The sequence below is a fragment of the Schistocerca nitens genome, chromosome 8 (assembly GCF_023898315.1).
Source record: "Schistocerca nitens isolate TAMUIC-IGC-003100 chromosome 8, iqSchNite1.1, whole genome shotgun sequence".
In the NCBI taxonomy this organism is placed as follows: domain Eukaryota; kingdom Metazoa; phylum Arthropoda; class Insecta; order Orthoptera; family Acrididae; genus Schistocerca; species Schistocerca nitens.
Window position 1 is genome coordinate 482030401 of NC_064621.1, and position 144179 is coordinate 482174579.

The 144179-nt window shown below is 42.7% G+C and overlaps 1 protein-coding gene across 1 annotated transcript; it reads left to right on the forward strand.

The window, feature by feature from the left end:
• Window positions 1-26035: 26035 nt before the first annotated feature.
• LOC126198756 (O-acyltransferase like protein-like) lies at window positions 26036-63025 on the forward strand. Its single transcript, XM_049935311.1, has 12 exons — window positions 26036-26316; window positions 32968-33110; window positions 37407-37597; window positions 40738-40823; window positions 41770-41951; window positions 44437-44769; window positions 48696-48889; window positions 50105-50237; window positions 52377-52560; window positions 56953-57095; window positions 59049-59157; window positions 61778-63025. The coding sequence occupies exons 1-12, from the start codon at window positions 26088-26090 to the stop codon at window positions 62029-62031; spliced, it is 2181 nt and encodes a 726-aa protein (XP_049791268.1). The 5' UTR covers window positions 26036-26087; the 3' UTR covers window positions 62032-63025.
• Window positions 63026-144179: the final 81154 nt, after the last annotated feature.

Here is a 144179-nt window from a genome sequence, read left to right on the forward strand (position 1 = left end):
GGGGACTGATGACCACAGAAGTTAAGTCCCATAGTGCTCAGAGCCATGAACTATGAAAATTAAACCGTCTGATGTTTAATACAGAACTTTTATTTAAAGAAATCTAACTTTTATTAAAAGGTACTATACAGAACTACACAAGTAATTTAAAAGCAGACTTACTTTCTTACGACTGGGAATGGTTTTTAACCCTTTAACTGCTCTGGACGTGTTAACGCGCGCGCCTTTGTACCTGTCCCTGTGTGCTCTGAAAGTGTTTACGCTCGCCGCCAGTCCTTCCACCTGGTACTCTGAACGCGTAGACACGTTCAGAGTACCAGGTAGAAGGACTGGTGGCGAGCGTAAACACTTTCAGAGCACACAGGGACAGGTACAAAGGCACTCGCGTTAACACGTCCAGAGCAGTTAAAGGGTTAAATAATGTCTTTATAAATATGTTTATAAACAGTCTGCTGTATGAAATGAGCTAAAGAAACAACTAATCACCTCTCGTTTTTCTTTTACTTGATGTTTTTTCTTCCCAATGTATAGACTTAAACAGTAAAGTACAGGAAAAAAAAGTCAAGACCCTTTAAAGTTGACAGAGGTTTGATACATAGATGTACTTTCTCATTCTTCTTATATAAAATTAAACTGAAAAAAGTTCAGAAGAACTGGAGTAGGAAGTTTGATAAGTTGTGTATCTAAATAGATGAAGGTTGTCTGTATACTCCCTTGTTAGCTGACTACTAGGTTGCAGCGATGAAAAAGATAAGCAACATGATATGCAAATTAGTCGAAGATTAGGCCTATTCCAAATTAGGTCTTTCTGGAAATGTGAGAAAGATGGTGTATTTGAAAGTTGTTAAAAACATCGTAGATCTGAAACAAGAAAACACTAGTACTGAACGATGGAAGCTTTATCATGGAAAACGGAATGAACATAGGAGTCCTGCAATAAAGACTGAGTCAAAGTATGAAATGCATACAGTGTCTCAATTCATAGCTCTGGCTGGTAAAATATAAGTCGATACAATTTCGATACAGCATCAATAGATAAAGTATACAGAGCAACTCGTGAGCCGATAAGTACCTACAGAGCAGAGTGGTGGCGAATGAACACCAACGAAAAAAAAAAAAAAAAAAAAAAATGGACGCGGTAGAGCTTATTTTAGATGAGTATGTAGGCCATCTAGTTGTTAAAAAGTAGCAGGAAAGGAATGAGAAATCGTACAAACAAGTTGCCAAATACAACTGGAAGATTACAACAAAGGTAATAATATTGATGCAGACGTGTCATGAGAATAGGGGACTACAGTTCGTTGAAAGAGCTGTGATACAAAAAATGAAAAGACTACCGCTGCCAACTCAGAAACAATAAATATATCTAATCATGTAGAGCAGACGTTTAAGCAATGGAGATCAGAAGAATTCTCCACAAAGGAAAACCATATCCACTTTTTGAGTTGTCGTATACATTTTGAAAGTCTGAACTGCTTCGCAAGAAAGTTGTCTAATATTTACACGGCAATTCGAAAGGTTGCACACCAGTTGAACCAGCTGATAGAGTATTTGAAATACAGCAATTTTGGAATAGGAGCTTTTGAAGTCCCTTTAGTTCAGCAAAAATAGTGCACTATTTCTGTGTACTTGCGTTCTATGGGTGAAATTAGACGGAGCACCTTCACGCTCTTCTGTGCAATTACGTGACGAACTCAGCGCCTCATATTCCAGGCGTTAGATAGGAAGGATGGGTGGGTGGAGGGGCGGGAGGTGCAGTAGCATTGCCATCTCGCTACACAGAAGTGACGGCCTTTAGCATATACAGTATATACGTGAGGGCACATCAAAAGACTTGTGTGCGTAACACCAGTACCAGAAAAAGAAAAACTTCTTGTCAGGATATCTGTTGCGCCTGATTCATGCGATGCCTTTTGTGGTTGGTAGAGAGCGCCAGGATTTTCTGCCATACTTCTATTTGTACATGTAAACATTGCAGCCGGAGACCGGCTAGTTCCAAGTGCGGAGCAGAAGATCATGCTAGAAAAATCTGCAGTAAAACAGGCATATGTATGCCCTGTGTAAGGAGGAGTAAAAAGTCATGCGGTGCCACGGGTAGGACCTGCACCAGCTGTAGCAGCGTCTAATTTCAAGAATAGACTATGGCTGAAGACGTTAATGGGCCCAGGATGCCCAAAAGAACGTCCCCGAGCAGAAGGGTAGATGACGCAAGGGCCAGCAAATTTAAGGACTTTCTGAAGTTAACCTCAGAAGCTCGAACCTGTGTAGTGAAAACAGTGGATACTGGTATACCAACTGAGCCTCAGACTCCAATTGGAGCTCTCTCCTCCGACAGCCGGGGATACAGGTCAACAGACGACCGGGAAGAGCAAATGGGGCGTCCTGTGGTGGTAGGTCGACCTGTGGTGACGCAAAGAAATGAAGTGCCAAGTGGCCAGCCTCAGGACACTACGGTGAGTAGTATAAATCCAAAAACTCCTGTACAAGTCACCTCCCCCCCCCCCCTCACCACCCTATTAGAGGGATTGGAACTGATCCCGTATCCCGGCGGGGTCAGGGATTTTCTCTGCCTCGTGATGACTGGGTGTTGTGTGATGTCCTTAGGTTAGTTAGGTTTAAGTAGTTCTAAGTTCTAGGGGACTGATGACCATAGATGTTAAGTCCCATAGTGCTCAGAGCCATTTGAACCATTTGAACTGATCCCGTAAGGGTATACCCAAATATAGAATTTGCCTTGCAACTTGCATGGCTAAAGGAGGTGGCTGTCCTGGCCACTGCTTTGCGGCACGTGGTCCTGGTAGGTCATAAATAAGGGGGGAAAGTCACCTTCTTTGCAATGGAGGGTGTAGACAGGATACAGATGAAGTCGATGAATCTCCCCAGTGCCTTTGGACAATGTCAAGAACGTTTTCGAAACGCGAATCGAGACCACTGATTTGGACGGAATTTACGCTCCATCAGTGTTAGCCAACGGCGGTCTTGAGCTCGACTGAAAGAAGACGTGGTCTGACTGTAACGTCCACACTTACTTCCCATAATATGGACGTGAGTGTAGAGCAATTAACAAGCATAACAGCAAACTTGTAATGCAAGAGCTACATAAAGTGATGGAGGAGAGGAGACTGGATGTGCTCTGTCTGCAGGAGCCATACTCCCTTGTCGGACAGATTGCTTTCATGTCCAATACAAGGCAGGTTATAAGTACTGGCGATGAGCCAAAAGCCGTGCTAACGGTCGTTAATAAAGCGCTGAGCAACACGATCATCTCGCCCACTGCGACGCCGTTGAGCTTCAGTGTTCACTGAGAGCGCTGTATATAGTCACTATGTACTTTCAGTATGGTAGCGACTTTGAAGAGCACCTGGACCAATCACTGGTATGCTCTTGGCGTTGTGGGAGCGAAAAATCATCGTGGTGGCTTTGGTTCAGTGGGTCTCAAGATGGCAATGGAAGCAAGGCAGAGAAGGCAATCATGGCCTTGCCAAGTAATCCCCCCACCTACATTGGCGGTGGGGGTGACGTCACTCTGGCGACACCTGGTGATGCGGACAATATTACGAATTGGATAGCGCGCAACAGGGCCATCACAAGTGACAGATAGTGCCACTGGGACCCAGGGTGGGAAGTTCACCTTAACTAGAATAGAACAGATTGGGAGTGTCAGGCAAAAATGAGTGCCAGAAGGCGACGACAACGTGGAGGAGTACGCCGAGCAACTTTTACGGCATTTATCATGGCACTGAAAGCAGCTGTACCAGCCAGGAGGAGAGCCGTAGCGGCCTGCCGAACTGGGATAAATGCGTCAGTTTGTCAGAAGGATGAGGAGGTACTACCAACGATGTGTCGTCCAGGAAAATAATCAGTACTGGCTTCAGGAGTACCAGGAAGCCAAGGAGCTCTTTCAGAAGGAGCTAAGAGCTGTTAGACTCTGTAGCTGGGAGAGGTAGGTGCTGAACCAGCTGACAATTGACCCCTGGGACGTTCCATACAAACTAGTTACAGAAAAAATTAGATTGATTGTGTTGTCCACCGGGACCGGATGACGGAGTCTATGTGGGAAACTGCTGAGGTCCTGCTCAGGTTCCTGTAGCCTGAGGAACACGGAGAAATGGATACAGACGAGCAGCGTCGTATTAGGGAGGAAGAGACAGTTGAGTATGTAAATAATACCATGGTATACCCGTTTCCGGAAGAGGAAGTAGCTGCTCAAACAAAATATTTGAAGGGGGTAAAGCCCCAAGGCCAGACGGCATTGTACCGGAAGTAGTGCAGTTCCTCGCGCCACAGCTAGCTGCGCCTCTAACGAGGCTATACAATGAGTGCCTGAGATTGCAGAAATTTCCGGCCATCTGGAAGAAGGCCAGTATGGTGACCATAAAGAAAGGCCCAGACAAGGACCCCGCAGTGGCAAAATCATACAGACCTATCTGCTTGCTAGACATCCTTGAGAAACTTTTTTAAAAGTAGTTAGCTGACAGATTTGCAGCACACAGAGTGCTGTATGGGATGAGCGACAGGCAATTCAGCTTTCGGCCGGGGCGATCAGCGTCTGTCGCTATTGCCGAACCGGCCCAGGTCTGTAGTTCAGTTCTGCAAAAGTACAACGTCGGCATCATGGTGAACATCAGTGGCGTCTTTGACCACATGTGGTGGCCTTTGCTCTTCTCCTGCCTGCGGGAGAAAGAGTGCCCAGGACTGCTATAGCTTCTCTGAGAGGCTATTGTGAGGGAAGGGCGGTCTGGCTATCGTCCCCTAGAGGGCGTGTCAGTAAAAGAATAACGATGGGGTGTCCACAGTTTTGGGATTTTAACATGGAACCATTATTGGACAGTCTAAAACGCAGCGATGATGTGCTAGAGGTGATAACCTACGCAGACGACCTCCTCCTGCTGGTGGGCGGACGTAGCTGCGAGGACTTGGAACCTAGGGTAGAAAGGGCACTGTCTCTGCTATCAGAATGGTGTCGAAAAGCTAAAATTGAGATTTCCGGGAGTCGCCGTTGATGAAAAATGGAACTTCGCCACACACGTCAAGACCGTGTTCCAGATATCGCTGGAGGTACTTAACAATCTGATTGGAATTGGACATAAAAGATTCCACCTCCTGGCGAATCTAATTAAATTGCACCGTAACAGTATCCTGACCCAGATCGCGGGTGATAGCTCCGGATTTTGTGCACACAGGCTCAAGAGGGTCGTGCCTGCCATGACCGTGCAAAGAGTGCAGTGGAATACTCTACTATGTTCAATCAGGGCGTAAAGGACAAGTCCGGGAGGGGCCTTGCTAGTCGTAATGGTACTTCGCCTCCTCGACATCAAAATACGAGAGCAGGCAGCCTGGTACTGGGTGAAGAGGGGCAGAATTGAAAAGACAGCCGAGATCATGGGGGTTCAAACAGGGGACAAAATTTCGATCAGACGGCTAGGGGAGGAGCTGTGGCAAGAGACCTGGCAGACCGATGAGACTGGGAGTAGAACATACCAATTGCTGCCAAGCATCAGGGAACGGATGCAACTTAAGTATTTTCAACCTAGCATGGTCAGTTGCACTTTCTCACGGGACAGATATGTGCCGGTTTGGCACGCGGGCTACGCCCTTGCATGACTTTGGAGCCTTGGAGGGCAATCGTGACAACGTGGTCTACGATGTGGCAGCTGACCTGAGACGTCAACTACCAAACCATGACACCAGTAACCTGATCAGACCTCAGAATACCTTCGATATCCTCAGCAGCTTGGCTAACGAGGTATCGGCTAAGAACTTATGGGAATACTTGATGGATATCCAATGAAAGTAAAGTTGAAAAGAAAAGTATCCACGCACTTAGCTTGTACTGCCGAGACGTGGACTGGCCGACCGCTGTTACAGTCGGAATCCGCCGCGTCACAGACTGGGAGGGAGGTGCGTCTCTCACCGATGGAGGAAATTGCGCTAGTTTTAAGTTAGTTAGTAATAGAGTAGTTAAGTAGAAATAGATATTTGAAAGCAGTAGTTAGTTTTCTGCAGCGACAGACAAGTTCTTAGCGTCAGCACAGTGCCAGGGGCACGCCCTTGGAGTCAGCTTGCTGGGCACTGCCAAAATAGTAGGTTTATAGTTTGCTGGCACCCCTGTAATGCTGCAGGTAGTGTAGTGCAGAGGGAAAGTAGTTCAACTGTAGTTCTCAGTAGCGTAAATACTACAGCAGTAGCATGTCCATTATAATTAAGTATATTAACACTACCAGACATTAGCTGCATTTTAACACTTTTGAAAATTCGTAGGAGATACTAATTAGTTAGGTAACGGGTTATTAATGTATCATCAACATTGTTACGAACAAAGAATTTAAAAGTAATGAAAAAATGGTATATTATGTGTGCTGAACTTAAGCGCCTGTGCATTGACTGTTCTCGTTGTTCCTGACAGTCCAAGGCTTTTCTAGCTCAGGGAAACCCCGTCAGCCCAAAAAGTCTCGAGACTGGATAAACAAAAAGTAGAGAAACGTTAAGATGGTGCTTTCAGTGTTCCAGGTGTTCTACGTAGTTTCGCTTCACTTGAGTACAAAGCACAGATCATTCATACAACAATGTGAAACTATCACAAAAGTTCTTTTATGGGATGTTGTTTAGCTCGCGCGTCACATTGGCTTGAATGTCCGTTAGGTTCGTATTGATAATACCTGATCTCGCAACTCTGAAGATTTTTTCCAGAAAAGAATTGTCTTCGATTTGCATTTTAATCAAGTCGTGAAAGGCGTCTATGTGTCGTTGTTTTGTTCGGGAGTCGAAGTCTCCGAGAGAAAGTTCGCAAACATTTTTCTCTGCTTCAAAATATTCTGGAGAATGTCTTGAACACTTCATTTAGAATCGACGCGCAAGTCGCCGAAGTGACGTCAAATCGAAAGACTTGCACCGAGCGAACGGTCTACCCGACGGGTGGCCCTAGTCACACGACTTCATTTAGAGATGTTGCCGGCCGCTTGTGGCCGATTGGTTCTAGGCGCTTCAGTTCGGAACCGCGCTGCTGCTACGGTCGCAAGTTCGAATCCTGCTTCGGGCATGGCTGTGTGTGATGTCCTTAGGTTAGTTAGGTTTAAGTAGTTCTAAGTCTAGGGGACTGATGACCTCAGATGTTAAGTCCCATAGTGCTTAGAGCCATTTGAACCATTTTTTTTTTTTTTTTTTTTTTTAGAGATGTTGCTCCATTGCGGTTTGTGACACACTGTTGACACATTGCAGTAGCTCGTCCTCTACTTAACACTGCCTGCTCACAAATGACTGATCGGCGATTTGCGCGTCGATTCTAAATGAAGTGTTCAAGATATTCTCCAGAATGTTTTGAAGCAGAGGAAAATGTTTGCGAACTTTCTCTCGGATACTTTGCCTCCCGAACAAAACAATGACTGCATATATTGTTCAGCGTCATTAATTCAAGCTGACATTGTCAGTTACGGCACTATTGTCGCTTATACACCAGGAATGAAATCAGTCTCGGAACATTTCGGATGGAAGGTATACTTCAAAGACCATAATTTCTTATTTCAAATTTTGTGTAGTTCGACTCCTGTATCAGCTTCTTCAGTTTGTGCACAACTTTTTGAAATATATGAGAGATAGGTGGCAAAGGAACCGGGAGAGAGTTAGAGATCAGGGGTGGAGAAATGCTGTGTATTAGAAACGGTAAACTTTATTATAGTAACCCCCTCGAGTTGAAAGTTAATGTAACATTACTATTTGTTGATCTAGTGCGGATGAAACAGGTTTTAAGCGCCGTTTATGAGGGATTGGGGCTTAGCTGTATGAAAGCGAATTGTCTAAAGTACGCGATGGCGTGGATACGAAAACATGGGAATCCTATACGGAGGGAGCTGGCTAAGATCCCCGTCTGTCGTTCATCATATAAGATTTCTGGTAGTTGTACTAAATGAATGTAGACGAATTCATCACGATTACAACTCGCCAATTGTCTCTCGCGTCCTTGTCCGACTAAGTTTATTGAGCGCTTCAATGTTCTCGTCATTGACGGAACGTAAGACTCAGTTTCTTTCACTTTATAGCAAATTCACTTATTATGAGCCTTAATATTTGGTTTGCGATCTCAGTGGAATTTGTAAGCTGAACCTATACTTACCGATGCATTTGAAACAATTCTGAAACTGTAATACTTCCTGAAATGAACGAAATAACCAAGTAAACAGTATCATTCCTGAACATCGACATTTACGTTTATACTCCGCAAGATTTACGGTGTGTTGCGGAGGGTGCATCTGGAATCAGTGTCATTTTCCCGCTTTCCCTGTTCCTTTAGCGAATGACGCATGGTAAGAACGGCTGTCGGTGAACTTCCACATGGGCTGCAATTCCCTTGATTTTCTTGTTGTGGTCACCTCGCTGGCTGTATGTAGGAGGAACGTACGGTTTCAGAAACGCACGGCCAGTGTTCCAGTTGTGTAAACCTCACCTTGACGCAAAACGCTTTCCCTGTAGCGTCTGCCACTGGAATTTGTTTAACATCTCTGCAAAGCTGAAGAGAAACTCCGCCTTATGCAAGACAGACTTTGTTAATTTTTCCTTTATATACGTATATGTAAGCACTTTCCGTGCCATCTTCAATGCCTTTTTCGTCTGTTATTCTGTCTCACATAATTCCATCGTCACAGGGCCTGAATAAAAATATGAAAACACCAAAAAACACAACACATGACCCACCTAATACGGTGTAGGAAAGCCGTTGGCATTCAAAACAACTACCAACTGTCTCGGAATGTACACTACTGGCCATTAAAATTGCTACACTAACAAAAAATGCAGATGATAAACGGGAATTCATTGGACAAATATATTATACTAGAACTGACATGTGATTACATTGTCACGCAATTTGGGTGTATAGATCCTGAGAAATCAGCACCCAGCACAAACACTTCTAGCCGTAATAACAGCCTTGATACGCCTGTGCATTGAGTCAAACAGAGCTTGGAGGCGTGTACAGGTACAGCTGCCCATGCAGCTTCAACTCGATACCACAGTTCATCAAGAGTAGTGACTGGCGTATTGTGACGAGCCAGTTGCTCGGCCACCATTGACCAGACTTTTCAATTGGTGAGAGATCTGGAGAATGCGTTGGCCAGGGCACCAGTCGAACGTTTCCTGTATCCAGAAAGGCTCGTACAGGACCTGCAACATGCGGTCGTGCATTATCCTGCTGAAATGTAGGGTTTCGCAGGGATCGAATGAGAGGTAGAGCCACGGGTCGTAACACTTCTGAAATGTAACGTCCACTGTTCAAAGTGCCGTCAATACGAACAAGAGGTGACCGAGACGTGTAACCAATGGCACCCCATACCATCACGCCGGGTGATACGCCAGTATGGCGATGACGAATACACGCTTCCAATGTGCGTTCACCGCTACGTCGCCAAACACAGATGCGACCATCATGATGCTGTAAACAGAACCTGATTTCATTCGGATAAAATGACGTTTTGCCATTCGTGCACCCAGGTTCGTCATTGAGTACACCATCGCAGGTGCTCCTGTCTGTGATGCAGCGTGAAGGGTAACCGCAACCTTGGTCTCCGAGCTGATAGTCAATGGTGCTGCAAACGTCGTCGAACTGTTTGTGCAGATGGTTGTTGTCTTGCAAACGTCCCCATCTGTTGACTCAGAGATCGAGACGTGGCTGCACGATCCGTTACACCCATGTGGATAAGATGCCTGTTATCTCGACTGTTAGTGATACGAGGCCGTTGGGATCCAGCACGGCGTTCCGTATTACCCTCCTGAACCCACCGATTCCATATTCTGCTAACGGTCATTGGATCTCGACCAACGCGAGGAGCAATGTCGCGATACGATAAACCGCAATCGCGATAGGCTACAATCCGACCATTATCAAAGTCGGAAACGTGATGGTACGCATTTCACCTCCTTACACGAGGCATCACAACAGCGTTTCACCAGGCAACGCCGGTCAACTGCTGTTTGTGTATGAGAAATCGGTTGGAAACTTTCCTCATATCAGCACGTTGTAGGTGTCGCCACCGGCGCCAACCTTGTGTGAATGCTCTGAAAAGCTAATCATTTGCATATCACAGCATCTTCTTTCTGTTGGTTAAATTTCGCGTCTGTAGCACATCATCTTCGCGGTGTAGCAATTTTAATGGCCATTGGCGTATAAACACCGGTCACGTAGGGTTTTCAACGGAATCTTGTACCATTTTTCCCTCAAAATAGTTTAGGTAACTTGCGGCGCGGGGTAGCCACGCGGTCAGGGGCGCCTTGCCACCGGTTCGTGCGGCTCCTCCCCGTCGAAGGTTCGAGTCCTGCCTCGGGCATGGGTGTGTGTGTTGTCCTTAGCGTATGTTAGTTTAAGTTAGATTAAGTAGTGTATAAGTCTTGGGACCGATGACCTCAGCTATTTGGTCCCATAGGAACTTACCACCACAAAAGCAGTGAAAGGTGGCTACACTGAGCCACAGCGCCAGAGATCGCTAGAGAGCATTGTTCCGCCGCCTCCACTGGCACAGTGATTATTGAGATGTCGTAGTGGGCAGTGCTTGTCGAGGACTCGTGGTAGTCAGTTCGTGTTCAGATGTGCTAGTAGGGAGTGCTTGCTGAGATGTGATGCTGAAAGGTTCTTGTTGAGATGTGGTAATAGCGAGTCGGTGTGGAGATATATTGTAATTATGAGAGTGATTTTGGTCAATATATGAAGGTAACGAAACTTGATTTATTTTTCATTATTTCCATGTTTTAAATAATGTGTCATTACAGGTTCAGTCAACAAAGCATCTGGCTTGTGTTCTTGGATTAGAGTGTAATTGTGGTTCTCTTGAGTAATTATGGTATTTGTATTTTCTTTAATTAATTCAGTATAAATGGTATTTGAAATTCTTGTCTTTTGAAGAAGAACCGTGCCAGATGTGTACGTTGAGTCACACTCCCACACACAGAACAGTGATACTTGTGCTTTGGTTTCGTAGGTTTTATAGTTGCTGGGGACTTAATTAATTAATTAATTAATTGTGTTAATGAAAATTTCCATTTCATTCCTTGTTGTTGTTCTATGCAGTCAGATAGCGTAATAATAACAGTCAGGGCCAACCGGTACGAGACTTCGTAATCGGACAAACTACTAAATCAAAAAAAATTAAAATTATTTGCATTTCATAGAACTAAGCCCCCATGCACGTGGCGACCCTGCCAGGATCGTCCCTTGGAATCTTCTGATTGTAAAAATAGTAGACAGTAGCATTGTTGTAGTAACTTGTAGTTTAGTAATTATAGTCTGTTTTGCATGTGTAGATTTGGTAATTGTCATTCTTATAATAGTATTTTTTCTCTGAATTTCATTTGTTGTCTTGTATACGCGTTTGACGATTTAGTGCAATTATTTCAATTGTTCGTTAATCGTGTTTGAGGGAAACATTTCGAGTGAATAGTATTGTTGATGATAAAGAGTCATTGTGTGTAATTTTCGTACAGTGACGAGTTTTGTTTGTTTTGTAAATGATTACGCGATCAATGAAAAAGGCAAAAATGATGAATAGTGAGAATGATGAAATTGTTGACATGGCGAACTCGCCAACACAAGAGAACAGTATGTTGAATAATGAAGTGGAAAACAATGTAATAAGTCGGGAAAATAGTCCGGAACCAATTCAAAACTTTTCACAATTAGAAAATTTTCAGAATTCGAGACTAACGACAGAAGATTCTGGAATAGTATCGAACACAGATGGCTATACAGCTATGACGAAGGAAACTGGTTTTGCGAGAAATGATAGGGGCGAAAAGAATTTCGAACCAGATCAAATGGAGCAGTTGATGGGTATAATATTAAATTTGGATCTGAATTAAAAACACAGATGGGAACAATGGAAACACGAATGGAAACACGGATGGGAACTTTGGGATCTGAATTAAAAAATGATATGGGAACAATGGAAACACAGTTTAGATCTGAATTAAAAACACAGATGGAAACAATGGAAACACGGTTAGATTCACGAATAGGGACTTGTTTTAAAAATATGAAAGATGAATTAAAGAGAGAAATCAGAGAAGAAGTACAACCAATTTTGAATACTCACAATAGTAGATTAGTTGCAGTAGAGATTAGACAAAGGGAACAGGATAGAGAACAGGAAGAAAGAGATCGCGTGATAGTACAAAAATTTTCAGAGTTAAATTTACAACGTGCACACGATAAGGAAGAGATATTTGAGAGAATCGAGGAATCCGTACCAAATGACAGAATAAATAACCTAACACAACAATATGAACAGTTAACTACCAAATGTGTCAACACTGAAACCCGAGTCGCGACACTTACGGAAGACGTAGGTAAACAGAGAGAAAAAATAGGTGACTTATCGGAAAGAGTTGAGGAAATTTCAGATAAATTGACAAATCTTAGTTTACATGGGGACAGAGATTCGGATGATACAGCTCCATTACCATTTGCAGAAACCGAAGAGTACCAGAACATAAATAAGCATGTTGAAAATCAGGGAAAGTTTAATGAACGCGTTAAAAGGGAAGTAGAGGCATTACGAAAGCAAGTCAAACAAATCGAAGGTGAAATTGTAGGAAAAGACAGCAAAAGAAATTTAGAATCACAGGTAGCAGAGGGGTTTGAAGAAAGTAATTTGTTTCATTTACGGGATGCAACAAGAGAGCGCCAGGCGCGCGAACTTGACAATAATCGACATTGGGACTGGGACAGACGCGGTAGGTCTTTGTCGCCACGAGGCGAAAACTTTGACTATAAACACTTTTTGACTGTTCAGAAATTTAAGATCTTCCGCAATTCTAAGAATGACATACATCCATGTGCATGGTTAGATCAATTTATGTATGCACTCCCACCAAATTGGCCACTAAGTCACAAACTGGAATTTATGTGTGGATATTTAGAAAACGAACCGGCGACGCGGATGCGTGCACTCATTAGAGATTGTAATAATCTGAATGATTTTTATCATGCATTTCTATCGGCATATTGGTCCGAAAACACGCAAGACAGAGTCAAACACAGTCTTATTATGCAGCGTAATTTCAAACAGTCTGAATTCCGCACGCCAGCAGAATATTTTGAAGACATGATTCGAAAGAATCAGTTCCTTTCCAACCCCTACAGCCCGACTGAATTAATTCGCATTTGTTTAACTAAGCTGCCACAATCCATAAGACAAATTGCTTTAGCCGGAAGATGTAAAGACGACATTGAGACTTTTAAGACTTTGCTACAAGAACTTGAGTATGACAACGACGACGGGACTTCTTGTAATTTTTTCAGTAGCAGTAATTACAATACATTTTCAGAGAAAAGGGATAGTGATCGGAACGGACGTTATTTGGGTAACTTTGAGAATGACAGACGTAACAGACAGGACAATAGATACCAGCCTTATGACAATAACAGACGTTCTAACAGAGATTACACAGACAATTATAACGGTAATTCTTACCGGAATGATCAATCATACGGAAACAGTAATCGGTATCATCAAGACAGAAATTATTCATAGAATAATAGAAACTCTTACTACAGAAATAACCAGGGTAGTAGGTCTAACAATAATTTCAGAAGTGACAGTCGAAATTATACAAGAAGTAGTTATGCAGACAGACAGGAAAACATAAATTTTAATAACAGACACAACCAAGAATTTGCATCTAACAGACAGGAAAGACCTAATTGGCATCCTCCGCGTGACAGAAATTCAGAGAGACAAGTGGAAATAGTAGAAATTGATCCGCGAAATGTCGGGAATAATCAAAGACGTGACGCAAACAATCGACAATGACTAGCAGCTTCGGCTTCTGGCAGCAATATAGACGGTTCAGAAAATAATGACACTACGACTTTACACTACGTACGCCTGGAAGACATGAGAGACATTTTGCTAGATGAAAAGGAAAATAATGTAGACGCATTTTTACATCCTGTTATTGAAGTATGTGTGGGTAAGAATAAGTTCACTGCAGTTTTAGATTCTGGGAGCCCATTGAACGTCATTAGTGAATCATTTTTTCGTATATGTGAAAGAATTATTGCCTGTCCTGTGTTACCTATTTCTAAAACTACAATTCGAGGAGCGATTTCTGGAAAAGGTGTGGAAGTTAAACAACAGACCAACCTAAATTTTATTTGTCAAGGATACGAATTGTCTGCTAATTTTATTATTGTTCCATTACTCAGTACACAGATTATATTAGGTATGGAGTTTCTTAACACACATAAGGCAATTTTGAACTTTAAAGAAGGAAGTGTGAATTTGACTATTGCCGGAATGCCGAAATGTTTGAAATTTTTCGAGTGTTTAGCAAGATCTGAATCAGATACAAAATGTTTAAGGTTTCTAACTTCTGATGCTTTCGTTGAGCATTATGACGACAGTGTGTTTATTCATGACAATGACAATAGATACAGAGACGCGATGGAGGATATAATTAGTAGCGAAGAATTAATTAATGAAAAGGTTAAGAAAGCTGAAGTGCCAGATGACGTTGCAAAAGAAGAGCTGCACCACATTTTGACTTCACATGCTACAGTGTTTAGTCATCACACAGGAACTATACAAGGCTTACAATATTTATTTAAAGTAAAAGAACACACACCATTTCGCGGGAAAACGTACGCTATTCCTTTGGCTTACAGAGACAAGGTTAAGAATGAACTTCAATACATGTTAGATCAGGGCATTATTGAGCCAGCAGTCAGCCCTTATACCAGCCCATTACATGTCGTGCTTAAAAAGGATGGGTCAATTCGTTTGGTTCTGGATTCCAGACAGATAAATAATATTATTATTCCTGAAACTGACCGTCCACAAAATTTAGATGAACTTCTTCAACATTTCCATGGAATTAAAGTTTTATCCACGATTGATATGCGGGCAAGTTTTTGGCAAATAGAACTCCACCCTGATTGTAGAAAATATACTGCCTTTTTAGCCTTTGGTAACTGTTACCAGTTTCGGAAATTACCGTTTGGACTTACTGTATCTTCAGCAGCATTCATTCGTAGCTTAAATGAAATTTTACCTGTTTGTCTTCGTGACAATATTACTTCCTATGTTGACGACATTCTTATTGCTAAACGTTCTTGGAGTGAGCACAACAAAATTTTGGATTCATTATTACGTATTTTTGCACGAGTTGGCATGACAGTGAACTTGGAAAAATCAGAATTTGGTCGTTCTCAGGTGAAATTTCTCGGTCACATTATTTCTCCAGAAGGTATTCTTCCCGATCCAGAGAAACTAGATGCTATTCGTAATTATGCTGTTCCTACCACAAAACGTGAGGTTCGTAGTTTCCAAAATTTTTGTGGAATGATATACTTTTAAAAAAAATTTTTGTGGAATGACATACTTTAGAGAAACTAACAGCTACATGTAAACATGCGGAGAGTACAAGGATACCGCGCCGTGTTCCGGCGGCGGCAGATACTCAAAGCAACACTGAAGTCTGCGCGCCGCACAAAGCAGTCGTTGACCGCAAACAATCGCTTCCTACGTCACGCGCCTACAGCTGATCGAGCGCTCAGTGCGAATGCACTGACAGACGTAAACAAATACACAGTCTAATTTCTCCGAATAAATTCTGTATAAAGCTATGATGACTTCATAAATTATGTTATTAACGTTCAGTATTTTTCAGGATAAAATATTTAAGACCTTCAGGTAAATTCTGTGCGTGTCCGACGTTAAGACGACTTGCTTGGGAGAAAATTTCAGGAAGAATGTAATTTCGAAAAAAAAAAAAGGTAATAAACTAAAAAGGGTAACTATTAATTGAGTTTATTTTTCAGGTAACATAATTTCACGTAGGTACGTACTTTAGACGTAATTTGCTGCTCGCGATTACGTGACTCATACTTTGTGCTAAATTTCATGTTCTATGAATTTACTTGTGAAGCGACGTGCTTGTGTACATTTACTGATTTTGACAATTATTGATTAATGAACAGTGTTATTATTTGTATATATTATGCATCGCTTGGCTGCACTGCTTTTTCATTGATGTCATATTTTTTTATTATGTGCCTGCTGTGCTTATTTATTTAAATTATAATTGTCACCTGATCAATTGTGCTGACTGTAGTTATATGTAAGTTATACTTTGTGATTTGTCTGCTTGCGCCTTCATGTGTACTTATTAAGATTACATATGAACATTTATTTGCTTATGTCGATGTGATGCTAATGACCTGTTTATTGTGTAAGGCATGTTTGCTGCTGTGTGTATGGATTGCATATTTACACATTTCTGTTTTGTTGTCATAACTACTCTTCAACTTAGAATATAGCAATGCTGATGTACAGTGTACGAACATAGAGTTTAGGTTACACTGTGGTATTAATTGTAGATTGTTCGCTTGGCAGAGCCTTGTTATAGGGATTGTGCTGCATCCACTTGTTGACATTCTGTTCTCTACTGGTATAGTTACTCGCTATTGCATGTTTTGCTTACGCTCAGTGCCTTATATTTTTAAGATAAGAAAATGAACTGCTATAATTCGACGAACGACATTAGTACGAGAAACTTCATAGAAGTCACATGAGCTGAGGTTTTATGGAAGCTGTATAAATTTATGCTAATAGGAAGGAAGCTAACGACATGACATACCAAAACTAGGTTTAGACCATTGACAGTATTACACTGCATTTTTCGTGAGCAATTGAAATAGGAAGTGACACTTGACACAAAAAATACTCCATGTTTGCTTCTGCTATGATTCTTGAAGTGGTGTACACACTGTGAAATATTATGATTATTCACACTCCGTAATCGTACTTAATTACTGAGAGTTATTCGAACTAAGTCTGTTAGAGGTCATGTATGCATTTCTTTTATTTAATGATGGACAACGAACCAAAATGTATCTTATAATTTATAATGAGTAGAAAATTTGGGTCAGATGGATTACACAGAGGTTGTGTGTTGACACTGTGTCTTCGGATTGTATGGGATGATGAAGTTGCATTAGGATTTTATCTGTACTTGTTCGAGGAGACTGACTAGAGGAAAGAGTTGCTATGGAAGCGAAAAGATATTGGTGCTGAGGTTTATATGTATCGACGTATTATTGAGGTATTGAGATTAGGTGAAGTTGATGATTATTGGAGTTTTGGTGGATAAGAGGTAAAGTAAATGAGGAGCATATTGTTTTGTTGGTTTATATGGAACAAGGAGGATGAAGATGGCAGACTAGAACACTAAAGTGGAAGGAAGATTGTCTATACACACACTTGTTAAATCACTAAGCAGTATATACTTTTTTCTGAGAGAGGAAGCATGTGCATATCTTGGCTCACTGACAGTTGTTCAGCAACAGTACAATTTGATCTGGCTTGGCAAACATTGGTCTAGACATGATGACTATGACGTTGACTAACTATTATTGACTGTTATACATTGCTGCCACTACTACTTGATACACATAATGAACATAAAATTTCGACAGAATTGCATTTACACAGTTAACACTATTCAATTACACAGTAGCACTAATGTGGATGAAAGATGAGTGAGTGTGTTTTGTGTGTTTTCCTTTTATAATCCCAGAGAAGTGATCCCAACCTATCTCCTAAATATTATTTCACTTGTTTGTTGTGGCTTGCACTGACACCCATAAATATTATAGGTTAACTGTTATTGTGTACTGTAATAGTTAATGTGACAATTACCTGATATCATTTGTGTGTTTATTATGATTTGTATGTTTAGTGTAAGAGCATTGATAATAATTTGTTAAAGAAATTGTATGTGCATTCAAACTATTGTTCATGACTGAACTGTCTCAGTAGTTATGGTGAATAGTATGGACTGTTACTTGCACTTTTTCTACATGATTGGTGCCACAAGGACATGTTTAATTTCTGCTGATGAACTGTGTGATCAGTGATTGTAAAAATTATGGACCGTTACTTGTACCTTTTCTACAATATTGGTGCCACTAGGACATGTTTAATTTCTGCTTATAAACTCTGATGAACAGTGTGATCAGTGACAGTGTATTTTATGGAACTGCTTCTGCTGAGAAATGTGACTTGTTGCTGTGTGTACCTGCTCAACATTGCGGGTACCACTGATGGACTGCTTCTACCGAAATGATGTCACCTGTTGATGTCTGCACCTACTCAACATTGCTGGGTGCCACTGATGGACTGCTTCTACTGAAAAGATGTCACCTGTTGATGTCTGCACCTGCTCAACATTGCTGGGTGCCACTGATGGATTGCTTCTACTGAAATGAAGTCACCTGTTGCTGTGTGCACCTACTCAACATTGCTGGGTGCCACTAATGGACTGCTTCTACTGACATGGTGTTACTTGTTGGTGTCTGCACCTACTCAACATTGCTGGGTGCCACTGATGGACTGCTTCTAATGAAAAGATGTCACCTGTTGATGTCTGCACCTGCTCAACATTGCTGGGTGCCACTGATGGATTGCTTCTACTGAAATGAAGTCACCTGTTGCTGTGTGCACCTGATCAACATTGCTGGTGCCACTAATGGACTGCTTCTACTGAAATGGTGTTACTTGTTGGTGTCTGCACCTACTCAACATTGCTGGGTGCCGCTGATGGATTGCTTCTACTGAAATGAAGTCACCTGTTGCTGTGTGCACCTGATCAACATTGTGGGTGCCACTGATGGACTGCTTCTATTGAAAAAATGTTACTTATTGGTTTTTGCACCTGTTGACCATTGCTGGGTGCTATTGCTGGAACTGTCAACTGCTTATTCATGGGCTATGGAAAGCGTTTATGTGAATATTTGTATAAACTGATTTTTTTGTGTATTACTGTTTGTGGAAAGTTATGAGACTCTTACCTGCACATATTCGTCATTGCTGACGCTATTGATTGAACTGTTTAACCACATAATACTTGTGTAAACTATTATGTAAAGTCACATGCATGAAAGAATTTGTATTGCTTACTGTATTCTATATAATAGGTTATTGAAAGGTCAGTGCAAAGCCAAAATTTTATCTAGTTATATGATATTTACGTATTAATATTATCTTTTATTTTTGTCTATATTTTTTTGACGAATTTGGTGGTATTTTCACCACCAATGCTGGCAAAAATACCATCAAATTCTAGCCGTGGAGGAAGGGCATATGAAAGGTGGCTACACTGAGCCACAGCGCCAGAGATCGCTAGAGAGCATTGTTCCGCCGCCTCCACTGGCACAGTGATTATTGAGATGTCGTAGTGGGCAGTGCTTGTCGAGGACTCGTGGTAGTCAGTTCGTGTTCAGATGTGCCAGTAGGGAGTGCTTGCTGAGATGTGATGCTGAAAGGTTCTTGTTGAGATGTGGTAATAGCGAGTCGGTGTGGAGATATATTGTAATTATGAGAGTGATTTTGGTCAATATATGAAGGTAACGAAACTTGATTTATTTTTCATTATTTCCATGTTTTAAATAATGTGTCATTACAGGTTCAGTCAACAAAGCATCTGGCTTGTGTTCTTGGATTAGAGTGTAATTGTGGTTCTCTTGAGTAATTATGGTATTTGTATTTTCTTTAATTAATTCAGTATAAATGGTATTTGAAATTCTTGTCTTTTGAAGAAGAACCGTGCCAGATGTGTACGTTGAGTCACACTCCCACACACAGAACAGTGATACTTGTGCTTTGGTTTCGTAGGTTTTATAGTTGCTGGGGACTTAATTAATTAATTAATTAATTGTGTTAATGAAAATTTCCATTTCATTCCTTGTTGTTGTTCTATGCAGTCAGATAGCGTAATAATAACAGTCAGGGCCAACCGGTACGAGACTTCGTAATCGGACAAACTACTAAATCAAAAAAAATTAAAATTATTTGCATTTCATAGAACTAAGCCCCCATGCACGTGGCGACCCTGCCAGGATCGTCCCTTGGAATCTTCTGATTGTAAAAATAGTAGACAGTAGCATTGTTGTAGTAACTTGTAGTTTAGTAATTATAGTCTGTTTTGCATGTGTAGATTTGGTAATTGTCATTCTTATAATAGTATTTTTTCTCTGAATTTCATTTGTTGTCTTGTATACGCGTTTGACGATTTAGTGCAATTATTTCAATTGTTCGTTAATCGTGTTTGAGGGAAACATTTCGAGTGAATAGTATTGTTGATGATAAAGAGTCATTGTGTGTAATTTTCGTACAGTGACGAGTTTTGTTTGTTTTGTAAATGATTACGCGATCAATGAAAAAGGCAAAAATGATGAATAGTGAGAATGATGAAATTGTTGACATGGCGAACTCGCCAACACAAGAGAACAGTATGTTGAATAATGAAGTGGAAAACAATGTAATAAGTCGGGAAAATAGCCCCCATGCAGCAGGTAACGATGAAAGTTGTGGATAGCGACCACGCACCCTTCCCTCCAAAGTAGGCCACAAAGGCCCATAACACTCAGATTTGATGGCGGTCGTAGACCTGGGGGATGTGCCAATTCATCCTCGTGTTCACATGAACAGTCCTGGACGTTGCGAGCTGTGTGAGCGAGGTCCTTGTCGTTTCGGAACATAGCTTCACCATTGGAGAAAAAACCTTGCTTCATGAGATGGACCTCATCAGCCAAAATGGTCACATAATTACCCTTGGCAGTCTCTATCGTCCCTGGCGTCTTGGAACACAGTATCATCATTGGGGAACAAACATTGTACCAGGGGATGGGCGTGATGAACCAAAATGCTTGGCAGTAATGCAACGTTGCAGAAAAAACCATGGGGCTAATGGAATATCGTAGTATGGGTGCCCATATCATCATCGAATCCTCGCCATGTTGCGCTCTTTCGACGTAACGCGACCAGAAGTTGGAAACAGTGTGAAACAAGACTCATCCCACCAAATTATTTTTTTCCATTGTTCTAGAGTCCAGGTTTTATGGCTTCGGCAACACGTTTTCCTGTTTAAGAGTATGTGCGTCACTGATGGGTGCCTTTGGAATTCCAGCTAGCCTTTCAATTCCCTACTTATGGAGCTCCCTTCGTGTTGTTTCGATACTGACAGGATTGTTCAAATGTTTGTGAAATCTTATGGGACTTAACTGCTAAGGTCATCAGTCCCTAAGCTTACACACTACTTAACCTAAATTATCCTAAGGACAAACACACACACCCATGCGCGAGGGAGGACTCGAACCTCCGCGGGGACCAGCCGCACAGTCCACGACTGCAGCGACTGACGGAATTCGCGAGTGCGACATTCAGTTCTGCAGTGGCTTGGCTTTTGAGGCTATCGTCTTCCTGTTTTTCGTCACAATCGTCTTCAATGACAGTACGTCACGATCAGTCAGTATACGATTCCTCCTGCACTCTTACTCAGCCGATGACGTTTTCCCACTTTCACTGTATGTGGCATAAATCTTCGACACGGTGCCTCTTGAAACGCGAAGCGTTTCCACCGCTTTAGTTACGGAAGCGCCCACTGTAAGAGCACCAGCGATTTGCCCATGTTCGAATTCACTTATCTCCGATGTAATGCACTTGCAACTAGCGTAACACTCTTTTTACCACGACTGGCACTTCTAACGTATTGATGACATTTCACTGGTGCCGTTGTTGTCAAACAGAGCAACTTGCAGGTTTGGCTAGCATCAGCATTTACGTTCAAGCACGCATTTCTCGCGGTTCTTCCGTATATTTGTCCGACCCCATGTATAGTGCTGGTAATTTTATAGGTGCTATACATCATACACTTTCTCGTGGTTTCTGATACTATACTCTTGTTTCTCGTTGTTTTAGAAAGTCGCTTCACACGTTTTTTATTAACTTTATCACGGAAACACAAAGTTTCTGCCGTCAGCTCACGTGGCAACCTCATGATCAAAAATGGCTCTAAGCACTATGGGACTTAACATCTGAGGTCATCAGTCCACTAGACTTAGAACTACTTAAACCTTTCTAACCTAAGGACATCACACACATCCACGCTCGAGGCAGGATTCGAACCTGCGACCGTAGCAGCAGCGCGGTTCCGGACTGAGGCGCCTAGAACCGCTCGGCCACAGCAGCCGGCACATCTCATGGTCGGTATGGCGATAGGACACGGAACAGATCGCATAATTTTGTGCTTTTTGGACACCGATACCCGTCAGTGTCCACCTTGGATTACATTGTTATAAAATATGCGGGGAGAAACTGAAGGACTACAGTAGAGGATCTCTGTGCCTATTTACACACAGTATCTTAAATTTATTTACGTTCAGGTTCTGCTGGCAGTCCCTGTATCAGAAGTTCTCCCTCTGTGGGTCTTTTGCATCTAGAGACACATTCATAGTCTGCAAACTACTGTTAAGTGAATCACAGATTGTACTTCCGTTGTACGAGTTGTTAGGGTTCCTTCCCGTTCCATTCACCAACGGAGCGCGGGAAGAATAACTATTTAAATGCCTCTGTAAGCGCTGTAATGAACTTGATCTGGCCCTCACGATTCCTATGAGAGCATTACGTAGGAAATTGTAGCATGCTCCTAGACTCGTCATTTAAAGCTGGCCATTGAATTTTTGTAAGTAGGCTTTTTCTTGATAGTTTCCTGCTATCTTCAAGTGTCTGTCAGTTCAATTTACTCAGCATCTCCGTGATACTCTCCTATAGGTCAAACAATCCACTGCTATTCCTGGTTGATAAGACATCCCACGCTCTTCAGCAATACTCTAGGATGGATTGCACAAGTGGTTTGCTCTTTTGTATACTCACAACATTTCCTTAATATTCTACCAATGAAACGAAGTGTGCTATCTGCTCTACTACAACTGAATCCATTTAATCGTTCCATTTCTCATGCCTACGAAGAGTTGCACACAGGTGTATGTAGAAGTTAACCGATTGTAATTGTGAGTCCTTGATACTTCAGTCATAAGATACTATGGTTTTTAGTTATGTAAAGTGCACAGTTTTACGTTTGTGAACATCTCAAGCAAGTTTCCAATCTCTGAATCATTTTGAAATCTTATCATGATCGGAATGATCTATTTTTTCCAAATAGTACTTCATGATAGTTAACTGCATCACCAGCGAAAAGTGTGAAATTACTATTGATATCGTTTGCAAGAATCATTAGTATACAAAATGAATGGCTATGGTTGCAACATACTTCCCTGGGACACACCTGGAGTTACTTCTTCATCTGTCAATGACTCTCCAGCCAAAATAACGTGCTGAATCTTCCCTATAAATAAATCTTCAATCTAGTGACAAATTTCGCTTGATACACGATACGACCGTACTTTTGATAATAAGTTTAGGTCTGGTACTGCATCAAATGTTTTTCGGGAATAGAGAAGTACTGCATTTACCTGACCACCTTGATTCCGGTGGCTTTCAGCATGTCATGTGAGAAAAGTGCGAGTTGGGTTTCACATGATTGATGTTTTCGGTACCCATACTGGTTGGCGTGAAAGAAGTCAATGTGTTCGAGGAACCTCATTACATTTGAGCTCAGAATAATATACTAAGATTCGTTTGGTGTCTACCGTGCTCCCTGCAGTTGTGGCATGTTATATATTGGCCACTGTCAGGATCGTGAAGGACGGTGTACCGAGGATATGCGACACGCACGCTTACAACAGCCAAGCAAATCCGGCCATCCGATGGAATATAACGACATGGAGATTCTGGTTGATTGATTGGTTTGGAGAAGGGGACCAAACTATGAGGTCATCAGTCCCATCGGATTACGGAAGGATGGGGAAGGAAATTGTCCGTGCCCTTTCAAAGGAACCATCCCGGCGTTTGCCTGGAGTGATTTGGGGAAATCACGTACACTATGTGATCAAAAATATCCGGACACTCCCAAAAACATACGCTTTTCATATTAGGTGCATTGTGCTGCCACCTACTGCCATGTACTCCATATCAGCAATCTCAGTAGTCATTAGACATTGTGAGAGAGCAGCATGAGGAGCTCCGCGGAACTCACGGGCTTCGAACGTGGTCAGGCGATTGGGTGTCACTTGTGTCGTACGTCTGCACATGGGACTTCCACACTCCTAAAAATCCCTAGGTCCACTGTTTCCGATGTGATAGTGAAGTGGAAACGTGAAGGGACACGTACAGCACAAAAGCGTACATGCTGACTTGGTCTGTTGATGAGAGAGACTGCCGACAGTTGAAGAGGGGCGTAAAGTGTAATAGGCAGACATCAATCCAGACCATCACACAGGAATTCCAAACTGCAAGTACTATGACAGTTAGGCGGGAGGTGAGAAAACTTGGATTTCACGGCTGAGCGGCTGCTCATAAGCCATACATCACGCCAGTAAATGCCAAACGACGCCTCGTTTGGTGTAAGGAGCGTAAACAATGAACGATTGAACAGTGGAAAAATGTTGTGTGGAGGATGAATCACGGTACACAGTGTGGCGATCCGATGGCAGGGTGTGGAAATGGCGAATGCCCGGTGAACGTCATCTGCCAGCGTGTGTAGTGCCAACTGTAAAATTCGGAGGCGGTGGTGTTATGGTGTGATCGTGTTTTTCATGGAGAGAGCTTGTAACCCATTGTTGTTTTGCGTGGCACTATCACAGCACAGGCCAACATTGATGTTTTAAGCACCTTCTTCCTCCCCACTGTTGAATAGCAATTCGGGGATGGAAATTGCATCTTTCAGCACAATCAAAATGCACGGACTGTGGAGGAGACAATAACATCCCTGTAATGGACTGACCTGTGCAGAGTCCTGAGCGAATCTTATGGAATGTTTTGGAACGCCGACTTCATGCCGGACCTCACCGACTTACATCGATACCTCTCCTCAGTGCAGCACTCCGTGTGGAATGGGCTGCCATTTCGCAAGAAATCTTCCAGCACCTGATTGTACGTGTGCCTGCGAGAATGGAAGCTGTCGTCAAGGCAAAGAGTGGGCCAACACAATACTGAATTCCAGAATTACCGATGGAGGGCGCCACGAACTTGTAAGTTATTTTCAGCCGTGTGTCCGGATACCCTTGATCACATGTGTAAAACCTAATTCAGGATGGCCGAACATTGGTTTGAATCGTCGTCCTCCCGAATGCGAGTCCAGTGTCATAACCACTATGCCAACTCGCTCGATGGAGATTCTGGCATGCACTTCCAGTTATTGGGTTAGAGTTAATAAGGAAGCGGTTTAAATTAAATTAGTAAGTAGCCTTATAAATAGAGATAGTGCTTATTGTTTAGATTCTGCATGGAATCGTGCTCTCTCACTTATCAAAAAGCAGAGGGACACCGTTTGTGATAGCTCGCACGTTGATTATTAATTTTACTAACGGTAACGTCTGACGCCAGTTATCTTTGGTTTGTGATGGCGCTCGTGTTAACAGTGTGTGTGTGTGTAATCTATACGGAGTTCCTCTGAAAACTGAGGTTTTAAATTCGCTTGCACAGTACTTACTTGCTGCAGATTTGCCTTGAAAACGGCAGAATGTGCTCCTGTCGAAATATCGGCGGTAGTCGACGACGTCATCTGGCTTCATTCTCGTAACTTACTTATATTGCATACGCCGGGAAAAACTAAGGTCTCGCATTTTTGTTTCTTACTGAATACGAATACGAAACCCCTTTGAAGCTGTTAATGTTAGTTGTGGATTCGGCTGCTAATTATTAGATGCATATTATTATAAAGTACAACTGAGAACAGCGAGTCCCGCGAATACTACATTCGGGCTGCACGCAGGCCGCGAGCCGCAGTTTGACGACCACCGGGTTGGAGGGTCCATCAGCTTTTCCTAGTGCCGGAGGGCCAACAGATGCCAACCTGACGCAGCGCAGCCACTGGACGGCGAGGTGAAGGCAGGTCGCGAGATAAGCGGTCCACAGTCCGTGGGGCATCCCTGCTGCCCGCGTTAACACGGAGAGAGGAAGGCGGGCCGGTTCTGCGTAGCAGTAGCGCTCGCGGAGGCCCGGGCAGTGACGTTCCCGGAACGGAAGTCGCCCCCATCGGGCCAGGAGCGCCGCACGTGAAGACTGACGTCACAGCGGGTGGATGGCTGGCGGGGTGGGGGCAGCGTCGCGTCGCGCTGTGCACAAAACGTGCGCCGCGCTCCGGCCGGCGCACAGTCGTCGGCGGCCACCACCCACCCACCGGCAGCGTACCGCAGAAGCGTCGCCATGGCAACCGTGTGGAGCTTCGCAGTTCTGCTGGCGATGACTGCGGCAGAGCCGCTGGGCCCGGCGCCCCCCTCGGGGCGCAGGTTGCCGGCGCTTGTAGAGGTGGAGGAATTGCCGCCGCTGCTGCGGCCGCTGCTGCCGCGCGCGCCGGAGGTCGGCGACGCCTGCCTCAGAGATACCACTCTGTTGGCGGACGCTGCCCGCAACCGCTCCACGTGGGCCCTCTCCAGTAAGTCCTACTGTCCTTCATTTTTAGGGTTGGTTCCGTGCCAAAGTCTGTTATAGGATCGTACTGCCCTCCGTCTATATATATATATATATATATATATATATATATATATATATATATATATATATATGTGTGTGTGTGTGTGTGTGTGTGTGTGTGTGAAATATATATATATATATATATATATATATATACCGGGTGATCAAAAAGTCAGTATAAATTTGAAAACTGAATAAATCACGGAATAATGTAGATAGAGAGGTACAAATTAACACACATGCTTGGAATGACATGGGGCTTGCTCTTGGTTTCACCGGTGCTGAGAATGTGATACATGATTCCACTAGGACTATACACACTGTCAAAATATTATGCCATGTGAAAGATTTCAGACATCCTCAGGCTCCATTTATCCATGTCGATTAAAGCATAAATGGCCGTCTCTCTAGCCGAATAGTTGGCGTCGCTGAATTCGGTACGAAAGGACTCTGGTTCGGTTCCCGGATTTCCTCGGGTTTTTGAAAGATAGGGAGGTCCGGAACAGTGTTCACTCAACCATCTTAGGAAAAATGACGATATGCATGAATAAAGAAGTGGTAGCGCCATCAGGATTCATCTACTGACAATAACGGCTGGAGGCATTGGCGTCATGAGGATCACATGTCCCACGGTTATAGGGCGCTTGTTGCACGCAGCAGTTTGTCAGTCCGTCAGTGGTGTTTACCGTATTACTCATACTGGAAGGAATCTTTCGCCACAGTGTTTCTCAAAGCACATAGCACAGTTGCGGTTGGCGCAGTGCTTAAAATTTCGTAAATCATTTGAAGTAAACTCTCTGCTCGTCCCTTTACCAAGTTTTCAGTTAATGGTCGTTCCTGTCATCAACAAGACCCAGCTAATGAGCTAGTGCTGTGCCTCTGGTGACATCGACATAGAAAGCATGTCGAACTCTAAGCTTCACATCCCTTTCATAGCGCTCAGAACATTTCCGAGCTTAAGACTGCAGTTTCATTACACGGACTGCAGTACGAAACAGAATCGACCATTACGCTTACTTTAAGACGTAAGCATACATTTATGAGGCTGATATCTGGCTTTATGGGTGACACTTCACTTGATGGTACTATTTCCCCGAGCCACCCGCAGATCAGATTTTTAGATGTGGTGAAGAGGCGTCGCCTCGCCGTAGCGAATAGCAGCAGCTGCGTGACCTTGTTGAGACGATTCGCGCGTCCAGCTCGAAAGGAACTCCACGCTTTTTTGTTTGAACGACTCATAAGTCACAAAACAGTATACTGGCAATTACGAAAATAACATTAAAAAATTTTATGTACACATGTTTAGGATTCACTTTAGGCAGTCAAACATCCATTAACCGGCGCACTTCGAGTATCCTTTTGGTTGGTAGCAGAATTCAGAACCTGTTCAGTTGTTTTAAACGTGGAATTTATGGTCAGTGTAGTGTCGTGTATCTCTTACATGTAAATTTACCGCCTATTTCAAATGTTCCCTTAGAAATGAAGGTCAGGATTGTGTCACAACTGTCCCAGTTTAGCCCGCATCTCGTGGTCGTGCGGTAGCGTTCACGCTTCCTACGCCCGGGTTCCCAGGTTCGATTCCCGGCGGGGTCAGGGATTTTCTCTGCCTCGTGATGGCTGGGTGTTGTGTGCTGTCCTTAGGTTAGTTAGGTTTAAGTATTTCTAAGTTCTATGGGACTGATGACCATAGATGTTAAGTCCCATAGTGCTCAGAGCCATTTGAACCATTTTTGTCCCAGTTTAATTCCCGCACCACTGCAAAGAGGAGTGATATACGACTAGGTATTAATGTCAATGGCGTCGAGAAACAGCTGAAATCACTAAAGCTGAACAAGGAACCGGGACTCGATGGAATTCTTATCAGATTCTAGAATATCATCACAATGCAATTCAAAAGTCTTGGCCACAGTCGTATTCAGGGATATGGCAGGAATGACCATTCGGAGCAAAAAAGTCTACTAAACGTAGGTTCCAAAATGCATACCTTAAGAGTTACGAGCACTTACTCATATCCGATATTGTAAAATGGATCTCTTCTACCGCAAGCTCTTTGCTTTCCATATTTTGGGACGAGGTAGTAAAGGCCAAAACAAGTAAAAACTGTTTAGTTAAAATGGGCTCTAAGGTGCATACCTCGAGACCTATGAGCACTTTTTAAGGAGGAGAGGTGTGTTTCACAGCAGAAGTTGATGAAGTGGTCATGGCTTTTAAGATATGCACTTCAGAGCCCATGCACTTTTTTTTCTTCTTGTGTTGGTCCATATTACCATTTTCATAATATGGAAAGCAATGAGCTTGCAGTAGAAAAGATTTGTTTCACAGTATCGAAGACGATGAAGAGCTCAGAGGTCTTAAAGTGCGCATTTTAATGCCCATATTTACTAGACTTTTTTTGCTTCGAATGGCCCTTCATCTCATATCCTTGAATACAACTTTGTCCTATGGTAGAAGATAACTGAATCGCTAATATAGACTTTGTCCTAAGGGACATGACATTTGAAACACCTTGTTTATCTGTACTGAATCTTAGAACGTATTCTGAGCTGCACTAGCATGAATTTCGAAAACGTCGGTCACGGATATCCAATTCACGCTATTCTCGTATGACATCCTGAAAGCCACGGATAAAAGCAACCAGGTAGATGCAGTATTTCCTGATTTTCGAAAAACATTTGACTCAGTGGTACACCAATGCCTATAATTAAAAGTACAATCATGTGGGGCCGTGGAACGAAATTTGTGTCTAGACTGAGGATGTCTTGGTGGCGAGAACATGTGTCAGCGAGTCCGCAACAGGTGCAGAAGTAAATTCATTCGTGCCCGAGGGAAGTGTTGGGACCCTAGCTGTTCATTTTGTACATCAATGAGTTGTCAGATAACACTAATAGTAAACTCTGACCTTTCGCTGATGTTGCAGTTATCTATAATAAAGAATTATACGAAAAAAGCTGCACGAATGTCAAATCACATCTTGATAAGATTTAATAGTGGTGCCAAGTTTTTGCACTTTACGAAACGAGAAATTCCAGTGTCACTTGACTACAATATCAGCGAGTCACAATTTGAATCAGTCGGTTTTGACACACCTGTCTTTAACAATTTGTAAGGATGTTATGTGGAATGTTCATAGCGAATCGTACGCTGCCGTTCCCCTGTTACTTTGAAACTTATTTTCTAGGTCATTCTTCGAGGTGACGTAAATTGCAACTCACTTACATCTGTGACTGTTAAAGGGAAACCTTCCGAATGCAGCAGGGACCGACGCAGACTAGTTCGTCTTTCGTGTCATTCTCGCAAGTTCCGCATTCACCAGTTTGACTCTCGTCAGAGATCGCTGTGGTTAGAGTAAAGGGAAGAGAGTTTCTTGAAATATTATAGTATGCTCATCATATTTCTTTTAATATATTTTATAGTTGCAGCTAAATCCGCTACATTCCGCTGGTGAAGCGCATCGTTCTCACATTCCCGTGTCATCTTCAACCTTCAGTAGAAAATTAAGTTATTAAAACGAGAAACGATGCACGTAAAGGGAAAACTAGATACTCGGTATACTAGTGGATGCAGAATACGATAAATCCTAAAAATCTGATGAATTATTCGCTAAATATTTTAGTTCGGTCTTCAGAATGAATTTTATTGGCACAGATTATACCTTGAAAAGATGTAACTTTCAATGTTTCACAAACTACGCTATTGTATGGAATAACAGAACTTCTTCCCCGTCACATGATGTGTTGTCAGCAGTGTTATTTCGCGAAGGCTCCGAGATGTTACAACGTTGGCGTCTGGCTAAAAGTGGAGTTGCGCTCTACCAAAACTGCAGTTCGGTAGTTTTGCTACACTACTTAAATGACGGAGTAAATGATAGAGTTATCGGTAGTATTGGTAGAATTGTTAAGGAAAAAGACATAACATTTATATATACATATATAAGTTATTTTGCACTCAATAGCCGGCTGAAGTGGCCGTGCGGTTAAAGGCGCTGCAGTCTGGAACCGCAGGACCGCTACGGTCGCAGGTTCGAATCCTGCCTCGGGCATGGATGTTTGTGATGTCCTTAGGTTAGTTAGGTTTAACTAGTTCTAAGTTCTAGGGGACTAATGACCTCAGCAGTTGAGTCCCATAGTGCTCAGAGCCATTTGAACCATTTGCACTCAATAGAATATAACCTGTACTGACATCAAAAGTAATTGCTTTGGTTTCATAAAAGCGCAGACGTTAGGCGGTCAGCTAATTGTTATTACTTATAAAATATAATTTATATTCTGTGAGGATATATTTTGCACTCAATCGAATCTTCTTCATTATGATCAAAGGCAGAAGTTTCCTTTTATTATTGATACATGCGATAGTTGTTTACGAATAACTGAAACATTTTTTATATAGTTTCAACGAAGTATTGCAACGAAGTTCGACATATTTTCATTTTTTATTTTTTTATTTTACCTTTTTCTCGGGGAAATTGCGTTTTCTAGTGCTGTATGATAAATCTATATTGTTTTCTTTATTATTACTACAATATCCATCTTTTTCATGTAACAAAAGCAACAATTTTCGAATAAAGCCTGAATTAAACATTGACAATTTCAGTTTCACTGTAAATACTGTTTATTTTTAAGTATCAAACAAGAGAATAATTATGTGGAACAAAAATTTTCCACAGCTTTCGTGGTCCCTTATATACCCCCACTTAATTTCTAGACGTTTCACTGCTTCCACTTTTTAGGGGCATTTAGTAAGATACCGACCGCATACGTGAAAAATGAGATCGTTATGATGTAACGACAGATAGGTACGCAACACACGCCCGCCCGGTTGGCCGTGCGGTCTAACGCACGGCTTTCCGGGGGGGAAGGGGCGCCTGGTCCCCGGCACGAATCCGCCCGGCGGATTTGTGTCGAGGTCCGGAGAGCCGGCGAGTCTGTGGATGGTTTTTATGCGGTTTTCCATCTGCCTCGGCGAGTGCGGGCTGGTTCCCCTTATTCCGCCCCAGTTACACTATGTCGGCGATTGCTGCGCAAACAAGTTCTCCACGTACGCGTACACCACCATTACTCTACCACGCAAACATAGGGGTTACACTCGTCTGGGGGGTTCACTGGGGGCCGAACCGCACAATAACCCTGGGGGGCTGCGGAGGGGTGAAGTGGACTGCGGTAGTCGTCGTGGGGTAGTGGACCACTGCGGCTGCGGCGGGGACGGAGCCTTTCCGTCGTTTCTAGGTCCCCGGTGAACATACAACACATACAATACAATGCAACATACCCTACGTACAGGTAACGCGATCACGACATTAACTACCAAAACTACTAGGACAGGGGCGGGCAAACGTTGCACGCGGCTCATGAGCGCACAGCGCTGCACGTGTGCTGCTCGCGTGCAGGCGTCGACCAGGGCTGTGGCGACAGCCGGCAGGTTGCGGCAGTGTAGTGCCAGGCTAAGCTGCGGACGTTGATGCGAAGCGAGCACTGTGTAGTGAACGTTGTATTTCAAGAAACGGAGAAGTGGAGATTTGCTATCTTTTAAAAAGTAATGGGAGAATAATTTTTTCTTTGTGCAAAAACGTGAAAATTCGAAATGTTTAATATGTGGCAGCATTCTCGCTGGTCAACGTAAGTTTACTATTGAAGGCCATTATAATAAATTTCACAAGGACGAGTACAATTTATTGTCGGATTCTGATCGGATGGGGAATTGACTGAGCTTAAGAAGAGCGATCTGACGATACCAGATGAATCTGTCGTAGTTGGCCGGCCGGAGTGGGCGAGCGGTTCTAGGCACTGCAGTCTGGAACCGCGCGACCGCTATGGTCGCAGGTTCGAATCCTGCCTCGGGCATGGATGTGTGTGATGTCCTTAGGTTAGTTAGGTTTAAGTAGTTCTAAGTTCTAGGGGACTGATAACCACAGCAGTTAAGTCCCATAGTGCTCAGAGCCATTTGAATGTGTCGTAGTTGCTGTTGTCACGAGAGATCTGCGACTTTCTCTCGTCGTGTCTCTCATCTAACTGATTGAAAATTTTATGGAGCACTGTTTTCAAGTTTTCAGGACGACAACAATAATAGCCCAGCGGTATGTGCAAGTTATAAGACTGCGCTTAATATAGCGAGAGCTGGAAAACCATTTGCTGAATTAATAAGTCTCGGTTAAGAGCAAACATCCGTGATGAAAATTTACGTAACTGTTTGTGTTTGTTGTGTATGTAGAAATTTTGTTCCACATATTAAACGTATTGTAAACTCCACCTGTGATAATTAAATAAAACGTATCGTAGGTAATAGGTACTCTTTCAAACCATGATTTCCTTCAAGCACTCCTTCTAACCTTATTCATTCACTCAATAAAGCAAGCTAGGAAACAAAACGCATTACAGAGGAAGGAGCGGACAGAAGATATGGTGGGGATGGGAGATAAGCGGGTGGCCAGCTTGCCCCTGTGTGCAAGCGGAACACCTGTTAACTGCACGCGTGCAAGTGCACCGCACATGTGCAGGATTCCTGCCCGTCCCTGTACTAGGAAGTAGTAAGCGGGGAAAGCGCCAGATGTGACGGCGTTGCACGTCGCGGCTCGTATGCTGCTGGAGAGAGTCTGACATAGAGGTGACGGGTGTTGCAGTGGTGGACGCGTCCAACCGGCGGCTGGCGCCAGGGGTGCTCTCCGGCAACACAGACCTGCTGGGCGCCTACGACCAGTGCGTGCAGACGAGGGGGCCCGCCTTCAAGGCCCGCTACTGCCTCGCCACGGTGCACCTCTCAGGGGTGAGTCACTTATCTCTACATTTATCTACACTCTGCGCCAGTTTGGATTCCGTAGAAATATTGGAACACGTGAGGCAATACTGACCCTACGACTTACCTTAGAAGAAAGATTAAGGAAAGGCAAACCTACATTTCTAGCATTTGTAGACTTGGAGAAAGCTTTTGACAATGTTGACTGGAATACTCTCTTTCAAATTCTGAAGGTGGCAGGGGTAAAATACAGGGAGCGAAAGGCTATTTACAATTTGTACAGAAACCAGATGGCAGTTATAAGAGTAGAGGGGCATGAAAGGGAAGCAGTGGTTGGGAAGGGAGTGAGACAGGGTTGTAGCCTCTCCCCGATGTTATTCAATCTGTATATTGAGCAAGCAGTAAAGGAAACAAAAGTAAAATTCGGAGTAGGTATTAAAATCCATGGAGAAGAAATAAAAACTTTGAGGTTCGCCGATGACATTGTAATTCTGTCAGAGACAGCAAAGGACTTGCAAGAGCAGTTGAACAGAATGGACAGTGTCTTGAAAGGAGGATATAAGATGAACATCAACAAAAGCAAAACGAGGATAATGGAATGTAGTCGAATTAAGTAGGGTGATGCTGAGGGAATTAGATTAGGAAATGAGACACTTAAAGTAGTAAAGGAGTTTTGCTGTTTGGGGAGCAAAATAACTGATGATGGTCGAAGTAGAGAGGATATAAAAAGTAGACTGGCAATGGCAAGGAAAGTGTTTCTGAAGAAGAGGAATTTGTTAACATCGAGTATAGATTTAAGTGTCAGGAAGTCGTTTCTGAGAGTATTTGTATGGAGTGTAGCCATGTATGGAAGTGTAACATGGACGATAAATAGTTTGGACAAGAAGAGAATAGAAGCTTTCGAAATGTGGTGCTACAGAAGAATGCTGAAGATTAGATGGGTAGATCACATAACTAATGAGGAGGTATTGAATAGAATTGGGGAGAAGAGGAGTTTGTGGCACAACTTGACAAAAAGAAGGGACCGGTTAGTAGGACATGTTCTGAGGCATCAGGGGATCACAAATTTAGCATTCGAGGGCAGCGTGGAGAGTAAAAATCGTAGAGGGAGACCAAGAGATGAATACACTAAGCAGATTCAGAAGGATGTAGGTTGCAGTAAGTACTGGGAGATGAAGAAGCTTGCACAGGATAGGGTTGCATGGAGAGCTGCATCAAACCAGTCTGAGGACTGAAGACCACAACAATAACAACTGCGCCACCTGAGTGGTGGAGTGTTCTTCTGGTGCCACTATCCACCCCCTCACCCCTCCCCCCCCCCCGCCGCCCTCGCCCTTTCGTATTACATTCTCTAATTATGCGAGGGAAGAATTACTATCAGTAATGCTTCATATTAACTCTATTTTCTGAGATTTCTTCGAAGTGGTCATTTCGCGACACGTATGTGGGAGGTAGTGCAATACTGTGTTGCCCGACTTTTCCCAAGACGTACTGTCTCGGAATTTCAATAGTAAACCTCTCCGCGATAAGCAACGCCTTTATAGTAGCGTCTGCTACTGGAGTTTGTTGGTCATGTCTGTAAAGCTCTCGCGCCGACGAAACGACACCATGACGAAACGCGTAACCGTTCGTTGGATCTTGTCTATCTCTTCTCTCAGTCCATCCCGGTGACGGTCCCACACCGATGAGCAGTACTTAAGAATCGGCAGAACAAAGTGTTTTGCATGCCACTTCTTTCGTCGATGAATTGCGTTTTTTAACATTTTTTCGATGAATCGCAGCCTGGTATCTGCTTTTCCTACGAGGGCTATTCGGAAAGTAAAGTCCGAACGGTCGTGAAATGGGAACCACAGTGAAAATCAAAAACGTTTTATTTGCAACAGTTTTCGACATATTCCATCTACTTCTCTACATCGTACCTGCTCCTGCTTAGACATTTGTCGTAGCGTTATACAACCTTATCAATACCGTCGTTATAGAAGACAGCCGTCTGTGCTTTCCGACACGTCTCTGCGCTCGTCTGCAGCGTATTATTTGTGCCAGAGTGTCGTCTTCTTAGCCAATGGTTCATGTAAGCAGAGATGAACTTCAGAGGGAAGCAAGTCCGGGTTGTACGGTGGGCGATCGAACACCTCCCGTTGAAAACGCTGCAGGCACGCCCTCACTGCCCGTGCAGTGTGCGGCCGAGAGTTGGTAGGAAATGCATGACAGTTGCGTTATTTGGGTTTGCATGAAATCAGGAGAAACCTCTCTGCGGGCACTCATACTTTGTGGGATACGCTATTGTTTTAAGCCTCTTTTTGTGTTCACTGTGTGCTCAGGACTGAAAAGAGCGATGTGACGCGATCAGCAGGCATGTTAGATATACTGCCCAATACGTTTCTGCAAAGCTTCATCGGAATTTCACTGTCGGTTTTTTCCATTTCGCGGCCAATCGGACGTTACTTTCCAAATAGCCCGCGTATAATTTTTTTTATGTGGTCATTCCACTTTAGGATGTTGTGGATGGTTACACCAAGGTACTTTACAGTGGTTAGTGTTTCCACTGATTTTTCACCAATATTGTAATCGCTGTTGTCGTTGTGGTCTTCACTCCAGAGACTGGTTTGATGCAGCTCTCCATGCTACTCTCTCTTGTGCAAGATTGTTCATCTCCCAGTACCTACTGCAACCTTCATCCTTCTGAATCCGCTTAGTGTATTCATCTCTTGGTCTCCCTCTACACCCTCCACCTTTCCCTCCAATACTAAAGTGGTGATCCCTTGATGCCTCAGAACATGTCTCACCAACCGAACGCTTCTTCTATTCAAGTTGTGCCACAAATTTCTCTTCTCCCCAATTCTGTTCAGTACCTCCTCATTAGTTATGTGATCTACCCATTCAGATTCCCTGAACTGAAATTGATAAGTCTTTTCTGTGCAACTAAATCTGTTTATGTTTTAAGGGCGTTAAGTTTGAAACCTGATGAGGCAAGTGAGTCAGCATTCACATGCTTGATGGCCACACAGGTTTCTAAGACTTGCGCTTCGATGTAAGTGAGACAGAACCGCATTACGCCAATAGAAATGAGTAAAGACCCAAAACGCATATTACCGTTAATAAGGTTATAGAGAAAGTGATCAATTGTTGCAATTTTTCAAGTTGCTTAATCCACAGCTTCGGAGATCAATCACCAGCATCATGGTTAAATAATAAATTAAAAATACAGTATCTGATCAAAAGTATCCAGACACTTATTAGTGGACGTCAATGTGGGGAGTGTCCGGCCTTCGTCTTTATAACAGTTTGATCCCTGCTGGGGACACTTTCAGTCAACTGTCTGAAAAATCTGTGAAGGAGTGGCCATCCATTATTACTCAAAAGCCGAAACCAGCGAAGGTAGTAATGCTGGACGCTGGCATCTGGAGCGATATCGACATTCTTACCAGCCACGAAGGTGTGCCACTGATTCAGGTAGAGACTACCGGCAGGCCAGTACATTTCAGTAATATTATTGTCCACAAACTATTCGCTCAAAGATGCTGCTTTAGATAGAGTGCATTGTCATGATTATACAATCATCAATTCTAACCTTTCCTCTACTATACACAGTACACTATGCTGTAAAATGTCTTCATATGTTTCCTAATCCAGCTTTTCCTTAAGCGCAATAAATGGATCAAATGCTAAGCATAAAAACATCTCTGCACCGCAATACCTCTCCTCCACGTCTCACTGTTGGCACTGCAACTGATGCGAAGCGTTCACTAAGCCCATACCCTTCCATTGGACTGTCATACGCAATCTTGTGATTCATCACTCCAAATCACTTCTTTCCAGACATCCATTGTTCACTGGCGTCGCTCTTTACACCGTCTGAAGCGTCACTTTACAATGACTGACCACCACGCACAGTCATTGTTTTAGCTGGACCGCTCATAGCACTTTGAGCTGACGAGTGATTCCTTCCAATGATTTCATGCGATTTTTACAGCCACCATCCGCCATGACCGCCACTGCCTGTCCGTCAGTACACGAGATCTCCCTAGTTTTAGTTTAGCTGTGATTTAGACCCACCCTCGAAGTCCACGTGCTCTCCTGACAGACCGGTTCTGCTGTTACTGCTCCCCTACTGACAACACAGTAGTCCCCACCTCCTTTCATATTGGCAGGTCCGCTTATCGTGATATCTAGTGGCGACTTCCTCATTACATCAGATAGTGTATTCCGAGGTAGAGAGTGCTCTCCATGAACGGCTGAAGGTAGTGGGCCGAGTGTTGAAGGTATCGATGAGAACCGTTGTTGCTGGCGGTGTGCTCGGACTGGAGCGCGGTGTACGTGTTGCAGGGTGCGGCTGACGGGCGGCGCCTGCGTTGGGGTACGTGCGTGCCCGCGACGTGCTCGGCGAGCGACGTGTCCGCGCAGCTGACGGTGGCTTTGCCCGCTGCACTGGGTCAGGACGCCAGCGTCCACATCTCGCCGGATGACTGCGCCACCGCCGACGGCATGCCCTTGGAGCCCGCAGACTGGTGCTTCGTGTGAGTACCCCCACCATCACCTGTTCTTCTTCTACTTCCTCAGCGTCTATGTCAAATAACAGAACTTCCTTCAATCTAGCTCGCAGTCACTCACTGATCAGTCTGGCCTGGCAACGGGAGACAGCAAAACGAAAGCTGAAATTTTAAATTTAGCATTTGAGAAATCTTTCACGCAGGAGGATCGTACAAACATACGGCCGTTTGAGCCTCGTACAGGTTCCCGTATAGAGGACATAGTGATAGATATACCTGGGGTTGTGAAGCAGCTGAATGGGTTGAAAATAAATAAATCGCCAGGTCCCGATGGGATTCCAATTCGCTTTTACAGAGAGTACTCTACTGCATTGGCTCCTTTCTTAGCTTGCATTTATCGCGAATCTCTTGCCCAACGTAAAGTCCCGAGCGACTGGAAAAAAGCGCAGGTGACGCCTGTATATAAGAAGGGTAGAAGGACGGATCCTCAAAATTACAGACCAATATCCTTAACATCGGTTTGTTGCAGGATTCTCGAACATATTCTCAGTTCGAATATAATGAATTTCCTTGAGACAGAGAAGTTGCTGTCCATGCATCAGCACGGCTTTAGAAAGCATCGCTCCTGCAAAACGCAACTCGCCCTTTTTTCACATGATATCTTGCGAACCATGGATGAAGGGTATCAGACGGATACCATATTCCTTGACTTCCGGAAAGCGTTTGACTCGGTGCCCCGCTGCAGACTCCTAAGGTACGAGCATATGGGATTGGTTCCCAAATATGTGAGTGGCTCGAAGACTTCTTAAGTAATAGAAACCAGTAGGTTGTCCTCCATGGTGAGTGTTCATCGGAGGTGAGGGTATCATCTGGAGTGCCCCAGGGAAGTGTGATAGATCCGCTGTTCTTTTCTATCTACATAAATTATCTTTTGGCTAGGGTGGATAGCAATGTGCGGCAGTTTGCTGATGATGCTGTGGTGTACGGGAAGGTGTCGTCGTTGAGTGACTGTAGGAGGATACAAGATGACTTGGACAGGATTTGTGATTGTTGTAAAGAATGGCAGCTAACTCTAAATAGAGATAAATGTAAATTAATGCAAATGAATAGGAAAAAGAATCCCGTAATGTTTGAATGTTCCATTAGTAGTGTAGCGCTGGAGACAGTCACGTCGATTAAATATTTGGGCGTAACATTGCAGAGCGATATGAAGTGGGACAAGCATGTAATGGCAGTTGTGGGGAAGGCGGATAGTCGTCTTCGGTTCATTGGTAGAATTTTGGGAAGATGTGGTTTATCCGTAAAGGAGACCGCGTATAAAACACTAATACGACCTATTCTTGAGTACTGCTCGAGCGTTTGGGATCCCTATCAGGTCGGATTGAGGGAGGACATAGAAGCAATTCAGAGGCGGGCTGCTAGATTTGTTACTGGTAGGTTTGATCATCACGCGAGTGTTACGGAAATGCTTCAGGAACTTGGGTGGGAGTCTCTAGAGGAAAGGAGGCGTTCTTTTCGTGAATCGCTACTGAGGAAATTTAGAGAACCAGCATTTGAGGCTGACTGCAGTACAGTTTTACTGCCGCCAACTTATATTTCGCAGAAAGACCACAAAAATAAGATAAGAGAGATTAGGGCTCGTACAGAGGCATATAGGCAGTCATTTTTCCCTCGTTCTGTTTGGGAGTCGAACAGGGAGAGAAGATGCTAGTTGTGGTACGAGGTACCCTCCACCACGCACCGTATGGTGGATTGCGGAGTATGTATGTAGATGTAGATGTAGATGTAGATGTAGCTCTCACTCTCACTTTCTCTCTCTCTCTCTCTCTCTGCACTAGCCGCGTTGTTGTGCGAAAAATTGGCCTTTGAAGTTTAGAAGATTTTCGAGAGCGCGAAGCATTTCGATCTTATCACCTCAGTCGCCCACAGCTGGCAACGTGGTATGAAGCGGTAATCAACATTGTGTTTGTAAGTGAGAAGCTGGACGGAGTCGAATTTGCACACTGCTCGCTCTGCGTGCATTGTCTAATTGCTGATACCATCGAATGTCCATTCTTGTGTCGAGAATAAAACGGTATTTGGAATTCGGAATGAAGGATACTGTATCTCATAAGCAGGACGGCGCCTCGCACAATCACGACATCACAGTTGTCAGAACCATGAAAATCACCACTGGTATCTAACGAAGCGCTCGCGAAATAGATACAAATGTGGAAATGGAAATGAAGTCCCATAGTTCTTGACAGAGCATAGGGGAACGACGCGGGAGGCCCGCACCACCGCACTAGGCAAAGTCCTAATGGAGGTGGTTTGCCGTTGCCTTCCTCCGACCGTAATGGGGACGAATGATGACGATGACGACACAGCAACACCCACTCATCTCGGGGCAGGTGAAAATCCCTGACCCCGCCGGGAATCGAACCCGGGATCCCGTGCTCGGGAAGCGAAAACGCTACCGCGAGACCAAGAGCGGTGGACCCCAGACACGAACGTACCTTTCATAATTTCATCTGTCTTATAAAGTGCTCACCTTAACCCGAGACCAAACCTCTCCCACCTGCATTCCCAACCCCACACCCAGTTACCTGACCACCAGTGCCCCTCCCCTCCGTCCATTCTACAAACTACAGAAGAGAATTAGCTACTTAAAGGTTTTGTATTACAGTCGTTACATCCGTGTGCCTGTGAGAGAGGCCAGTGACTCAAGAAGCATTAGGTGTGTTAGGCATATTCAAAAATCCAGCGTATTAGGCTGTGCAAGGGTTAATTTGTTTCATTTTAACAGCAGATTCCTTTAATTTCAGCACCCTCAAACGAAATCAACGTCGACGCTGGTAATGATTCCCATTGATCTCACCCAGGCACAGCACAGCATCGAACTACCAGTGTTATTTTCAACGTGGCCTAAACAAAGAAAGTATACAGCAATCATTTGAGCGATTTGTACCCGGTCACTGCCAGTGTCTTTGCCTCCAACAGAATCTGGGACTGTAACAAGCACCAACAGTAGCGATGGTCTTCTGATGGTACATCACACTCATCTTGGTCTCCAGCAGTATCCAGCATCATCCGATTTTAACGTTCACCTTTCGTCACAATGAAAGTAATATGCCTCGCGCTGGCTCTGATTTACTGTCTCTAAACTTGAATTTTATTGTGTGTTACAGGGCGCTGATGGTCATGTTTGGAGTGGCCTTAGTGGGCTCCACTGTCTACGACGTGTTCTTTTCCGAGAAGATGGACATTAAGAAAGGTAAGGCTCGCACGACTCATGGAACAATAAACTACTTGTATTGCAGTAATGGCACTGAGTATATCAAATGCCGCATATAATTACACTGCATGAATGTCAAAGTCAGAATTGTTGCAAAAACAGAAAACTTTAACGTAGTATCATCCAGGATTTCAGCAATAATAGTACATCGAATGTTTACAGATGCCGAAAATACTGAGTTATGAAACGAGAACACCATAAAGAATGAGAGACTTATGTGTTAGTTTAAATTGAAAGTAACGACAATGAAATGGTTTTAGTAGTAATCGGTTATTTTATTTCAGTCCAGTCTGCGCGAACATACAAGTGGTTATGACCGTTTTCTGTCGTTACCGGCCATTTTCAGATCTAGATTGGTTGATTACAATGTAAAATGCCACAATTCTTGACGCAAATTGCTCTACCAAGATTTTTTACTAAGGACGGTATTTTGCGACTACCGAGTTTAGAAGACAATATAAGTGGAGTTGTGAAACAAGAACAATTTCGTCTGGTGACTGTAAGGATGAATTAAAACTATCCTGAAGCCGAAGGTTGATTTGAACACCCCAGAGATCTGCTAGTGATTTCATAATTTTTGGCACAGCACAACGTGTTGAATATTTGATGCCGTCGAAGTCCACTTCCGTACACAATATCATAAGTCACACACAGGCAGTGTACCAGAATCACCAACGAATGGAACGTGTGATGCGTCATTGATCGCACGAAGTGGCAACAAAAGTGAATTCGTACTTGAAGTTTCAAGTGATGTGCTAACTGTATGAAAAGTGTTGGACATAGAGGTGAAATTTCTTTTCTTTTTTTGTATTTTCCCCACTACTGAACTTTTGCAGTACCTCACAAGCAATCATTACAGTCTGACAAACCTCGTGACGCCTCGCTTGTTTTTCACCGCTAACCTGACTCTCCCGTGTCTTTGCAGACAGCGCGTGGTTGGCCTTCTCGGTGCGCAAGAACTGGCGCTCTCTGACCCACGTCAGCAACTCAGGACTGACCAGCGTGCACGGCATCAAGTTCCTCAGCATGGCCTGGGTGGTGCTCTTCCACAAGTACGCCGTCATGGCCGACACACCGATCATCAACAGCGATATCGTCGAGGACGGGGTAAGTCGTCACAGATCGCCAAAACAAAGGAGACTCTTCAGCCTTTTGCTCTCTGATCAAATAGTCACATGCCAGTATTACTTCACGTTCAAAACGCGTGCTACACTCAGAACCTGGCAGCGGCGATATTTCCACTGTGCATGTGAAACTGGACTTGAGGTTTAGAGTTTAGATGTAACTATTTTTCTAGCTAATGTTCAGCTTAATCAGACAAACACAGACTTCATTCTCTGCCTCCACTTTCCCTCACAAGCACAACTTGATCCTTGAAGAGCATTTTAAATCAAATTAAAGTGCCAAATAATGAAACACGGAGACGTATCCTTCGCAGCACGTGACGACGCCGGGAGACTGACTCAGCCTGATATCGCAGTGCTTAAGAAATTAATTTCGTATGCGGAATACTTGTAAGGCCGCTATTTTCCGTGCAGAACCGCTGACTGACTAAAAGATGTACTTTGAAATTCACTACCTCGTTTCCTGAGTGAAGTGATACGACCGATGAATGTCGACGCCTACAAAAATTTCTAACCAAAACATGACAATAACCCAAATGATCAGCCGGAAATATACTGATTGGGGGAATGGAAAGAAATATGCTGGAACTTTGTTATTTATATGAGAAGGGCGTTCATTTAAGAGTCTACACAGTACATAGAGTTTGAAAGCACACTTTATTATTGTATTATTAGGAGGCTTTCTTCTTGCTGTTAAAATATCAATACGTTTCGTGTCTTCTCACTGTAACATGGTGCATCAGAGTTCCGTATTGCAGCCATACTACGAAGCGTCAGTAGGTGTGCGTGCCTGCAACGTCTTTTTCCCTTCGGAACATTCTTTCGTTGCTGTTCACTTGGGCAGGCGTGACTCATTAACAGCCCCGCCCAGGAGGGGAGGTATTAGGCGAAAAATAAATTCATTAACGGCAGATGATAAAACCATACATCATACAAAGTTATTATATTAAAAAGCACTCTCAGACCACGAGTGGCCTACCGGGACCATCCGACCACCGTGTCATCCTCAGTGAGGTTGCGGATAGGAGGGGCGTGGGGTCAGCACACCGCTCTCCCAGTCGTTATAATGATATTCTTGACCGAAGCCGCTTCTATTCGGTTGAGTAGCTCCTCAATTGGCATTACGAGGTTGAGTGCTCCCCGAAAAATGGCAACAGCGCATGGCAGTTGGATGGTCCCCATCCAAGTGCCGGCCACGCCCGACAGCGCTTAACTTCGGTGATATCACGGGAACCGGAGTATCCACTGCGGCAAGGCCGTTGCCACAGTTATTATATAGTAATATAAAGTACGTAACATGAATGAGTGTACTACCTGTCGTAGTTTTTATAGATTGACGATATAATTTGTACTGTGAAATAGTAATAGTATCTAATTCATGGTTTTATCACCTGATGTTAGTGATTTTATATTTCGGCTAATATGATGCTGTGAATACTTTTATGAATCTGATGTTGGTCAGTCTACCAAAAATGGTTGTCTAAATAATTTTATCGGCGTCTCAAGGTTGTAACATGACATTTTTCAAATAATTAGAGTTGCGCAGCTCCAATACATGAAAATGTATGAATCATAACGATGTCAAAAGAGTCATTTTACATTCACGTTACACATTCATGTATAAAAATGGCTACATGCTCAACATTTACTTTTTTTAAAATATTGATGTGAGTTCACAATTCCTGTCCAGTAAGATTTACGTATCACATAGGTAGAAATTCTTCTACTGAGAAGAAAGAGTTGTTAAGGAAAAACTTTTTCAGCTTGTTTTCAGACTTAACTTTACGTCTGGGAGACATTGTGAAACAGTGGACAAGTGATTAAAATTTTTGGTGGCAGAATTGTGCACCCGTTTTAGCGCTAAAGACAAACTTAATGTGGGATAATGGATGTCATTTTTCCTCTAGCATTGTAAATGCCTTCGTCATAGTTTCTCTAGAACTATATCCACAACGAACTCCATGAAGGAATGAACGTACTGTGAAGCCTGTCTCCTGAAACAGATGCCTTCAAGGTGGTCGTGGATGAGCACCACATATCATTCTTACAGCACGTTGTTGAAGTATGGAAACTTTCTTTGTTAAAGATAAATTACCCGAGGACATTATTGCATGCGTCATTATTGAATAAAAATATGTAAAATATTTTAACTTTTTGGTTTGTTTCTCCCCAAGATTTCCGATGATTGGAAGTGCAAATATGGCTGAACTCAGTTGCTTTATGTGTTGAAAGCTTTTTACTATTTTCTTGCCGCGTGCTACATTTGTTATTGGTGTTGTACCTGTGGATGTGCGGAAGTGAATATATTGTATTAGGGGCGACTTATGCCCACGTTACCTCTCACCTGACTCTAAGCTACGGAACACTCGCGTAGTTGGACGAACTCAATATCGACCGCTGTGATAGTCCAGTTTTACGACGGCTCGTAGTGTAGCGAGCGCACTCTAATGAGCGTCGTCGTGTTGCAGCTCAAGTACGACTGGACGCAGATGCCGGTGTCTAACGGCGGCAGCCTGGCGGTGAACACGTTCTTCGTGGTGAGCGGCATGCTGCTGTCGTTCGTGTTCCTGCGCGACCGCTCGCAGGGCCGGCCCTTCGGCCTGGTCAACTTCTACGTGTACCGCTACGTCCGCCTGACGCCCGTCTACGCCGTCGTCATCTGGCTGTACGCGACGCTGTCGCGCCACCTGGGCTCCGGCCCGCTGTGGAGCGGCGTCATGGCCGAGCAGACGCGCCGCTGCCGCGCCTCCTGGTGGCGCAACCTGCTCTACATCAACAACTACCAGCCGCCCGGCGAGGTGGTGAGTGCCGTTCCGCTTCCTGCCCGCACCTCGCACATCTAGTACGAGTAATCCACTAAATTACAGGCCCGTATCGTTAACGTCGTTATGCGGCAGGATTTTAGAACATACATTGTGTTCGAACCTCGAAGAAAACAGTCTATTGACACACAGTCAACATGGGTTTAGAAAACATCGTTCCTGTGGAACACAACTAGCTCTTTATTCACATCAAGTGCTCAGTGTTACTGGCAAGGGATTTCAGATCGATTCCGTATTTCTCGATTTCCGGAAGGCTTTTGACACTGTACCACACAAGCGGCTCGTTGTGAAATTGCGTGCTTATGAAATATCGTCTCGGTTATATGACTGGATCTGTGATTTCCTGTCAGAGAGGTCACAGTTCGTTGTAATTGACGGAAAGTCATCGAGTAAAACAGAAGTAATTTCTGGCGTTCCCCAAGGTAGTGTTATAGGCCTTTCGCTGTTCCTTATCTATATAAACGATTGGGGAGACAATTTGAGCAGCCGTCTTCAGTTGTTTGAAGATGACGCTGTCGTTTATCGACTAATAAAGCCATCAGTAGATCAAAACAAACTGCAAAAAAAATTTAGAAAAGATATGTGAATGGTGCGAAAAGTGGCAGTTGACCTTAAATAACGAAAAGTGTGATCCACATGAGTGCTAAAAGGAACGCGTTAAACTTCGGTTACACGATAAATCAGTCTAATCTAAAAACCGTAAATTCAACTAAATACGTAGGTATTACAATTACGAACTTAAATTGGAAGGAACACATAGAAAATGTTGTGGGGAAGGCTAACCAAAGACTGCGTTTCATTGGTAGGGCACTCAGAAAATGTAACAGACCTGCTAAGCAGACTGCCTCCACTACGCTTGTCCGTCCTCTTTTAGAATACTGTTGCGCGGTGTGGGATCCTTACCAGATAGGACTGACTGAGTACATCGAAAAAAGTTCAAAGAAAGGCAGCACGTTTTGTATTATCGCGAATTATGGGAGAGAGTGTCACAGAAATGATACAGGATTTGGGCTGGACATCATTTAAAAAAAAGGCGTGTTTCGTTGCGACGGAATCTTCTCACGAAATTCCAATCACCAACTTTCTCCTCCGAATGCGAAAATACTTTATTGACACCGGCGTACACAGGGAGCAACGATCACAAAGATAAAATAAGGGAAATCAGAGCTCGTACGGAAAGATATAGGTGTTCATTCTTTCCGCGCGCTATACGAGATTGGAATAATAGAGAATTGTGAAGGTGGTTCGATGAACCCTCTGCCAGGCACTTAAACGTGATTTTCAGAGTATCCATGTAGATGTAGATGCAGATGTAAATGTAGATCTTACAGCAGTCAGTCTGCCAGTGTCTAAACAAAGCACAGTCTAGATCACGCATTTATTTATACGGTCAGTTTCAGCCGAAATAGGCCATCTTCGGAGCTAAAATACGCATAGTACCCAATTGTCGTAACTGAAGTGCAGCTACTCACGGAGATCCAGTATGGATTGTAATTATGGCGTCGCAGCGAAACTTGTTACATAGTCTAACGCTGTAATGCGGCAAAGATCTTCGTTAAAAATGTAGTGGACTGACAAGGCAGCCAGTCCACAGTGACGGGTAGCCGAAAGGACACACGTACACACACGCCGACTGGCGCGAAGTCTGGAACAGGATTCGTAATGAATGCAATAAAGAAAAGAACGTAGCTATGGAATACACTTAACTTTTAATCCTTATTTGTATACAGCATTCTTGATGATACAAGTGAGACTATCTTGAGATACATGCAATGTTACAAATGGCGCCTTGCTAGGTCGTAGCCATTAACTTAGCTGAAGGCTATTCTAACTGTCTCTCGGCAAATGAGAGAAAGGCTTCGTCAGTGTAGTCGCTAGCAACGTCGTCGTACAACTGGGGCGAGTGCTCGTACGTCTCTCTAGACCTGCCGTGTGGTGGCGCTCGGTCTGCGATCACACAGTGGCGACACGCGGGTCCGACATGTACTAATGGACCGCGGCCGATTTAAAGCTACCACCTAGCAAGTGTGGTGTCTGGCGGTGACACCACAAAAAACAATAGTTCCAATCTTGGCCACCAGGTGCAAACTTGGCGCTGTGAATGCAAGAAAGACGTACAGAAATGTTTCCCTATGTAACGCATTAGGAACGGGACGTGGACATAAAACGTAAAACAAGTGAGAAAGGAGTACTGCTGATTCTGTTATTAACCGCCGCTAACCCTATTTCACCAGTATGAGCACCAGCGTTTTCGACAAGTTGCTGTATAGCATCCGCAGCTCGTGGTCTTGCGGTAGCGTTCTCGCTTCCCACGCACGGGGTCCCGGGTTCGATTCCCGGCGGTGTCAGGGATTTTCTCTGCCTTGTGATGACTGGGTGTTTTGTGTTTTTCATCATCATACCATCATTGACTCGCAGTGGCGTCAGCTAAAAGGACTTGTAATGTCGGCGGCCGAGCACCCCGCATTGTGTCTCCCGACCAACAATGCCGTACGATCATTTCATTTCATGCTGTACAGCAACAAGTTTGCACCTGGTGGCCAAAATTGTAACTAATTTTCTTCCAGCATAAATCGGTTCCTCATCAACGCATTAGCATATCTACCAAGACCCGCTGCCATTCAATAATTATAACCCGCACTGTAGCTCGCAGTATAACCAACCAGTACAGTAGCTATTGATGGAATGTGCTATACTACTGTGCAAATTTTACATCTCAAGATCAACTGTAACCCAAGTCTTGAGGCAGCCACAGGCGTCGGCAGAAATTTATCTTTACAACGTATGAAGATGAACAGACTCTGTCTCCCTAGATTCGTGTAAGTCATTTGTCGCTGTACCGCATGGTGAATTATTAGCTAAGATACGATCACACGGAGTATCTTTACAGGTACGTGAGTGGCTCGAAGAATGTATGTTACAGTGAATTGCATATGCTCAACACAAACAGAAGTAACATCAAGTGTGCCCCAAGGAAGCGTGATAGCACCTCTAATGTTTTCAGTATACATTAACGACTTATAATTTAGAATCAGAATAATTTTAAGTTTGTCACTGACAATTCTGGTGTGTACAGTAAAGTAGGAAAGTATCATCGTTGGACGATCTGATGGAATTTCAGAGAGACTCGACATAATTCTCCCTTGTTGTAGTTCTGGTTGGTTGGTTGATTTGAGGGAGGGTACCAAACAGTGAGGTCACTGGTGTTCCAGCCTGGCGACTTTGAAAGCCGCCAAAGAACATAGGTCTGGGCCTCTGCCGTTGTAGTCAAGACAGCGTTTAAGTTTATCCCTGACCGCTTTGCATGCCAGCGACAACCTGTCACGTAACGCGATTTTGTAAACGTATCTATGGCAACGCTGCACTATTGTCACAGATCGCTAGATGGCTGTATTCTTTTCACCTGCAGCCGTTTGAGCTTCACAGCTGAAAACTGGTAACAGCGCTGTCAACTGTCAGGAACCTTCTTATGCCAATTCTACTAAATGTGGAGCAACTACAGCTGCCAGCGCTAGCATCAGCTGCTGCAGCGCCACACACCATTTCAACGGCAACTTAGAGCTAGTGGTTGCCCCACAAGTTTCGTCGCAGCCCTGTACAGAGTCCCGTGCTTCGACTGTACAAGGGTACGGTACTGTCAAAGATATTCTGTGACAGTAGTGTCTGAGGTTTAACGAGTAAAAATTGCCTGAACGAAATGCGGAAGTAAATGTATTAGATGGTTTTTGAGAGGGAGTAGATACTCGAGAAATACAGCCTTGCACCACGACTCCTGTAAAGATAGCAGTTCAAAAACAGTCAATGGATCTAGGCCTTGCTATGTGTAGAAAACCCCAACAAAAGATGTGTTTTTGTCCCGTCAAGACGATGTCTCCCATTGGTTTGGATCTCCCTGTGTGCTGCAGTGCGTGGTGCAGTCGTGGTACCTGTCGGCGGACACGCAGCTCTACTGGCTGAGCCCGCTGGTGCTGTACCCCATGTTCCGGTGGCCGCGCGTCGCACGTGGCCTGCTCGGAGGTCTGCTGCTCGTGCCCATCATCGTCGCCTTCTGCCTCACCTACATCCTCAAGTTCCCCTGGGCTGACGTCCGCAGTCTCGAGTGAGTAACCCCTCTCTCACTCAATTCTCATATATGCATATGTACACAAACACACACACAAATATATATATATATATATATATATATATATATATATATATATATATATATATATATATATATGAACTGACTTACGTAGTGGGAAGAAAGTCTGTTTATATACAAATATTGGCTAAGAGAGAGGCGGAAAATTACCTCATGTGTAGGCTTATTCTTAGTCACATTGGCTATTTTCATTTTTCGTTTTCGTTTTGGTTCGTTCTTATTTGTCGACGATGGCGACGCACTACATTGGTCTCCCTTCTCTCTCTCTCTCTCTCTCTCTCTCTCTCTCTCTCTCTCTCTCTCCTGACTCTCTCACATTACTTTCTTCTTTCCTCGCCCCCTCTCCACATCTTCTTTCTCTCCCCACCCGCCATCCTCTCTCAGTCCTGTCTTCACTACCTTCCTCTCAGCAAGCCTGTCTCATTCTCCCTGGCCTCTGTCCACCTCCATCACTCCCACTCTCTTATCATTTCTCATTTTTCTCGTTCACGCCAACTCCCCCCCCCCCCCCCGCCCCCAACCCGCCACCACCATCCTCCAGTGGCTCGGTGGGTAACTGGGTGATAGAGTACAAATCTGAAAACAGTTCCAGTACGATCATTAGACCGCTCTAGAATTTTTCATGTGACATATCGCTTGTTTCGCCGCTAGCAATAATTGTTACTACAAGTTTCACTGTGACTTGAAATGCACAGTAAACTGTAGGTTCCCCTATAACCGATTTCTAAGGCAACTGAAAGTTGGTATGAGTGTATACCATCTTCAATACAGCCACCAATAGTACAGTGCTGTGTTGTTAATCCTTGGGTTGAAGATGGATTTCCCTTAACTGAAGTCTGAAATATTGCAGTTATTTGTGTAACCTTCCCCTATTCGTAGCAATATTTTCCCCTATAATGTCACTCCTAATTTGCAAGACAGTAAAATAGTCCTGGAATTGCTATTTCTTGTACCCGGCCTTAAATCACTTGCATAATGTTCACCTTTCCACCTTGAACTTGTTTCTGCAACTATGTTTTGCCTCGTAGTTGTGCTTTTTAATCAAAGAGCGCCTTTTTAATGGGGGAGCTGTTGCCAAGATAGCTAGCTTCAGGCACGGTTGTCTCTGGGAGCAGAACGCTCGCAGGATCCGCAGCACCTTGTATCTAATCTGGAGCCCACGTGTTGCAGGGACACGGTGAGAGACGCCTTCTTCCCAGGAGTGTATGCGGCCACCTACACGCGCGCCAGCCCCTTCCTCGTGGGCCTGGGGCTGGGTTGGCTGCTCTTCCACACCAAGGGTCGCAAAACACAACTCTCTATCGTAAGTACCACGACTGTGCTCTTCCAATTTGCAACTACATTTATCTGCAACAATTAAAATAGGAGCTCATAATGGTTATGTCGGGTCAGCTGATAGTTAGTGGCAGACCGGGACCTGACCCAAACTTTCTGCTTATTACGAGCAGTCGCCTCAACTGTTAATCTTGTGTCCTGCTGGATACAAAAACAAATAGACCATGTGCACAATAAGCGAGTCTCGCTATTCGGCACTCGGAGTAATGTTAAAACTGGTGCGAATCACGTTCAAAAACGGTACAAGCCGGGAGATGGCGATGCGCGACTTAACCATGGAAGTTGCAAGCTGAGAAATTCCTGATCAGGTGCCACGTCGATGGTAAGAAAAACACAAATAGTCCCACGTGTATGCAAACAAAAATCGAATCCCACATATAATGGCACGTAATGGAGAGCTCAGTGTACAGTTATCAACTGGGAGTAGAACACTGAACACGAAAACAAAAGGGAAATAGCGCAAGAGACAATAAAAACCGTAGGACATAATTATATGAACAACAAAGCAAAGTATTAACTACGGAAATATAATTTTCATTTGTGATACGCCTGTCTTCTTTTTCCTAAACAAACATCACTCAAGTTAGATTGAGTATAAGAATCTTTCCTCGGCATTATTTGAAGGGCTTATTTCAATAGTGGTACAAGTCCATTACCTCCACCTTTCTGTCCATAACGCTTCTGAAATTAATGAGGCAAACAAACAGAAAGAAAGTTTCATCTCTAGCAAGAAGCCACTTGCTTGACTATTTCTGGTATCTCAACTGCAGATTTTTCAGCGCTGATTTAACTTTAGGACTCTGTATCTTAATATGAACAAAAATGGACTTGTGCCACTATTGAAATAAGCCCTTCATTGAACTAATAGTTCTATATAGCTTCATTGTTCACATTGGTGTTTATGACTATTCAAGCTGAAAAAATGGCTCTGAGCACTATGGGACTCAACTGCTGTGGTTATCAGTCCCCTAGAACTTAGAACTACTTAAACCTAACTAACCTAAGGACACCACACACATCCATGCCCGAGGCAGGATTCGAACCTGCGACCGTAGCAGTCGCACGGTTCCGGACTGCGCGCCTAGAACCGCGAGACCACCGCGGCCGGCTATTCAAGCTGAAAAAGGTTATGAAAATGGTGATACCACATCAAGCGAAAGTTTTTTTTTTTTTTTTAAAAAAAAAAAAGGAGAAAATTACATATTACAACACGCAAAGTAATATCTATCTGTCGAATAGTATTAAAAATTCCTCTGGATGATTGATAAAAGCTTGAAATGACAGTTGAGGTGATAAATAACGCAACAGAAGCATCCCGGTACAAATTTCCTGGAGAACTGGATGTACCGGATTTTTCTGGGCAGTTTAGGTGTAACCGATTCTGTTACGCGAAGTTGACAGTCTCTGACTTGGTAGAATTTGAATACTTCGAGCTACCGATATACAGACTTGATAATCAGACAATATGTGTGTTTCAAACGATCGTCCACGCCCATGCAGCAAAAAAAAGAAAAAACGGCCGAGGAAGAAGTTAAAAAATGACTGCATTTGTCGGTAACAGTTGTTTTCACGGCTCTTGTTCATACAGCTGGATTTCTTAAACCTCACGCAACTCAGTTCAGACTCGTCTGCTCTATAAATTTATCCCTCAGGCGTAGAAGACGGTGCTGATGAGTGTGTCCACGTCCGTAGACCCAGCACGTTTACACTGCCAGTCTGCATTCTTTCCTGATTCTTGTCACTGTAGATAAAATATTCTGGGTCGTTAGGCTGCGTCATATTCCCCATCTTTTTCAAACTCGACGTGCCGACTCCTCCACAGGTATCATCTTCAGAAGCTTTTTTTTTTTCTTAGCAAGTGGAGTATTGGGTAAAATTCGTCATTCATCGGTTTAAACAAAAATCGCGGGAAAACTGCCTGTTGTAAGCGAACGCGACACTGGAATTTTACAGTGATCGACAACTAGAAGACTCCTGAGGGATATATCCCAACAGAAGTTCGAAACGTCGAGTCTCGGAGAAGAAGTGGATGAGTAATGTGACGCGACACTGTAGCTTCGTGTGTGCGTCGCGTCTGTTGTGAAGCATCGCTGCTCTGTCCCCGCAGGCGACGGTGTGCGTGTGCTGGGTGGCGTCGACGGCGTGCGCGCTGGCCGTGGTGTACTCGCTGCACGCCTACTACGTGAAGCCGTACAACCCCCTGGAGGCCGCCTTCTTCAGCGCGCTGCACCCGCTCGCCTGGGCCCTTGTCGTCGCCTGGATCATCTTCGCCTGCGAGCGAGGATACGCAGGTAGACACCTGCCAGACTTCTACCCTATCTCCCCCTCTGATACCGCTGGCGTCACTCGCTTGCCAGAGGCCACGTCCATCAACTGGTACACGAATGTAGCTATTGTCCTGAGGCGGTTGTACAATTGCACCGACAAGAGATGTACCAACATTCCGTTTCCCAAAGGGACACTGAAACTGTGATAGAGGTTCAAGAAAAGAGTGTATAAGTAACTTTTATAATTCAAACACCTTTTTGTTCCTGTAATACAATATTCACTCAAGCACCAGACGAGTTACACCTTTTACATTAAAGGTGTCCGTAATGGACTTTTGTCGGAAATACGAGGGTAATCCCAAATGTAAGGTCTCCAATTTTTTTTTTTTTTTTATAAGTGGAGAACTCTGTGTGGCAGTTGGTCATACTGTTATGAAGAGTGCTTCACGCACTGTGTGTAAACATGCGCACGCCGCGCTGAGGCGCTCTGTCTTGGCTTGGCAGCCGTTGAGAATGGAGCTCCCGTTGGATGTTACAACCAAGTGCGAATTGCGCGCAGTTATTCTCCAATTGAAGGAAGTGTATGGTGATACGTGCATGGATGTCAAAAATGTTCGTAAGTGGTGTAGAGAGTTTGCAGCTGGTCGGACCGAAATTCACGACCAATAAAGGATGCGTGAAGATCGTCGGATCACCCTGGATGATCTCTGCACGTTGGTTCCTGAGGTTTCCCGGAGCAATGCTCACAGAATTTTAACGGAGGTTCATAACTTTCTGAACAGTTTGGTGGCGAGCTGGTATGACATGGGTATACAAAAACAGCCACAGCGTCTACAAAAAGGCATCGACAGAAATGGTGATTATGTCGAAAAATAGCTAAATGTTCAAGCTGTAAAGTGATGTAAACCATTGTAGAAATAAACAGGTCTGTGTACTTATAAAAGAATAGGAGACCTTACTTTTGGGATTACCCTCGTGATATAGGTACTTTTTACATGTGATAGTTATGGATTCGAAACATTGGACACCATTTTTAAGGATCCGTACCTCAATCGGTAAAAACGAAACCCTTATAGATATTTTGTTGTCCACGTATGTCTCTGTCGGATTGTTAAGACGCCTTTTTCTCAGGAACGAGTTGAGGCATGAAGTTGAAATTTTGTTTAATGTGCTAAGATCTTCGATCCCTTGGCAGTGTAAAAATTGACGCTACTAAGTCAACGTAATTAAAAGATATTGCCATTTACATAACATATTTTGTCATTCGCAAACTCACCCATCAAAAACTATAGTGTACTGCCCGTTGACCTAGAATCATAAAACCTGGTAACAAGCAAGGTTTCACAGTACAAGTAAGGGAAAAAGATACGAAAGTTGTTAATTTGCAATTACATCATTTTTTTTATTTGTAGCATTTGCTGTCCGTCTAACTGTCTGTCCGTCTCTTGAAACCACTTTCTGTCAGGAACAGCTAGAGGTAGCAACTTGAAATTTATGTCAAATACTGAGGTTTACAACCCTAACCGGCGTAAGAAATATAAACTTATAAATCAATGCAATCAATAGATAGGGCCATATGTGTGACATATTTTGATGCTCGCCAATTCAGTCCTCAAAACCTATAGATGAACTACCTGTACACTTGTAGGGCTTGGTGGCTTACCATAAAATGCGTGCCTGGAAATTCCACCTCTCAGTGATGTGAGGAATCGCCAGAAACAACACGTGGATCGGATTCCACGTTAAACTGTAGGTTGCCTTTCCCCGGTTGCATAACTGGGGTAGGTTAATGACATGTAAATATGCTAAGTGGTATCCAATAGCAAGACCTGCAACAGGTCATCGAGCCAAACGCAGTTATTATCATTATCTACGCACGTAAGTAAGAGCGCGAGTCCTAGTCTCACATTTTTGGTTTTCCAATCACTCCGTCGTTGCTGACAACGGTATTCTGCCCGTTCCCGATACGAACATGTCAAAGCCAAAGCCGTCATGAGCAGCGCATTAAATAGAAATCGCTAGTGGGAGCCAGAATGTCCATGTTCAAAGCATGTGTTGCAGGAAGGCGTGACCGGTAGTAACCGACGCCATGTACTCTGCAAGACTAAAATAATGGCTGTCTGCGTGTCCTCTTTCCCATGACAGTGGATAGGTCCACGTGGAGCACTGCACCCGGCTCTAGCGGAGATAGTCAATCTCAATAAGCAACACCTCTGAACTGCGAATGGTATCAGCCGTTTGAGGGGATATTAAAGATATCAGCTCAGAGGCTTGTAGTCGCAATATATTTTACTGTGAAGTGTTAGACACTTCCTTAGGCTGTACTCATTGATGTTGATTATTCATAATCGATTATGGAATATACGTTCTGTTGTCAGCTGCGTCTGGAGAACCTATCACATTTACACCAATTGAATGAAATATGTCCACGTTTGGTTACCCAACAGTATCCTGACATAACAGTTTGGCTCCTAGGTAAAATCACTCTAATTTACGCGAAGGTTGTTTTGTTTTGTCTTACATCACACAAACTCAAACTGGCCTTGGAGCATAGCAGCCCAAAATGAGCAAGTTGTATAGATGGATGGCAAGACACCGATGGTGGTATTCGTAACCTACGTCTTAACTGAAGTAGTACTGATTCATGTGATTAGCAGGAGACGAGATCCATGCGTTCTAGAAGGCCTTGAGAGTACGTAAAAAGGAAATACAAGTACAGTAGCTCAAGAAAGTAGCCGTTTACGTTTTTAACCTAAACCTTAGCGACGTGATGCAGACATCAACTTACTTGGTTCATACAGCAACCCAGCCTTCTTGAATTACTGTCCCTCTAAATCAGTTCAAACGGTTCCCGTCCGAACACCGAAGTTAAACGTCGTTGGACCTGGCTAGCCCTTGGATGGGTGACCGTACGGGTCTGTCGAGTGCTGTTGACGATCGGGGTGCACACAACCTTTATGAGACCATCTGAGGAGCTATCTGGTTGAGAAGTAGCAGCTCTGGTCACGAAAACCAACAACGGCCCCTTCATGCCTATCATGCCTTTCGCCTGAGGAAACACGACGGTCGGTCGGTAACGTTGAGCCTTCCGAGGCTTGTTCGGACGGATCAAATCAGTTCATATGAATGCTGGAACAGTTCCTGAATTCGAGCAGAGCTCTTTTTTCCATCACTAATTCGCACGAGGATGAATCGTCTCTTTAGTCTGAAAATACTAGATGCTGCCTAAAATTTGAAAATCGATCCTACAGCTTAAATTTCATGTACCGAGCGAGGGGGCGCAGCAGAAATACAGGGTGATTAAAAAGTCAGTGTAAATTTGAAAAGTGAATAAATCACGGAATAATGTAGATAGAGATGTACAAATTGACACACATGCTTGGAATGACATGGGGTTTTATTAGAACCAAAAAGATACAAAAGTTTAAAAAATTTCCGACAGATGGCGCTTCATCTGATCAGAGTAGCAATAATTAGCATAACAAAGTAAGACAAAGCAAAGATGATGTTCTTTACAGGAAATGCTCAATATGTCCACCATCATTCCTCAACAATAGCTGTAGTCGAGGAATAATGTTGTGAACAGCACTGTAAAGCATGTCCGGAGTTATGGTGAGGCATTGGCGTCGGATGTTGTCTTTCAGCATCCCTAGAGATGTCGGTCGATCACGATACACTTGCGACTTCAGGTAACCCCAAAGCCAATAACCACACGGACTGAGGTCTGGGGACCTGGGAGGCCAATCATGATGAAAGTGACGGCTGAGCACACGGTCATCACCAAACGACGCGCGCAAGAGATCTTTCACGCGTCTAGCAATATGGGGTGGAGCGCCATCCTGCATAAACATCGTACGTTCCAGCAGGTGTTTATCAGCCAGGCTGTGGATGATGCGATTCTGTAACATATCGGCGTACCTCTCACCCGTCACGGTAGCAGTTTTTCTGTCCAGCGCCATCTGTCGGACATTTTGTGAACTTTTTTTTATTATTATTCTAATAAAACCCCATGTCATTCCAAGCATGTGTGTCAATTTTTACCTCTCTATCTACATTATTCCGTGGTTTATTAAGTTTTCAAATTTATACTGACTTTTTGATCACCCGGTACATTAGACTCGCTTTCGGAAGGACGGCGGTTTAAATTCCCCTCCAGCCATCCGGATTTAGGTTCCCGGTGTTTTCCCAAAACCGTCCAAGCTAAACGCTGGAAAGATTCCGCGACGGGACACGGCGATTTCCTTCCTAGTCCGATGTTTAGATTTCTCTAATGACCTGGTCGTCGAAGGGACATAACCGGACCTTTCCTTCCCTTTTTAATGTCACGCTTCTAAGTGTTTATTCTGTGAGATTTCAGCTCCATAGCGATACGGTTGGAGTTGTTGACGAGTTTGTAGTGATATTGTCCTGCGGCAGGTCCCGTCCGCAGACTGCTGAGCTGGTGGGGATTCCAGCCCCTGGCCAAGCTGTGCTACAGCGCCTACCTCATCCACTTCCTCGTCTTCTACTACGAGCTGGGCGCCCTCAGGGCTCCGATCAGCTACGATCACTTCACGGTGGTAAGTATGCAATCACAGCAGTTGCACGGTCTTCGAAAAAATTACTTGTAGTGTTAGTATTCCTACTCCTAATGCTCCTCCTCAAGTCGGTGACTGCTTCGGAATAAACTGGAGTTGGAGGTCGTAATAAAGGTGACTGTCTACGGCTGTTGGATAATTTGAAAAAAGCGTGTTTGTGCCGTCAGCTGTACAATTGTTGTTTATTCTCTACCGTTTTAGATTATTACAATCATCTTCGCAGGAGAAAAACAATGTATATCAATGGATCAAACATACACTCCTGGAAATTGAAATAAGAACACCGTGAATTCATTGTCCCAGGAAGGGGAAACTTTATTGACACATTCCTGGGGTCAGATACATCACATGATCACACTGACAGAACCACAGGCACATAGACACAGGCAACAGAGCATGCACAATGTCGGCACTAGTACGGTGTATATCCACCTTTCGCAGCAATGCAGGCTGCTATTCTCCCATCGAGACGATCGTAGAGATTCTGGATGTAGTCCTGTGGAACGGCTTGCCATGCCATTTCCACCTGGCGCCTCAGTTGGACCAGCGTTCGTGCTGGACGTGCAGACCGCGTGAGACGACGCTTCATCCAGTCCCAAACATGCTCAATGGGGGACAGATCCGGAGATCTTGCTGGCCAGGGTAGTTGACTTACACCTTCTAGAGCACGTTGGGTGGCACGGGATACATGCGGACGTGCATTGTCCTGTTGGAACAGCAAGTTCCCTTGCCGGTCTAGGAATGGTAGAACGATGGGTTCGATGCCGGTTTGGATGTACCGTGCACTATTCAGTGTCCCCTCGACGATCACCAGTGGTGTACGGCCAGTGAAGGAGATCGCTCCCCACACCATGATGCCGGGTGTTGGCCCTGTGTGCCTCGGGCGTATGCAGTCCTGATTGTGGCGCTCACCTGCACGGCGCCAAACACGCATACGACCATCATTGGCACCAAGGCAGAAGCGACTCTCATCGCTGTAGACGACACGTCTCCATTCGTCCCTCCATTCACGCCTGTCGCGACACCACTGGAGGCGGGCTGCACGATGTTGGGGCGTGAGCGGAAGACGGCCTAACGGTGTGCGGGACCGTAGCCCAGCTTCATGGAGACGGTTGCGAATGGTCCTCGCCGATACCCCAGGAGCAACAGTGTCCCTAATTTGCTGGGAAGTGGCGGTGCGGTCCCCTACGGCACTGCGTAGGATCCTACGGTCTTGGCGTGCATCCGTGCGTCGCTGCGGTCCGGTCCCAGGTCGACGGGCACGTGCACCTTCCGCCGACCACTGGCGACAACATCGATGTACTGTGGAGACCTCACGCCCCACGTGTTGCGCAATTCGGCGGTACGTCCACCCGGCCTCCCGCATGCCCACTATACGCCCTCGCTCAAAGTCCGTCAACTGCACATACGGTTCACGTCCACGCTGTCGCGGCATGCTACCAGTGTTAAAGACTGCGATGGAGCTCCGTATGCCACGGCAAACTGGCTGACACTGACGGCGGCGGTGCACAAATGCTGCGCAGCTAGCGCCATTCGACGGCCAACACCGCGGTTCCTGGTGTGTCCGCTGTGCCGTGCGTGTGATCATTGCTTGTACAGCCCTCTCGCAGTGTCCGGAGCAAGTATGGTGGGTCTGACACACCGGTGTCAATGTGTTCTTTTTTCCATTTCCAGGAGTGTACATTTTCGTCATATATGAGTCAACCAAATATAGAACACGTATAATTTTCATAATTAACATAGTCCATATAAACGTGCTGTGGCTTGGCACACTTTCAATGGTGCACACTTGGTGATAACTGCACCCTTAATAATACACTCAAAGAATGTGAAAAAGAGCTTTTTCGTCCCATGCGTTTTTTGATAACCATAGACTGTACTGATGTGCCACCTCTTGTACTTTGTCTTAGCAGTGACCATCTGTTCTGTTTGCAGGTACACATCGCACTGGGCGACGTCGCCATTGTGCTCACGTTATCCACAGTGTTCACCCTCACTTTTGAGCTACCCGTTCTCAACCTGGACAAGGCTTGGCTAAAACCGGGTAAGTGCCTTTCCCCAACTACGTTTGTTGTCTCTCTCTCTCTCTCTCTCTTTCTCTCTCTCTCTCTCTCTCACTCACTCTCTCTCCCCCTCCCTCTCCCCTCTCCCCCCCCCCCCTCTCTCTCTCTAAATCCTCCCGTGAACCCTTTTCACATCTCCATTTTGGCCATATATTCAATATTTCCAATCTTTACACTGTAACAATATTTACTCATGTTTACCATACTGCACTCTAGTTTCTTTCAATATTACACTTATTGTACTTCTAATTCACATATTTAATTCCAGCAGCTCTTTCCTGCATTAATATTTTGTGTGGTCGATGCTTTGATAAATGTTAAAAATTGCGTTGCATAATATATAGTCAAATTAAATAAGGTGATGCTGAGGAAATTAGACTACGAAAGGAGGCACTAAAAGTGTTAGACGAGCGTTGCTATTTCAGCAGCAAAATAACTGATGACGATCGAAATAGTGAGGATACAATATGTAGATAGCTACTGCTAAGGAAAGAGTTTCAGAAGAAGAGAAATTTGTTAACATCGAATATAGAGAGAAGTATCAGATCTTTCCTGAAGGTATTTTTCTGAAGTGTAGCTATCTATGGAAATAAAACATTTGATGCGGCCCGCCACGAATTCCTCAGCATCTGCAACCTATGTTCTCAATTATTTGCTGGATGTATTCCAACCTCTGTCTACCTCTACAGTTTTTGGCCTCTACAGCTCCCTCTAGAACCATGAAAGTCATTCCCTGACGTCTTAATAGATGTCTTATCGTCCTATCCCTTCTGCTTGTCAGTGTTTTCCATATATCTCTTTCCTCTTCGATTCTGCACGGTTCAAATGGCTCTGAGCACTATGGGACTTAACTTCTGAGGTCATCAGTCCCCGAGAACTTAGAACTACTTAAACCTAAGTAACCTAAGGAGATCACACACGTCCATGCCCGAGGCAGGATTCGAACCTGCGACGGTAGCGGTCGCGCGGTTCCTGACTGTAGCGCCTAGAACCGCTCGGTAACTCTGGCCGGCGATTCTACACAGAACCTCCTCTTTACTTACCTATCAGTCTATCTAATTTTCAACATTCAGTTAAAGCACTACATCTCAAATGCTTCGATTCTCTTCTATTCCGGTTTTCCCACAGTCCATGTTTCACTATCATAGAATTCTGTGCTCCAGACGTATATTCTCAGTAATTTCTTCCTCAAATTACGGCCTATGTTTGATATTAGAGGACTTCTGTTGGCCAGGAATACCCCTTTTGCCAGTGCTAGTCGGCTTTTGATGTCCTCCCTGCTCTGTCGGTTGGTCGTTATTTTACTGTCCAGGTAGCAGAATTCCTTAACTACTTCGTAACCGTCAATCCTGATGTTAATGTTCTCGATGTTCTCATTTGTGCTACTTCTCATTACTTTCGTCTTTCTTCGATTTACTCTCAATCCATATCCTGTACTCATTAGACTGTTCATTCCATTCGGCAGATCATGTAGTTCCTCTTCACTTTCACTCAGGATAACAGTATCATCAGCGAATCGTTTCATTGATATCGTTTCCTGCCTAGTAGGCAGGAAATCCATGGTTCGTGCCCCGGTCCGGCACACATTTTCAGTCGCCGCCGCTGATTCCACTCAAAGTCCCGAGGCTGATGATATCGTTAGTTCCTTCCCTTTCGTTTCCTGTCCTTTCCTTGCATCCCCCTTCAATTTCCATAAAAAGCTGGGTAATTTCCAAGAATGATTGCCTATCGAAGTGGCGGGGTCCAAACGGTACATATCGAACGTGCGATTGGTCAATTATTTGTGATCGTCATTTTTATCTGTTTCCCGTCGTTTCCTCTTAGTTGCTCCAAGTTACACACCTCCGCGAATTAATAGAAAAAAGGGAATTGTTCACGTAACGTACACATCACATGGCCTTTCACATGACGACAACACCGACGACGAGTAAGCTAAGTCATCTCCTTTGTAAATACAAGTATTTTTGTAACGGTCTTCTTTTGTCATTGCTACATTACCACCGTAAACATACTCATAACGCCCGCCAAAAAGGTTGCGTGATCCCTTACAAAAATACTTGTAATTACAAAGGAGGTGACTTACCTTACTCGTCGTCATGTGAAAGGCCATGTTATGTGTACGTCACGGGAACAATTCCCTTTTTGCTATTAATTCGCGGAGGTATGTAACTTAGAGCAGCTAAGAGGGAACGACGGAAAACAGATAAAAATGACGATCACAAATAATTGACCATAACACTGACAGCAGAGTCGTTTGATCGATTTACAATCGCACGTTCGATATGTACCGTTTGGACCCCGCCACTTCGATAGGCAATCATTCTTGGAAATTACCAAAAACTGAATTAGTCAAACTGGATGCAAGCAGTTATACAAAGCAGGGGGGAGATGTACTGAAGCTCTTACTGATAAATTCCTAGCTATTGTCGAATAAATGTTCTATGCTACTTGAATGTGGTGCTTTAACAGTATTAATGCCCGGGACTAACTTTAATAAGCAATGTTTTTGGTGATAAATTCTTCAGTGGAGTAGACACACACAGATACTGAACAGCTAGACTGTTGCGCTTTATCTTACGAGTTTCTGTCGCACCTTTACAGACAGCAAGCCTTCGCCAGCCAAGCCCGCGTCGCCCGGCACGGCGACGCCGCCGGCGTCCGTGCTGTCTAGCATCCAACCGCCCTCGACGCTGGGGCAGGCGGCCGGAAAACTGCAGGACAACCCCGCCTTCGAGAACACGGAGGCCGCCACGGTGGCGGCGTCGGAGGCGACCGAGACGCACCCCGCCCCTCCCTGCGACGGTCGACTCGCGGAGGTGCGCGTCGACGCCTCGTCCACGCCGGCCAGCTGTTAGTGATTTCCGTGGCAACGACCAGCGGCCGGGGACGCCGCTACGCGAACCTCGACGACGACTGATAATGCGTCGACACGACCTTCGCTTCAGCATTCGAGATACCGCAGTTTATGACGTCGCGCTAACCGCTGACGTATTGTGGCAGTCTCGAAGGATACACATCTTAACCGCAAGATCGACATGCTTTTGAGGGAAGAAGGTCGAATAAGTGTCTTTCATTCATACTCGTATAGCAACATAAATCAGTTCCTTGTGGAAAACAGGCTGTGAAACTATTGTGCTGTTCCTTCTTTAGTCCGCGCATTGGTTCGAGGTCAAACGACACTCTCCATTAACGTCACCAACTACGACTCGGAGAGAACTGGGCACCTCTGCTCCCGACAGGTCAGAGGACACTGGGCGTCGCAATGTTCAGGCAAGCGCTGCGCTTGATAGATCGTTTTGCCACCGTTCGCTGCTATAGCCATATAGCGGGTTCGTACCGCCTTGCCAGTCGTCTGTTAACCACCTGACCACTCTAACTTCTCGTAAAAGGTCGCTTTTGGCAGTCTAGTCGGAAATACTACTAGGGAGTGCTTTTTGCAGTACTCTCTAATGTTAAATCTAGATGCAAACAGTATTGGCGAAAAACAGGCCAGTATTTATTAAGTGATATTTGTTTTTTTTTCTTTTGATTTGCGTAGCAGAACAACATTTTCCACAGTAAAATATTCGCATATTTCGCACTTCGTCTTTCACCTACTCTGCTTCAACTAGTGTCTTTGCCAAGAGAACTTTATGTAAAACGAAACACCAGATGGCGAGGAAAATGTTACTGCGAAGAAGAGTAGCTATTTATTTCGTTGTCATGTGTTACCTACGTATTTCATAGATATTTATATGTTTCAGAAATATACATATCAAATGAAGGTGAGGTCCTTCAAGGCCTCCGTTTGTTGTGTTTGATGATATCAGTATTAAATTTTGTTAATAAAAAACCTTAATCATAATAAAAGACTGTAGCTCTTTCTTCTCCATTTAATACGATTAATGTGAATCATTTCCTAAAACAGAGCAACGGAAGACGTTCCTACTTTAGTGTGCATTATCGACCAATTTTAGGAAAATAAACAGCTATCATACATTATTTGCGAAAAACTGAACATTGACTCGTCCTAATGAGAATATCACCAGTTAAGAAATTAATGGAATACACTATGTTACTACAGGTAACTGATACAATATAATACTGCAGATTGCCGTCGTTTGATAAAAAGAACAGTCTCAAAAGAAGTAATTTCAGTCCCTGATACGAATGTGGTGACGGTTTTAGACATTAAGCATAAGGAACATTACATTTCTAAAAACACATGAAGATAACAGTGTCCAATTATTCTTAGAATTGGTTCAACCTCATATTATAAACGAATTATTTAAAAAAATGCAAAATATTATCGAACATGTATCAAAATTAGTATAACAGCTTTTTCTGGTTAACTAATCACCCAGAAAAATGAAAATAATGAAATAAATTACTGGCCCGTCTGTAGCGCACGTAAGTGCTCAGCCTTCTCACCTACATGCACATACAGGAAAGATTTAACGGTGCTCTAGTTCCATCGTAATCTAAAACACAGGGCACGTCTATCTGTAAGGACACTATGTTTCTTCCGGTGCTCAGTCTGCAGTTAATTGTTGATAATACAAACTATTTCAATTGCTCGGGAACAGTGTAACAGGAGGTTTCTGTACGCTAGATAGATGAGGACTCTTTTTGCTAGAGATAAGGTCTACTCTACGTTGATAACTTCAGCAATAACACAATCGCTTGAGACGATAGTAAACTGCATACGTACAAAAGTAGTTGACGAATGTACCAACAGTTGTGGACGATGATAAGATAACACTACATAAGAAATATTATAATGATCACAGATATCCAGCTCCAAGAGAAGTACAAACACGCTCAGAGCTTTAACGAACAGAAAATGGGATGATTTATGATTTCAGCAGTTAGACTTTCCTACTCTGCAAGACGTCAGCATCCAAATATCAAGACTTCACCACACGAGAACTAATGACAACTGTCGTGTCATCTTCTATAGGCCAAATGAAAAACATTTAATGAACTTAGGAGAGAATTTTCAGGAACTTCGTGTGATGGAGCGTACAAATGCTGACGGTACAACACCTTCGCCTCTGTCCACAAATAAAACTTACGAAGTTTTGAACCAGAGAGGTACGACTTTAATGTATCAACGTAGGGAAGGCTGCATAGTACGTAATGATGAACATTTAGTGCAATCAGGACATGGAGAGCGACATAAGTTATGTTGGACCTGCTTCAGTCCAATCCAAGTGTACCGGTTCCTTTTGATGCGACACGAAGGGGCAGAAAATTAGTTAGTAGGACTGTTTACGGATTATACTTACTGCACCAACACCCAAAACTAAAGTAGTATGCAAATTAATTGGGACAAGACGATTAAACTTTAAGTGAGCGCGGTATACATAAAACGGGATGACTACATCGGAACATTAATCCTGCTCTTCCCTCTTATGAGTTCAGTTGCTACGATGCGATATGTGTGATACAGTTAGTAGCCTACTGAATATTAATAACTAACTTTAACGAGCTTCTGAACACGTTTTGGTATAGATTCGACCAGGTTAGGGCAAGTGTTTCGTAGTTTGTTGTCATGAAACCATTCTTTTACCACAGTTACTAACATGCGTTCTTTTGCTGAGCAATTCATTTTACAAGACGCCTTTTCAAGATAATCCACAAATAATTCTCGATGGGGTTCAAGTCGAATTACCAGGCCTCTGAAGTGCATTAATCTTGTTTTCATCCAAGATCGTCTTGGCTGATTTACAAATGTGACACAGGGCCAAATCATGTAGAAATGTTCCTCTACCATCTGAAAAGCCCTGTAGGAATGAAACAACACTGCGCCTAGGGAGTTCGATGTATTTGATTGACTTCATCATGCCATCAACTGGAACTAGAGCCATTGCAGTGAAGAAACCCCAAAACATTTCTTGGGAAACACTGCGCCTAGGGAGTTCGATGTATTTGATTGACTTCATCATGCCATCAACTGGAACTAGAGCCATTGCAGTGAAGAAACCCCAAAACATTTCTTGGGAAGGTATTTTGTAATCTGTTCGAGATGCTCAGCTCTCACTGCTTCTTTGGTGTCTCGCAAGTTCAATTCTTTTATCTTGGCGGCTCGCGCATGCCCGCCCAGACGCGGGAGATTGCTGCGTTGCCGGTTGCACACGACGCACGCGTCAAGAGAAGCAGCGCCATAGTATAGCATAGTTCGCAAGCTTACGTTTAGGGGGGAGCGCGCAGTTCATGAAGTAAAGCCACCACGGCCGCATTAACCCTTTCGCTGCTACAAAGACGTGCTCCCTGCATTCCGCACTGTGCGCGATTTTGTCACTGCACTGCTCGCCTGTGAAGACACATGGTGTTCCGACTGCTTTGACACTCTTATCATTCGATTCCACAAAAACTATTTGGCCCAAAAATTTGATTTTTACACATATTCTTGACTGATACCTTCCCCCCATAAATGACTTAATTTTGTTTCGATGTTCAACGCAATTATTATGGAGCGTTAAATATAGTAAACCATTGCACGAAATTTTGAAGAGTTTGCAGAGGTAAAAGTACATAGAGTATACTTTCCAAATGGTCGATTTTAGTTGCCCCAATGTTGAGAATGAAATGTGGACAATGTACCTAAATTTCATATAAAATTTACTGCATAACAATATCTCATTTAATTTAAGTACCACATAGGTGTCGTATGTAATATTGAGAAATATTCCATCTTTTGCGACTGTAATTTGAAGATATAAAAAGGAATAGAAGAAAAACTGTAAGTTATTCTATAAGGTACTGAAAAACACGAAGGTAGAAAAGAAATGCCCTCTGAAACTCTCGAAAAACAAGAAAGGAAAATATCTTAATACAGACTGGAGTAATGGAGAAAATATTTCCAACAAATTCGGATAAAAGTAAAGTGTTGATAGTAGTGGATAATAGGTTAAAAGAAGAAGGGGGAGAGGCTGAGAAGATCTGGAATCAGGCGGAAAGGAGATAGCTAGGAGAAAGCTTAGAGAGGGTAAATCTGAAGATCAGGATAATGTTACGTCATAGATGATTAAAAATATATAGGAGAAACACTAAGATTTGCTGTTTAACGTCAAGGTGGACACATAACTTTAGAGACACGAAAGTTGCAGAAAAACATTCGTGTGTTTAAGAATCTAGAACTCACATGGGCATTACTGTAATGAAAGTGATTAAAAGGCCGTTCTGAAGGAATTTAAAAGCCAAACTGGAAATGACCATTGCTTTCAACTTAGAAGAAGGACAGTGGGTGTCGCTGAATAGAGGCATTCAGTGCCCCATATTCACAATCCTGTCCTCCATAACGTTTTTCTGGACCTGAAACAACCATTCGACAGGATCCAAAAAAAAGGTATACCTTTTTTACTGTAAAGTTATGTTGCTCTCATAAACGAATAAATAGGCTGCGAAGCGACGATCGTTTAGCGCGGCTGTCTCGTTTCGTGGCTGCAGCAGAAGCAGACCGCACAGCGGAAAACGCCGAGGCAAACCCGTCCACAGAGAAGAGGCGTGTACTACACAAAATGGAAAGAGTTTGAATATTGTTGAAAGTAAAGGACTGATTAACAGAGACCTTGAGAAAGAGATCGAAAACGTGTTTGCCAAATGGCGCAACATCTTAGAAAAGGTCGTTTGCTACATAATGTATACAGGGTAATTCAGCTGCTCAACCGATGTCGTTTTATGCTACCCGCAACGTTCTTGGTTGGAGCAGCTGAATCATGCTGTACATCAGCTCTCGCAGCCGTAGTGAGCGACTTGAATGATAATACGACACTTTTAACGCACAGACCCTCTTGACCTACTGAAGCTACTTGCCAATTCAATCCTGTCACGAAAGAGTGTCTCACCCACGTGAAGAATCAACCTTAGCTGTCCCGCTTGTTCAAAAGGAGCCCATTCAATGTATTAGCATTCATTGTACCGTCGAGTTCAACCAGCAAAATAATGTGGAGTTTTGTTCGGTTCGACTCTGGATCAGGTGCATCACCAGCAGATGTCGCAAGCTGTCAGGTATGTGGACAAATATTCTGGAGGCATTACAATAAAATTTGAATGAATCTTTCCGTAGGGTACCAGCGTCGCAAGATGCGTCAGACGAAGAAAAGCCTGTGGTTTGGAGGTTTCCAGAGACGGCTGAGCAAGAAACGGAAAAAGCGATCAAAGGAATGCTAGACCGTCTTCATGTGGAAATAAAGGGAAGTAGATGGGATGGGTTGTTGGCACAGGCGCCAGCTACATTATTTACGCCACTGAATTGAGGCGATTCTGGAAAAACTAAGGCCATGATGGGAAGAAAGATGTATCAATCAAAATGTAGAGAAAACAATTTAAAGCAGATAGCCAAATTAAATTACTTTGACTCCATCATAAGTCGATTGCCAAAGAAAGAAGTTAAGGAAATGACTATGTAGGCTTTCCCGGCGTATTAGTATATCAAATTCTTGTCGGGTTCCCAGCCGGATCAAACTGCCATCCGAACACAATATTTCAGCGGTCCACTGACCGCCATCATCAGGTGAGAAAAACTACGCTGCTCTTGCCGATAACTGATTCCACTCGCAAATGGCTGTACCTTTATGTACATCGAAAGTACAACAGCGCATGCGCTAAATACAGTGCGCACGCGCTAAATCATTCCTGCTGCCCCGTGGGGCAAAAAGAGTTGCAGCTCCTCCGGTGATGAATAATGTTGAAAACGATATGTCGTCACAAATGATTATTCATAGCCGGCCGATTCAGATGCAGTTGTTTCTTCATACCTGATAATACAGAATTCCACGTTTTACTTAGCGGGTATCCATTATAACGATTAATGATATTATCTGCTACTCTGATTTCAACAGATTCTTTTAAAGCACAGTCCCAGTACCGCTAAGCATTTGCAGCTACTTGCGTCTCATTGTATAGCATCCTGTGTCTGTAAGGCAATGCTGAGCCACCGCAGATTTATCTGGCTGTAATAATCGCGTATGACGATGATGTTCAATACACCTATTTTGGACCTCTACCTGAACCTTCCGAAGACACCTTTAGGTCTGTGGCTTTTCTTCCATATGCTGGGAATGTGTCCGCCAAGATAGGTAGACGTTTGAAGAAATATGAGATCAGATGTGTTTTCCGTCCGACAGCTAAGATTTGAGCACTTCTTGGCTCTGTTAAAGATGATTTAGGTTTGAGGAAGTCTGGCGTTTACAAAATACCGTGTGAGTACTGGAAAATTTACATTGGCCATACGTGATTATTACAACCAGATAAATCTGCGGTGGCTGAGCATTGCCTTACAGAGCGACACAGAATGCTATACGGGACGCAAGTAGTTGCAAATGCTTCGCGGTACTGGGATTACGTTTTAAAAGAATCTGTTGAAATCAGCCTAGCAGATAATATCATTAATCGTGATAATGGATACCCGCTAAGTAAAACGTGGAATTCTGTATTATCAGACATGAAGAAACAACGGCATCTGAATCGGCCTGCTATGAATAATCATTTGTAACGATATATCGTTTTCAACAGTATTGACCACCGGAGGCGCTGCAACTCTTTTTGCCCCATGGGGCAGCAGGAATGATTGAGCGCGTGCGCACTGTATTAAGCGCGCTCTCGCATCATGGTGTAGTGTCTTCTGAGGTTGACACTACTGTTGTGCGGGTGAAGTTCTGGTAGAATCTCTCTACCCTTCCTTCAACATGTGGGACATGAATGTCCTTTCTGCTTCTTGTTAGTGTGAGGCTTGTGAGTTCCAATGCTGCCCTGCTTCGTGGGCGTTGTGATTTGTGATGCTTGCTGCGGATTTTTTTTTTTTTTTTTTTTTTTTTTCCCGCAGCGGGTGTGGCTAAGCGCTACTTATCACGTAGCAATATCTTCTAATCTGGCAGGGCGGCAACGTTTGCTGGCCGTCTCAGCAGGTCCGGCCAGCGGAGTGTGCGTCGCCAGTGTGGACGTTGTCCCAGGTTCCTTCTCAGCGGGTTGGTGGATGTACCCGCTTTGATGTAGAAGTTCGTGGCCGCTTCTTCGAACCGTCTGCGTAGCGGTACGATGTCTGCGACCACGTGTGTGTCCTCCGTCGGGAAGTCCCTTGGGAGGTGAAGAGCTAACCTGAGAGCCCTGTTCTGCAGTTTTTGCAGCCGCTCCAGGTTTGTTTGCGCCTTGTTGCCCCACACTACCGCCGCGTATTCGAGGAGAGGTCGAATTACGGACTTATATACTGCGAGGCCGACGCAGGCAGGCAGCGTCGTAATGGGGTTTAGCAGTGGGTAGAGGAGTCTTAGTCTACCCAGTGCTTTGCCCCTGATGCTGTCCACGTGTGGCCTCCAGGTGAGGTGGCGGTCCAATGTGACGCCCAGGTACTTCGCAGTACCGCTCCACGGGACCGGGACGCCTCGGACCGAGACTGTAGGCGCGTCTGCCTTGACGTGCCTCGTCGCAATGATAAGGTATTAAGCGCATGCGTTGTTGTACTTCCGATGTACATAAAGGTACAGTCATTTGTGAGTGGACTCGGTTATCGGCGAGAGCAGCGTAGCTTTTCTCACCTGATGATGGCGGCCAGATGGACCGCTGAATATTGTGTTCCGATGGCAGTTTGATCCGGCTGAAAACCCGACAAGAACTTGATAAGTTAAGGGAATAGTTGGATCGGCAGAAGTCCAGCTAATGCCATCAGACATATCTCCTTTTGATTGTGTCAATCCTGATATCCTAATAGAGACATTAAAGGGAAGAAGATTGGCATTTAACGTCCTGTCGACATCGAGGTCATTAGAAACGGAGCACAAGCTTGGATTGATTCAAGTCGGCGAAGGAAACTGGCCATCCCAGCATTAGACCTGACAGAGGAATCGCGGAAAACGAAAATCAGGATGGCTGGACACGGGTTGGAACCGCCGTCTTCCCGAACGCGTGTCCAGTGCGCTAACCACTGCACCGTCTCGCTCGTTAGAACCATTAAAATACCACGTTATAGTAGACACAGCAGGATTATTATTTTTATCTTATCTGAATGACAGAATCAATATGTATCAGTTCCATGTCAATTGCATAACGATAGCCACTCACAGTTTGATGCAATCTGGCGTGGTGTATCACAAGGTTCCATTTTGGGGACTATATTGCTTCTGCTACACATAAATGATCATCTAATATCTGTGGAAGATATAAATTTTGCAGTGTTTGCATATGATACAAGGAGAGGAATAAAAACGTAGTACCAGTACCCTGACTCAAAAGGCAGCTAATGAAATATTCGAAAACATCAACGGATGGTTCAACACAACTGGGTTATCACAGGACTGTACAAGCTATAAAAATAAGTTTCTTAAACAACGAAATACAAGAAGTAGAATGTGCTACGGTTTTTTGGGCTACAGGTGTATCGAAAATTAAACTGCAAAACCCAATGCCTAACATTAATAAAGCGCCATGATTCAGCCATGTTTGCAGTGCGCATCGATTACTGGTAAAGTCGATTTTAAAAAAGGAGAGACTAGTTATTTTTCATACATCCACTCATTAATGAGCTACGTTGTCATTTTCTAGCGAAATTCAGGTGAAAAAAAATGATCGTATGGCATTGATCGATGGGAGTCTCGACCTGGGGAACTTTGGCCTCCGTGTTGCTTTTCGGGTGACGACAAACTGGGCGATTTGCGTATCGATGAAGGCATATTGTTTTCAGAAAACAGAATCCTGTTATAGGAATCACATCTGGTGTTAATTCTAGAACATCCTGAAGGGATCTCTTCAAGATAGTCGGTATTTTAATAGAAAATAGTGAAAATTATAAATGAAACAGTATCGTGAGGAGCCGATACGCGGATACACATGTACTGAACAACCTACCAGAGCACATTAAACGTGGTATAGGCAATGCGATGAAGTTTAAGATTAAATTCAATATCTTGCTGTCGGAGAACTCTTTCTACTCGACTGAAGAGTACCTCGACAGAATCTCTCAAATTTAACGTTTTAGGTTAGTTTATTATTGTAAATAGCACTGCAAAAGAGTAATATAATGTCGTTTCACAATACAAAATTTTTGAGGGTTTCTTGCTCACTTGTTAATAGGTTATTGCCTATGGCTTCTGTCTCGGGAACTTCGGCCGACATCGGCCAACTGGCACTACGTCATTTCACTACACTACACTTAAATAAAATTACATGAATAACTTTGATTTCTTCCCAAATCCCGGAGTCCACTGTCAGTGGGATCCACGAAATGCGAATAAGGTAATGTAAAATTAACGGGACGTAGGTATCTTCATACGCTCAGGAGCAAGTGAATATGAGATAGCTGCTATGTTGGAGATAAAGCAACGGCGAATGGAATAAGTGGGATCATCTCGGGACTGGGATGTCTTCCGACAATGAACTAGCCGTTGGGCACGGACACCAATTACTGGACACTAACATGGGGCGTGCCCACATTTAACCTTTATGACGGCTTGAACTCGGCAGGGAACACTTTCATTGAGGTTTATGAATGTCTGTGTAGGAAAAGCAGCCCATTCTTCCTCAAGAGTCGAAACAAGAGATGACAGCAGTGTTGGACGTTGGGGTCGTGAGTGAGACCAGTCCATTTCAGGAAATCCTCGCCTCACAGACGCTGTTTTATGACAGGGCTCACTGTCATGCTGATACAAACCGTCACAATTGTTGCCCTACTGTACGCAGTACACGATAGTGTAAAATGTGTTCATATCCTTCTGCATTTAACGTTTACTTAAGGCGACCAACCCTAACCAAGGAAAACCCCCCTCTGTTGTAACACCACCTCCTCCATATAGCACTGTAAGTACTACACATGATGACACGTAACTTTCCCCGGGATTCGCAGATCTCAAACACTTGTGTCGGATTACAAAAGGGGTATAGCGTGATTCATTACTCCAAAACACTCGTTTCCAGTCATCCATTCTGCAGTGACGTCGCTCTTTTCATCAAACAAGCGTCGCTTGGAATTGACGTTGATTAGATATACGTGTAGCTTATGAGGAGCTACGCACAATCACACAATCATTGTGCTAACTAGAATGCTGGTAGCACTTTGGAATTGATGACTGATTCCTTCCGCTGAGTTAATGAGATTCTTTAGAACATTTTCCGCAATGCTCGACGATCCCTGTCCGCCAGTACATGAGGTCTGCCCGCTCTTGGTTTATCTGTGGTTATTCCTTCATGTTTCCTCTTCACAGTTACATCACCGACAGTCGACTTGGGCTGCTTTGGAATGGTTGGAACGTCGTTGATGGATCTGTTACTCGATGTCCGATGACCAGTTCACGTTCGAAGTCACTGAGCTTCTGCTGTGCTGTTTGTGCTTCTCTGCTTACAACACAGTAACTCCCAGCCTCCTTTTATGCTGGCGGGTCTGTTCCTTTGTACGTTTGTTTCGTTTTTGTCACTGTTAAAATGCTAACCATTGAAGAACGTGTGTTTTTAGTCGAACAAGTGTTCAAAGCTGGCGGTAAATACACAGTTTCAGTTCGTCAAACATTTAATTCTGTTTTCCCGGAGACAACACCCCCACATTGCGATACTATGGGAGATTTGATTAACAAATTTCGAAAAACAGGTTCAGTGACAGATGCACCGAGAAGTGGTCGTCGTAGCGTTTTGTCTGAGGATAAACTACTCGATACTACCGATAAAATGTCCATAAGTCCGAACAAGTCTGTAAGAAAACTCGCCCATGAAGTCGATGTTAGTATCGGAACGGCCCACACAGCTGTAAGGAAAAAGTTAGAACTTTTCCCATACAAAGTGACAGTCGTGCAAGAACGGAAAAATACAGATCATGGCAAGAAACTGCATTATTGTCAATGGTTCAACAATTTCGTTCAACAGAATGGAAGGGGTATTCTTAGTTAAACGTTTTTCACTGATGAGACGTGCTTCCATTTATCCGCGTACATGAACTCGCAAAATTCTCATATGTGGAGTACTGCAAATCCATTGCGTATTCATGAGGAACCACTTCATTCTGTGAAAATAGGAGTTTGGATTTCAATTTCTAGATGACGGATTGTGGGTCCCATATTTTTCAATAAACGCACAACGATACTGCAGTGATATTCTGTACCCATTCATAGGAAAACTTGTGTTAAGTGAACGGTTATTTTCACCGAGATGGTGCAACCGCGCATGCAACTCGCGTTTCAATGTCATTACTTGCTCATGTTTTTGGTGCAGCGAAAGCAACTGTTTATAAAAACCGTCCAAAATCCATTGATGAATTGAAAACAGCAATTTCCACTTTCACTGCTTCTGTTATACAAGAAATGTTGCAGCTTGTGTTTCGAAATATGATTAGACAAATTGAATTGTGTATTCAACAACAGGGGGGGGGGGACACACTTTCAACATTTAATGTGAAAATTTGTAAGTAAAAATGAATATTCAATAAATTAATAACTTGTATTTCACTGAGTTTCATTTCGGTATATGCACTGCGGCATACGGCCCACGCGGCTGTCATACGGCACTGCGGAGAGACTTTCTGAACACCTCGAATCAAGACTCAACAGAACTAGCAGCTTTTGCTGTGGGGCTGTCAGTTCAATCCGATTTCTGAGGTAGTACCTTCAGTGCGTCTTCAGCCGAATTCCTCCTTCATCTTTGTCCAAGTAAACAGTACTGTGTCTAAGATGTTTCCGTTCCCACTTCCATCTTTGTCTGTGTCGTACAATAACCCTATAATTCATTTGGTCACCTCAGATGCTCTACTAACCCTTGACTGCAGTTTACAGTAATGACAGAATCAGCAGGGTGACACTGCCACCTGACCCATGGCAGAGTCTACTCAGAGTTCAACGACAGAACTGCAAACCGTTGTTTGATGTCCGGACAAGGTGAGGCTAATCTGCCGTACTATTTCCTGCATTCCAGTAAGCGCTCATTCAAGTGGCGTGATCTTCCCTTTATTTGGTTGTCCTATCACTTATTGTAGATGGCCCGTGTGGCCGAGAGGTTCTAGGCGCTTCAGTCCGGAACCACGCGACTGCTACGGTCGCAGGCTCGAATCCTGCCTCGGGCATGGATGTGTGTGATGTCCTTGGGTTAGTTAGGTTTAAGTAGTTCTAAGTTCTAGGGGACTGATGACCTCAGAAGTTAAGTCCCGTAGTGCACAGAGCCATTTGAACCATTTTGAATGGTTCCTTTCTGTCGATATGTGAACTTCGGCAACTGTTGTTGTAGATATAATGCAATGATTGCTTTGTTTGTCGTTGCTATTGCTCTCCTTTGTATCAACACCACTAGCAATATAGCACTGTTGTTACTCTCGATTCATCGGCTCAACTACGCTCTGTAGCCTCGTGCTGTGCTCACTACTGGATACTTCCAGTCCCACTCCCTGTTGCCATTAGCAGCCAATATTGTTGCATGGTAGACAACATGTGAGGCGTCGAATGCCGCCAACATCACTGGCCTTTTGCAACCTCGCACAGAAGAAATTAAAAATTGGTCTCTGTTGTCTTCAGTATAAATAAGAGGAAGCATAGGCAAACCCACTGCGGGTGGGGTTAAAATGGAGCAAGAGGCAGCTGCCCCTCCCTCCCTTCCACTCCCAACCACCCCTTTCTGGAAAAAAACAGTCCTCTGAAATTGATTTCATGACAAGCACCTCAGGAGAGACAAATGTGCCAATTCAGTGTCAGCTGAAGACAGGCAAAATCTCTATTTCGCCACTAACAGTAAACTAATATGGGTTGTTGCCCCCACTCCCAGCAGTATCTTAGATGTTGGTACGCTCTTGGAAAGCAACGGGGAAATATCTGGCCATTCCGAGCGGTACAGGTTAGAACTTTTGTTTTCCTTGAGCATTAGTCCAATTGCGACAGTGTGTGGAAAACGGAGAGCATTCGTTCATTCACAATACGAAAATTACTTATATTTTTATTTTCAGCACGATGCACTTTTTGCTTCAACAAAGGTTAATTATCCTAAATAAGTGTACAATTCGGCCTCCGAATTGTGTAAACTTTATTTTTTGTTAAATGGTATTTAAAATACGTGTGTGTTCCTGGGAATCAGAGAGGAAACAAGCGCGACATTGTCTTTGCTAGAAAACCGCCATTTCGATACATGTGTGGCTTACGTACCTGTCTCGGAAACCGGTGAGCTACGTCACAATGTACTCGATACCTCGAATATTAGGGCCAGGTTCTATGAAACTTGCATCGTACGTCGTTTCATCTGGAAACCTTTGGTATTTTGTAACTATTATTCACGCAACGTGACGATATAGCTGGTGACTCCCCGCGTCTTGCCTCTATTGCTCAGCGATCGGCCTTGTATCCTTGACAGGTAGCGGGAGCCGGTGGTTTTACTACGTCCTTGATCTCGGTCGCCCGTTGCATCACAGAAGGAAACTGCTGTAACTTGTGAATCCCTTGCGGTGCCTAGAGCCTTGGCCTCCATCACGTAGGAACTGGTGCTGCCCTCCGACAACGCTGCAGAGCACTTGCAGCGCTCGTGAAGTTCGCCAGTCGCTGCGTAGATGGCGCGTGCTTCTCCCTAACTCTGATCAAAGTTCATTGTCCATTATGGACTCTACAGTTGACAAGAATGATTCATCAGAGCTACAGAAATGATCCGCATACTTACAGACGACCAATAAAGGCAGGTGGCTACTTAATACGTTGTGGCTAGTTCACCGGAGCTAAGTTTATGACTGCGGGGGGACGAACCGCACAATAACCTTGCGTTCGGTGTGGGGAGGCGGTGGGGTGAGTGGACAGCTGTAGCCTGTTGGGGGGCTGTGTACCACTGAGGGCTACGGTGGGGACGAAGCCTCTCCGTCGTTTCTAGTTCAACCTATAGGTTTTGACGAATGAGGTTTTGAGTATAAAACTCTGTGACAAACTGGCGTATCTTTTCATTGCATTGAGTTAGAAGGTTAAATGTTTTACACCGCGAAGGGACCGTAGACTTTAATATGTGACCTAAATTTGAACTAGATGGGGCAACCGTTACTGACGAAAAGGGGTCTTAACAACTGAGAGACAGGCAGACCTATAAAAAATGACCGTTTTTCGTGTGATATGATTAGAAATTAACAATCGCCGGATTTTTTTCATTTACTTGTACTGTGAAACCTTACTTCTTTCGAAATTTCATTATTCTGAGTTAATGGGAAGCACGTTGTAAGTTTTGATGAGTAAGTTTTCGAGTATAAAAATCTGACATAAATGGTCGTATGTTTTGATTGCATTGAATTAGATGCTTATACGTTTTAAACCTCGAAGGGACCGTAGATGTGATACGACAACCTGTTACTGGGAAAAAATGGGTCTTAACAGACGGAGAGACTTACAGACCTATAAGAAAAGGACAAAACATTTCTTTTAGAGTAACATAATTACAAATTAACAATTTTAACATTTTTCTCTTTACTTTGTACTGTGAAATCTTGCGTCTTGCTGAATTTCATAATTCTAGTTCATTGGGGAGTACCTTATAGGTTTCGTTGAGTGAGTTTTTGAGTATCAAAATTTGCGGCATATTTGGCCTTATTTTTTGATTGCACTGACTCAGATGTTTAAATTTTTTACACTGCTAAGGGACCGCAGACCTTAGTAGGTGACGTAAATTTCAACTTGATACAGGGTGTTTCAAAAATGACCGGTATATTTGAAACGGCAATAAAAACTAAACGAGCAACGATAGAAATACACCGTTTGTTGCAATATGCTTGGGACAACAGTACATTTTCAGGCAGACAAACTTTCGAAATTACAGTAGTTACAATTTTCAACAACAGATGGCGCTGCGGTCTGGGTAACTCTATAGTACGATATTTTCCACATATCCACCATGCGTAGCAATAATATGGCGTAGTCTCTGAATGAAATTACCCGAAACCTTTGACAACGTGTCTGACGGAATGGCTTTACATGCAGATGAGATGTACTGCTTCAGCTGTTCAATTGTTTCTGGATTCTGGCGGTACACCTGGTCTTTCATGTGTCCCCACAGAAAGAAGTCACAGGGGTTCATGTCTGGCGAATAGGGAGGCCAATCCACGCCACCTCCTGTATGTTTCGGATAGCCCAAAGCAATCACACGATCATCGAAATATTCATTCAGGAAATTAAAGACGTCGGCCGTGCGATGTGGCCGGGCACCATCTTGCATAAACCACGAGGTGTTCGCAGTGTCGTCTAAGGCAGTTTGTACCGCCACAAATTCACGAAGAATGTCCAGATAGCGTGATGCAGTAATCGTTTCGGATCTGAAAAATGGGCCAATGATTCCTTTGGAAGAAATGGCGGCCCAGACCAGTACTTTTTGAGGATGCAGGGACGATGGGACTGCAACATGGGGCTTTTCGGTTCCCCATATGCGCCAGTTCTGTTTATTGACGAAGCCGTCCAGGTAAAAATAAGCTTTGTCAGTAAACCAAATGCTGCCCACATGCATATCGCCGTCATCAATCCTGTGCACTATATCGTTAGCGAATGTCTCTCGTGCAGCAATGGTAGCGGCGCTGAGGGGTTGCCGCGTTTGAATTTTGTATGGGTAGAGGTGTAAACTCTGGCGCATGAGACGATACGTGGACGTTGGCGTCATTTGGACCGCAGCTGCAACACGGCGAACGGAAACCCGAGGCCGCTGTTGGATCACCTGCTGCACTAGCTGCGCGTTGCCCTCTGTGGTTGCCGTACGCGGTCGCCCTACCTTTCCAGCACGTTCATCCGTCACGTTCCCAGTCCGTTGAAATTTTTCAAACAGATCCTTTATTGTATTGCTTTTCGGTCCTTTGGTTACATTAAACCTCCGTTGAAAACTTCGTCTTGTTGCAACAACACTGTGTTCTAGGCGGTGGAATTCCAACACCAGAAAAATCCTCTGTTCTAAGGAATAAACCATGTTGTCTACAGCACACTTGCACGTTGTGAACAGCACACGCTTACAGCAGAAAGACGACGTACAGAATGGCGCACCAACAGACTGCGTTGTCTTCTATATCTTTCACATCACTTGCAGCGCCATCTGTTGTTGAAAATTGTAACTACTGTAATTTCGAAAGTTTGTCCGCCTCAAAATGTACTGTTGTCCCAAGCATATTGCAACAAGCGGTGTATTTCTATCGCTGCTCGTTTAGTTTTTATTGCCGTTTCAAATATACCGGTCATTTTTGAAACACCCTGTACATCCAACGTTTCTTAGAGAAATGGTTCTTAACAGTCAGACGGACGGACAACAAAGCGATCCCATAAGTGTTCCGTTGTTGCGAACTGAGGCACGTAACCCCAAAAATGAAGAATTTGCCTGTCTGAGTTTCATTCCTTACTCAGTCAGACTTTCCGATGTAGCATTATAGTTATCATAAACTCTTATCAGTACTAGAATAAAAATTCCTCCAAAATAGGCCATGAAGGCCCAACGGTACCGACCGTTCGCCGTGTCATCCTCACCCCACAGGCTCATTTGATGTGGATACAGAGGGGCATGTGGTCAGCACACCGCTCTCCCGGCCCTATGCCAGTTTCCGAGACCGGAGCCGCTACTTCTCAATCAAGTAGCTCCTCAGTTTTGCCTCACAAGGGCTGACTGCAACCTCGCTTGCCAACAGCGCTCGGCAGACAGAATGGTCAGCCATCCAAGTGCTAGCCCAGCCCGACAGCGCTTAACTTCGGTGAACTGACGGGAACAGTTGTTACCACTGCGGCAAGGTCGTTGACTTATCAGTACTCGAGGAAATAATTAATATCTAGGTTGCACTCAGTGTGTACGTCTGCACAATGATATACTGTCTTCATTTGGCGTGTTACTGCCAAGGGCTTCAAAATACCCCCAACGAGACATTTTTTTTTACTACAGAATGTGGCCACTTACAGACCGCTCAGAACCTAAGACTATGTAAGATACAATCTTTCTCTTTATATCTTCCTTATTTTTTTACAGGAAATTTTGCATTACTGATTAATAGATTGAAATTTTCCGTCTTTTATGGTGTCTTCTGTGTTGCCAAATTTTCTCAACTTCCTTCTTGTCTCTTCCAACTACACCATGGTACTTCTTAATTTGGAAATGAAATTAAAAATTTTCTCAGTTAGCTTATTGTCATTCGTCCTGTAAATATGACCGCAAAACTTTAATTTCATCTTCCTTATTGTGTTTCTGACTGTTTCTATGTTTCTGTGTAGATCTTCATTTCTTTTCTTCGTCCAATAGTTATCTTTGTTCTTTTATGGTCCAAAAATTTTTCTGATTATTTTCCTTTCTTTCTTTTCCCGTTATTCTTGTTCACCTCTTTAGGCATTCAGACGCCAAAGTGCTTCCGTATACATTCTCCAAAGTACTTAAACTTATCAACTCTTTTGATGCTTCCGTGTTGTTTTTGTATATATTTTTCTCGGTATGTTCAACGTATTCCGTTTTGTCGTACGATATTCGTAATCCGGTTTTAGCTGTTCTTAGAAACCGCTGCAATATCGGCAGCAAAAGCGAGACATTTCACCTCCAGTCTTCATCTTCCTTGTCCTAGATCGAGTCCTTCAATGTTTTTCTCTGCTAGTTCTTTATCCCACTCTCTAGAGACCTTGTCTAAGATCAGACTGAAGAGAATTACTGAGAGCCCATCACCCTGCCGAACACCTTCAGAAATTTCTCCTTCGAATTTAATTTTTGAAGTTGTGACTCCTTGGTTCATCTGACGAACAGATTTCCGGCGCCGTGTGTGGCTGACGAAGTCCCTGACCCAGATGAAGTCACTCGCCCTGTTCCAGAGAAAGCCTCTAGGCCTGCGAGGCCTGAGCATTCACAGAGGGTAGTTGGTGGAGGCTCCGACGTTAGGCGCGTAATGGGGCCCCTTACGGGTATGACTGCGAAGGATGAGGAGGAATCCAATATACACTCTTTGTGTATACCGGGAGAAGTCATTCCAGAAGCTTCTGGGTGATTCCAGATGCCACGAAGCGCACAGGGTGCAACCAAATGCAGGTGGTGGCTCATGTTGGTACTAACGATGTCTGTCGCTTTGGATCACAATCGCTTCTCTCTGGTTTCAGGCAGCTAGGTGAATTAGTAAAGACTGTAAGACTTGATGGAAGCGGAGCTCACGATCTGTATCATCGTCGACAGAACCGACTGTGGTCGTTTGGTGCAGAGCTGGGTCGAGTGTCTGAATCAGAGGCTCAGGCGGTTCTGCGACCGTGAAGGTTGCAGATTCCTCGACTTACGCCATATGATGGTGGGTTTCTGGGTTCCGCTAAAAGGTCAGGAGTCCACTACACGCAAGAACCGGCTACACGCGTAGGTGGGCTGTGTGGAGGGAACTGGGCGATTTTTTAGGTTAGAGGGTCTCGGAAACGTCCAGAAAGGGCTTCAGATTTGAAAGCTGCAGGACGAATACAGGAAGAGGATAGAAATAGGAACAGTTCGTATTGTAGCTTTTAACTGTCGTAGCTGTGCTGGAAATAAACCACGGCTCCAAGCACTAATAGAAAGAACTGAATCTCAACTTGCTACAGGAACAGAGAGCTGGCTAAGTCCGGAAATAAGTTCAGCCAAAGGTTTTACAAAGGACCTAACCGTTTTCAATGAAGGAGAGATTAAATATAGTTGGTGGTGGGATAATTATTGCTGTCAGAAATAGTCTACCCTGTTGTGAAATTGAAGTAGATAATTTCTTTGTGTTACTATGAGTAGAGTTTATACTTGACAACCGGAATAAATTAATAATTGGTTCCTTTTACCGAAGCACTGACTCAGATGATGCAATTACTGAACAGTCCAAAGAAAACTTGAGTGTCGTCTCAAATAGGTACCACATTTATACAATTATAGTTGGTGGTAACTTCACTCGATCCTCGATACGTTGGCGAAAATGTAAGTGTGACGTCGGTGCTAACAATGAAACGCCGACCGAAATCGTACTGAACGCCTTCTCTGAAAGTTGTTTTGAACAACTAATTCACGAGTCCACTCGAGGTGTAAATGGTTGCGAAAACGTACTTGACGTCTTCTCAACAAATAGTCCTGGCCAATCAAGGAATATCATGACAGACACAGGGATTAGTGATCACGAGGTTGTTTTAGGTAACTGAAAACCGCAACATCGAAAAAAGCAGATAAAAATTCCCTTGTCACCTTCCTAAGAGACTGTCTCCACTCCTTCCAATCTAACTACGTAAGATTAGAAATTCAAACAAATAGTATCGACGGCAATTGAGAGATACCAAATAAATCAATAAGAAATGGTACCGATCCCCCGTGGTACACAAAACAGCTCAGAACACTATTGCAGAAGAAACGAAAAAAAGGATGCCAGATTTAAAAGCAAGCAAAATCTCCGAGATTAGCGAAGTTTTACATAAGCTCGAAATTTAGCGTGAACTTCAATGCGAGATATCTTTTATAGTTTCCACAACGAAAGTCTGTCTCGGAATATGGCAGAAAGCCCGAAGAGATTCTCGTCGTATGTAAAGTACACCAGTGCCAAGACGCAATCAATACCTTCACTGCGCGATAACAGTGCTGATATTGTCGCTGACAGCGCCACTAAAGCAGAGATGCCACATACGGTTTTCCAAAATTCCTTCGCAAAAGAAGACGAAGTAATTATTCCAGAATTCGAACTAAGAAAAAATGCCAGCGTGACTAACTTAGAAGCAGATATCCTTGGTGTGGCGAAGCAGTTCAAAACACTTGAGAAAGACAGGGCTTCCAGTCCAGATTGTATACCAGTCAGGTTCCTTTCAGAGTATGCTGATACAATAGCTCCACACTTAGAAATCATACACAACCGACAGTTCATAGAAAGATCCATACCCAGAGACTGGAAAATTGCACAAATCACACCAATACTCAAGAAAGGAAACAGGAGTTTTCCTTTGAATTACAAACCTGTATCACTAACGTCGATTTGCAGTAGGATTTTCGAACATATGTGTTTGAACATTATGAATCATCTCGAAGGAAACGATTTATTGACAAATAGCCAACACGGAATCAGTAAATATCATTCTTGTGAAACGCAACTAGCTCTTTATTCTCACGAAGTAATGAGTGCTATCGATAGCATAAGTCAAATTGATTCCTGTTTTTATATTTGGAGGAGACTTTTGATATCATTCCTCATAAGCGACTCCTAATTAAATTGCGTGTGTGTGGTTTATCGTCTCAGTTGTTTGACTGGATTTGTTTTCGTGTCAAAAAGGTTACAGTTCATAGCAACTGACGGAAACTCATCAAGTAAAACAGGAGTTCCCGAAGGAAGTCTTACAGCCCCTCTGCTGTTCCTGATCTACATAAACGAATTAGGAGACTATCTGAATAGCACTCATAGACTCTTTGTGGATGATGTTGTTGTTTACCATCTTATAAAGTCGTCAGATAACCAAAAAAGATTGCAGAGCGATTGAACTAGTTTTCTGTATGGCGTGAAAAGTGGCAATTGATTTTAAATTTAAAAAAAAGAAGTGTGAAGTCATTCACATGAATACTACAAAGAATCCACTAAATTTCAGTTACGTGATAAATTTCGAAAATATAAATGGAATTCAGTTACGAATAACTTACACTGGAATGAATAGGTAATGTTGTGGGGAAAACAAAACAAAGAGTGCGATTTATTGTCATAATTCTTAGAAAATGTAACAGGTTTACTAAAGAGACTGCTTCCACTACACTTGTCTGCCCTCTTCTGGAGTATTGCTGTGTGTTGTGCGATCCAAATCAGATAGATGATACAGAAAAGGTCCAGAGGAAGGCTCTTCAGACTACCTAGGCATCTGCTACCCCGTCACTGTGAAAGATGAGATTAAATGTAGAGATCATCACTTTCAGTCAGCTGTTTGGAAACACCTCACAATGCCCCAAACTCTTCCAGTTTCCACATGTTGCTACGTCTTCTACATTTTTGTCAATAAGAAACACCACCTCTGCCTTTTATTTCAACCATACTGTGTATTGTGGGAGCAGCACAGTTTACAACATGTGATGTTCAGCTTTTTGTGACAGCTAGTGGATCAAAATGTGCTAATGTCCGTTTAGCATCTGACACACACAGAAGTCATGGTGGAAAAACAAAATGTATGGTGGTGTACAAAGCTACAGTCATACGATGTTTGGAAGTACTACAGCAGGAAAAAAAATGTATCATACTGCTTATGGTCCTCCTACAGTACCAGTGACGAAACTTTACACTGGTCTGCGCAAGCGACTTTGATCACTTTCCACCTGCTCCTTTGGTCCAATACCTAATATTTAATAGGATCGCCACATATGCCCGATGTCAGGATGCAGACAGTACTTGTTTTCGATATATATTGGAAGAGATGGACGCAGTACTACACTCCTGGAAATTGAAATAAGAACACCGTGAATTCATTGTCCCAGGAAGGGGAAACTTTATTGACACATTCCTGGGGTCAGATACATCACATGATCACACTGACAGAACCACAGGCACATAGACACAGGCAACAGAGCATGCACAATGTCGGCACTAGTACAGTGTATATCCACCTTTCGCAGCAATACAGGCTGCTATTCTCCCATGGAGACGATCGTAGAGATGCTGGATGTAGTCCTGTGGAACGGCTTGCCATGCCATTTCCACCTGGCGCCTCAGTTGGACCAGCGTTCGTGCTGGACGTGCAGACCGCGTGAGACGACGCTTCATCCAGTCCCAAACATGCTCAATGGGGGACAGATCCGGAGATCTTGCTGGCCAGGGTAGTTGACTTACACCTTCTAGAGCATGTTGGGTGGCACGGGATACATGCGGACGTGCATTGTCCTGTTGGAACAGGAAGTTCCCTTGCCGGTCTAGGAATGGTAGAACGATGGGTTCGATGACGGTTTGGATGTACCGTGCAATATTCAGTGTCCGCTCGACGATCACCAGTGGTGTACGGCCAGTGTAGGAGATCGCTCCCTACACCATGATGCCGGGTGTTGGCCCTGTGTGCCTCGGTCGTATGCAGTCCTGATTGTGGCGCTCACCTGCACGGCGCCAAACACGCATACGACCATCATTGGCACCAAGGCAGAAGCGACTCTCATCGCTGAAGACGACACGTCTCCATTCGTCCCTCCATTCACGCCTGTCGCGACACCACTGGAGGCGGGCTGCACGATGTTGGGGCGTGAGCGGAAGACGGCCTAACGGTGTGCGGGACCGTAGCCCAGCTTCATGGAGACGGTTGCGAATGGTCCTCGCCGATACCCCAGGAGCAACAGTGTCCCTAATTTGCTGGGAAGTGGCGGTGCGGTCCCCTACGGCACTGCGTAGGATCCTACGGTCTTGGCGTGCATCCGTGCGTCGCTGCGGTCCGGTCCCAGGTCGACGGGCACGTGCACCTTCCGCCGACCACTGGCGACAACATCGATGTACTGTGGAGACCTCACGCCCCACGTGTTGAGCAATTCGGCGGTACGTCCACCCGGCCTCCCGCATGCCCACTATACGCCCTCGCTCAAAGTCCGTCAACTGCACATACGGTTCACATCCACGCTGTCGCGGCATGCTACCAGTGCTAAAGACTGCGATGGAGCTCCGTATGCCACGGCAAACTGGCTGACACTGACGGCGGCGGTGCACAAATGCTGCGCAGCTAGCGCCATTCGACGGCCAACACCGCGGTTCCTGGTGTGTCCGCTGTGCCGTGCGTGTGATCATTGCTTGTACAGCCCTCTCGCAGTGTCCGGAGCAAGTATGGTGGGTCTGACACACCGGTGTCAATGTGTTCTTTTTTCCATTTCCAGGAGTGTATCTTATGGAGTTCTCTGTTGGATAACTTTAGTAGAGTTTTTATAGTTTGTAATTTTTCTTTGTTGGATGGTACAAAATAACAATGACAGAGAGAATGTTTGTGTGACAGATATGAATGCACCCTGAGGGACACAGATCTCATTTGGACTGCAGTATGTGTTTGTAGTTTGGAGACACATTGGAATGCAGTAGCAAAGTCCTCACCCTTGTTCCAGTTCCCATATGATGTGGAATCTTCCTAATTTTCCCAATAAGAAACACCACTGCTACTGCTTGTACCGTTTTTTCTACTACCTCATGTTGCAGGAGAAAGCTTCGTTTGTCACTGGTCTTACACATTGTACACGCTTGTAACTATCACTACATGTTCTAATTTCTGTCGAGTGGTCAAAACACGGTCCTGTCGCATTATCTCAGCTCACCCTGTTTCTCCATGGGATGCAGAAGGTCTTAGATGTAGCACTCTCCGACTTCCACTCAGTTCCGAGTTAAATTGGAACTATTACATGGACAAAGCTCCTGGCAGGGGTGGGCAGCAACTGAGGAATAGTTACAAGACGCAGAGGGACTGCCTAAAACCACTCTGGATTTTTTTTTCTGTATGGTGTCCATAGCACATAGGTTCAACAAAGGTGATACGTTTAGAGATATGAGAGTGCTATGAATATAATTCACTAGTTGCAATAATGATTAAAAGACATCTCCATAGAATCCATCCCAAATGTGGTTGAATGGAGAGCTATGATTCAAAATCGCAGACAGCATTTCTACTACTATATATCTGAAAAGCCAGTGTATTGGTCATAGGATTTTGTACATTTGATAGTCAGTATGGTCTTCCTCCAGTACAGACAACAAAATTTTACATAGGTCTGTGGAAGCGACTTCAATCACTGGCTGCCTGTTGCAGTGGACCAATACGTGTATATTTAATAGAATCACCTCATGTGGTTGGTGCCAACACACAAAGGTATTTGTTTCCCGATATATCGGAAGAGAGAGAGAGACAGTAAAATGTTTTTGAGTTCTCTACCAGGTGAAGGCGAAGCTTTTATAGTCCGTAGTTTTGTTCAGTTGTGTGTTACAAAAAACGAGGACACAGACATTGTGCTGTCAATAAAGACTCAGAAAATGTCATATTTCTGGTATGGTAATAATAGGAATAGCCGGCCGAAGTGGCCGTGCGGTTAAAGGCGCTGCAGCCTGGAACCGCAAGACCGCTACGTCGCAGGTTCGAATCCTGCCTCGGGCATGGATGTTTGTGATGTCCTTAGGTTAGTTAGGTTTAACTAGTTCTAAGTTCTAGGGGACTAATAACCTCAGCAGTTGAGTCCCATAGTGCTCAGAGCCATTTGAACCAATAATAGGAATACGATCTACATCTACATCTGTATCTACATGGATACTCTGCAAATCACATTTAAGTGCCTGGCAGAGGGTTCATCAAAAGACCGTCACAGTTCTCTATTATTACAATCTCGTACAGTGCACAGCAAGAACTAACACCTGTATCTTTCTGCACGAGCTCTGATTTCCCTTATTTTATCATGGTGATCGTTTCTCCCTATGTAGGTCGGTGTCAACAGAATATTTTCGAATTCGGAGGAGAAAGTTGGTGATTGGAATTTCTTGAGAAGACTCTGCCGCAACGAAAAACGCCTTGTTTTAATGGTGTCCACCCCAAATATTGTATCATTTCAATGACACTCTCTCCCCTATTTCGCAACAATAGAAAACATGCTGCCCTTCTTTGAACTTTTTCGATGTACTCCATCAGTCCCATCTGGTAAGGGTCCCACACCACGCAGCAGTATTCTAAAAGAGGATGGACAACGTAGTGTAGGCAGTCTCCTTAGTAGATCTGTTACATTATTTATTCTAAGTGTCCTGCCAATAAAACGAATCTTTGGTTAGCCTTTCCCACAACATTTTCTATGTGTTCCTTCCAATTTAAGTTGCTCGTAATTGTATTTCCTAGGTATTTAGTTGAATTTTTTGCCTTTAGATTTGACTGATTTATTGTGTAACCGAAGTTTAACAGATTCCTTTTTGCATGCATGTGGATGACCTCACACTTTTCGTTATTTAGGGTCAATTGCCAGTTTTCACACAATACAGGTCACCATCATCATCTTGGACAGTTTTTATCCTCTGGTCGGGTCTGTATGGATCATAGGCCTCTCCATCGTCTTCTGTCTTGCCACCATCTCTCCGTCTTCACCTTGGTCCAGTCTTCTCCTTTCTTCTGGACACATTCCTCTACTCCTTTCAGCCATTTGTTTCTCGGTTTACCTCTTGGTCTCTTTCCTTCCAGTTTCAGCTCGTCTATCCTCCTGCGTATCCTCTCTCTTCCATTCTCTTAATGTGTCCCTACCATCTCAGACTTGATTTCTCTGTTTCCTCCTGTAATGGTTCTACCTTCATTAACTCTCTGATCCTCTCATTTCTTAACCCGTCAAACTTTGTCACTCCAATACTGTTTCTCAAGAATTTCATCTCACTAGCTTGTAATTTGCTTTTCTCTCTTTCTTTCTTAACCCATATGTCAGGATCGGGACATAGTATGACCAGTATATAACCTTTTTACTGATTCGGGGTACATCGTTGGTCTATATCAGGCTTCTGACACTCTTCCGAAATGCTTCTACTTTTCTCCCCCGCTTGTTTATTTCTCTGTCGTTTTTTCCTGTATCAGGCTTTTAGGTACTTGAAACTCTCCACTCTCCTCAATCGTTCCCCACAAATTGTTACTCCAGTTGTTCCTCTCTCTTTCTTTCTTGTTGTGATAATAATCTCACTGTTACTTATACTAAATTTCATCCCATATTGTTGTACTGTTCGTTCCCATACGTCCAACTGCTCTTGTAATTCCTCCTCCTTATTCCCCCAAATCATCAGATCATCTGTAAACACCATAGTTTTCATCTTCCTTTCACCAATTACTTGTGCTACTGTACTCATTATATCATCCATCACTTCAATGAAGTGTAATGGTGAAAGTGCACTTCTCTGCCTCAAACCATTCTTCTGTTAAATCCAAGATGATCTCTCTCCTCCCACTTTCAGACAGCTCAGACTTACAAGGTACATTTCCCTAATCCTCTAAATAATCTGTTTTGCTACTCCTCTGTTCTCCAGGGCTTTCCACACTTTGCTCCTATGTACTCCATCATATGCTTTTTCAATGTCCAGGAAGGTCATGAGTATATCTATTCCATATTCATAGTGCTGTTCCTGCAGTTGTCTTACAGCAAAAATTAGATCCACCGCGACCTTCCTGTTCTGAAGCCATGTTGCTCTTCTCTCATCCCTCCTCCTAATTTTGGCCGAATTTGTACTTCCAAAATTTTCTCAAAAAGCTTTGCACAATGACTCATCATTGTTATCTTCCAATAGTTCTTGCACTCTTTTCTATTTCCCTTCTTAAATATCGGGACAATTATTCCCTTCTTCCAGTGTTCTGGGACCATCTTCTGTCTCCACACAATTTTCATTACTCGATATAGCCATTGTATCCCCACCTCTCTTGCTGCTCTCACCATCTCTACATTTAGCTCATCCAGACCTGGTGACTTCCCTCTCTTGATCATGCTCAATGCCTTTTCCACTTCTCCCCATGTAAGGTCTTTTTCTAATTGCTCTTCATCCTCTTTTTTCTTCTCGCCTTGTTCCTACTCATCAGGTCTCCATTCGTTTTCAGGAATTCTTCAAAACACTCCTTCCACATATTCTTGAGTTCCTCCTTATTCTCTATATCTTGTCCACGTTGTTTACCATTCGAGCATAATCTGTCGTACCGTTCCTCCTCTTACTTTTAATCATCCCATACAACACCTTTTTTTGAACCTTCACTATCCTCCTCCATCATTCTGGTCCATTGTTCCATCCACTTTCTTCTTTCCTCCACCACCACCCTTTTTGCTTCTTTCTTTCTTGCTTGATACTCTTCTCTTGTCTCTACTGTTCTCTTCTGGAAAAGACTATTCTTCTTCTGTACTATATCCTTTGTTTTATCATTCCACCTGGGTGTCTCTTTCCACCTCTTTCTGTTGCTTGTCTTCCTATATATTGCTTCCTCCGCACTTACTAATATTCCCTTGAATTTACCGCATTCCTCTTCTACCGTTTTTGGTTCATCCTTTGGGATGCTTTCCTTTACTATTTGTAGGTACTGTAGCTTTCTTTCTTCCTCCTTCAACTTCAATACCCTTATTCTTCTTTCCTGGTTTTCAATCCCTTTATTAACTTTAGTCCTTCACAGGTTCATTACTAGCAAATGGTGGTCGCTATCCAAGGCCTCTGATGGTATTACGTTAATGTCAATGATGTTCCTATTCATCTCACTATCGTACAGGAAGTAGTCAACTATCGACTTTCTCTTTAATATTTTCTAAATTGTTTTGCAATTTGTTTTGATCTTCTGATGACTTTATAAGTCGATAAACGACAGTGTCATCTTCATACAACCTAATACGGCTGCTCAGATTGTCTCCCAAATTGTTCACACAGATAAGGAACAGCAAAGGGCCTATAACGCTACCTTGGGGAACTCCAATCACTTCTGTTTTACTCGATGACTTTCCGTCAGTTACTACGAACTGTGACATCTCCGACAGGAAATCATGAATCCAGTCACATAACTGAGACGATATTCCATAAGCACACAATTTCACTACAAACCACTTGTGTAGTACAGTGTCAAAAGCCTTCCGGAAATCCAGAAATACGGAGTCCATCTGAAATCCCTCATCAATAGCACTCAGCACTTCGTGTGAGTAAAGAGCTAGTTGTGTTTCACAAGAACAATGTTTTTTTAAATCCACATTGACTGTGTGTCAATAGACCATTCTCTTCGAGGTAATTCATAATGTTTGAACACAACACATGTTCCAAAATCCTGCTGCATATCGACGTGAATGATACGGGCCTGTAATTTAGTGGATTACTCCTACTACCTTTCTTGAGTATTCGTGGGGCCTAAGCAACTTTCCGGTCTTTTGGTACAGATCTTTCGGCGAGTGAACAGTTGTATATGATTGTCAAGTATGGAGCTATTGCATCAGCATACTCTGAAAGTAACCTAATTGGTATACAGTCTGGACGTAAAGCCTTGCTTTCATTAAGTAACTAAGTTGCTTCACTGCTCTGAGGTCATTTACGTCTACGTTACTCATGTTGGCAGCTGTTCTTGATTCGAATTCTGCAATATTTACTTCGTCTTCTTTTGTGAAGGCATCTCGGAAGGCTGTGTTTAGTATTGAAACGTACCCTTAGAAAAATTATACATGACTGTGCTTAAACTGACACACAATATTTTTTTGCGCAACGCAATCTTTCAATAATCCCTACAAAAGAATGGCCCTGACTAACATTAACCTATACCTTTCACAAATCACTTACCTCACAAAAATCTTCGTTACTCGAACTACTGCAATACAGCAAGCGCCACTACTGCCAGCTAAATAAAAGATTCAAGCTACGGAAGGCACTAACTACTGATAGGCACAGTTAGCAAATGAAAGATTTTAATAGAGAACAAACAATGTATTTACCTTAATAGTCATAATATATATAGCAGTTCATGACATCCAGTCTTACAAATTTCAAAACTCCGCCATCTCTCTCCCCACATCCACCACTGCTGGCGGCTCACCTCCAACTGCGCAACGCTACGCGCTGTTCACATCCAGCTGCCCAACACTACAATGGCAGACAACATTGCAAACTAGCCACAGACTGCACACAGCACAGCCAGTGAATTTCATACAGAGCGCTACGTAACGTTGCCAATAAGAAAACATAAACAGCATACTTACAGTATCTCTGCTTTGGCAGCACTGTCTTCGATAGTATCTCCATTGCTATCGCGCAGAGAAGGCATTGATTGTGTCTTGCCGCTAGCCTACTTCACATATGACCAGAATCACTTTGGATTTTGTGTCAGGTTTCGAGACAAAGTTTCGTTGTAGAAACTATTATAAGCATCTCGCAATGAAGTCCGCGCTAAATTTCGAGCTACTGTAAATGATCGCCAATATTTGGGATTTTGCGTCTGTTTGAATTTCGCAGGTGTGTTTCATTGTTTCTGCGACAATGTTCTGGTCCGCTTTGTGTACCAAGAAGGATCAGCTCCGTCGCTTGTTGATTTATTTGGTATAAATCTCTCAATTGCTGCCGATATTGTCTCTCTGAATTCAAGCCACATAGGGTCTAAACTATATCGTTAATTTGGAAGGAGTGGAGATTGTCTCTCAGAAAGGCGTCAAGTGAATTTTTATCTGCTTTTTTGAATAGGTATATTTTTCGCTTATTTCTGGAGGATTTAGAGATTACAGTATTCAATCTCGCTACGACAAACCTGTGTTCACTAATCCCTGTATCTGTTTTGGTGCTCGTTATTAACTTAAGATTATTTGTTGCTAAGAGCTCAAGTGTATTTTCACAACCGTTTACTATTCGCGTGGGCTCGTGAACTAACTGCCCGAAATAATTTTCAGAGAATCCGTTTAGCACAATTTCGGATGATGTTTTATGCGTACCTCCAAATTAAACATGTATTTTCGCCAACATATCGAGGGTAAATAGAGTCACCACCAACTATAATCGTTTGAGTCGGGTACGTGTTTGAAAACAAATTCAGGTTTTCTTTGAACGTTTTAGCAACTGTATCATCTGAATTGGGAGGTCGGTAAAAGGATACCGTTTGCTAACAATGACCTCTGCTCATACTAACTCACAGGAACTATCTACTTCAATTTCTCAACAAGATAAACTACTTCTAACAGCAACAAACACGCCACCGCCAACCGGGTTTAGGCTATCCTTTCGGAACACCGTTTGATTCTTTGCAAAAATTTCGGCTGAGCATATCTCCGGTTTTATCCAGCTTTCAGTGCCTAAAACGATTTGAGCATCAGTGCTTTCTATTAGCGCTTGGAGCCCTGGTACTTTCCCAACACAGCTACGACAGTTTATAACTGTTACAGCAATGGCTCCTGTATATACGTTCTCCCTGTGTTCGGCTTGCGCCGTTTGTGAATGAAGCCGTTTTTGTGTTTTCTCAAGACCCGCTAACCTAAAAAACCGCCCAGTCCACGCCACACAGCCCCTGCTACCCGTGTATTCACCTCCTGCGTTTTGTTGGCCCTGACCTATTCAGCGGAACCCAAAACCCAACCGCTCTACGGCGCAAGTCAAGCAATCTGCATCCTACAGGGTCGCAGAACCCAGCTGAGCCTCTGATTCAGACTCTCCTCTCGGCTCTATATCAAAGGTTCACAATCGGTCGTGTCGACTATGCTGCTAATGATCAGCTCTGCTGTCATCTCGCAAGCAAGACTGGTAGCCTTTACCACTTCTGTTAGCTGCTCGAAACCAGAGACAATCTCTTGTGATCCAAAGTGACACACATAATTAATACCGACGTGAGCCACCACCTGCAGTTGGCTGCACACTGTGCTCTTCATGGCATCTGGGAGGACCTATTCCAGGTCTGGAATGACTCCACCTGGTACGCACACGGAGTACACATTGGCTTTCTTCCCCTTCTTGGCAGTTATGTCCCTAAGGAAACCCATAATGCGCCTAAAGTTGGAGCTGCCAACTATCAATAATCCTACCATCTGTGATTGTCCAGATCTTGCAGGCTGAGAGGTTTCCTGTGAAACAGGACTGGCGACAGCATCTGGCTCAGCGACAGTGTCAGCCACAGACAGCACCTGGAACCTGTTTATCAGACTACCCGGGGAGGCCTTGTGTGTGGCTGCCTGGGAAGTCTTTCGCCTCCTGCTGCGCCCCAGGTCGACCTCCCACTCGACCACAGGTGAGGGGTCAACCTCAGTGCGAGCAGTAACTGGGCTGGCCACCGATGAGATCCGACTGGAGGACTCGGACGTGTTGGATGTCCGTTGGATCCCCACATCTGGCCCACAACAATGGTGCCCATCCACTGCAGCCTGAAGCTGTGTAACCAAAGCCATCACAGCCTGGAGCTGAGAGTGAAGTGTTACCAACTTGGCTCACATCCGCACACAACAATCACAGTCCCTATCGGTACTAAAGACCGTGGAAAACTGAACTACCAACATAAACTGACTATTGGCACGTGCTGGGGAACTCTACTGTAGACACTGAGGAAAACGCAGGAACTGTGTCTAATGAATTAGATTGATACGCAGAGATTCAAAAACCTAACTACCGAAGCACCCAGGTGAAACCAAATAATTCGTCACTGATCAGGAACTTGTAATATGTCAAAAAATCGGTTTACTTTCAGACGCAAATGAAAACGCGAGAACTGTGGCTATTAGATATTAAATTAACACACAGGAACTCAAAAAATTAAACTATTAAAGCAGACAGATGATATTATAAAATTCACTGATGACTAGGAACTCGTAAAAGTCACAAAATCGGTTACTTCCCTGTCGCTGCGTCTGTCTCGGGCAGCTGATGCTACCTAACTGAGATTAGGTTATGTACAGGAGGTATATTTATAGCCAGTCATTCGATATCGGTGAATTGTAGATGTTATGGTTCTGAATTTTTTTGTGTAGTCCATGTATACTCTGCATGGTTATGAATTTCCTCCTGTACGTTAGTCTGCTATTTTTCTCATTGTGATAGCTCTCTGTGCATCAGCCGTCTAACTAGTGGAACAGTACTGTCAGAACTTGATGGGACTTCGAGAGAATTAACAGGGGTCTGCAGCTTGGCAGGGGAAATCAGGTGGATTCAAATCCTATATATCGAAGACTCGAAGATTCGTGAGAATACGGTAGGTAAGAGATATTGTTACGAAAGGGGAGTTAAAATGTGAGCTCTATACCATTTATTCTAAGTGTTATTGGCAAACATCTTACAACCTCTCACGTATGTCTCGCGAAGACACTGCAGTGCGTAAATTAGTGGTTAATACGAAGGTCTCTACAGAGAGACAACCAGCAGCAGAAATTCTGTCTTTTGTTTTCTCAATCAATAAGAAACAACTTTCTTCTGTGAGTTTTGCATGCCTATAAATGGATGGACTGACATTAATAGGCGGCCGCCGTGGTCTAGCGGTTCTAGGCGCTCAGTCCGGAACCGCGGGACTGCTACGGTCGCAGGTTCGAATCCTGCCTCGGGCATGGATGTGTGTGATGTCTTTAGGTTAGTTAGGTTTAATTAGTTCTAAGTTCTAGGCGACTGATGACCACAGAAGTTAAGTCGCATAGTGCTCAGAACCATTTTTGACATTAATAGGAAGACTAAATTTACATTTATACGCTTACTTCGAAAGCCATCGTATGGTGTGTGGTGGAGTGAATCCTGGTCATTTCGTTTCCTATTCCACTCACAAATACAACGAGGGAAAAGTAGCTGCATGTCTCCTTATGAGCGCTAATTTCTCATGTGTTAACTTCGCGGCCCTTATGTGAAATGTATGTTGGCAGCAGTAGAATTCTTCTGTGGTCAACTTCAAATGCCAGTTCTCAATAGTATTCCTCGAAAAGAACATCGTCTTCCCTCCAGGGATTCCAGTTCGAGTTCTCGAATCATCAGCACACTAATTTGGCGGAAGGCAATAGGAACGCTTTTACAGGGCTACATTCTGAGGGAAGCCCAGGTCTACAGACTCCTACACATTTGGGGTGTGGCCTACAGTATACTGGTATTTAGCCTTTTCTCACTGTGTTAGACTTTCCGAGATATTTCGAAAACACATCTAAGAACGCTTCGGTTTGCAGGAGAGATGAGGGAAAGCATATTGTTCAATATACCGGTATTTACCCCAGTGACATCTAAACGCCCAGTCCAGGGAAGGATAGGACACTTTTTACGAGTGTGGAATCATTAACTGCTGTCCTTCAAGGCAAGTGGTGGGTTGTCAGCTGAGGGCAGTGCAGCCCAGACGCTCGGGCAGAGGTTCGCGTCCTGGTGACAGCTGATCACATGCAATCCGGGGCTGGAGAAGAGAGTGAAACCTCGTACTGCCCCCATAGACTGACAGGTCTCAGCAGGATTAGTTCGGGAGCAGTATACCACAATTCTGAATGACTTACTTCCACCAGCATGGCAAGACGACCGAGAGACAGAACACAAATAGCCTTGGATGTCTTCAGTTATTTCATGATGGTTACCATCCATTTCGGTATCAGAGGACGTGTTTACCTAGCCTTGTGGAACGCCTCCAGAGTGATCACAGAAGCGTCTGTAATGGTTACCTGCCGAGTGTAACCTGATTGCAGGGAAAAAAAATTACACGCTATGCAATAGGGCTCTCATGATCAAATTAATTAATTAGCCTGTCAATTTGATGTCAATGACGTGCCGCAGGGTGGGTGGATGCGAGGCTGAGAGTATCACAGATATGATTCGAGAGTTGGAGCGTTGATCAGGCGTTTTTGCGTTGCAGTGAGATCTTTTAAATGAACCTACACAGGGTGAGATGGGCATCTTAATAAAATCAGCTATATTATTGAATTTATAGAGTGATGCATAGTATAAACCTGATATTTACCACTTCTCTGTGATGACTTCCTATGTGACGAGACAGTTGTTTATTTTAAGAGAGTTCGAAAGTGAGGAGGAATCTTGTGACAGCGGTAGAGCTATATTATTTATTATTAGCACTCCTTCGTGAGCCAAAAATGAGTTTAATATTCTAGTCCTATGAGGCAAGATGTGACAGGTAAGAACAGATTTTTCTACCCAATCAGAGAATACTTAGAGGAAATATAGCCTATGCCAAAGTGTCGTACAGGATTTTCACAACAATTAACGATAATTTAGCGACGTGAAAATGCTTGTATGGTATGATTTCTACTGTCTTCGAAAATAACTCGTATAAACGGAAGGAATCTATATTTCACGTGAGAAATTCGAGGTGTATTGACTAAAGAACTTTCCTGTTTCGTGTTCTTTTAAACTAAGGGGTCTGTGTCAGGAATGGGGCTTCAGTTAGCCCAAGTGAAGCTGGTGGCAGGAGTGCTCGGACAGCAGCAAGTAGAGGACTGATTACCTTTGCCTGTGACAGGCGGCTGCTCTTTGGCTGGCCAGCTCTTAAGGTACACAATACACCTGGTAGATGGCATTGCCTAGACTGGAGGTGACTAGTCAGTTTTCTTTTTCATCTTCAGACTCCATGTTCAAGTAAAATAATGGTTGATACACTCATAAAGAAACATCATACGATATATCTCCTATGTTTCTGTTGGCTAGGATGCATCTTGCAACTGGTAAGTGTGTGTTTCACTCTCAAATGATGTTGATACAGGAGTCCTGTACATATGGCAGATTGTTACAGGTGAAATGTTAAATCCCTCATTCGCCCTATCCTCTGCTACGCCCACCCTGCATGGATCTCTGCCCCTCCTTCCTTTTACAAATCCCTTCAAATCCTAGAATGCCACGCACTCTACCTTGCCTATCGCATCCGCCTCCCATCCTCCACGCAGATCCTCTATGACCTCATCCCGTTTCCTCAAACAGATACGGATCCTCCACACCTCCCGCAAACTTGATCCTCCTCACCCGCTTGTCTCGCCCATCCTCTCCCGCCCCCGCCCGCTGCAGCGCCTGTATTCCCACGTCCCACCCGGTCTCCATCTCTCCACCCTCCTTACCCTCTCCCAAGGTGGCTTCCGCCAGCTCCCTCTCCCTGATGATGCCCTCCTCCCCTCCATCTGCCCGTCCTACCAACTTTGATCCTCCCTCCCTCTTCCTGTGTTTTCTCCTTTGGGCACCCTCCCACCCTTCTCTCCCTCTTCCCTCCCTCCTCCATTTCTCCCCACTCCTCACCCGGGCTTCCCCTCCCCTGTCCCTCTCCTCCTCCTCCCATTGCCTCAGCCATTGGCATCTTTGTTCTCCCCTCTCCCCCACCTCACCCTTCTTCCCCTCTTGGCAGGTCCCCGGACTCGCACATGCTTAGTGGACATTCGCGCGCCGGAGATAATCGCCATCAGTGTCTCGTGTGTGCCATCGTGTTTAGTGTTCAGTGTTCACCGTCACACTCCATTGCTCACCTGTGCCATCGCCATCTTCAGTGTTAGTGCATCGTGACAACAGTTTGTAGTGTGGATTATCATCGAGTGTTATCGTCTCCGTGTTTGTCTTTATGTGTCTACTGTTTTATTACCCACCGTTATGTCACATCTGTGTATTCTTTCTGTTGTTTATTTATCTACTCTATGGCTGAAGAGCGGCGTAACATGCTTCTGACAGCCTGCCTGTTTGTATGGGTTTGAAAATAACAATAAAGAAAAAAAAAGAAAAAAAGGTGAAATGTTAAATCCCTCATTCGCCCTATCCTCTGCTACGCCCACCCTGCATGAATCTCTGCCCCTCCTACCTTTTACAAATCCCTTCAAATCCTACAATGCCATGCACTCTACCTTGCCTATCACATCCGCCTCCCATCCTCCACACAGATCCTCTATGACCTCATCCCGTTCCCGCACCTAGTCCTTTTCCTCAAACAGATACGGATCCTCCACACCTCCCGCAAACTTGATCCCCCTCACCTGCTTGTCTCTCCCATCCTCTCCCACCCCCGTTCACTGCCATGCATCCATTCCCACATCCCACCTGCTCTCCACTCTCTATACCCTCGCCCTAGGTGGCATCCACCAACTCCCCCTCCCTGATGATGCCCTCATCCCCTCCATCTACCCCTCATACCAACTATGATCCTCCCCATCCACCGCTTGTGTTTTTTCCCAAGGGCACCCTCCCTCCCTTCTCTCCCTCCCGCCTTCCTCCCTCCCTCCTCTCCCCCAAGCCTCCCCTAACCCCCTTACCTTCTTTCCTCCCCTTCCCATATCTCCTGTCACTGGCATCTACACCCTCCCCTCTCCCTCCTCCACCACCTTTTCCCGTTTTTGGCAGGTCCCCGGACTCGTACATGTATAGTGAACTTTCGCACGCTGGAGATCATCGCCTAGTGTTTGTGTATGCCGTCATGTTCGTGTTCCAGTGTTCCAGTATTTGTCGTTTGTGCTCCAACGTTCGCGAGTGTCATCTCTGTGCATGTCCCCATTTCTGAACGTATTTTTTTTTTTTTTTGGCTCCGGGTGTTTTAATTTTGTATGTCTACGTTTGTATATCCACCATGTCTGTTCTGTGATTGTCTCCTTTTGTATCAATCGTCTTATCTGTGGCCGAAGAGCGGTGTAGTATGCCGCTGCTGGCCTACCTTTATCAGGTATGAAAATAACAATAAAGAAAAACAAAAAAGGAAAAACGCGAAGTGTTATGGTTCACCCCCACCCTGAGATATCTTGGCCTCACCGTCGACCATCACCTAACGTGGACCCCTCACCTCCTGACCATCCAGCAGAAAGCCCATTCCAGCCTCCGCCTCATGAAACTCCTGTCTGGCCGGACATGGGGATTGCATCTTTCCAACATCCTCCACACCTACAAATCCCTCATCTGTCCTATCCTCCGTTATGCCAGCGTTGCCTGGATCTCCGTACCCACCCACTTTGACAAGGCCCACCAAATCCTCGAACGCCACGTGCTCCGCCTTGCCTCCGTATCCGCCTTCCTTCCCCCACACAGCTCCTGTATGAACTCATCCCCTTCCCCCACCTCCTCCTTTACCTCCAACATGTCTGCATCCTTTACACTGTCTGCAGGCTTAATCCCCACCACCCCCTGGTTTCCTCCTTCCTCTCCACCCCCCACCCGTTGCCACACCTCTATCGCTGTATCCCTCCCTCTCTCCACCTCCACACCCTCCATCTCCTTCATCATGGCAATTTCCAGTGCCTCCCCTACCCAGATGATGAACTTTGCCGTGACATAAACCCTTCCCTCCGACTATAACCTGGCGTTGTTCACCCCCTCCCCAGGGCCCCCTTTTTCCTCTTCATTCCTTCTCCCAGAGCGGATTTTCCTCCTTCCCCTCCCCCTGAGACCCTGCACCCCATCCTCACCTCTTTCCCTCCCACATCCCTCCCTCCCTGGCCCTCTTTGGCGCCCGCCCCCAATCTCCTCCCTCTCTTCCCCTCCTTCCCTACTCTCTCATCTCCTTGCGCCTGGCAGATCCTTCGATCATCGTCATCAGTGTGCCATGTCAGTGTTGTGTTTGGTGCTGTTCTCCTGTGCATCGAGAGGTGTGATTTTAATTGTGTGCTGCCCTTGTACTTTGTGTTACTCTCAGTGATTGTTATGTGCTACGCCATCTGTCGATACTTTTATGCTCCGGTCATACTTCACCTTGTGTTCTTTTAATTGTCCCAGTGTGTGGTTTTTTGCATGCGCTACTTTTTTACGGTTTTTATCTCCATTTTACAGTCGCTCCTTTTTGTCAGTTGTCTTCTGTACTGTTACTTCATTTTTTTATATCTATGTACTCCATGTTTTCTCCTTTATGTTATTTTTAAATTTCTTCTATTGTATGTTCTATGTCTTTTGGCTGAAGAGCAGTGCATATGCTGCTGCCAGCAATACAATAAAGGAAAAAAAAGGTGAAGTGGTGCAGTAGAACAGTGGGTTTGTGTTCTGTTATTATTATTATTATTATTATTATTATTATTATTGCAGTAGTACAGTGAGTTGTTCTCTTATTGTTATTATCGTTATTGTTATTACTATCTGTTCTTATGCTCCTAACAAATGGTTCAAATGGCTCTAAGCACTATGGGACTTAACATCTGAGGTCATCAGTCCCCTAAACTTAGAATTTCTTAAACCGAACTAACCTAAATTAGAATTATATTAATACCTTCAGCTGCTGACGGGCGTTGATATATATCAACGGGGACAGGTGAAAATGTGTGCCCCGACCGGGACCCGAACCCGGGGTCTCCTGCTTACATGGCAGACTCTCTATCCATCTGAGACACCGAGGGCACAGAGGATAGTGCGACTGCGGGGACTATCTCGCGCACGCCTCCCGCGAGACCCACATTCTCACCTTATATGGCTACACACTACATTCGTAGTGTCCCTCCTCAACACACTCATTACTCGTGGAAGACATTCTTACGAAGTCCCATGAGAGTTTGGGGAATATGTGTGCATCCGCACAGAAGAAGAAGGTCATGGCCGGTATTGCCAGAACTGTATACTTATATGGAGATGGTGCCTGTTCTTTCGGACATGTCCGAAAGAACAGACACCATCTCCATATAAGTATAACTAACCTAAGGACAGCACACACATACATGCCCAAGGCAGGATTCAAACCTATGACCGTAGCACCAGTGCGATTCCAGACTGAAGCGTCTAGAACCGCTCAGCCACAACGGCTGGCTGTTCCTAACAGAAGCAGCAGCTATTCATGTGTAGATTGCGAAGAGGCACTCCACTGTATTTCAGTGATAGCTTGCTGGCATGTTATTATTTCGCATATACGGTTGTTAACTAGACTGGCTGGAGCAACTCTGCAGTGTTAGACTAATAATGAAAATATCCACTCCACATCCAGCAACTATTGACGACACTGTATGGAGCTACTGTTTAGTGCTCAATCAGTTGACAAAACTAGATGGAGCTACTGTTTGGTGCTCAATCAATTGCAACTCAAATTGTTCAAATAAACAATATACTGCACTGCATACAAAATAGAGACTTACATCAGTCTTATCCGGTAGCCCAGCACAGACTGAATCCTTTTCCCACCAATTTCTGGAGTGAGAATGGGAAACAGCGCCCTCTGGTGATGGTATTGTGAACTAGGCCAGTCAGTCCCCAAATCTCAAAGTGAACACACAGTATTTGATATTCCCACCAATAAATTTGAATTTCCTGCCTTTTTTCCTGGGCTGCCATCTTGGATTACGTCACAGGAAAGGAATTGGAGGGGAGGGGACTAGGAGTTCCCTGAGGAGGACCCACACGCTAGCTGGGAAAACCGATGATGTCATCAGGGGGTTGGGGTAATTAATTGACCAATTAATTAATTTGCATAATTAGTTTGATATGAATTTTATATCAAAACTGTTGTAGAAACAGTTTCGTCCCACTGCTCTCCTCCACATCAAATTCCATGCCTTTTTTTTTTGTGGTCGTCCTCGTGATCTATCACCTGCATTGTCGGGAGATGTAATGGACTAGGAACCATCTCAGCATCATTGTGGCCTAACAGGCCCCTCCATCACCTCCAGTGTTGGTTCAAACACGGAAGACTCTCTAGGTCCTCTACTGGTAATAATGTATCCTGATTTTCGTTTTTTAGTGCCAATGTGATAAGGAATACCTCTCAGTCCATGATAAAAAGATTGCAGCATTTCATTGGTACCAATGGTCATCACTTTGAACATCTTCTGTAAATGGACGTTCATGCCATCTATGTGACCTTCGTTGGCCTTCAAAGACCCTACTGTTACACATCATTGGATTCGTCTCGATAGCCGCTATCAGAAAATAAGTACCAAACTATAGCATCCCATTTAAAAAAACAAAGTTGACCTTCATATCTCTGACGCGACTCCACCTAGCAACAAAAAACCAACGTCATATTATGGCCCCCATTGTCCCGTGCAACGTTTGTCCCACAAAGCTTTTCAGCTCCTATCACACTTTCGGCGCTATTCTTGGTGGCAATAGTTTGTGACTAACCCTGTATATATCAAGTGAGACCAACATAGTAAGAGACCTTGTAACGGCTACGCTCGGGCGTACGTTAACTCTTTAAAGCCTGTACTATGGTAAGTTGACGGGCTTCACCTTATAAGAAAGGATTTTAGTAAATATGTTGACCGCGTGTACCTGAATGGAGGCAAAATCAGACTTACACCCACTCAGTAACAACAATGATACGTCAAGCAAGTATAAAGTGCAACTACACGTTAGGACGGGCAAGAAACATACACAGCATATGCTACCAGTTGTTAATAATACGGTCGCCAGCCTAATTAGGCATTAAGTGAGTTTTTCCCTTGTACAAGTGGATGTACGTACAAGCATAACAACACGTAGTAATACTGCATTATATGGAAAATTTTAGAACCAGAAAAATCTACTGAACTAATATTTTCCTTTCCCGTACTAATTTGGACAAGCTATAAATACACAACATTACACTACAATGATTACTACAAACTGCGTTTTGTCTATTGATCCGACTGAAATCGGGCATAGGTTACCCTAGAAATAGCACTTTTGAAACACACATACAATGTCAATTTTATTAAGGGTAAAACACTGATAAATTTAGGTTTTATATTGACTTTAACTTTGCTGGTCAAATCAGTTCAGTGCACTTTAGAATTTAAACGAATAGAAAAGAAAAGAGAGGAGTGGTGAGGTCCTGAAACTGTTATGATCACTGTGTTGAAACTATTAACTACTGGAAGCATTAAGCACTTAAGATTTACAATATATGAGCTACTACTCTTTTTGTCTTATTACTTCCTCATTTAACTACCATTATCTTTTGTCTCAAATTAATTAAACTTCATTACTGAACCAATTCCAAAATTATCTTCCAACTTTGTCAGACCTTTGTTCTTTGCTTATATTTTCATTAACAATAAAGCTCCTTAAACATCTTTCTAGCATAGATAGGTCTGCAGGTAATTCTTATTAACATAAACTTTAAATCTTCATTTCGGGACACTCGGATTGCACAACATGTGGAAAGGACCCTGTCTAGGTTAGTGATGAGGATAATTAATTGATAGGACAATTCTGGTAAAAGTTAAGTTGTTATTGAACAGTCAGGAACAAAATTAACACTGGTCCACACGAATACAATTCTAAAGATTCAACCTGTTCGTGTCGATGCGGCGGTTGGCGGGCGGCGAGATGGCGAGGCGCACAGCACACATATAATTACGGCTATGGCTCTTGGTGTATCGGCACTTTGCTTCTTCTTAGCGTCGCAATCCTTTTCCGTTTAGTGCCTATGGAATATATCCATGCTGTGTAGTCGTCGGAAACGGCACATCCGAGGCTCAATGAAATCACGTTTCCCAGGAGAGCCTCCTCGATCCAGAGCGTGTTTCTCAGACTGATGCCCAACTCCGACTATTACTGCCGAGCCCGTTAAGCCGTGCCGCGCCCGTGTGCATTTTCCCGCGCTCGCCTGCCATCCACCTTTTACCGCTCCCCTACAGACAGGGTATTCACCAAAGGTTTTACATTCCACATATCCTAATACATTGCCTACGTATGGACCAGGCGCACAATTACAATTTTAAACATGTTACAATAGATTCAACATGTGTTACACTTCAATTCTGTTATAGCATTGCTTGAAATTTGACATAAATATTAATATTCACATCGAAAGTTGCTTACAGCTTCTTTAACATAATGACACGAAAAGAAAAAGAAATGAAATCAAAACATTGCTTACACTAATTTATCGAAAATCAGAAGAAAAAAATTATTATATGTACAGTTGTTGTTGTTACACATGCCCCTGTTTCCAGTAAATTTTACTAAGTATAAATTTAATGGGAACACTAAAATTTACATTTATACAGTGGTTCTGAATCTTTATGTGAATGTCCAAAAAACTTTATACCACATACTTCCTTTCACTCACATTATATAGGTCTATACTTTTTAACATATCAAGAACATTTACTCGTCATTTACTTAAGTGCCTTTTGCACAGTCCAACCTCCCATCACAACATTATTAAAATAGCAAATTACTCATTTTTACTAAATTTCTCAAAGAAATAATTTCAAAATCTGGAACACAAACATTTAACTACAAAAGCAAATGCAAATATCTGTATACACTATAAGGCAATTTATTGCTGCTTGCATTGAATGGCAGTCCATTTCCTTACTTACTAAAAATTAAAAAAAACACACAATAATATTCAGAAAATTTACTACACATATTTGCTGCCTATTATTCAGATTTGGGCAGTCCTTTCACCTCATATTGTCACATCTCCTGTATCACACTTACAATTCTCCATTGACTATTTATCTGCCCTCATTGGTGTTTGGCAGTCCTTTATATTATGACTCATATGCTGTCCACTTTGGTTTTCGGCATTTACCCTTTCCTTTTCAGTCCTTTTCTCCATACATTCTTACACTTATAGTGCATTTGGTAATCTGAAACTCACATAATTACATTATTACACTGATATTAGTCTACCTAAGTTACAAAGGTTTGTTACGTTTGGCATAAATCAGCTTCAGCATAATATACAGCATATTTACTGTAAATTGTTTTCTGATTGTACTTAGTTCACTCACTTCTAGGAACATACAGTTTCAGGTCCACTATATTTCTTACACCTAAAGGTCTTTTGGATTTTGGGTGGATCAGATAGTAAGCATTATCGTGTGGAATGTTCTATATTTTATACGGTCCATTATAAATATATTTAAATTTGGAAATTTCATGGTTTAGTTCACTAGACTTTTCGTGGGTTTTTAAAAGAACATAATCCCCAATTTTAAATTTTGACACTTTCAGATTTTTATCGTGTCTTTTAGATCTAGATTCAGCTTTTTGCTTTGCCCTTTTTCTGACTAATGCTTTCTTTTGACTCAACCCCAAGCTTGTACAAGGCGGAAACTCTAGTTTTTCCTCAATTAAACTTTTACTTCTGCTGCCTAACAAAATTTCTTCCGGTGGGAATCCAGTAGTTTCATGATGTAATGTGTTCATGACAGTCTCAAAGTCCGATATAAACTTGCCCCAGGCCCTATGGTTATGACTGCAGTACGTTCTACACAATCTTCCGATTTCTCGCATGTACCTTTCAACCGGGTTGCTAGCAGGGTGATAAGCTGATATATATTTAACCTACACACCATTTTGCTCCATTCCTTCTTTCCAATTTTTGGATATGAACTGGGGTCCATTGTCAGATAGTACTGCCTTGGGTTTCCCGATAGTTCTGAAGTATTCGACCATCCTATTAAATACAGCTTTTGCTGTTGCTCTTTTCAAGGGGTATAATTTCACAAACTTTGAGAATACTTCGAAAATTACTAAAATATATGCACAATTTCCCGAAGTCTTTGGGAGGGGACCATATAAATCTACCGATAATAAGTCTAGGGTGTCTTCAGGTAATGTACTTTGCATTAGACCTCTACTAGTTTTGTTCGGTACTTTGGCCTTTTGACAGACATCACACGACTTAACCCGTTCCTTTACCTTCTTACTGACATTACCAGCAATCACTACTACATTATTCAATTTATCCAAACATTTCTTCGGCCCACTATGCCCCAATGCTAAATGAAAATAATCTATGACATCAGTATCAAACTGGTGTGGCCAACATACTCTCCATTCCTCAGTGACTAAATCTTTCCTCCTATATAAAATGCCTTTAAAAATGTTGAAATATTTCTTAATTTGAGGATACTGCACTCTGTCAAAATTTACCTTCACAGATTTCCATCTCGTATCCTCATTCTGATGGTATCTCATATTTTTACATATTTGCTCAATTTTCCTTTTTCCTGAAACCTCTTTCATATACCTTATCAGAAAAATACCCTCTTCACCATTTTCGTTGGGCACTTCACTCATACCATTAGGCAATCGAGATAAAGCATCTGCCACATAATTCTCAGCACCCTTAACATAGCAAATATCGTAATCAAATTGTTGCAGGTACAAAGCCCACCGAGCTAGCCTACCATTAACTAAACGACAATCTTTAAGAAAAGTTAAAGCTTTGTAGTCAGTATGTACGATGAGCTTATGGCCCCACAGATAATTTCTGAATTTCTTTAACCCCATATTATGGCTAAAGCTTCCTTTTCCGATATAGTGTAGTTTCTCTCGTATTTTGTTAGAGTTCTACTTGCAAACGCGATAGTCCTGTGTTCGATTTCTTCGTCCTCACAGATTTCTTGGAAAACTTCTATACCAGTTCCATAAGCACTGCTGTCAGTACTCATGTGGAAAGGTTTTGACAGTATGGGGTGATGCAAAATATTGTCATTCAAAAGTTCACTTTTCAATTTTTCGAAATCTCTCATACACCCTTCAGTCCACATAAAAGCACTATTTTTCTTAAGTAGGTTATTCAAATGAGGACTATTAAAAACTTGCCCCTTGACGAATTTTCTATAGAAACCCACATAAACCTAAAAAGGCTTTCAACTGTTTTCTATTTCTAGGAGCTGGACACCCTGCTATTGCACTTTTCTTTTCCGGGCCCTTGCCAATACCGGTCGTAGTAATAATGTGCCCCAGAAACTTTATTTCCGACTTCACAAATTCACATTTCTTCCACTTAAGTGTCATGCCCCCTGCATGTAGAGCAATAAAAACTTTCTGCAATAATTCACAATGCTCTTGCCATTCTTCTGTAGCAATCAGTAAATCATCTACATAAATGGTTAGCCGGGAACTCAATCCTCTCCCTAATACAAAGTCCAGTGCCCTAATAAATACTGCCACAGAAGTGCTACGCCCAAATGGCACTACTTTATACTGATAGCATTTCCCAGCGAATAGAAAAGCGGTATATTTACGGGATTCTTTACTCAATGGGATTTGCCAGTATCCGGCGGTCATGTCCAGACTGGTTAAATACTTCACGTTATAAAATTTTTGGAGCATTTCGTCCAGATTTTCAGGTCTGTCTATTTCCTTCTTTACAATTTTGTTCAAAGTCCTGGCGTCGATAACTACTCTCACTCCCCCATCCCTTTTGTTCACGATGATAAGGGGACTATTATATTCGCTGCTACTCCGTTCGATTACACCCCATTCTATCATTTTATCTATTTCCAATTGAACAGCCTGCCTCTTTGATATGGGTATCGAAAACGGTCTTACAAAGAAAGGTTTATGCTCTATTGTCTCAATCTGGTATTCAAAGTTCTCAACTAGGCCAGGTTTGTCCGAAAATACGGTGCTGTTACTATCTAAAATATCAAGCAATTCTGTTTTCTGTTCGGGAGATATTCCCTTCAAATTTTCCACCATTTCTTTAAAATCATGCCCCTGCTTGTCACTCTCATTTATTAACCTCTGGACATGGTACACCTCATACTTGTTTGTCAAACCATCATTCCCTTGGTCAATCTCTAACAATAAAGAATCAATTTCTGAATCGAACAGCTTCCCATTCTCCTCAAATTGTACTTCTAAATTCCTAGATGTACTATCAATTTTGATCACTTCCTGGCTACAATCAATAATAACCTTTTCTTTATCTAACCAATCTATTCCCAGAATCATTTCAGTACTCAAGTCTGGCACAACCAAAAAATCGTGTTCAAAGTTTTGTCCTTTTATACTAAATTCAACCAAAATCTGGTTCTTTACCGGCTTGCTAGTCTTGCCCGTAGCACCAACAATTTTTACACCCGTCACTGACATAATTACTAGTCCAGGCTTATCACAAATGTGTTCGAAAAACGACTGGGAGATTGCACTTATCTGAGATCCAGTATCAAGAAGTACTTGCAATTTCACATTATAAATTTCAACTGGTATTACAGTTTGTTTAACCGTCGAATGTTTTTCATTGTTGTGGTCTTCCCTAATCAAATCCGGGACGACGATAACATCGTCCCAAGATATGCTTTTAACATTCACATCACCTATATCTGGCGGTTTCTTTGGTTCAGGGAGTTCAAAGTCATTAATTACTTGAACTCTTTGTAAAATAGACCCTGAGTCGTCAGGTGGCTCTTTCTTTCTTTGTTCGGTCTCAACATCTGGATTTTGTTTTGAAACTTCGTCATCATTAGGTACAATATCGCAATTAACTATATTTCCATTATTTCCACTATTACCGAAATATTCGTCGTCTGAACTATCGTCAGAATCCGACCATTCTGGATCGCTTTCAGGTTCTAACATAAAAGCTTTTCTGAGACAGGCACTAAGTTCTTCCTCTGCGTTTTCGTCAGGTTTAGATTTTAACTCAGTATCCTCTTTCGGCAAAATGGCCTCATCATCAGCTTTACTCACATCTACTGTTAATTCGTATTTCGTGTAATCCTCGTGGACTTCAATTACTTTTAGGTAATCAACTGTCCCTTCCCCATGGTGCCTTTCGGTAGCAGCTTGTACTGTTGGCGGATTGTTAACAGAAGTTACTTCCTCGTCAAAGCTAAGGATTTCATCCTCCAATTCCAGCCTATCATTAACCTTCGTCCTATCGGCAGCACGCGTACTTTGCGCGGCGCTATTTACTCTCTCCTCTTCAAATTTGGGCCACGTCACCTTATCGACGTCCCTACAACCTCCTTTTTCACTAATTAACTTCCTTGTTTCATACTCCTTCTTAAAATCCTCCCAATCACATTGCTTTAGGCCCTTGTACAGATCGTCGATCTGCACACGCCGATTACTTACTTCCGCTAATCCATTCTCGCCTTTTACTTCATTGCAAACACTGCTATCCGCACCTCTCTGTGTATCCACAGTTTCATATATTATTTCCTTCGCCACGGAATTACCACTCATAATGTATTCACCAGCTCTTACTGCAACGTTCATATCTAATGCTGCCGCATTGCTAGCGGCTTCTCTCTGAACAGCTGATCTGCTAGGCTGGGCCGTTGCCCTCTGATGCTCTACTCGCCTGTTAACAAGTAGCGCTCAGCGCGACGGAGATGACTCATTCTGGCTCGCACCTGACACTTGTTTCGCAACAACACGTTGCGTCGTTCCACGCCTGTCTCTAACCTGTCTCATAACTTTACTGTCAGTTCGGTAACCTTTCTTAAATCGGGGCCGGTATATATTGTCCGCTTCCGTTTGGCCCGCAACGTTCGCGGAAATCAGTTTCCCGCGTCGTTATTATTTTGCGCGGTATATCCTCTACCGCGACCTGGATAACTTCCTCTTCCTCTACCTCTCTGTATCATATTAACTCGAAACCCTTCGCCGTCATTTCTCTCGTCATTATTACGATTATTTCGATTACCAAATTTTTGATAATTGGCACGACTTTCGCGCCAGTGGTCTTCGTCTTCGACCCTTTCGAGAAATGCTTGGAAGCTGCGATGATTGCTTCCCACGTATCTCTTTGAATCTTCTGGAAGCTTTTTATATAGTTCCCACATGATTTCTGAATCGGATCTTCTTCCTCTTAAATGCGTTAACTTCCGGTACCAATATTCGCAGAAATCTTTCAAAGAATTCCTGCCCCTGTTATCAAGAAGCTTTGCCATGATAAACTCGCGCCACAAATGATCCTGTTTTTGTTCAGACCAATATTCTTCCGTAAACCTTTGCTTACATTCTTCGAACGTCATTCGTTCGGTATTCAAATTAATTCCCCAGCGCTTAGCGTCACCTGCTAAGGCGCTAATTACTACGTTTATCTTTTTCTGATCAGACAAGTGTTCAGGAAATATCCTCTCGCAATTTTTGATGAAATCTAACGGATGCCATCCGTTATGTTTCTTGGCGGGATCGAAGCGTTCCTCACCTTCTAACAGCTTCGTAATTGGTGTGCCATTACAGACAACACCAGGTCTATCTTTAATTCTACTCTCAAGATCGAAAATTTTGCCTTGAATTTTCGAAGTATTTTGTTCTCACTTTTGTACACATCCGGTTACTTTTTCGCCTAAATCTCTTTCAGTGTCTGAAACTGCCTTTTTCAATAGTGAGATTCCGTGTTGACATTCGTTTACGATCTCAGTTTTAATACCGAAAACTTTTTCGTCTACTTTTGTTTCAACCAGAGGCTCTACTTTCTCTTGGATGTTGAGAATTTCAACATCGAACCTACTGTTAATGTTACCAATTTCCCCCTGCATAGTATCCATATTTTTGTTAATGGTGTTAATTTCAAATTTCATAGTATTTACCACAGAACTTAAATTACCCACTTTTTGTTCTACCTGTTCTATTTGTTTACTAATTTTAATTCCTTGATCTTCGACCTGTGCTTTAATTTGACCAACTTGTATTTTAAGCTGCTCGTCAACATGTGTTTTAAGTTGACTAAACTGACTACCGACTTGTTTTTGAAGTTGATCATTCTGTGTTTTGAGCTGATGGCTCTGTGTTTTAAGCTGCTCGTCAACGTGTGTTTTAAGCTGACTAACCTGACTACCGACTTGTTTTTGAAGCTGATCATTCTGTCCTGCAATTTGTTTGGTTAATTGTTCAAATAAGTCGTTCATGCTTAAAATTTTCACACTGTTTTGTTCTACGGAATCGGTGTGTTCCGATCCTACTTCAGAAGTTTCTTTCGGTTCTTTCTTTATCTGTGGTGAATCAAACATGTCAGTGGATTCATTCACATACCCACTATCATCTACAAAGTCACCCTCTACTTCCTGTTTTATCCCTTGCTGTGTTCGAGACGATCTCGACATTTCAATCTGTTCGTTAACGTGTTCATGATATTGTATGTACGCCAATTGTCTTCCGCTAACGCCATCTGTTATCTGGCCGCGTAAACTCCTGCTACTGCCAGCCGCATTTTCCATTACGCTCGGCACATCTACTGTTTCTACATTCTTGTCCATACTGAACGCAAATTACACCACACTATCGTACTTGACGTTCACTGCTATTTACTTTACTAATTATTATTGCAATTCGAGCCACTGAACATACACTGTTCGGTATTCACTTTAATTTGTGACCGACAACAACTGGATGTCCTGTCACCGGGAAGCCACTTGTAACGTCTACGCTCGGGCGTACGTTAACTCTTTAAAGCCTGTACTATGGTAAGTTGACGGGCTTCACCTTATAAGAAAGGATTTTAGTAAATATGTTGACCGCGTGTACCTGAATGGAGGCAAAATCAGACTTACACCCACTCAGTAACAACAATGATACGTCAAGCAAGTATAAAGTGCAACTACACGTTAGGACGGGCAAGAAACATACACAGCATATGCTACCAATTGTTAATAATACGGTCGCCAGCCTAATTAGGCATTAAGTGAGTTTGTCCCTTGTACAAGTGGATGTACGTACAAGCATAACAACACGTAGTAATACTGCATTATATGGAAAATTTTAGAACCAAAAAAATCTACTGAACTAATATTTTCCTTTCCCGTACTAATTTGGACAAGCTATAAATACACAACATTACACTACAATGATTACTACAAACTGCGTTTTGTCTATTGATCCGACTGAAATCGGGCATAGGTTACCCTAGAAATAGCACTTTTGAAACACACATACAATGTCAATTTTATTAAGGGTAAAACACTGATAAATTTAGGTTTTATATTGACTTTAACTTTGCTGGTCAAATCAGTTCAGTACACTTTAGAATTTAAACGAATAGAAAAGAAAAGAGAGGAGTGGTGAGGTCCTGAAACTGTTATGATCACTGTGTTGAAACTATTAACTATTGGAAGCATTAAGCACTTAAGATTTACAATATATGAGCTACTACTCTTTTTGTCTTATTACTTCCTCATTTAACTACCATTATCTTTTGTCTCAAATTAATTAAACTTCATTACTGAACCAATTCCAAAATTATCTTCCAACTTTGTCAGACCTTTGTTCTTTGCTTATATTTTCATTAACAATAAAGCTCCTTAAACATCTTTCTAGCATAGATAGGTCTGCAGGTAATTCTTATTAACATAAACTTTAAATCTTCATTTCGGGACACTCGGATTGCACAACATGTGGAAAGGACCCTGTCTAGGTTAGTGATGAGGATAATTAATTGATAGGACAATTCTGGTAAAAGTTAAGTTGTTATTGAACAGTCAGGAACAAAATTAACACTGGTCCACACGAATACAATTCTAAAGATTCAACCTGTTCGTGTCGATGCGGCGGTTGGCGGGCGGCGAGATGGCGAGGCGCACAGCACACATATAATTACAGCTATGGCTCTTGGTGTATCGGCACTTTGCTTCTTCTTAGCGTCGCAATCCTTTTCCGTTTAGTGCCTATGGAATATATCCATGCTGTGTAGTCGTCGGAAACGGCACATCCGAGGCTCAATGAAATCACGTTTCCCAGGAGAGCCTCCTCGATCCAGAGCGTGTTTCTCAGACTGATGCCCAACTCCGACTATTACTGCCGAGCCCGTTAAGCCGTGCCGCGCCCGTGTGCATTTTCCCGCGCTCGCCTGCCATCCACCTTTTACCGCTCCCCTACAGACAGGGTATTCACCAAAGGTTTTACATTCCACATATCCTAATACATTGCCTACGTATGGACCAGGCGCACAATTACAATTTTAAACATGTTACAATAGATTCAACATGTGTTACACTTCAATTCTGTTATAGCATTGCTTGAAATTTGACATAAATATTAATATTCACATCGAAAGTTGCTTACAGCTTCTTTAACATAATGACACGAAAAGAAAAAGAAATGAAATCAAAACATTGCTTACACTAATTTATCGAAAATCAGAAGAAAAAAATTATTATATGTACAGTTGTTGTTGTTACAACCTCCGCTTTATAACCACACTATTGTACGTGTTAGCTCGAAAAAAGATTAAATGTTTCGACAGCTTCAGCTGATACCTGCTACGCTATGTCTACTTTTTATGTGCTCTTTCTCGTGTAAGGAAAATTCTTAACCTCCTGTGTCGATGGGAGGGGATACCTTGCTTGTCTGTACGATTTCTGCGAGTTGTTTTCGACTTATATTCTCTTGTAGAAAGTATGCAGACACCTAAAGGGAATGGACAAAGATATGGAAACACCTCAAACACAATACATTACCATGCTTAATACGTTGTAGGAAAAGCATTGGCATTCAAAACAGCTTTCAGCCACCTCGAAAATGATACATAGGTCCTGTACGGTTTCAGTAGGATCTTATACCATTCTTCCTGAGAAATAATGGCAGTATCAGGAATCTCACGGAGGTGGATAGCGACCACTCTCCCTTCTCTCCAAAGAAGAACACACAGTATCAAAAATATTAAGATCTTGTAATTATGGTGGCCAGGAAAGATACGACACTTCACTCTCGTGCTCACAAAAGCAGTCCTGGACGATGCGAGCTGTGTCCAGTGGCGCCGTGTCGTCTTGGAACACAGCAGCACTATTGAGGAACAAACATCGTACCATAGGTTGGCCCTGATCAGCCAAAGTGGTCACGTAATCCTTGGCAGTAATGAGACATTGCTGAGTAATCATCAGGCTCATGGAATACCACGATATGGCTGACCAAATCATCACCGAACCTCCGCCATTGTTCACTCCTGAAACGTAAACTAGATCAGAAGCTGGAAGCAGCGTGAAACAAGACTCATCCGATCAAATGACATGCTTCCACTAGTCGATAGTTGGTACCACATTTTCCTGTTACGGGCATTTGCATCACTGATGACTATTTTTGGACATCCACCTCGTTCTGCAATTCACTACTTTGGTGCTCTAATTGTGTTGTTTTGCTGCTGACGGGGTACATGAGAGCGACTTTGAGTTGAGCAGTAACATTTGCAGTTGTCGTCCTCTCATTTTTCTACTCAATGGTATTCAACGACGTTCTAAACCTATCATTCAATACACCTCTTCTAGGCGTTGTGATTAAACGTGAGGTATTTCTCCACTTTGCTTGTATCCGATATAAGTATTCGATATGGTGCCACCTGAAACACGAAACACATCAGCTACCTTGGATACGGAAAGACCCATCATACGAGCACCAATAACTTGCCCAAGTTGGAATTTACTTGCCTCCGACATAATACACTCGCGACTATACAGAGCACTGCTTTGAAAAAAAGACTGACACCTGCAACCTACTGAGGACATTGCACAAATGCTGTTCGTGATCAAATACAACAGCACAACCAGCAGACTTGTCTGGCATCTGCATCTATGTTCAAGCATGCATTTCTCGCGATGCTTCCGTATTTTTGATGAAGCCCCTTATCAGTGGTCCTTAACACGAGGTGTAGCTTGAACTCTGATGGAGACACTCATTGAGATGTCTGAATGGCTATGGAGTGACATCAATTTATTCCTTAAGAGCCGAAACCAAAGAAGGTAGTGATGTAGGACGCTGGGGCTGAAGTGGAGTCGATAGTTCACTTATTCCAAACGTGGTCCATTGAGGTCAGATCATGACTCTGACCCGGCCAGTCCATTTCAGCAATTTTATTGTCCTCAAATTATTGCCGCACAGATGTTGGTTTTTATCAGGGTGCATATTCACGCTAATACAAACCTCACCTCTCAACTGCGTCTCTATTGTATGCACAACACAATGCAGTAAAATCATATCCTTCCGCATTTGGCGTTTTCTTAAGCACGGTAGATAGACCATGTCCTAATCGCGGAACACACCCCCAACCATAACAGCACGTCATCTGTAGTTTCTTGTCAGCACTGCTCATGATGGCAGGCAGCGTTCTCCAGGCACTCACCAAATCCAAACCATTCCATCGGATTACCACAGTGTATAGCGTGATTCATCACTCCACATTACCTGATTCCAGTCATTCTGATGAAAATTCAACGAGCATCGCTCATTGCATTGCAAGTGTCACAAAGCACTGACTACAGAAACTTGTGGGCTATGAGGAGCTGCTCGACCATAGAACCCTACTCTTTCTGACTCCTTAAGCACAGTCATTGCGTTGGCTGGTCTGTTGGTATCACTTTGGAACTCAGCATTGATTTATTCCTCTGATTTCAGGCGACTTACACTATATGATCAAAAGTATCCGGACACCCACAAAAACATGCGGTTTTCATTTTAGGTGCATTGTGCTGCCGCCTGCTACCAGGTACTCCATATCAGCGACCTCAGTAGTCATGAGACACCGTGAGAGAGCAGAATGGGGCGGTCCACAGAACTTACAGACTTCGAACGTGGTCAGGTGATTGGGAGTCACTTGTGTCAGCCGGCCGTTGTGGCCGTGCGGTTCTAGGCGCTTCAGTCTGGAACCGCGTGACCGCTACGGTCGCAGGTTCGAATCCTGCCTCAGACATGGATGTGTGTGATGTCCTTAGGTTAGTTAGGTTTAATTAGTTCTAAGTTCTAGGCGACTGATGACCTCAGAAGTTAAGTCGCATAGTGCTCAGAGCCATTTGAACCATTTCACTTGTGTCATACATCTGTACGCGATATCTCCACACTCCTAAACATCCTTAGGTCCACTGTTTACGGTGTGATAGCTAAGTGGAAACGTGAAGGGACACGTAGAGCACAAAATTGTACAGGCCGACCCCGTCTGTTGACTGACAGAGACCGCCGACAGTTGAATAGGGTCGTAATTTGTAATAGGCATTCCAAACTGCATCAGGATTCAGTGCAAGTACTATGACAGTTAGGCGGGAGGTGACAAAACTTGGATTTCATGGCCGAGCGGCTGCTCATAAGACACACATCACGCCGCTAAATGCCAAACGACACTTCGTTTGGTGTAAGGAGCGTAAACATTGAACGAATGAGCAGTGGAAAAAACGTTGTGTGCAGTGACGAATGACGGTACACGATATCGTGATACGATGACATGGTGTGGATATGGCGAATTCCCGGTGAACGTCATCTGCCAGCGTGTGTATTGCCAACAGGCACAGGCCTAAATTGATGTTTTAAGCACCTTCTTGATTCCCATTGCTGAAGAGCAATTCGGGGAAGTCGATTGCATCTTTCAACACGATCGAGCACCTGTTCATAATGAACGGTCTGTGGCGGGGTGGTTGCACGACAGTAACATCCCTCTAATGGACTGGCCTTCACGGAGTCCTGACGTGAATCCTACAGAACACGTTTGGGATGTATGGAACGCCGCCTTCGTTTCAGTCCTCACCCATCGATATCGATACCTCTCTTCAGTGCAACACTCAGTGAAGAATGGGCTGCCATTCCCCAAGAAACCTTCCAGGACCTGATTGAACGTATGACTGCGAGAGTGAAAACTATCATCAAGGCTAAGAGTGGGCCAAACCATACTGAATTCTAGCATGGAGGGCGCCACGAACTTGTAAGCCATTTTTGATCACGTAGTGTATAACAATCAACCTCCGAAACTTTCGATGGTTCTTGTTCGTCAGTACATGAGATCTACCTGGTCTTTGTTTAGCTGAGGTTGTTCCTTCGTGTTTCGACTTCAAAATCACATCACCAACAGTCGGCTTGGGCAGTTTTAGAAGGGTTGAAATGTCCCTGATGGATTTGTTACTCAAGTGACGTGCAATGGCTAGCCCACGTTCGAAGTCAGTGAGCTCTCCTGACCGAACCATTCTGCTGTTACTGCTTCTCCACTGACAACCCAATACTTCCTGTCTCCTTTTATATTCGCATCTCGTCTCTAGTGACATCGAACGGTCAATTCCGTATTAAATAGAGGGTCCGGATATTTTATTGAGCTAGTGCACAAGGTTTTTAGATGCTTTTGAGAACAGAGGCTCGCCAATATAACTGTGGAATTCAGGGGCACAGTCTGAGTGTCGTGACACCATTACATCGTTAATCACACAGGCCATATCGAGAGGCTAAGATATCTCAATAATTTTATTTTTACATGAAAGCCTGTACCTTAACCTACGCACTGACGCCATTACAGTCTCATTCTTCCTTGTTTATGTTGTGCACTGAGTGCTTAAGATGCCTCTGATAATCGTGAGTCCCGCCGACTGTGAAGTACGGGCTGTTATAAGATTTCTTAGTGCTAAAGGCCTAAAAGCGATCGATATTCATCATGAGATCTCTGCAGTTTACGGAGAAAACATTATGAGTGATGGAATGGTAGGGAAGTGGGTGAGAGCATTTAAAGATGGCCGCACAAATGTGCACGATTAACAACGGAGTGGGCGTCCTTCGGTCGTTAATGAAAGTTTGGTGCAGGAAGTGGACAATAAGGTGAGAGAAAACAGATGCTTTACGATTTCCTCCTTGCGGGATGACTTTCCTAATGTTTCTCGTAGTGTTTTGTATGGCATTGTGACCGAGCACTTGAATTACCGAAAATTGTTCGCACGTTGGGTACCGAAAATGTTGACGGATGTGCACAAAACCAAACGTTTAGACAGTGCATTGACTTTCCTTGAGCGGTAGAACAACGACGGTGATGATTTCTTAAGACAAATTGTTAAGGGCGATGAAACATGGATGGCTTACGACACACCAGAATCAAAGCAACAGTCCATGGAAGTTGAGCAAGGGCATCGTTTTGCTGCAAGACGATGCCCGTCCGCATGTGGCGAATCAGACCAAAGATCTCATCACATCTTTTAGATGGGAAACTCTAGATCATCCTCCGTACAGCCCCGATCTTGCGCCCAGTGACTACCACCTGTTCCTGCACTTGAAGAAATGCCTGGGCGGTCAGCTTCATCAAGACGATGACGAAGTCAAAACAGTGGTGGTGCAGTGGTTAACAAGTCAGGCGGCAGACTTCTATGAGGAGGGTATTCAAAAACTGGTACAACGTTATGACAAGTGCCTCAATATTGATTGAAATTATGTAGAAAAGTAGATTAAGATACAGGCTTTCATGTAAAAATAAAATTATTGAGATATCTTAGCACGTCTTTTTTTAAAATTTCAAAACGCTACTTACTTAAAAAACACGCCTCGTATTATAGTTGGTTCACAACTTTCTCAAAGAGGGTTCCCCGGTTCTGGATCGGCTCAAGCTGTTAAAAGTCGGTGTATGTCGGGCCACAAGTGTTTTGTTTCCGATCGCACAACGAAAAGTGTACATATGTACATAAATATATTTACTCATGTTGTCCTCTAAAAGCCTGGAAACAATAAGTTATTTCTACATTTGTATTACTTTCGTGAAGCTAGATTCATAATGTGCCACTGTAATCTTACCAGGATCATAATTAACCTAAATATGGAAAATAATCGATGTACGCAGTCAAAGGACCTGAAGATGGCCCCCAGGGGTCAAAATTCATCGTGCATTCAAATAAAATCTCGATTGTGACTGAATGCAGTTTTATTTGGAGAAAGTAATAGGGTCTCGGAAGAAACATAGACAGAAAGACATAAGATTAACTTCTCTATTGAGTCAACAATATATGTTTGTATAGTTCAAATGGCTCTGAGCACTATGCGACTTAACTTCTTAGGTCATCAGTCGCCTAGAACTTAGAACTAATTAAACCTAATTAACCTAAGGACATCACACACATCCATGCCCGAGGCAGGATTCGAACCTGCGACCGTAGCGGTCGCGCGGTTCCAGACAGAAGCGCCTAGAACCGCACGGCCACACCTGCCGGCAATATATGTTTATACTTAGCTCTTTAAAATTGTTTGGCCACATCTTATCCTTTGCTATTCTGATTAAGGAACTATCTTTTTTGAGCTTGCTGTTAGTTAATCAGTTGTTTTTTCATCTGTAGAGAATTTACGAAATGATACTAGAGATATCATATTTAACAACTTCAAGTGTACAATAATATTATCTCATCAAAAATACTTCGAAGCTATTAATTTGTATGACATTCCTGGTCACTGCCGATAGTGCACAACAACACGCACATGAGGGTACGCTGTCCTCCACTGCCTTGCCCAATGATACATAATACACACATACACACATACACACACACCCACACACACAGGCATACACACACACACACACACACACACACACACACACACATATATATATATATATATATATATATATATATATATATATATATATATACACACACACAGTCTCGGCTCGCACCATGACTATGAACGATACTTCTACTATTCCCCTGTTTTCTTGGCCCGTCTGAGAATGCTGAATCAGCACCTCGCCACAGTGAATGAGATCATCATCTTCGTTGTTGCCTGTTCCATTGTTTGTGCACCATGCACATCACATTCAATATTAGGTACACTCGACAGCAAAAAAAGTGGGTCACCCCTGAATTCCAACGTGTAGGCTGCACCTGAATGTATGCAACCAACAAAGCATATCTGTGTTGCACATAGTCGCAACCCTCCACAGCACAGTCGTTGTAAGATACACAATGGGTACCAATAGAGACTACAGTATTTATGACAGTCCGTCCCGTTTGTAAAGTAAAACCACAATAGTACAGAAGAGATCAGACAGTCCTTAACGTTTGTAAACTAAACTTAATTACAAAAAGTGACATTTCAAATGTTATGGAACAACTAGTTTTGTCACATAAATCGTTCAGTAATCCTTAGGCACAATTAAATATTTGAGATAGTATATGGATTTATAAAGTTGTATGGCAATTGGAAACAAGTTCATTGCTGTCTGAAAGGATTACCCAACACATGCTGAACGTCGTTCAACGTTCAACAGGGAGTGATTTCGCATCAACTTTATGTAATACTAAGCAGTTAAACAAAACGTGATTGACGCTGACAACCACTCTACGGAAATCCCAACATTAACAGCGAATCACAAGTAATATCATTGTTCACATTACTCATCAACAGTTACTTGTACACGAAGTTGTACTTTAAATGACATGACCAGTGTCTTCGTTCTGGATCCGGATGCAAACCCAGAACGTAAAGCCATTGTTAACCAAGCAAAGCTTTGTGCCTTATCGAGGCACGATCACTAGGCAGAAAGAGACGTCAAATATTGACGTTTGCACCAGTATCAGTTATCAATTCTCAACTTGAACGTAAATGACGATAATGTTTGTACGAAAGCAGGAACCCTAACATGACAATTACCTTCTTGATAATTAACCTCGGCCGGCCAGAGTGGCCGAGCGGTTCTAGGCGCTTCAGTCAGGAACCGCGCGACCGCTACGGTCGCAGGTTCGAATCCTGCCTCGGGCATGGATGTGTGTGATGTTCTTAGGTTAGTTAGGTTTAAGTAGTTCTAAGTTCTAGGGGACTGATGACCTCAGCAGTTAAGTCCCATAGTGCTCAGAGCCATTTATTTTTAATTAACCTCGAAAGACGTTGTATAGTGTTGCATTGTCAAGGAATAAAGGATGCACATGTTTAAAATTGAAATGCCATCATGTAATGCTGGGGACAAGGATACGAACCCAGTACCTAATCGGATTGTTGAATAAGTACGTAAAATCAGAATGTAGATATCACAGTTTGTCATCAGTAGTGGGGTTGGAACCTTAAATGACGACTGAAGTTGTATTGCCTGACCGGGATTCGAATCCGGCGCCTACCGCCGTCGTTGTCTAACCAGGAACAAACGAGAAACGTCCAATGTTGGTTCACCATTAGCGAGATGTGCACACGTTTAACTAGAAATAAGGTGACGAAAACGTCTATGCTGACTGAGAGTCGAACGCCGCACACTTGGTTATGAAGACACGTTAATAATCAACTTCATATTCAGTAGTAGCTAGGAGTAGCATGTTTAGTTGCAAACCTTAAGGCCTTACTCATCCCTAGTAACGTGTTGCCTAATATCTGCGATATCATGATGTTAATTTACAAATGGATTGACTGCCGTAAAGAGCAATGTTCTCTAGTAGTCGTGTATCATTGAGATATAAATGAAGTGCCTCAGCAGAAAGTAATTTCCGTCGTGCAGCACGTATTGTTTCAGAGACACTGAGAACATGTTATAAATGTACAAAACGTGTATTATATACTAAGTATATACTATTATTTGGAGAAGCTGCCGCCAAACCTGTTTACTTTTACATTCCGCTCAGTTGTCGTGGTTGAATACAGGTTTCTTAAGGCTACATCTAATGCACAGCGCTTACAAGAAAGTATAGTTTCCTGTGTCATGCTATTGCTAGCTAGGTGAAATATTTTGTGGTAGCTATGTTTAAAATGAATGTATTTTTGAAAGTGTTGTTCGTCAAATATGTGAATAAATCGTCAACTGTAGGTGTGCCTGCACATGTTATAGCGTAATAGCTGTAGCTGCGTTAGTTTATACTACAGACTTGGGTAGGTTAGGTGTAACTTTTGATCCTTCAAGGGGTGATCGTGGCCTAGCGGCCCGGATCTGTACTAGCCGCGGCTCGCGAGCTACGGGCCAGCCAGGCTGGCCGAGGCGAGACGGAAGTGAGCGAGCTGGCGGTGACATTGTTGGGCCAACAGCCCGGGACGAGCCAGCACGGCTGAGCCGCATGCCTCTGCCGCTGCCGCTCCGTTTGACGTAAATATGTTACCTCCTCTCCTGGAATCAGTATAAGAGCGGCAAGCAGGAATGTACATCAGGCTGGCGGCCGTAATGGCTCGCTGGGAGAGGTCTATTCGAGGTTGAGTCAAAAAATGGTTCAAATGGCTCTGAGCACTATGGGACTTATCATCTGAGGTCATCAGTCCCCTAGAACTTAGAACTACTTAAACCTAACTAACCTAAGGACATCACACACATCCATGCCTGAGGCAGGATTTGAACCTGCGACTGTAGCGGTCGCGCGGTTCCAGACTGAAGCGCTTAGAACCGCTCGGCCACTCCGGCCGGCCGAGGTAGAGTCGTCGCTCTCATTGAGGAAGGAGGATGTTCCATCAGAGAAGCTGGCAGGCGGTATGGCATACCACATACCACTGCAACGAGATGGTGGATGTTTGTCTTGAAAGAGGCACCACCAACAGGGCTCCTGGCTCAGGCAGGAAGAGAGTGATCTGACAGCAGGAAGACAAGGACCTAGTGTCTAGGAGCAGAGAAAATCCGTTTCTGAACGCGAAGCAGTTGCGGCGGGAGATCAACTTCCCCGGCTCCAGTGACACGATTCGCCGAAGGCTAAGGGACGCTGGACTGCATGCACGACGATCCGCCGTGAATCAAGAGCTCAGCGAAGACAACGTTTTATACCGGCTAGCATTTGCGGAGCTCCATCTGAGGGCGTCGTGGGACAACGTCATTTTCACTGATGAGAAGGTGTTTTCCACCAATAACGACGGTCCACGAATCGTTACAGGCCGCAAGGGACTCGCCATCGACGCGAATATGTAACCACGACGAGAAGAAGTGTCCGACTATCTGTTACCTGCTGGGGTTGGAATTCTCCGAGAGGGGCAGGAATTCTTCACAGGATAGAAGGAACTCTGGACAGCGCGCAGTATGCCCACATATTGGAAAATGTACTGCTTCCGTCAGTGCAAATGCTGTACGCAGAAGGGGACGTCACACTGGAAGAGGACCATTCTCCCATCCACAAGTCTGCATTTGTTCAGCACGTATTGTCTTTACTCTCTCCCAAATCCACGATTGGCGTCAACGTCGTGGACTGGCCGCCACGGGCGGCTGATATAAACTCCATGGAAAACATGTGGGTTGAGGTCGCCAGAACATTAACAGAGAACTGGCCACGAAACCAACCACTACTGCGGACGCTCTTTGGGACTGCGTCCTGGAAGCCTGGGAGGAAGTTGCTTCTTCAGGCTGTTACGTCCGACGGCTTATACATTCTATGCCAAGACGCGTGATAGAAGTACAAAATAATGAAGGATTCTGGATAAAATATTAGAGTTCTTAAAATGTTTTGTTATGTCTTCTTTTTCGTCATTTTTCCTCAAAATTCAAATGGCTCTGAGCACTATGGGACTTAACGGCTGAGGTCATCAGTCCCCTAGAACGTAGAACTACTTAAACCTAACTAACCTAAGGACATCACACACATCCATGCCCGAGGCAGGATTCGAACCTGCGGCCGTAGCTGTCGCGCGGTTCCAGACTGTAGCGCCTAGAACCGCTCGGCCACTTCGGCCGGCCATTTTTCCTCATTGGAAGCAAGTGGAAGATCGCGTGGCAATAGAAAAGATACAATATGGGTGAGCTTTCCTTTGAGTTGCCCTTTTAATTCAAGTGGGTTTCTTTTGAATATACAGTTTGTTAAGTATTCTATTTTGGTTTCATTTATACCATGTCTACATACTTACAAACTAAACAGCGTAGATGGACTCTGTCACAGTAGTTTTTGTTATTTCAAATACGTCTCTCTCTTCCCCTCCATCCATTAATACACCCTCCGTCCTCCACACAATACGCCAACGATTTCATATTATGTTTACTCGCCGCGCGGGATTAGCCGAGCGGTCTTAGGCGCTGCAGTCATGGACTGTGAGGCTGGTCCCGGCGGAGGTTCGAGACCTCCCTCGGGCATGGGTGTGTATGTTTGTCCTTAGGATAATTTAGGTTAAGTAGTGTGTAAGATTAGGGACTGATGACCTTAGCAGTTAAGTCCGTTAAGGTTTCACACACATATGAACATTTATGTTTACTCGTTGTTAATATCTCTTCTGTTCTCTCTCACACTCTCTCTCTCTGTCACTATCGCCGCAAGTGCCCTTCTGTTACACTCCCCTAAAACTTTGTAAACAAATCTAGCGGTTTCTAATGACGCTACATTTTCTCTTTTAATTGCTGCTGTCTTTACCCTCTATCATTCCTCTCACCACCTATGAAACCGTATTCGTTGATCTCCCCTTCCCTGTAACCCATTCTTCGTTCTGAGAACAGTCCTTTCTTATCTCTCGGTCCTAAGATAAAACGAACTGTGGCACACGTCTAAATAAGCAATACTTTGCAAGCAGTTCACGCTTATATTTTGCACTTCTGCACTTCAATCCATTCCCAGATCCCGCCCTCCTTCCTATTACGCGTCCCTTGACATCTGCATCTACATCCAAATGAATACTCTGCAATTCATAATTATGTGTTTGGCAGGGGGTTCTGTGGTCTGGTGGATTAATCTTGTATTGAGGTGTAAAACGTGTAGCTTCACATCTTACGTCGGGCGTAAATTTTTAACACACACAAGTAGCTCTCCTTCACTCCTAGTAACGCCAAGTGCAGAACGCCTGCAAGCTCCGTAGTTCAATATCCGCAGTAAAGATAACATCCCTTCGCTGCCGACTGGGCATTCGTTTGAGCTGTGACAGATGAAGAAACCCCGTAAGGCAGAGACTCTTTCACCAGCAAGCCGTCGTAAACTAGAAAATGTATTTCATTTAATGAACCAATGGCCATGTAAGTTCACAAGGGTCTTACTTGATTTGAAACTGAGACGTTGAAAATTGTGGTGCTGGACTGGGATTAGAATTCGATTTCACTATGTTCCCGAAGATTGCAAACTCTTCTAGGCGTCCTCGAAAGGCACCTATCTGGTTTCGAATCCTGATCATCACAAAATATTCATTATTTCATTTCAAGCCCTAGTATGTGCACTCCGAACTACTGGTGAAAAATAGTTGCATTTTCAACGTCTCTTCGTGCGTTGTGAGCTGTAACGTGTTCGTTTCAACTCACAGCCACATGATGAGCGTTTTATCACAACATTACAAGATCAAACGTTTCCTTACATCTTTTCAAGTTCAAACATTCCTCTCCATCCTACTGGTGAAAACGGATTTGGGTTTGACGTTGTATTCGTTGTGATCACCAACGACGACATGTTGTGGATTCAACTTCTAGCCAGCAGAGTATTTTCCATCACATCACTGACAGTACAACCATGCCATTCATAGCTATTATTGGAAAAGAATTTGATAGTTAACGTTTCTTCATGACCACGTGTGCGGGGTTTGAATTCCATTCAGCACAGAACTTTTCGTCGCTTGATGCCTAGCTAAACATGCGCCCATCTCGCTACTGGTGAACCAACAACAGCTATTTATCGTCTGTTCCTGGCTAGAAAACGACGGTGCTAGATGCTGGGCTCGAATCCCAGTCAGGCAAAAATAATTCTATCGTCAATTAAGTTTCCAGCATTTCGCTATTGGTGAAAACATTTGATATTTAACTTCTGATTTTATGTACAGTCGTGCTCAAAAGTATCCGAATGACCTGAATTGCATTTCACCTGATTTCCATGCGACCTACATAACGCAGCTGTCTAGCAGGTCCTCTAATCGCTCCTTGGTACAGTCGTTTGTCTATTGAAAATGGTTCCAACAAGTCACCACTAGAAAACACTGCTCTGTATCGCAATAACTCAGGATGTAAAGTAATACCACGATACTAAAAATAACAGAGAACACCTCATCACGGGTAAGACTGTCCTTAAGGCTTGTAAGCTCGCATGTATTGCAAAAACTGACATACCTGAAATGTTAGCACTCTCATTATTACGTCAGATAGGTAATGCACGTAGTAAGTTCGTCGTATTCATGATTTCCTCTTCAAAGTAACATACCATACTTGTTATTTAACACAAAATGTCATTAAAACTTTACGTTATTCACGAGCAGCTAGTTGAGAATAAGTATGAACTTCAAATGCCACGACGAACCGCCTAGTTCTGCATATGGATTCAAACCCAGGGCATGCAGGCTAGGCCGCGGTGGCCGTGCGGTTCTAGGCACTTCAGTCCGGAACCGCATGAATGCTACGGTCGCAGGTTCGAATCCTGCCTCGGGCATGGATGTGTGTGATGTCCTTAGGTTAGTTAGGTTTAAGTAGTTCTAGGTTCTAGGGGACTGATGACCTTAGATGTTGAGTCCCATAGTGCTCAGATCCATTTGAACCAATCACGCAGCCTAAGATTTCGTGGCTGACGGACATTAACAGTCATTCCTGACTAGGCATAAAGAGAGTGATATACCTCATTTTTGGACAGTATCAGTTAGCAAATATCAGCTTTAAATTACATAATGTAACATTTTTAACGGACGCGAATTCCTATCCAGCATCTATTGTCCCTGTTAACGAACTACGAGAGATGTTAAATACTGCTTCTTCACAAGTAACTTACTTGAAATGCAGTGAGGTAAAGCTTTGTGTTGGACAAGGATTCGAACCCAGAATTTAATCGGACTGTTATCGAAGCACAATCAACTTTGACATATCGGATTTTCTCGGCAGTAGCTAGATGTATTAAATGAAATGACGAGACGAAACATTAATTTTTCCTTTCCAGGACTCCAACCCGGCACATATCGCTGTTATATTCTAGAGAAAAGGAACGTTAAGTATGGGTTTGTTACACCAGCAGCGACATGTGAGCATGTTTGAACTAGAAATAATATGATGAGGTGTTCAGTGCTGACTGATGATCGAACTCCAAACATATCATTGTTGACTACACACAAAGAGGCGACACTTACCGAATTTTTCTCCACCAGCAGCTCGGAATAACATCCCTGAACTTACAGTGATCTCGCAAATAGTTCTGTGTCTCACTGGGAGTCAAAACCGTCAGATATCGTTAGTGTTGACAACGAATGAAAATGCATTAAAAATAAAAATTATTGTCCACCAGGAGATAGGTGTTCTCATGCTAGTGCTTGAGAAAACATAGTGAAAAGTTTAGTGCTGGGCCAGGATTCCAACCCATTCATGCGCAATATGTGAAGATGTTAAGGAATCTGCAGTTTTGAACAAACAACAAGTTGTAGTCGAGCTGTATTGTCACGAAGGGATCAAATTCCGCGTTAAGGGCGGTCTGAGTTGCATTCCCAGTTCAGAACCAATTTTATCGACATACAGAAGCTCAAATAAAAGACGGAATAAATGTCTTGTGACCATACACAGTGTTTGTTTCGTCGCTAGAAATAAATAACTAGTATAAGAAAAGTTACTGGTGATAGAGTTTCTACATGTCGCCACTCCTCACTTTATTGTGGCTCCAGCTAACGTGTACTTGGTAGAGAAGGAATATCATGTTTAATGTGATTTTCAGACCACAATGCCATTATACCTTCTTCACTTGGCGTAGCCAGAAGAGAATAGAATCTACCTCTCCTTATCAAAAAACATCGGCAGAAGTTGGAATCGAACCGAGCCCAACAGCATATCAAACTATCATCAGTGCAACAGACCACCACACCCACTTCTCTACGGCTCATTTCCCTATCATAACACCGTTGCGGCACACAAGATGAGAATTCCGACACACAGGCTCGCTGTTGTGGTTTGCAGGATGTTCAGTACATTCATTTACTTGGTTGACCGAATCGCCGTGAACTAGCTGCCTTGGCTAACCAGTGCATACATTCGACTCTATTTTGTAATCACCGAAATAAAATAACGTAACTGCCACCTACACAGAACTGCCAACGGTGTAGGATGCAGAAATTTAAATAGGAAGTGTTCCTTTCGATTTGAGCTACTCTATTGCGCTATCTGTTTGTTGAAACCATCGTGCAGTGCAAAATAAATGCTGTAACTGTCTGTCTCTCAGAAGTCTATATCCGGCCACATGCATTATCTCGCAGCACTGTGGAATGTCGAAGTTCTGGAGGAACTGTTGTTCACTTCCAGAGGTGCCGTACTTATGTCACAGCTAGTAGCGTAACGGTAAGCGTCGTGCACCGATGATAAGACATCGCGTGTTATATTACATTCGCTACTTCATTTTTTTTAAACGCAATTCTGCTGTCTGCTAAAGTATTCAGTTTAATGGAACTTTGAACATAATTCTCTTTAACTTCTCAACCCAAAATAGTCGCATGTGGAAAAAAGGCTAACTTCTGCGTCATTTTGTTCTTTTCAGGTTTAATAGACGGCCAGGCAGCAGATGCGCTCGATGCTTTTGTATTATGTATGGGGAGAGCGCATCGTGCCAAAATAGTCAGAAAAGTATTTTCTACATTAGCTGTCGTCTGGTAGTGGCATTTTATTCTTCTTCAAACCTTGTTTGACAGCTTTAACTCAGAACAAGTTTTCTACATGCATGTAATCAATAAACTGCATGTGCATTGTCAGACTGTTATAGATAACATCAGAGAATTCGCCTATATCGTTGATGATTAATTTCTCTCTCATGTTTAGCATTGTTTTAACAACACTAAAAGAAACCTTACGAAAACTGTGCACTGTATTGTAAGAAAGGAAATAAAACTACTCACGATAACCTTCCGACGAAAGTCTGTTTTAACAAAACTGAATATCTGTACAAAAGCGTGCCTCTATCTGCACGAATTAGTAAAACACTATTCACTTTGATTTCGACTGGGTCTGTGTTTAAACGGTATGCTGTGTCATACTCAACAGGTATGCAAACGTGGCATTTCATAAATAAAGTTACGTATTCCTAGAATCCCAAAATTTGCTTGTCAGCAGCGGAAAGAGGCGTTACCTGTTGTGCAGCATTGTAAGTTTTTCACCATTGCACTGTGAGCTGAAAGTATTTTCTTACGATTTGCTTATCGATGTTTGATCTACCTGCTTGCAGCTCTTATACAGAAGGGATAAAAACGTTACATTCAGCGAGGCTGGAACCGCGAACCATAACAGTCGCGTTTCCACAGGTCAGCACGTCAACACAGAGCTAGCGGATAGATATAGTTTGCGCCATCCTCTTAGGTCAATAGTGGTTACAACTCCTAAACCGCTATTTACAGGACGAGATTAGTTGCGATTGCCACGTTCAATGACTTTTCTGGGCTGAAAACCGTAAATTTACAATCTTCTGTTACACCTCAAGCGATAACAACTCAGGATATTCAATGTAAATGACACGAGAAATCAAGTGAACTTTGAGGCTTAATTCCGTGCACACCAGGAAGTAGCTCGTCGATCACAGAGTTGCCAAACATACCTTGCGTCGTTGCCAAATCTCAGTTACATTACCAGCAGGAAGAAGACGAACCGATGTGATCCTACAGCGGGCTTTGTCCTACCGACAGAGCTGAAGAACGATTAAACGATATTTTGTACAATCTCAGGATTACTTTTTTTTTTAATGAAATTCTCTATTTAGTTTCTCATTCCTTTTGCGCCAACAAGGTGGCTATTTCGTTTACCCTTTGCCCTCGTGTAGAAGCACTAATAGGTCGCTGACGCAAACCTGAGACGCCAGCGGGTTGAAGTACGCTTGGCTCTCCTATAAAAATCGCTCCCGCACAATGATGGACGAATGTAGCGGACCTATTTTCTTTCCACAACTCCAAAAGAAGGGATTTTGTTCACTTGTACACATTTACTTCGTTTGGTCAACTATCTCTTATGGAACAAACATAGCACAGAAGCTAGCCGAAGAAGGCACAAATGGCGACTGGAAGGACGGGCTGTAGGGGAGGAAGGAGGCCCGAAAAAGAATTTAAAAAAATAAATAAAAAGACTGATGATAGTTTCATATGCTGTTGGTCTCGGTTCCATTCCAACTTCTGCCGATGTTTTTTGATAAGGAGAGGTAGATTCTATTCTCTTCTGGCTACGCCAAGTGAAGAAGGTATAATGGCATAGTGGTCTGAAAATCACATTAAACATGATATTCCTTCTCTACCAAGTACACGTTATCTGGAGCCACAATAAAGTGAGGAGTGGGACATGTAGAAACTCTATCACCAGTAACTTTTCTTATACTAGTTATTTATTTCTAGTGACGAAACAAACACTGTGTATGGTCATAAGACATTTATTCCGTCTTTTATTTGAGCTTCTGTATGTCGATAAAATTGGTTCTGAACTGGGAATGCAACTCAGACCGCCCTTAAGGGGCTACGGAACGCCCTATACTTGCAATGTTACAATAACGCTTATAAATTACATCTTTCCTCACAAAGTATTTGAGGTAGGAAGTTGAACTTTTTACAGATTATTTATTGGAATATGGGCTACAACTTAACACAGGGATTTTACAAAATTTTAGTTCAGTTATTAAAGATGATTTTTTTCAATTGTAATGAAAATTCACAACATTTTTTTGCAATTTTTTATTTATATATTCAAAAATATACAGTTTTTTGGAAAAAGGCTGTGTTAAATTATGCAGAAGGTACTGTGTAAAATTTACTGAAAGTTTGAAACAAATATGTTTCGAAGATCTTTAGAAAACATGTAATTAGTATGAGAAAATAAAAGTTTTGGGAATCGAGCGACAAAGATTGGATTAACTTTTTAGTGCATTCCAGGTCCATAGGATGGATTATCTTCATCCTCTGCAAACTCCTCCTCCAGCTTCCTCTTGTTCCTCCTCCTGTTTACTCTTGCTTGTATTTCTAGACTCTTTACAGCCCTGTCTGCAGCCCGAAGGCGTTCCTTGTCTAAAGCAAGCATCGCTCGTACCATGTTAGAACCTATCTTCATTCCCATATTTCTAAATACCTTTGGCTTTCCAACATTTCTCCTTTTCTTAAAAGCCTTCAGAGGATTTCTAATAACTTTACTTTTACTCATTATTATACTTCAACAAAACAGAGACTCAAGAAACAGAATTAATTACGAATATTTTCGAGATAACGACAGAGTAAATAAACATGAAACAATCAACAATCACACCAGCGATATATATTGAACCATCACAGGTTAGCCACAACACATACTTTATCTCACATCACTAAAATGTACCTGATGAACACGGACGTTAATAATAACACCATTTGACAGCAGTTTAACAGCGCCACAGTGGGTCACGCCCATGTAGAACACATTTCAAAAAAAATTTAAAAATAGTTGTAGTCTTCGGAATTGAATAAATTATATATCTATTAAAAGGTAATAGTCTCCAGATTCATAAAACGCTAAAAAGTAAAAATTGAACTTTTCATGATTTTGAGCCTTTCCGGAGCCCCTTAACGCGGAATTTGATCCCTTCGTGACAATACAGCTCGACTACAACTTGTTGTTTGTTCAAAACTGCAGATTCCTTAACATCTCCACATATTGCGTATGAATGGGTTGAAATCCTGGCCCAGCACTAAACTTTGTAACCTCCCCGCACAAATGTTTAGTAAATGATAATGTGAATGGGGCCATGCGTAAACATTCCGCACAGAAATTAAGGGATGAAAATTGACCATTAAACCACACAATAATTTTAATTTAATAATGAACCATGAACGAAATATAACCTCCTAGCAGAAATAATAATATCTGGTAAATTTTATAAGGACAGCAGCGCTGACCTTCGGCCCTGTATTCTGAATAAAAAAAGCAAAAATTCTTACCTCAATAAAAACTGCAATTATATCTGCTCTTAATTATACATTCTTCGACACAGCTTCGTGGAATGCTGGCGTATATATATTTTTTTTGGATTATTGAAAGGAGTGATGATCCATTGGAAATGTTCTTTAAATTGAAATGATTGTTTTTCTTTAAAAGAGTTACTTTATAAAAAAATTATTATTGGGGCATTTTTTCTGAACAAAATTAATTACAATTAACATACATTACTAAATATGCGCAAGGCTGCTTCTTTACCTTCTACAACAATACTCATCCTCCAGAGTCCTGACCAGAGTCGCGAGCAGAGCACACAGCCGACGCATGCCGACTCCCGCAGACTACTACTGTCCACTCGCTACTAAAGTCGACCGACTACTACTGTATCCGACTGACTACGACAGCAGACTGACTTCTACTGTCGACTCGCGCAGACTAGCGCAGACTCGCGACAAGCAACAACTAACAATAAACTACTCTCTGGTCAGAGATTCTGTCATGCCTCACCCATCGCCGGCAAAGCATACGTGTTACATAACCCTCCACTGGGGGGGGGGGGGGGGGGGCAAAAATTTGGCTGCGATGGTGAGTCAATTGGACATGCCATGAGCAACAAATTTTTCTTAATTAACTAACTTTACAATCACAATATATATATATATATATATATATATATATATATATATATATATATATATATATATATGTGTGTGTGTGTGTGTGTGTGTGCAAAACATGAAATAAAATATAGTGCACATGCACTGAGTAAAGAACATATCAGCAAATCACAAAATGTATACGGAATGAGTAGAAAACATATTAACAAATGGCAAAAGTGCACACGCACTGTAGTACTGAACATATCAGGAAATCACAAATGTATAGGCAACGAGTACAAATCATATTGAGAAATGACAAAAGTGCACACGCACTGTAGTTCAGAACATATCAGCAAATCACAAAATGTATATGCAATGAATACAAATCATGTTAACAAAATGACGAAAGTGCACACGCACTGTAGTACAGAACATATCAGGAAATCACAAATGTATAGGCAACGAGTACAAATCATATTGAGAAATGACAAAAGTGCACACGCACTGTAGTTCAGAACATATCAGCAAATCACAAAATGTATATGCAATGAATACAAATCATGATAATAAAATGACGAAAGTGCACACACACTGTAATACAGAACATATCTTGGAATCACAAAAAAAAATGTATATGTAATGAGTACAAATGGCATAAAGTGCACACGCACTGTAAAACACTCTAATATTTTTACAACAAATAAACATAATGAGTACAAATCATATTGACAAATGAAAAAAGTGCACACGCACTGAAGTTCAGAACATATCAGCAAATCACAAAAATGTATATGCAATGAATACAAATCAAGTTAACAAAATGACGAAAGTACACACGCACTGTAATACAGAACATATCTGGGAATCACAAAATGTATACGTAATGAGTACAAATCATATTAACAAATGGCATAGAGTGCACACGCTCTGTAAAACTCTCTAGCATTTTTTTACAACAAATAAACATATCAAGGAGTGAAATAAAGTGCACACGCATTATAGAAGTCTTTAGTATTTATAGGACAACTGATCTTGTTAACAAATGAAATGAAGTGCACACGCACTGTATATGTCTTTATCATTTTGCAAGAATTAGGAAAGGAATGGGAAGGATTGCGTCATGGTTGTAGCACTTTAGTTTGCACGCAGATGCACTGAAAGTCCATATCTTTCTACAGAAGCACAACACCAAGTGAGATAATCTGAAGTTCTTTTCCTTGAAGTATTAATCAGTGTAGCCAAGACACTGAAATGTCGTAATAACATTCCATGCTATCATTTTGGTAGTACACTAGGTACACCAAACAGTGGGACCATAATAACATCTCCATCGCTAAAGGTGGTGAACAGCATGTCGTGTCAACACCACATTCTTGTAAGGTACACCAACGTAGAATTAGTGCAAAAACCAAATATAGTGCTCCATGATCATGAGGATAGACAGGACAAACGGATATTGCAGTAATTTCTGGTAATTAGGTCAGAAGGTGAAGGACATTAAGTCACATAGTAGTCTTCATTGAGAATTACACTAGTCTAACAACTGATTTGAGTAATTGGTGGCACTCATCGCCCAGTTACTGAACATTTCTGTACCATGTATGTAGTATTACAGAAAAATGTTCATAAATTATCTGAATATAGTAATTATTGACACTCATTGCCCAGTTACAAACCATCAGAAGTCATCATTCAAAACAGAAGCTAATGAATGGCACAGTATTAACATAATTCACTTAATTATAGTAATCATTGGCATCATAGGTCATCTTATTACAGTAATCAGTGGCATTCATTGGCCAGCTACAAAGCATTTTTTTTTGCATTATTCAGAAGTCATTATTCAAAATGAGTTAATTATTGGCATAGCATTTATACATAATTAATCTAATTATAGTAATAATTGGCATCATAGGACATCTTATTACAGTAAACAGTGGCATTCATTGGCCAGTTACAAAGCATTTTTTTTATGCATCGTTCAGAAGTCATTACTCAAAATGAGTTAATTATTGGCGTAGCATCTATACATAATTAATCTAATTATAGTAATCATTGGCATCATAGGTCATCTCATTACAATAAACAGTGGCATTCATTGGGCAGTAACAAAGCATTTTTTTGTATGTATTATTCAGAAGTCATTATTGAAGTGACATACTACTCAGAGCTGATCAGTATTACTCAGAACTCTCTTAAACTAGTAGCATTATTTGGGACTGGTAATTCCTTTGTTTGCTTTTGAGTTATTGCTGCAAAATGAAGATGTGTAACGTCATTCGTCATGAGTCAGCTGTAGCAAGGTTATGAAACAAGTAGAGTATATGTGATCACATTCATAAACGACGTAGGTTTAATAAACAACTATTTATACCACATTAATTTCATGAATAATTTCTCCTGCAAAATATACAAAAATGGATTATGAAACGGAAAGAAGAAACGCATATTATGCTGAAAAGTAGTGAACTTCGAATTAACAGGTAGTGAAATGTGTATAAAAAAATATATATGTTCTCTAGCTGTCCTTTCCAAAACCTTCATTCATCATACCATGCGATATAAGACATACTGTCAAAACGAACTGCAACAAATACTTAAATAACTACATAGCATCTCTTAACTAACAGTAAATATATAAACTTCATCATTATTTTCATCTGCAAAGAAAAAAACTTCATTATCCATTATCATAACTCCATTATTATCATCACCTGTAAAGAAAAACTTCATTATCCATAGTAGCATATTCTTCATCATTATTCATCACCATTCATTATCATCGGCAAAAAAATCACTTCATTATTCATTATACAACTATTCCTTATTTCTAGCATATTTCATCACTAAAACTAAGATGTGTAGTTCTGTCTGACAGCCTGCATCAATCGCCTCGTATTCTGAAAGCAAAAATTAGTTAAGACTGCTATTCTACGATGTGTATAGTATATTCTTGTTAATGCTTGTTAATTCTGATCCATTTACTCTTCATCACGAGGTATTGCATCCTCTTTCGTTCATTCCGAAGGTGAAATTCCCATTTCTGTTTAATTTATTTCGTTTACACGTTATTTCTTTCTGAAAATGATGAACAAAAATTAATGTCTTGCATTTAATTCATATACCCATTAGATAAAAACTGGTTTATAGTAACATAATTAAGCATACAGCATAGCATGACAGAAAACGTAATATGTCAAAAACATCGACAGTGTTCAGAAGCAAAAATGTACACAGTGTATCACAATGTAGCAGCAAAAAAAAAAGTAAAATAGTCACGATGTTTAGCTATCATAAGGCAAAATGTTAAAGTCAACTGGTGTTTGTAATATCTTAACTATTTCGTAGTGCATACAAACAAAACAGGAAAACAATCATACATACATGAAAAATGGAAAATGTGCACGGTCTGAGGTGTAACGACAAGAAGAGCGACCTGCTAACCTTACCTTGCCGGGCACTTGCCAAGAAGAAATACGATAATCATCAGTAAGTGTTCATGTGAATATAATTGCATAAGTGGTCATAAAAAAAATAGGTAATGGCATTACAGTGTGGTAAATCATAAAGTATGTTCATTCAATAAAAGGTTTGATGTTGGATATGTGGTGGTTCCCTTTGTTTTTTCTGGTTCTCAAAGTTTCGTCGTGTACTACAATGGCGTGAGGAATGCTGCGAATCCGATATGGACCTGCGTATAGAAGTTCAAATTTACTACACCTACCTTTTCCCCTATTGGATAAATAGTGTGTACGTACTAATATCTTCTGTCCAATGTGAAAGTCACGGCGTATACAAACCTGTTTTTGCTGTCTTCTCCGGCGCTCTGCGGCACGTTTGATGTTCAGCGCAGTGTCAATTATTTCATGGTGTCGAAGTCGACGAGATGTAGGAAAGGTTACTAATTCTTTAATTTTGTTAGGTGGTTCAACATTTTTCAGTATAATAGACGAAGATAACATAGTAGATTCATTCGGTATGGATTAATTACATCCTGGAATGAGAGTATGTATGTGTCCCAATCAATATGTTTTTTATGGCAGTATATTCTACACAGTTTACCAATTTCTTTCATTAATCGTTCACAAGGGTTCGAAGAAGCATGGTACCTGGATATATATATCGGAGAAATGTTTCTAGCTCGTAACATACGTGTCCATATACTAGATCGAAATTGTGGTCCATTGTCGGAAATTACTTTCAACACATGCCCTACATGAAATAGAAAATGTTTTACAAATGTTTTCGAAACAGTTTTAGCAGTAGCTTTGCGTAACGGAGTGAAGGTAACAAATTTTGAAGTGAGTTCAACAGCGACAAAGATGTACCAAAAACCTCTATTAGTTCTGGGAATCGGACCAAAAATGTCTACAGCGGCCATATGTCTCAATTTAACAGGTACAATGGGATGTAATGGAGGAATATGTGAAGTCGTGTCTGATTTAGCTTTCTGGCAGATTTTACATGACGCTAAAACTCGTCGTATACGTTTCTCTATGTTGGTAAAATAACAGTTCTGTCTCAGTATAAGAAAACATTTTCTGGCTCCGTAATGTGCATAACTTAAATGAGTATACCAGATTAATTGTTGCTGTCAGGATGAGAGCGGTGAAACAGAATGTCATTGGGTACAGTGTAATGGTTTCTAATGGTAACATTATTCCTATCTTGCCAAAGGTGTTTAATCTCTTTCCATACGTTGTCTTTACTCTGCTCTTGTGCTATGTCTTGTAATGACGATGAAATGAAATTTTCAAATGCAACTTGTTGAATGTACATGAGGCTGAAATTTGCTTTGCAGAAGTTGGTTGCGATGTCTTGCTGATTGTTTCTGAGAGAACGGGATAGTGCATCTGCTACAATATTTTGTGTGCCGGGAATGTGAACTATTGTAAAATTAAATTCCTGTAAATAAAGTTTCCATCTGCTTAATCTGTCGTGTGTAGATTTAGCCGAAAGTAAAAATTGTATCGCTCTGTAGTCTGTGTAAACGGTGGTGTGTCTTCCATAAAGGAAATGCCGAAATCTGGTAAAAGCCCATACAACACATAATGTTTCAAGTTCTGTAACAGAATAATTTCGTTCAGCAGGTGACAGAATGCGACTTGCAAAAGCGATGTTTTTAATTACTGTACAACCATCTTCTTCAATTTCCTGAAAAATATGTACTCCTAAAGCGGTGTTAGAACTGTCGGTGGCAATAGAAAAATTTCTGGTAAGATCTGGGTGCGATAAAAGTGGTGCATTCAACAAAGCATGTTTCAAATAACATTCTCGTGAACAAGATTCTGCGTCTCAAAAGTATTGCTTGCGTTACTGAAATATGCAACCTGTACTGTATCTAGTCAAATTCCATCTGACGTGTTATTATTTTCGGGAGGATGCTGTGGCATTTCGACTATTTGAACTGTTCTGTTATTTCTTCCTGACGTCTTACGTTCTGGATGATACCTACTGTCTGGTTCATTCATGATAATATGTTGTTGCTGTTGTTCTTGCTGCTGATAAGATCGACTGTTATTAAATGTACGCTGAGAATTGTGCTCATTATTTTTACGTTTGTCATGATAGTCATTCCTATACAGTGCATTGCGATAGGAATTGAAATAGTGTGTTTTCTGTACGTAGTCATTTCCTTGTTGCTGTGCGTTACTATTTGTTGGAGCCGACGCTATATGCGTACGTGGCGAAACATTAAAGCTAGGTTGACCTTGTAGACTGCATTGTTGGTTAGGTATGCTAACCGGCTGGTTTTGTTGCTGTTGCGGTGAAAAACCTGTATTGTTACCGAAATGCTTTCGCTGTTGCTGATAATTTTACACATACTGATGATTAAAAATTTTTTTGATATTAAAACTACACTGGTAGTTGTCATTTCGGGAGTGTCCAAAGAGAACTGTCACTTTCGGTAAAATTTGTCATATTGGGTTTTCTTTACTCATTTCGTAATCCTAGTTAGAGCAATAGTTGAAGAGCTGTTTTAATAGATATAAAGGATAGTAGAAGAGAAGGCAGCAGTGCAGAAAACTAAAGATGAAACAGCACTACTACGGCTCGGGGCCCTGTGCACGCTACGGCACATATTCATTAAGGTGAAATGAATCCCCTGAGGTCAATTACGCGCTACAAATAAATTTTAGCTTTTGCGTTACAGGCAATGCCGGTGAAAATTCAAAAACAAATTGCTGTATCCATGCTAATTGTAGTTTCTGTATTACAGGCAATGCTATTGAAAAAACAAATTGTCATATACGGTTCAAAGCGTGTACCTGTGCTCTGTCATTTTCAAATACCTTAGACTTTTTTACGGATGAAAATTGCTCGTAATCAACGTTATCGTTACTGAATGTGTGAACAGGTTCACGATTACATAAGAATCTGTTTGTCTGTATCTTTTCGGATTTTAAGTCACGTAGTCTCTGTAAATTACTTAAGATATACTGGCTGTACGAGTGTGAGAAATGCCCGGAATGACGCGTATGCTGTGCCGTGTTATTGAGTGAAACATTTTTCATTTCTGTTACTTTAATACGTTCGTCAATTTGCTTGTTCTGTTGTTCACGTTTCTTATCGACTTCCGTATCCAGAGTGTGTGAAAGTTCTGGTGACTTTAAATTAAACTCGTCGCGTAACTGTGTTGCGTTTTTAGGACATTGTTCAGCGACTGCACTAATTTCATCTCTAACTGATTCTGTTGTGGCTGCATGTGTATTATTTAATTCTTGTGCAACAGATGTAATTTCTTCATTACTGTTCCTAGCATGAGCCTTACTTTCTTCACATGATTGTTCTTTCATGTCGTGACATTGCACGGTAACAGCTGTAACCTGTTCACTAACTTGTTTGTTCTGTTCGTTAAGGTTGTCGTGTTTTTCGTTCGACAGTTTGAAACTTTCATTAATTAGTTCGATCGACCTGTCATATTTTTCATTGAGTTGTTTGCACGATTCAATAAGTTTGTCGTAACTTTCATTAAGTTGTTTGTTCTGTTTAGTAAGTTGTTTGAAATTTTCACTAAATTGTTTGTTATTTTCACTCGACTGTTTGTAACTTTCATTAATTAGTTTAAGTTGTTTGAGATGGTTTTCCTGTATTTCATTGTTTAGTAGTAATACTGCCATAATTTGATCCAAAGTAACATTACCTACTCTATTTTCTATCCTGTATGCTGGTGTATCTACATTTGTCACGTTCTCTGTAACCATTTGGTTATTCTATGATTCATGAAAATGTTTGCTAGTCGGATGTGCACTGTTAGTCACTACCTCGGAATTAAATAAATCTGTCGTACTCTGATTACACTGTTCCTTTTCGTTGGAAAAATTTGTCTGTTCACTACATAATTTTTGCAAACTGGGTGTGTCAAGCTGGGCAGCGTTCATTGTCACAGAACGTCCCGCGTCATCAATTGTCGTCAAATTAACAGAGGACACAATTGAATTCATTCGTTCATCATTAGGATCAAAATCATTACAAGTGGTCGGTACGCACTGATTGTCTGTAAATGGAGGATTGTCATTATTTAACTGCGTGTCGCAAGTAATATCGGTCAAATTATTAGAATAGGCTATTTCACTCATTGCACATCGCGATGTACTGTTAACAGTTTTTCGCGGCATTTTTCACAAAACAAATTATTCACAAATGAAACAAAAACAATGCAAAATACAATAAACACAAATGCAACAAAGAGCAAGAAAATTGCCGATGATCTGTGAAAGAAAGTGTGACAAATTAGTAATTGCGTTGCGCCAGATGCAAACTACGTTTAAGTAATTAAGAGCAGATATATGACTACTTCTCAGAAGATTCACATAGAAATACGATCCTGGCCGGATGTCGCCAAGTGTAACCTCCCAGCAGAAATTAAAGAATGATAATTGAAAATGGAGCCAAGCGTAACCTCCCCATAAAAAAATTGATAAATGAAAATTGACCAAAAACCCACAATAATATTAATTAAGTAATGAACCATGAACGAAATATAACCTCCTAACAGAAATAATAATATCTGGTAAATTTTATAAGGACAGCAGCGCTGACCTTCGGCACTGTATTCTGAATAAAAAAGCAAAAATTCTTACCTCAATAAAAACTGCAATTATATCTGCTCTTAATTATACATTCTTCGACACAGCTTCGTGCAATGCTGGCGTAAATATATTTTTTTGGATTATTGAAAGGAGTGATGATCCATTGGAAATGTTCTTTAAATTGAAATGATTGTTTTTCTTTAAAAGAGTTACTTTATAAAAAAATTATTATTGGGGCATTTTTTTCTGAACAAAATTAATTACAATTAACATACATTACTAAATATGCGCAAGGCTGCTTCTTTACCTTCTACAACAATACTCATCCTCCAGAGTCCTGACCAGTGTCGCGAGCAGAGCACACAGCCGACGCATGCCGACTCCCGCAGACTACTACTGTCCATTCGCTACTAAAGTCGACCGACTACTACTGTATCCGACTGACTACGACAGCAGACTGACATCTACTGTCGACTCCAGTGTTGCCAACTCTAAAACACCCGAGTCGCTAGATTCAATATCAAAAATCGCTAGAAAGTCGCTAAAACTGATTTTACTAGGGGTGTACTGAAAATTTCGTCCTGTGAATGGTCCAATAAGCCATTGGGGCAGAGGGTGGGGTGGGGGAGGGGGGTAATAAAATACTAATAAAAATTGTCTCATATACGTAATTGCTATATTGTCTTCATTAAATGACGCATCGCTTGCTACAACATACATATAAAATACGCTAACGTTTAATTAAACATGTTATCATAATTGATGCAACACATAAATTGTTGCTTCAATCACAGTAGTCAAATATACTAGCAATATACAACTATATTTGTAACAAAAGAAAGCAAGAACTCAAATTAGGTTACAAAATATATACATACTGGTATGTGAGCTATTCATCGTCGTCACTCAGAAGATCGAATAACTCTTCTGTTTCATGCTCTGACAGAACTGTAGTTGATGTAGAGGGTTGAACGTCGCTCAAAAGATGATGTTGCAGTTCGACTAGTTTTGTCGCAAAAGAGTAATATTTGTTCGTTCCAATAAGCTCCAATACGTCTGACGGTATGTCAAAAAATGCACAATCTTTATTTTGTTTCTTCAGCTGGTCTCTCAATATGATGAAAGCATTAACTGTCTTTAACGATAATCTGTTCGTTGTTTAGTTTTTATAATGTTCATAGAACTGAATATTCTTTCCATTTCTACATTTGAATGCGGTAGGCATAGAACAGTCATTGCTTGCTGTGAAATCAAAGAAAAAGGATTCTCCCCTGCGGCATTTTCATACTGCAAAACCTCACTCCAAAATCGAACAGTGTCAGTAGTGTTATTCCACCTAATGAAGTTGATATTATGCCATTCTTGCAGCATACCGTCTATGAAATCGCCACTAAATGGCTCTGAGCACTATGGGACTTAACATCTATGGTCATCAGTCCCCTAGAACTTAGAACTACTTAAACCAAACTAACCTAAGGACATCACACAACACCCAGTCATCACGAGGCAGAGAAAATCCCTGACCCCGCCGGGAATCGAACCCGGGAACCCGGGCGCGGGGAGCGAGAACGCTACCACACGACCACGAGCTGCGGACAAAATCGCCACTAAAACCCAATTCTTTGGCTGCATCCGCTACAGCATTAGTTTTCCTCACTTTTAGTGTTTCTTCAACATTCAGCACTGACATTTTTTTCAGGATCGTAACGTTACTCGGCATTCTTTGTTGAATTTCTTTCATGAGTTTCAGACTAAACTGAATGCATCTCTTCTTCAAATAAACTTTATGTTCTTCAGACAAACTTGACTCAGACAATTTCTGTTCAAACGTAATGCCAAGGTTCGCATTTGCGTACATACATTCACTTGCAACTGGTGTTGTCAACAAATTAACAGCTGGAAAAACTATGTTTTGTCCGAGTGACGGCATGAGAAATACAAGTGTATCTAGTAGTTTAGTGGGGTCATTGTCTTCTTCTTCAAAAGATTTTATTACTATTTGTACGTCTTTTAAAGCATGTTTAAGGTAAAACATGTAAAGATGATTTGAGTCGTCACAATACATCTTGTACAAAAGATCGGCAGTGTAACAATTGTCTTGAACCATGGCAAGTGAAAAATGTAGCTTTAGTTCTTCCCACTGGTCCAGAATTCTTCGTATTGCTGGTTCAATTGAAAGCCATCGTGTTGCACAGACCTCCAAAATTTTTAGTGGCTGTTTTCCACAATTTATTTTCTCATAAACCTTTTTATATTCCTCTTGTCTTTTGGGTGAAATGGAGAACCAATTGTAGGTTTCCCGTACAAGAAACTCTATGTTTCTAGGTACGGTATTCACTGAGGCATGCGAAACTGCCACCTGAAGATAGTGACAAATGCAATGGATCAATACCAAATGCTTCAAACCATATTCTCTCTTGAGTTGTTCGAAAAGCCCATTGTTTATTCCAACCATTGCAGAAGCATTATCTGTGCCAATTCCTACCATATTAGCGACTGGAAGTTTGAGATCTTTCAAAGAATTCACAAGAACAGCAGCCAGATTTCTTGCATCTGCAGTTCCTACTACAGCGAGTTTGAGAAATTCTGATCAAATGGTTTGGTTGTTTACACTATAGTACCATATAACGATACCTAGCATTTTAGATATTGATACATCTGTGGATTCATCTATTAGTACACTGTATTTTTGGTTACCTATACTTTCAGCCAATGATTGTGTAAAATATGGAGCTAAAACTTCAGTTATAATGTTAGTGCACTTTGTACGAAGTAACTGCATGTTTTTAGCGCCCTCATCACCGGAAAACACCTTCTTGCACAGTATTCCTAAATGATCTACAGCTACAACAGAACAATGTTCAGCAATAAATAAAGAAAGGGCGCCTTCCGCTCTGCTTGCTATTCTAACTGTAGTTTTCGGAACAATTTTCACAGGTAAGGTGGTTTGTGTTTTTTTAAATAAATTTTTTGTTTATGCTTAACAGTTTTCGAATGCTTTCTAATATCACACAATTTAGCATAAAACTCTTTTGCACATACTTGACATCTTGCCTTCCATAAGTCTCCAACGACTGGTTTCAGCCACCCATTGAATTCAGGTTCTGCTTCCCACGCATCCCGACAATTTTGAGCGTACTGCTTCTTCTTCTGCGGTAAATCCATTATGTAAGCCACCACAACATAAGTTTCACCAAGTTATAATCACTGAAAATACATTAAAACTCAGGCGAGCTAGAGGTCACGAAAGAATCTACTCACTCGGTAACTCGATATCAGTCCTATTGTTCATTGTTTAAAACGTAATGTCTGAGATACCCCCACCGAATTGTTCTTGTGTTACCACTGTGCATGTGGTAATCGTTTGACTGCGAGTTAACATTTCGAAAAATTAGAGGTTGCTGGACAGAAATGTATTTTATTATACTTAATGTTACATATGTTTTTTGTCAATTCGAAAAATAAAGGAACTTCAAAAGTTGAAGAATTATAGAGCGTTACGCTATCGACGATAACAGGCTGGTGGGTAATGAATAATGAATTGTTCTATAGTCAAGGTTTTCTTACTCTGTAGGCAATTCCCACATTCAGAAAATGCTGAACAATGCTACATGATCTGCTAAGAACTTAATTTAACTTAGTAAATCTAGAACAAAGTCAGTGTAGTACCCATTCTATAGTTAAAATCTTAGTTTTGTTAATGAAATTGCTGGCCCAAAATAATTTTGATTTGTACTCCAAAAGTCGTCAGATAAATCGCTAAATAATTTTTGTCGCTAAAAAGTTTTTTTTTGTCGCTAAGACGAAGGCAAATGTCACCATTTCTAGCGACAAAGTCGCTAAATTGGCAACACTGGTCGACTCGCGCAGACTAGCGCAGACTCGCGACAAGCAACAACTAACAATAAACTACTCTCTGGTCAGAGATTCTGTCATGCCTCGCCCATCGCCGGCAAAGCATACGTGTTACAACTTTTCACTATGTTTTCTCAAGCTCTAGCATGAGAACACCTATCTGCTGGTGGATAATAATTTTTATTTTTAATGCATTTTCATTCGTTGTCAACACTAACGATATCTGACGGTTTTTACTCCCAGTGAGACACAGAACTATTTGCGAGATCACTGTAAGTTCAGGGTTGTTATTCCGAGCTGCTGGTGGAGAAAAATTCGGTAAGGGTCGCCTCTTTGTGTGTAGTCAACAATGATACGTTTGGGGTTCGATTCTCAGTCAGCACTGAACACTTCATCATATTATTTCTAGTGCAAACATGCTCACATGTCGCTGCTGGTGTAACAAACCAATACTTAACGATCCTTTTCTCTAGAATATAACAGCGATATGTGCCAGGTTGGAGTCCTGGAAAGGAAAAATTAATGTTTCGTCTCGTCATTTCATTTAATACATCTAGCTACTGCCGAGAAAATCCGATATGTCAAAGTTGATTGTGCTTCGATAACAATCCGATTAGATTCTTTCGAATCCATGTCCAACGCCGGCCGCGGTGGCGGTGCGGTTCTGGCGCTGCAGTCGGGAACCGCGGGACTGCTACGGTCACAGTTTCGAACCCTGCCTCGGACATGGATGTGTGTGATGTCCTTAGGTTAGTTAGGTTTAAGTAGTTCTAAGTTCTCGGGGACTTATGACCTAAGATGTTGAGTCCCATAGTGCTCAGAGCCATTTGAACCATTTGAACCCTGTCCAACACAAAGCTTTACCTCACTGCATTTCAAGTAAGTTACTTGTGAAGAAGCAGTATTTAACATCTTTCGTAGTTCGTTAACAGGGACAATAGATGCTGGGTAGGAATTCGCGACCGTTAAAAATGTTTACGTTATGTAATTTAAAGTTGATATTTGTTAACTGATACTGTCTAAAATCGAGGTATATCACTCTCTCTATGCCTAGTCAGGAATGACTGTTAGTTTCCGTCAGTCACAAAATCTTAGTTTGCATGACCTGGGTTTGAATCCAATTGCAGAACGAGTAGGTTCGTCGTGTCATTTGACGTTGATACATATTCTCAAGTAGCTGCTCGTGAATAACGTAAATTTTTAATGACATTTTGTGTTATATAACAAGTATGGTATGTTACTTTGAAGAGGA

Coding starts and splice junctions, on each gene's coding strand:
- LOC126198756 (XM_049935311.1), top strand. CDS start 26,088: ATGGCAACCGTGTGGAGCTTCGCAGTTCTGCTGGCGATGACTGCGGCA. Junction 37,598..40,737: donor CCCGCAGACTGGTGCTTCGT/GTGAGTACCCCC, acceptor TGTGTGTTACAG/GGCGCTGATGGTCATGTTTG. Junction 59,158..61,777: donor CAAGGCTTGGCTAAAACCGG/GTAAGTGCCTTT, acceptor GCACCTTTACAG/ACAGCAAGCCTTCGCCAGCC.